Raw genomic sequence first — 121896 nt, 5'->3', positions numbered from 1 at the left:
CTGGCCCTTTGATGTGGCTTCTCTGGTACTGAGCTGTGAAAGGGGCCCTCCAGACTCCCACGGCTTTTGATTCCTTCCCTGGCATGACCCATGCAGGCAAGGCCCCACGGCTTGGACTTCAAGGTTCTGAACTAGAGTTGAGGGGCCCATTCTAAGGTTGCTGGGATCTCCTGAGACCAGGCCAACAAAGGCCAGCTCTGGGACTCTGCAAGTTACCAACAGATGCAGGACTCGGCACCCGCCCCCTCCCTGCCTCACTGCCAGCACACTCAGGTGGAGCCCAACTCTGCAGCCCGGGCTCCTTGGTGCTCCTCCAACGCAGCCACCTTCTCCTGCCTCTGAGCCCGATATTCTTTATATTGTACTTGGTATGCCCAAACCTTCCCAGTGCCCCTCTCCCCTTACCAAATGTTTCCTGTCCTGCAAGGTCCAGTCTACGAAACCATCCTGATGCCACTAGCTGGACCCTCCTAGCTGCTCTATCAAACTAAGCCCCTCAGCTTGACTTTCAGTCCTCTACCAGCCTGGCCTTCTCCCGACACCCAGCACGTAGCATCCCCTCTAAAGCAGGTTCCTTAGTTGTCCCCAAACAGAGCTGCTTACCCCTCTCAAATAGGCTATTTCCTGCCAGGCTGCCCCTCGCCTCCTCCAGGCAGCCGTCCCTGACTGCCTCAGCCCTGTCAGTGGCACACAGGTCACCATTTATTTCTTCCTAATGAGCCTTGCCACCTTTGTTCATGTCCTCAGATAACCTGTTCTAGGGCAGGGTCCACAGGATATGCTGATGGGTAGACAGGCGCTCCTAATTCCCGACTCCATGAATTCTCCCTTTTAATGTCCACCCCTGCCCCCTTCTGAGTTGTTCAGGAGCTGACTCAGGCCCGGCCTATTTGGAGAACAGTTAACTGGCCTCTCTGGGTTCCCATTCACCTCCTATCTCTGTCCCCGCCCGGGAGAAGAAAGGAAGGCAGAGGCTGCAGCAGCTCACAGACACACCAGGCAGGTTGAATGTCAAGTGCACTTTACTGGTTCCAATGCTATCCTCATCTCGCCTGGGGTGCCCCTTCCCTACACTGCCAGCTGCACAGGAAGTGAGGTGGGCGGAGGGAGCACACGTGGAGTGGCTCATTCTCCTGCTCTGAAGGGTCTTGGGTGATGTTGGGCCTCAGCTGTGCGCCTCTCCCCTGCAGCCCCCATCCCATGCTAGACTCTCCTTGGGGTAGAGAAGGGGGATGCCTGGGCCTTCAGCACAGGAAGCTGGCCTCAAACCAGGCACCAGTTCCTGCTTAAAATGGGGCAGGGGACCATGTGCAAAGCTCTCCCAGGGGCAATGGTGAGTAGAAGGGGCAGCACCCTGTTCCTGTCAGGGAGAGGGCTGGGTAGCCCTGGGAGCCAGGCTGGCCTTTTCCATCAGGCCCAGAGGAGCTGGTGGTTGAAAGAGTGAGGTTCAGCCAGCTGAGGCTGGAGGAATGGCCAGGAGGGGCAGCTGGTCCAGCTTGGCACCCCCTCCCCCAGTCGTGGGTCACCAGTCGCGCTCAGCTGGTTCTCGGTAGGGCAGGCCTAAGAGCCTGAAGACATCCTTCTCAGTGGGGGTGGGCAGTACTTGGCCAAGCCCCACCTTGAGGCCTTGGGTGTCCCGGACCACAGCTGTGCTGAGCGCATGCTCCGACAAGCTCATGCCCTTGGTCTTGGCCAGAGCCCGCATGGAGCGGTTGAAGTGGGCAGAGCCAGTGAAATAGAGCAGGGCACAGGCAAACTCGCTGTAGGGAACCACAATGATGTCCAGTCGTCGGTGCCGCCGCCCTGGTCCTGGGAGCTGGCATACACCCAAGTACTTCTGCTGCTGGCCGTTCTCCTCCTGGCTCACCAAGTCATCCGTCAGGAACCCTGGCCCAATACAGGAGGGCTGTTGGGAGGGCAGGGAGCCAGGCCTTGGGCTGCCCAGCCCTGGGCCGCCTAACCTCCCAGGCTTCTCCTGATTATCCTTGGGTCCTCTATTCCCAGCTCATCTACTTATTTGCTGGGCGACCTTGCCCTCTCCAGGTCTGTGTCCTTTTCTGTAAAACATGCATAGTAATTCTTCTCCAAGTCCCCCACAGGGGCACAGAACGATCAGAGGAGGCACTCAAACTGCAGCTATTACTGAGCACCTCTTGGGAGGTAGGGGAAGCTGATTCATCTCTTCCCTGAAGTGGCTCTGGCCACAGGAGAGAGGTGGAATTTTCATGAAGCAGCCTTCCCCTGCTTCCTGCCTAGAGATTGCCACTCTGAGGTTCTCCCTCCTGGGGGCCACTCCTCCCCTGCCCCCCGGCTCACCCAGGGGTGGGGCTTATACCTCGCTGCCGGAGGCTGTCCAGTAGGCGGCTGAAGATGCCCTGGTGAGACCGGCCGTCCGGGTGGGTGACCAGCACATCCACGTCACCGCAGGTTGCCTTCCCCCGTCGGTATGAACCACATGCCATGCACAACAGCCCAGGGTTGAAGGCCTGAGCTGCTTCCCGGACCTGAGAAGGGACAGCGAGGGAGGTGAGGCCTGTGGGCCTCAAGCCCTGCCAGGAATTCATCGCAGCAGCGCAAGGGCCTTCCTTGACTCAGGAGCCCACATGCCCCCTCATGCCCCAGGCCAATCCCTGGATGCATGATCCAGCCTGAGGGAGAGAGCCCCAAGGAACAGAGGCAGAGCTCCACCCTGGAGAGTGGCAGTTCTCCACCTCGGCTAGGACAGAAGAGAAGAAAACGTGCTCACATCACCGGGGGTGGCCTGAGGAGAGAGATGAGAAGATGAGAAGATGTGCTCGGATTCTGAGGGAAGGCACCGCTCTTCAAGAGCAGAGAGACATATCTTCTCTGGGCTTCTGTCCCAACCCATGCACCCAGGTCTGTGAAACTCCACTGAGGACAAAGGGCTGGGTGCCGAGAAGCACTCAGCCAGGTCTCCACAGCCCCAGGTGTCTTTGGATTTGGAGCTAAAGGCAGAGTGTGTGAGTTGGGGCTTGAGGCCTGACAGGTGGCTGGCAGGGTGCCCCAGGTCCAGGCCTCGGGGGAGATGGAGCCTAGAAATACAGCTGCACGTGTAACAAAGGAAAGGAGGGAAAGCAAAAGGGAAGCACTTCTGAGCCAATGCCCACATCCTTACTTGGAGGAATGGGGCTCGGTGGGGAGGGAGCTGAGACAGAGGGAACTGTCAGCTGAAGGATCATCCCTCACTGAGGGGGGATAGGGCCATTAGCCTCCACCCCAGAAACACTGAGGTCTTTCATATGCGGATCTCTCTCTCTCTCTCTCTCTCTCTCTCTCTCTCACACACACACACACACACACACACACACACACACACACACACACACACGCCCACTTCCTCCCCGGGACACTGAGATTTCTGGGGCCCTGGATACCTCAATTCTCCTGACAGGCAGGCTCTGCTAATCCCCTCAATTCCCTTCTTGAGCCTCCCAAGAGGATGGAGGAGGCCTAGGATGAGTAATCCCATCAAAACCTCCTAAGGCTGGAGACCTTAAATGGGGAGAGTGGGCCAGGTGGGGAGCCACTTCTGTTCCAGTGGGTCAGGGCTGGAGGCTCGCTGGGGCATTCTCTATGCCCAGATACCGTGGCTGAGTGACAGGTCATCACTAGCACCAAGGCCTGGTGATGGGTGGACAAAGGGGCTTGGCTGTCCCTCCCACACTAGCCTCAGAGTCCTGTGGCTGGGAGTAGAGCTGGAGGCTGATCTCAACTAAGCTGGGCCAGAGTCTCCAGGGAGTCCTACTCTATCAGAATCATAGACCAAAGTAGGAGCAAATCAGCCCCTACCCCTAATGCCAACTGAACAAATGTACCCTAATCTCCCTCTAATTTAGGTTTTATATGAACTGAATCCCTAACCCAGCTCTACACCAAACACTAATCTTGGCTGAACCTTATTTCCAGGACAATCACAAATTTTAACTAAAAGCATCCAACACTAAGAAAACCCTACTCCTAATTCAGGCCTAACCTTAACTCAGCTCTTGATCTAGCTTTCCTCTAACCCCAAACCTAGTCCTATTGGCACTGTGCTTCTACACCAACCCTAACCCAAACCCTGAACCAGCCTTGGGTGACCTGCAGAAGGTGTGTACTTCTGGAGATATAAAATTTTGTACATTTAAAAAAATTGTGGAGAGAAAGAGTCCATGGTTTTCATTAGGTTCTCAAAGAAGTTTGTGAATCAAAAAATGTTAAGAACCTCTGCCCTGATCACCCTAACATAGCCCAGTTCAAATCCCAATATCCTTGAGTAGTTCTGACCGTAATCCATCTCTAATCTAGCCCTAACATTAACCCAGTCCTAACACCATTCTAGTACCTAAACCAGTGCTAACTCTGCCTGATACTGAGAACCCTACTGCAGAGAGCTAATGTTGCAGCCCTTTCCTACCTAAGCCAATTGCTCTTTCCCCACTAGTCCCAACCTCTGGCCCCCCATAGCTTCCTCTGCCTGCTGGGCTCCCCTGCTGAGGGATCCGGAGTTCTTGGCTTTGAGCCAGGCCCTGACGTTGTAGTAGGACCTGGCTCTCCTTACTGGTCTGGGACACCTGCTTACTGTCTGCTCAATCTCTGCAGCCTCCTCCCTCGGCATGCGATCCAGGAAGTCATCGTAATGCTTCAGGCCAATGGCCTGCTGGGTAGTCAGAGAGGCCTGGTTTCGGATGTCTTCTAGGTTCCGGAAACCCTGAGAAAATAGCCAGATGGGAAGGCTATGAGGATCCAGGACCAATGAAGAGGCAGTGAATAAGCACACACACAAGGCTTCCATCACCCCCAGACTCCAAGGAAAGCCTGAGGCAGGACCAACCCCAGGAGCGGTTGGGTCTGTAATCAGTGGGACTTGGGAAAGGCAGGGGGCATGGAAGACACACCTCAGTCCAGCCCTGCCATAATCCTAAAACACTGGTTCATGACTCCATCGATCTGGGGGTGATTCTGGGCATTGCTGGGTTTGGGAACCACTGTTCTGGATACTCAGCCCAGAGGCCTGGTCTCCTCAGGAAGGCCCCTGCTGGTCTAGGGGACAGATCTTGTCTCTGCCTACACCACAGATTAAGCCTCAACGATACCAAGCAACAGGGCAGTTCTGAGAGCCAAGAGAGGGATCTGCATGGGCCCTGGTCCCTTTGAGAAGTGGTCTCTCTATAGTCTGGGTTCATTCTCATCAAAGCACAGCGTAACAGGACTGTGGGACAGGAGCTCTAAGATACAGTAAAACTGAAGTGGGGGCTGGGACAGGGTGTGACCTGATGGTACCACATCTGGGCAGTCTTGGTTCCAGCTCCCCAGATGTTAGAGAAGAGCTCTAAGACAGGCACGCTTTCACTGATGTGGTCCAGCTTCCGCAGATGCCCGCTCTCCAGGATCTCTACGATCTTTTCAGCCATCCGCTTTCCAATTCCGGAGATACTGAAGGCCTCCTAGAGGAAGGGCAGGCAGAGGCAGGAAGGAAACTGACTCCTTTAGCAGATGTCTGAGTAAAAGCCAGTATGGCCGGTGGGCAAATGATAGCTGTATAAAGCTCGGGCAGAGTTGAAGATAAGAAGTTTGGATGGAATGGGCTGGGAAACTTATCTGCTGGTTCCCAGAGGGATGGAGGTCAGCACAGGAAGCAGAGGAAAGGCAATAATGACGATACTAGTCACCACTGCCATCATAATAGTGGAGCTAATATTTATGAGGCTTTACCCTGTATCAGGTCCTGCATTACAGGGGTCATCTCATTAAGTCCTCATGGGAATACTGTGTCTGTTACTATTCTTAGTCCCTTTTTACTTTTGAGGAAACTGATGCTCAGAGGGTTTAAGTAACTTACTTTAGGCAAGTTACAGTTAGTGAATGATGGGAACCAGAATTCAAACTCTGGTCTGTTGACCTTCAGAGCCTGAACTTTTAAAAAACTTTTTATTATGGAAAAAATTCCTAAGGAGAGAGAACAGTATACTGGACCCCAAGTACCCATCACCCAGCTTTTATAATTATCAAGATTTTGACAAGCCGCTTTCATTAATCTCCCCATTTTTTTTCTTTTGTGCAAGTCCCAGACATCAGAGAATCTTAATCACTCCACCTGATCCCCACTTGTGACTGGTGCTTCCACCGACCTCTGGCCAGCAAAGAAAAGACCCCCCCAGCCCCCCACATACCCTCCCCTGACCCCCAGGTACCTGGTAGGAGGTGACAGGCTTGTGGAAGCTCTTGAGGGCATTAATGGCCTTGGCATAGCCCAGGGCTCTCCACTTGTCCCCCTGAACACTGTAGGCTTTGGCCAGCACTTCCAGCTTCTCTGTGATGTGGCGGTTGTAGTTGGTCGCCTTCTGGCTCGAAGGCTGTGCACAGACCCACTTATCCAGGCCCTCAGGGGCTGGGCTAGGCTCACCATCTCCCTCAAGGGGGGTTGGGTAGCGGCCGCTGATCAGGGCTTCCAGATCAGCTGCGCCAACCTGGGTCTCTTCCCCATCACTGGTTTCACCACCAGAGCCGGGCTTGACATAGAGAAGGAGAAGAGACAGTAAGTTCATGCCCCCCATGAGGAGGGCTCCTCAGAGGTGGGGGCTGAGTTTCCTAGTCAGACCCAAGAAGGACGCTAGGTCTTCTGCAGCAGATTTGGGTTCCATGTCGCTCCCCTTAGGGCCCAGCCCTGGGATCCCCAGTGATATGTGGTGGATATGGCCTGGGCAAATGCAGGAGTGATGACTGTTGAGAAGAGTTAAATGGCTTCACAGTAAAGAGAGCCCTCCTCTCTCAGGGGCCTGGGACATTCTAAACAACCATCAGGCTCTCCCTGTTTCTGTGATCTAGTTCCCAGGAGAAGACAGCTGTGGGGCCTGGGAGGCTCCTCACCTGTGCTTGGAGGCTTGCGACTTCCTCTGCCCTCCAGGAAGGAGATACAGGTCTGGTGCGAGGAGGGGAAGGAGAGAGGGCTGTCCTGAGCTGAGCCTCACTAGCTCCAGGAGGAGTCGAAGAGTCTTGGTCTGCTTTGCTGAGCTGTGCTTGATCCAGGTACCTGCAGGATGGTGATGGGAGGTTAAGACACCAAAGTCTCACGCTATCTCTGTTCCCAATCCTTCTCTACTCTGAAATCATGGTTTTTTAATGTGTCCAATTAAGACGATGAGAGTTTAATAGCTCAAGAAAACATCTGAGGAAAGACTAGGACCAGCCTACCTCTTGGGGATGAAGATGCTGAATCCTGCTGTGTCCACGAGTCTTCTCTCCTGTAGGCACGAGCTCAGCCAGGCTGACTTCACCAGCTGAGCACCTGGGGGCAGCCAGGGCAGTCTAAGGAGGCGGAGGGCTCGCTCACAGTCCATGCCTTCATCCACCACAATGTGAGTGACCCCTGGGGCGTGGGCAGGGCATATATGGCCACCATGCTGGACAATCTGCTTCTCAAAGAGTTCTGCCCGGGCTCGCCCAATGCCAGTGGGTACAACATGCGCCCGCACGGAGCTCAGCCACTCTGTGGAGGGGACATCCAGATACCTACTGTCATACTTTCAGACATGATCCCAATGAACCCTTCACAGTCCCCTCCCCCCAAATGTTTTCCTCCACCCAGACAGCCTGCCTTCTGGGGATTCCATCACAGGCATACAGTTAATTTCCTATGGGCCATCACTTGATGTAAGGGGCAAGGATTCTGATACGTCCTGTTCCCTGATATAACCTAGAACAGTGTCTGGCACCTTGTAGTTACCCTGTAAATCACTTCATTTGATCATTTATTCTTTCAACACATATTAGTAGACACTTATTATGTATCAGGCACAAAGCACATGTTTTGCCATTATAAGCCTCACAGTCTAATAGATTCCCCTCCCCCAACCCAGCCCACCATGTAAGCTTTTGCCATCTATTTGTCAATTTGGCTGCAAAATAACTTGTAAGTCTGGGGACCTAAGAAGGATCCCCTCCCCGCAGCAGCAGGCAACCTCCTAGAGAGCAAATGATTCTGCCAGTCATTTCCTTAGGGACCAGGGAGTATTTTCTGATTTATGGAGGTCTCAGGGTGGGGTAGAAGATAAAACAGCAAGTTGCCTGTCAAAGACTGGGGACCAAGCCTAGGACAAGGCAGGTAAAAACAAACCTGCAGGCTCTGGGCGGACAGAGTCAACTGCAATATCTGATTCTGGGCATGAACGAAGTAAGAAGCCTCAGGCTCAAACACATGAGGGTTCTGAGGCTGGGTCCACTCACCTCCTGCTTCTTCTCCGTCTTCCCTCTTGGGAATCTTTGCAAGTGCTTTTGATGATGGATTGGTATGAATTTTCTTCCGCTTGGGAAATGCCTTCAAGATGCCCCTGGAGTCCATTGAGGTATGGCTGGAGCCTGGCCTTTCTGTTGGAGGGTTGATCAGGGCAGCTGTCATTTGGAAACCCAGAACTGAGGCCCCCCAACCCCTTTGACTATGAAGGTGGGGTCTCTACTGACCAGGCCTTGGGGACAGTAGCCAAGTTCCCAGGAGTCTCCCAAAACCCAACTGAACTTGGGTGGTTTAGCCTAGCTCTATACTCACCACTTTCAGAGTACTGGGGAAAATAAGGGGAAGAGTGGAACTACTGGGGGAACTTTTGATGGGTACCAAACGATATCATTCCTCAGGGAGTTGCTCTGAAGATTAAGTGTGCAGTGTCTGCTCCTGCTGCATCCCACTTCCAAAAGGCTTTACCAAAACGAGATGCCAGGCTAGGAATGGAGCTCCATCTTTAGGAAGGACTTGGGCTCCCAAAATGAGTGGGGACTCGGGGGGACCTGTATATAATCTTTCTCTACCCCCATCACACACCCGCAGATGGTAGGTGGAGATAAGGAGGCGGGGTGGGGGAACGCCCTGCACCTGCCCTGGTCTCGGACCTCTCAGCACGGGGGGAGCGCAGGCCCGCAGCTGCAGGGAAATGCACGGCTGCAGCAGGTGTGGGGCGCCTTCCCGGATTGGGGGAGTCTCGGCCTCACAGCTGGGGGTGAAGAAGACGCTGGCAGGTGTGAGGCACCCGCCGCGAACGCAGCTGGCGCGCGCCCGGGACTCCCCCAGCTGGGGGCCAGGCGAAGTATGGACTGTCTGGATCCTGCCCTGAAGGCTCCTCCCCACTCCCCAGGTTAGTTGCCGGATGGGGTCAACTTCAGGCCGGACGGGTCACCAGGTGTGGGCAGGAGTAAATTACTTACCAGAGCAGCCAATGAGAGCAGACGAAGGGCGTGAGGGGTTGCGGGGTGGGAACACGCAAATGTCCAGAACTTCTTCCGGGTCATCCGGAAGTGACCCTAGGCGGAAACGGTTGCCATGGCAGCGGCCGGGCACGCGGCTGAGCTGAGGGAAGATGGCGGTGACGGGTTGGCTGGAGAGTCTGCGGGCGGCAGAGAAGACGGCGCTGCTGCAGGACGGTAACTCGAGGCACCCCGCGAGCACCCTCGTCCTTTCCCCCAGCGTCCGGCCCTCCGCTCTGGCGCCTCCGGGAAGGGCCTCAGCCCAGGACGGCAGGGCTGGAAGGTCGCGGCCTCCCTCTAGGGCAGTTACTGCATTTGCAAATGAGGAAACTGAGGCCCAGAGAGATGAGGTGACTGGAACACACGTCTCTGGACACCCTAGTTTCCTGGACACCACCTCACTCCGCTCTGAGTTTTGTTACTAATAAATAATAATTCTTTTCACATTCACCGTCATTTGCTCCTCACCGCTGTCCCGAGAGGTGGTTTTGACCCCATTTTACAGAAGAGGAAACTGAAATCCAGGATTTTAGATCGGCCCCAGCTCCCCGAGTCAGTCAGTGGTACAACTGAATCTTGACCTGGGATGAACCTCAGTCTGGAGGTTCTGTTGCTGAAAGCAGCCTGGTATCATAGAAAGGCAGGACACCTGGGCTCTAGTTAACGACTCTGCCTTTAATTTACCGTGGGCTTCCCAGTCGGCCTCTTTACTTGTTTGAACCTCATTTTCCTCATCTGTAAAATGAGGTGGATGGATTACCTGTGTTGTCTCTGAGGTCCTTTCCAGCTGTAATGTTATCTTTGTAAGTGAACCTCTAAATGTTCCCTGGGTCTTTAGAGGAGACAAAGCAACCCCCTACCCCCACCTCGTGCTGGTCCTGGAAGAGGTGTGCACAGAGGTATGGATGGAGTTCTGACTTTCTTCCACCCTAGGACTGGCCAGTGCTTCAGGGTCCCTTCCTGGACTCACTTGGCAGCCAGAATGAATTTGGTCTGAATTCCTGTAGCTTTCAGGAAACCAGCAGGGACTGACATCCACAGGCAGAGGCCAGTCAAGAAAGCGTGGAAATTAAAGTCAGCTGGTCATTTGCTCATTTATTCATGCAGTATTTAGGGATGCTTTTTACTGTGTGTCAGGTTGTGTGCTAGAGCAGATAGAAAGAAAAAGACACGTCCCAGGAGTTCACATAGTGGTCAGGAAAAAAATGTAAATAAACAAAAGCATGTGTGTTAAATAGAGGTTGGACTCTTCTATAAAATGCTATGAGAGCACAGAGGTGAAAATGATTATCTCTTTGAAGGAGGACCTGACAGAAGAGGTGATGTTTATGGGTCCTAAAGGATGAATAGGTGTTTGCTAAGTGGAGAAGAGGGGATAGTTATTCCAGGAAGAATGACTCACGTGTAAAGGCACAGAGGTGTGAAAGTATATGGCTGATTACTAGGGGCATAACAAAACATTTAGTGAGGCCAAAGCATTCACCCAGTCATAATATATCCCTACACTGTGTAAGGTACTAGGTGCTAGGATGCAAGAGTGAATAAAAGGATGCTTTTCTCAAGCGATGAGGGGAAATGGTGGAAAATGAAGAGAGATTGCAGATAAATTGAGGTATGTTGTGATCGATCTCCTATGCCAAACCAAAGATTCTGAACATTATCTCATAGGACAGTGGGGTTTGTTTTTATTGTAAGAAGTACTTAACATAAATTTACCATTTTAGCCTTTATTAAGTGTACAGTTTTGTGGCATTAAGTACATTCACATTGTTACGCCACCATCACCACCATCCATCTCCAAAACGTTTTCATCTTCAGCTGAAACTCTATACTCATTAAACACTAATTCCCCAGTCTCCTTTTCCTCAGCCCCTGGTAATCACCATTCTACTTTCTGTCTTTATGAATTTGATTACAGCAGGAACCTCATATAAGTGGAGTATACAATATTTGTTCTTTTGTGACTGGCTTATTTCACTTAGCATAATGTCTTCGAAGTTCATCCATGTTGTCGCATGTGGAAATGAGGAAATGTCGCATGTCGCTTGAGGAAAGTTTGATTTCCTCCCTTTTTAAGGTCTGAATAACATTTTTCCGTTGTATGTATATACCGTATTTTGTTTATCCACCAGTGTGTCGATGGACACTTGGGTTGCTTCCACTTTTTTTATTGTGAATAATTACTGCTGTGAACATGGGTGTACAAAATATCTATTCTAGTCTCTGCTTTTACTTCCTTTGGTCAAAGGACAGTGTTTAAACAAATATTTCATCAGTCAGGACTTCGTTAAGTTTTTTTGTGAGTAACATCACAAAACAACATTGTTAGTCCCCCCACCAAACCAAAATCAAAAGAAAGAAAACAAACAAAAAAAGCCAAAGGTGTGTATATGCCTTGTCAAACCTCTCCTGTTGATTTATCCTCCTAATGTGTTTGTGAGTGGGCGTAGGATGCTACTAACTTCCCACCAAGAATCACTTCTGTTGCTAATGAGAACCCAACACACTTCTTCATAAATAATTTATGTTCATTGTGGAAATAAGAAAAATAAATAAACAAGTCACTGGTAATCCTACCATGCAGAGATAATCACAATTGACATTTCCATACAGAAACTTCCATATTTTTTCCATGCATACAAACTCATACATATATATATACTTTTTTATCATCTTTATTGGAGTATAATTGCTTTACAATGTTGTGTTAGTTTCTGCTTTACAACAAAATGAATCAGTTATATATATACATATGTTCCCATATCTCTTCCCTCTTGCGTCTCCCTCCCTCCCACCCTCCCTATCCCACCCCTCCAGGCGATCACAAAGCATCGAGCTGATCTCCCTGTGCTATGCGGCTGCTTCTCACCAGCTATCTACCTTACGTTTGGTAGTGTATATATGTCCATGCCTCTCTCTCGCTTTGTCACAGCTTACCCTTCCCCCCTCCCCATATCCTCAAGTCCATTCTCTAGTAGGTCTGTGTCTTTATTCCTGTCTTACCCCTAGGTTCTTCATGACATTTTTTCCCCTTAAATTCCATATATATGTGTTAGCATAAGGTATTTGTCTCTCTCTTTCTGACTTCACTCTGTATGACAGAATCTAGGTCTATCCATCTCATTACAAATAGCTCAATTTCATTTCTTTTTATGGCTGAGTAATATTCCATTGTATATATGTGCCACATCTTCTTTATCCATTCATCCGATGATGGACACTTAGGTTGTTTCCATCTCCGGGCTATTGTAAATAGAGCTGCAATGAACATCTTGGTACATGACTCTTTTTCAATTATGGTTTTCTCAGGGTATATGCCCGGTAGTGGGATTGCTGGGTCATATGGTAGTTCTATTTGTAGTTTTTTAAGGAACCTCCATACTGTTCTCCACAGTGGCTGTATCAATTTACATTCCCACCAACAGTGCAAGAGGGTTCCCTTTTCTCCACACCCTCTCCAGCATTTATTGTTTCTAGATTTTTTGATGATGGCCATTCTGACTGGTGTGAGATGATATCTCATTGTAGTTTTGATTTGCATTTCTCTAATGATTAGTGATGTTGAGCACTCTTTCATGTGTTTGTTGGCAGTCTGTATATCTTCTTTGGAGAAATGTCTATTTAGGTCTTCTGCCCATTTTTGGATTGGGGTGTTTGTTTTCTTGATACTGAGCTGCATGAGCTGCATGTAAATTCTGGAGATTAATCCTTTGTCAGTTGCTTCATTTGCAAATATTTTCTCCCATTCTGAGGGTTGTCTTTTCGTCTTGTTTATGGTTTCCTTTGCTGTGCAAAAGCTTTTAGGTCCCATTGTTTATTAGGTCCCATTTGTTTATTTTTGTTTCTATTTCCATTTCTCTAGGAGGTGGGTCAAAAAGGATCTTGCTGTGATTTATGTCATAGAGTGTCCTGCCTATGTTTTCCTCTAAGAGTTTGATAGTTTCTGGCCTTACATTTAGGTCTTTAATCCATTTTGAGCTTATTTTTGTGTATGGTGTTAGGTAGTGATCTAATCTCATACTTTTACATGTACCTGTCCAGTTTTCCCAGTACCACTTATTGAAGAGGCTGTCCTTTCTCCACTGTACATTCCTGCCTCCTTTATCAAAGATAAGGTGACCATATGTGCGTGGGTTTATCTCTGGGCTTTCTATCCTGTTCCATTGATCTATATTTCTGTTTTTGTGCCATACTGTCTTGATTACTGTAGCTTTGTAGTATAGTCTGAAGTCAGGGAGCCTGATTCCTCCAGCTCCGTTTTTCATTCTCAAGATTGCTTTGGTTATTTGCGGTCTTTTGTGTTTCCATACAAATTGTGAAATTTTTTGTTCTAGTTCTGTGAAAAATGCCAGTGGTAGTTTGATAGGGATTGCATTGAATCTGTAGGTTGCTTAGGGTAGTAGAGTCATTTTCACAATATTGATTCTTCCAATCCAAGAACATGGTATATCTCTCCATCTATTTGTATCATCTTTAATTTCTTTCATCAGTGTCTTATAATTTTCTGCATACAGGGCTTTTGTCTCCTTAGGTAGGTTTATTCCTAGATATTTTATTCTTTTTGTTGCAATGGTAAATGGGAGTGTTTTCTTGATTTCACTTTCAGATTTTTCATCATTAGTGTATAGGAATGCCAGAGATTTCTGTGCATTAATTTTGTATCCTGCTACTTTTCCAAATCCATTGATGAGCTCTAGTAGTTTTCTGGTAGCATCTTTAGGATTCTCTATGTATAGTATCATGTCATCTGCAAACAGTGACAGCTTTACTTCTTCTTTTCCGATTTGGATTCCTTTTATTTGCTTTTCTTCTCTGATTGCTGTGGCTAAAACTTCCAAAACTATGTTGAATAAGAGTGGTGAGAGTGGGCAACCTTGTCTTGTTCCTGATCTTAGTGGAAATGCTTTCAGTTTTTCACCATTGAGGACGATGTTGGCTGTGGGTTTGTCATATATGGCCTTTATTATGTTGAGGAAAGTTCCCTCTATGCCTACTTTCTGCAGGGTTTTTATCATAAATGGGTGTTGAATTTTGTCAAAAGCTTTCTCTGCATCTATTGAGATGATCATATGGTTTTTCTCCTTCAATTTGTTAATATGGTGTATCACGTTGATTGATTTGTGTATATTGAAGAATCCTTGCATTCCTGGAATAAACCCCACTTGATCATGGTGTATGATCTGTTTAATGTGCTGTTGGATTCTGTTTGCTAGTATTTTGTTGAGGATATTTGCATCTGTGTTCATCAGTGATATTGGCCTGTAGTTTTCTTTGTTTGTGACATGTTTGTCTGGTTTTGGTATCAGGGTGATGGTGGCCTCGTAGAATGAGTTTGGGAGTGTTCCTCACTCTGATATATTTTGGAAGAGTTTGAGAAGGATAGGTGTTAGCTCTTCTCTAAATGTTTGATAAAATTCGCCTGTGAAGCCATCTGGTCCTGGGCTTTTGTTTGTTGGAAGATTTTTAAACACAGTCTCAATTTCAGTGCTTGTGATTGGTCTGTTCATATTTTCTATTTCTTCCTGATTCAGTCTTGGCAGGTTGTGCATTTCTAAGAATTTGTCCATTTCTTCCAGGTTGTCCATTTTATTAGCATAGAGTTGCTTGTAGTAATCTCTCATGATCTTTTGTATTTCCGCAGTGTCATTTGTTACTTCTCCTTTTTCATTTCTAATTCTATTGATTTGAGTCTTCTTCCTTTTTTTCTTGATGAGTCTGGCTAATGGTTTATCAATTTTGTTTATCTTCTCAAAGAACCAGCTTTTAGTTTTATTGATCTTTGCTATCGTTTCCTTCATTTCTTTTTCATTTATTTCTGATCTGATCTTTATGATTTCTTTCTTTCTGCTAACTTTGGGGTCTTTTTGTTCTTCTTTCTCTAATTCCTCTAGGTGCAATGTTAGGTTGTTTATTCGAGATGTTTCCTGTTTCTTAAGGTAGGATTGTATTGCTGTAAACTTCCCTCTTAGAACTGCTTTTGCTGCATCCCATAGATTTTGGGTCGTCGTGTCTCCATTGTCATTTGTTTCTAGGTATTTTTTTATTTCCTCTTTGATTTCTTCAGTGATCACTTCGTTATTAAGTAGTGTATTGTTTAGCCTCCATGTGTTTGTATTTTTTACAGATCTTTTCCTGTAATTGATATCTAGTCTCATAGCGTTGTGGTCGGAAAAGATACTTGATACAATTTCAATTTTCTTAAATTTGCCAAGGCTTGATTTGTGACCCAAGATATCTATCCTGGAGAATGTTCCATGAGCACTAGAGAAAAATGTGTATTCTGTTGTTTTTGGATGGAATGTCCTATAAATATCAATTAAGTCCATCTTGTTTAAAGTAGAATTTAAAGGTTGTGTTTCCTTATTTATTTTCATTTTGGAGGATCTGTCCATTGGTGAAAGTGGGGTGTTAAAGTCCCCTACTATGAATGGGTTACTGTTGATTTCCCCTTTTATGGCTGTTAGTATTTGCCTTATGTATTGAGGTGTTCCTATTATATTTTTTTCTTTCACCAAAATATCATAGTAATAAACTTAAAATTTTTTATATTAACATACATATGTACACATAGATTATGTACATATTCTGTGTGTACATATGTACACATATGTACACATAGAATCTTGGGTACGGGAAGATATTCTAAGCACAACTTCTGGATAATAACCACAAAGGAAAAAACAATTGACTATATAAAAATTAAACACTTGTTTGGGAAAACCCACCTTAAACAAAGTTAAAAGGCAATTAAAACAGAACATTTGCAACATATATGACACGTGCTTAATATATACAAAGTTCAATCAGATTAGTAAGAAAAAGATGAATACCCAAATAAAATAGGCTAAGGCCTAAACAGGTAATTCACTAGAAACGTGAACAATAAACCCTTGGAACATTGTTCATTCTTATAACCTTAAAGCCATACAGATATCCTAGTATGGTTATTACAGGATCAACTTTGGCCTCAAGTGGGTTTAAGCCTGGGCTGTCATTTCCTAGCTTTATGACCTTGGACAAGTTACATGACCTTTAATCCTCAATTTTCCTTACTTGTGAAATACAAGTACTGGAGGCACATAGGATTATTTTGAGAATAAATGCAATAAAACATGTAAAGTGCCTGGCCCATAGTAAGCACTGCATCCTGCCTGCACTTAAGACTGGACTCCAGGGGAGAAGAGAGTCAGGCCAGATACCCTCAGCTACTCACAGGGAGCACCTTATACCCCACTCCTGACAGGACAACCTCTTATAGCTCTATGAGCCAAACAAATGAGTAAGGGTGGTGTAATCTAGGCGCCTGCTGAGAGGCCCTGCAAATTTGGGGGTGAGTTTCCCCAGAATACAAATTCGGAATGACTCAAGGGAACTGTGTCTCAGAGGAGTGAATGGACAGTGAAAAGGCTTGGTAGATCAGATAACAGTTGCAAGTTTTGGCTAGTGACTGCTTTAGCTGGTTAAGGGCCTTGGGGCTCTATTCATCAAGCATTCGTTAGGTACCTGTATACCGGGCATTGGTACTGTTATTAGTCTCACTGAGGAGCCTACCTATATCTACTTACCTATCTGTAAAAATAGGGGAAATTATATAGCCACTTTTAAGAAAATGCTTAGTATTATATTACATAGGTGGAAGAGCTGGTCTAAGAGACGCCATTGGGTTCTTCTGTGCTTTCAATGAAAGATGAAGCAATGTTCATTAACTCTCTCAATCAGTATTTAGGTGAGCTCCTAAAATATGCCAAATACTATACTAAGTGATAGGGAAACCATAGGTGGGGGGATAAAACCCCTCTTACCTTAGTAGAAGAGACAGGCAATAATCCAAAAATCACACAAATACATATAAAAATCATACCAAGGTAAATGCTGTAAGGAGAACACACGGGGACTAACATCGTATGGATGTGTGATAGAGATGGCCTAGAGATGTACAGAAGAAGGCAGAGTGAGGGCACGGCTGGAGGGAGGCCTTGGTCGGGAAACCCAGTTCAATATCCTGAGCACATGGGCTTGGTTTTAGGAACTGGGGAGAGAAAGATAAATATGATATCATTCTTGAAACAGATGCTTTTAAAAGTATAGTATGTGATAAATGCTCCACTGTGGATATGAATAAAGCACCAGAGAGGCATAAACAAACAAGTGATGAATTTTGCCAAGGTGGTTAGGAGTGATAGTTTAGGAAGATTTCACAGTGGAAGTGACATTTGAGCTGGATTTTGAAGGGCAAGGAGGAGTTCAGCATTTGGGAAGAAGTTTGGAGCTGTTGCTGGTAGAAGAATCAGCAGAGTAAAGACATGTTCAGAGAAAGCTTAGAAAGGAAGTGAGTCCCAGGACATGTCCTAGAGTAGTGGTGGGCAATGGTTGGCAAGGAGTTCGTGGGAGGCTCTGGGAAGGTTTTTTTAACATGCCCAAGGCTGTTAGTGTTTCCCAGGTAGATCTCTTGACCTGCAAGGCCCAAGGCAAGAGGAGGCTCAGGGGTAAGGCACTCTCTGTTTTGTGCCTAGGGAGAAGGAAGGTGCACTATTTGTTCCCAGATGGGAAGGAAATGGCCGAAGAATATGATGAGAAGACAAGTGAACTACTTGGTAAGTGACGGGACCCCCAGCGGGCCCTTAGGAACACTTGGGGTGACCTAAGCACAGGTAAACACGCATAGCTGAGGCTTCAGGGAGGATCCCAGCACCACATGTGGAAGCTCAGGGAGACTGAAGCCCTTGAGGCAGGATTGTTCCTGAAAATAATCTGAGGTCAGGGCTGGACACCAGAGGTGGAGTGGGCGTCCGCTTGACCAGTAAACCTCACTCCACCCCCAGACAAATGAGAGAGTGAGTAATTCTTCTAAGGTGGGAATGGGCATGTAAAGAAACCGTTGGGGAAAAGCTTTACAGAGAAGGTGGAATTGGAAGTAAGCCTTGAAGGCTGAGTAGTGGTAAGGGCAGGATTTCACTGCAGTTTTTTTTGTCTGTTTTTTGTTTTGTTTTCTGAAGTCATATCGGGAACAAACAAGTATCAGAGGCGCAGCTTTTGACCTTGCCTCAGAAGTGACTCTATTAAATATGTCCCTCATTTTGGAGACGGTCTGAATCAAAGGGAGTAGGAGGTAGAAACGGTGATTTTGCAGCATTGTCATTTTCATTCCTGCAGCCCTTTTCCTCTAAGAATAGGCTCATGAATAGGGGCCGTAGCTCAGATTTCTGGGAATTATTCGATTTGTTCATTCTCTGTTCTCAGGTATGCACATCAGCATTAACCGACTTCCCAGAGCTAGGTGGCTGGTTCTTTGACCCAGGGCCTGAGGCTGTCAGCAGTGGGAGTTGGTCTCTTTATTAAATTTCACCTGAAATGCTAAGACCAATGATGGAATCATGGGCTGGGTTATTTTCTTGTCATTATTCTTGACTTTAATTTCTTCCTGGGCCTGATCGACAGGTAGTATTGGCGGGGGAATTTCTTTTTCCCTTTTTCTGACAGCTCATAAATGTCTAGAACCGACAACACGGATTACACTGGTTTGCATTCTCTTAGTCTCCAGTCTTAAAATATGTGTCCTGTGCATGTTCAGCCGCAGAGTGAAGTGTTGATCCCTTCTTATTATGAGCTGCTTGGGTTCCAGTCCCAATTGGTTTAGTCTGGTACTATTAAAAATCTTGATGTGTTTAGCATATGACACTGATTTGGTGGAAACCAGTACAGTAGTAATATTCTCACAAACCATTGTAATTTATAGCGCTCCCAGGGGGTGACAGCCTTGGAATGCCTAACAGGGGTGAGCTTATGAAAGCAGAGGTCACGTGGGCTGACCACCACCATCACCAGGCCGGGGACTAGCGGCAGCTCTTCTCCCCCAGCCCCCAGCGTCACCTCTCTTCTCCACACAGAGCAAATAATACAGCTATCGGGGTTGTGGCTGTAAAAACAAACAAACAAATAAAACCCAAGGCATCTTAGTTGTGCTTGGACATGAAATTAAAATGAAAAAAAGTCCAGGTCCCTTCATTTGTAGCATCCCACATGAACTGTCATTTTCCCTCTTGGCAGGTGGAGAATAGACAGTGGCCTCCAAACTCCTTTTTCTTAAAAGTAGAAATGGAGGTTCATAGGAAAACGTTGTCTGACTAAAGTTTACCTAATGATAGCAATACCGTAACTTTTATTGGGCGCCATGCTAAGTGGTTTACACGAACCAACCACATTACAGCCCAGTGTGGTAGGTTACTGCTGTCTTCATTTAACAGTTGGGAAAAATGGAAGCTTCAAGAGGATAAGCACCTTGCTCAGAATCACACAGCTGGTTAGTTACAGAGCTAGGATTTAAGCCTAGGTCTATCTGATGAAGAACCCATGCTTTAATCCACAAGAACATTCTGTTGGGAGTTGAGGTTATTTAATCCTGTTTTCTTTTCTTACTAAATCTTGTTCTCCCCAGAATGACCCGGGTAGGGGCTGGAGGGAGCAGGACAGAGATGGGCGGCAAGGAACACCCCACTCAAACCACTGGGCCCTTTGAACAGCTGATCCTTTTCTTACCCGTCTCCAACCACCCCACCCTACCTCCGCCAGCTTGCAAAATACTGTTTGTTTTTCATTTTTAAGTATAAATAATCCCAGGACCTGAACTTTCATTTGTGCATTCTTTGAAGCAAAATATGGATGGGGTTTTTGTGGGTGTAAATGGGAATAGTTTACGTTTTTTCAGCTAATTATACAAATTGGATAATTGGCCAAACTGGTTTTCTGTCCAAAAAACCCAGAAAGTAATTTACAGAGAGAATTACCGATAGGACATCTGTCTGGGTTGGAGCTCTTCCGGTCGGTGTTAATAAGCATAGTAGTGTCATATTTTTTTTCTGCCCTCTCAATGCTATTCATTCCCACCCCCCACAGTGAATGCTGTATGTGTATTCATAGAGGAAAAAACTGAAGGGCCCCATAACAATGATCGGAACATCAAACCAGCCCTAGAAGAACACAGCATGTCCAGGGGGGCAGAGGCTGAAGGGCAGGCCGTCCCCCAGCGATTACATTCGGATTACCGGCTTAATCTGCTTTGGTATTTGACCGCCAGCCTAACCACCCCAGGCTGCATTTGGAGGATATTGAGCACTTTCATCCCCAAGCACTTCACCGGCTTTATAAATGACCCACTCGATTCCCTTCAGCCTCCTCAGGGATGGGACGTGGCAGCTGTTTAATAGCCACATAGCAATGTTGCAGTGTTTTAGGGCAGAAAAGAAGAATCCTGCATCCAGTTTAAGCTGCAGGGAGTACTTAGGAAAGGGGAATGTAATTATCCACATTGGAAGTGGGCCAGGGCTTGGAGCTCTGGGGAAAGAGGCCTTTTAGGACCTCCACTTTCTAGCCCACCTGAAAGATGGGGCCTCCTTTCAGCAGTCTGGGACATCAGCCTGCTTCCTGCTGACTTAGGAAAAAGGCCCCAGGCGCTGCCTCCCTCATATATTCCCCATCAGACCCTTTACAGGGTCATTGAAAGTCTCCTTTCCAAGGACTGGCCCTGGCTCAGCCAGGAAGATATGACAGCGTCCCAGGGAGCTGCCTTGCACACACCAGTTTGGGTTTAACATATAATCAAATCAGAGTGACAGCAGGTGCAAACAGTCTTCTGTTGCCGCAGGAGCTGTCCTTGAGTTCAGGAACAAAGACAGGACAAGAAAGACAAGACAAAATGTATTTGCATGTGTGCATTCATGCCCACGTCCATGGGAGAAATAACAAGGACTTCACCCATTCATTTGTTGGATCTTATCTCACAAGGGAATGAATACGGAGGCTTTCTTCATATTCTAACAAAGAATTTAATTCCAAGGTGTTAAAAAAAAAAAAAAGACAAAACAGCCAAGGGTCCAAATTTCTGTGACCTGAGTGGCTTTCAAGGTCAGCAGTAAGGAAACCAGTAGCTGACTTTCCTCCTCCTTAGGGTACTCCTTGGGAAGGTTTCTGTTCCAAACCCAGTATTCCATGGATAAAAGAGTAGACAGGAAATCCTGGTATCGGAATTGCCTCTCCTGGCCACACTGGCATCGTGCCTCAGGACAAATGATTTAACAGGGTCCATGATTACAGGATGCCTCACTTATCAAGCCCCAGATAGTTAGGTTTTCATAACTTATCAATACATTTTCAAATAATTGAAGCTTTTCCTTTAAATGCTAAAATATAAAAAAGAAATAGAGCTTCATTTTTTTTTAAGTGAACCTTTTAAAATATCATGTATGCTTATTGAATGTTTATAGAATACAAGTTAGCCTTTTACTAATGATTCAAATTCTGGTCTTGAAGTTAGGAGACCTGAATTTTAGCTGTGTTTTTTGCAAGTTAGTGTATCTTTCTGAGCCTTGGTAATTCTTCATACTCTCCCCTGAAGAGTGGTGGCAAGGGTTGAAGGAGAGCAGGCAGGGAAGAAATGCTGTTTCCCATTTGAAAAATACAGGTATTGGACTAGATGCTTTCTAAAGGAACCTCCACCTTTAAACTCTGTGATGACTGTGTTCTGTTATATCGTGATCCTGTCAGGGTCTAAGGATGTTTGTTTGTCCTCACACCAAATGGTCCCACATCCTTTTTAGTTCTGTCGCTGCCCTTGATGTGAGCTATCCCGTCATGCTGTTGTCAGTATGCCTGGGAAAAAATTAATTTCCTGCCTTATTCTACACATAGCATTTTATACATGTCTGAGAATCTGGGAGTGATCTTTCCTACAATAAAGAGTGAGATACATGGGTCTTGTCACAGGAAACCTCCACTTAGAGGCATTTGTCGCTTCTGTATTTGCAACTGTGAACACTGCAACCCAGAAGGCTGGCTTCCAGTTAAATAAGCAAAGTATTACATGAATAGATTTGGATATACTTCTGGTCACAGTCCATTCACTTAAGAGAGAAGAAGTATTTGTGAGAAAAAAAAAAGTTGCCTTTAAAGTATATTTCCAAGTTTTACTCTTCCTTATTTATTTGCATTGTAAACTTGGAAATGTGTTTCTAGGGAGAGTTTTTGGCCCTGAGACGTAATAAAATCACACTGCAGAAGGCACCAGACCTTATAAAAGCACATATTAAAGGGAAAATTCGAATTGTGCAGCATACTTTTGCGTTCAGCTTGTGTGCCTTACTTAGAGCAGTGAGGGTGTTTGGGTTTGGCACAGCTGCCCAGAAGGTCTCAAAGAAACCCATCCTGAGAATCGCATTGCAGCTCTCACCACCCCGGCCCAGAAAAAGGAGCAACTGCGACAGGACGCCAGGCACTTTCTGAGTTGTTTAGCTCCTCACAGCAGCTTCAGGAAGGCTGCTGGCCTGGAGCAACGCTGGGACTGCCACCTGGAAGACCCCCATTGCTGCGGGCAGGGAAGGAACAGAGGGGTCGCACTCGCGAAAGCCCCCTGTGGCCATGGGCGTGCTGACAGCAGTCACTGTGACAGGGCTGAGCAGGGTTCCTGAGCATCCCAGCAGGGGCTTTCAGTTAGTGTTTACTGAATTAGTCTTTTCACTTAGAATTTCCATAAAGTATGTGGCTTAATTGAAAAAAAAAAATCTTATGCAAACATCTGGGTTGTAAAATAGAGATGATTATTTGCATTATAAAAGGATGATTCCACTCTACAAAAAATGTACATTAGATCTTTTATAAATAATGCATTTAAAATATGGTGTGTGCCTAAAATTTCCTGTAAATACAACTCTGGGACTTTTGTTTTAAGCCATGTGCACCTGAGATGAGTGAATTTCTATATTTGGACTTTCTGAATCATGAGACAAATCTGCCTATCAGCTTTCACCCTCTTACTTCATTTTTCCTCTGCCCATTTTTAGAGGGAAAAATGCATGTCACATTTTTGGGGATCCACATTTTCCCTGTTACTGGTAGCTACCCTTTTCCTAACATTCACGTCTTCCCTTTGCATGAAGTCACACCTGGGGTTTTCTAAACTCCACTTGGCGCCTTTCAGAGCTTTGTTCTAATTCCTTTTGTCTGGGCACCCATGATATGGGCTTTACACGTTGTCTAATATTGAAATACTCTCCTGAGATTTCAGAGGTTGTGAGGTCCCTGCTCAGATGGATAAAGCCAGTGTAAAAGCCTGTAGCTCCCACTTTTATCCTGTTCCAGTTACCTAATGTGATATTGATGATTCAGCAGAAAGAAGCAGAGTACCTTTCTTCCCCATAATCCCACTGCTTCCTTCTCTCCTCAGTGAGGAAGTGGCGTGTGAAGAGTGCCCTGGGCGCCTTGGGCCAGTGGCAGATTGAGGTGGGAGAGCCAGCACTCCCAGGAGCAGGGAGCCTGGGGCCTGAACTCATCACGGAAAGCAATTCCAATGTATGTCTGTCTGTCAGGTGTCTTGGGGAGGCTGGGGGAGTGGGCTGCTGGCCCTGGGGGCAGGCGCCATGTCTTGTTCACCTCCTCATCTCCAGTGTACCCACCTGGACACAGTGCTCTAGAAATGTTTGCTTGAATGAGTACCCAAAGGGTTTTGGCTTAGTCATCCCAGGGCGAGGGCTCCAGGCCTAGAATGTCACAGCAATGGCAGTATCAGAGGGGAGCTGTAGGGAAGAGCTGAGGGTCTCCCATTGTGCCCCTTGATAGAGCTTTGTGGAGGGGGAGCCATCCTTTCCCACCCCCCTCCAAGAATAGTCCTCAAGTTGGCTTTGCCTTCTGCAGCCCATCTTCATGCGCAAGGACACCAAGATGAGTTTCCAGTGGCGAATTCGAAACCTCCCGTACCCTAAGGATGTCTACAGTGTCTGTGTGGACCAGAAGGAGCGCTGTGTTGTCGTCAGAACAACCAACAAAAAGTAAGTGGCATGGTGGGCACCTGCCTTCTTGTGTATGAGCAAGGTGGGGGTGGGGTTTGACCTGAGGTTAGGGCTCAGATGGCTCCCCACCTCAGAGGGCAGAGAAGCCTGCTGTCCAGCTCTGAGGGAGGTAGGAGGGCTTCACTAAAGCCCTGTAGTAGGTGCTAAAAGCTGAAGGGCTTTCTCTCTGCAGGACCAGCTTGAATATTGTAATCAGTTCCACCGGGGCAGGGAAATTTGAACAATGAGTATCTGGCCCAGTACTTGGCACAGACTGGGGCTCAATAAATATTTGCTGGATGAATGAGAGGTTGAGGGAATCACCCGGCCATTGCCTTGTGATCTTAAGTGGTTCTGCTGTAAGGTTATTGTGCCTTGACCTCTGGCTGGATCCAGTCCATGATGAACTTGGCCTGGTAACATCACTGTTGGAGCTGGCAGGGAGCCATGGCCTGGAAGGTGCACCTGTCTGAGGTGGCAGTTATTGAACTTTAAAGTACTGGTCTGGGAGCAGCAAACCTATCCCTCCCTGAACTGAGGGACAGTGAGCTGGTGCTTTGGCCTCTTGGAAGTCTCTTGCATGAAGTCACTTGCATTATGTTTCAAAGGGATTACTAGACTTCCTTTTGCTCCTCTTCTCATGGTCTGCTAGGGGAAGGCAAAATGTGGGGTTGAGGGGACAGAAAGTGACCAAAGTGGAGATCTAATCCTGGCAGGGCTGCTTCTGGGCTGATCATCTTGGAAATGCATTGATCTCGTTTGGGTTTCTGGAACTCTGACTGATCACAGGAGAAGAGAAGAGCCCTGTGATGACTCGGTTGTGACCTGAGTCAGGGATTGCAGAATAGGACCAACTCCCATGAAATAGATTTGGTGCATTGAGATGGGAGGTTTTATGAGTTACTGGTCCACAGACTGTGAAGCCACCCAACATGTCTCATGGGGTGCTAAGCTTAGGCCAGAGGTGTCCCCATCATCCACTGATTTACAAGCAGTAAGGAGGACCCAGCTATTTGTCCATCTTCTCAGGTGGTGTGGTGCCAGCCTCCCGTCCCATCTCCCTCAAGGTCCGTGCCTCCCAGGCTCCCCTGGTGCAGCCCTGGGTTCTGCCCTCCTCTATGACCCCCACACCCTCTCACTTTGGCAGGGTTAAGTGGTGGGGAAGGGGTAGAGATGAATGAATTAATTTCAGGATTATTGCTGTACACGCAGCCAGCAGCCCCTGAAGTGGGCCTTGTCTATAAATACAAAGTCATAATAATAAGGATTTGCGTTTATAAAGCACTTTGAAGCTCTCAGATAAAAGGCAGTTTATTCCTGTTATTGTTCTCATCATTAACAGGAGTCAGTGCCTAAAGTGGAATTTAGCAATTTCAGGCAACAGAGAAATTGCCTTTAGGAAAACAAACTCCGTGCTTCAGCAAACATTCCCTGGCGTAAGAGGCCCTGGGCCCAAATTAGGAACAAAAGTGCTTCTGATAGCACTTGAATCTGCAGCCCAGCAGTTTGTGGAGCTGGCTGCTGCCTCCCTTTTGTCCCCCAGAGGTCACTGTCGAATACAGATATCCAGCAGAAATGTGATTACCAGGGAGTGAGAAAAGAGAGGCTAGCTAGCTCACCAAAAAATTCATCTGCAGGCAGATCCTCTGGGTCCCATCTCCTGTGCGTTTTCAGCCATAGGTGGCGCTCTTGACCAGGCGCTCCGTGGCCAGAGGCCCACTCGGCGCCCAAGGCAGGGGGAGACATTTTTGAATTGATGGGTAAGGCCAGGTGGGATGCGAGTAGTGCCCCAGAGTGAGCAGGGCCGGGATTGGATTCCCAAAGAGGGGAGAGGAGTATGTGAGTGCCCACTTCAGAGCCTACAATGAGATCTCAGGTTCAGCGGCCCAGCCTGGCTCAGCACAGCCTTCCTCAGGATCCTCTGCTGGGAGGAAGGTGAGAGAGGCTGCTAAACCCCTAACAGGCTCTTCTGAGCCTAGTGGCATTTTCATCTTCTACCTGGAGTAGAAGATGTCCTATACCTTTACTACCCCGAAATATACAGAACTCAATAGCTATTCCTTTGAGCAGTGTTTAGCTTTTTCAAGATACTTTAAAAATCTGTTTTCTGATCATCACACCATCCAGTGGTGGACAGGGTATGTATTTATTGTTGTGCTATATATGAATGATTATCTATAAAGTCAGCATGATGAACAGACTTACTGAAGGGATAGTTAGTGATGGTTTCAGTGCCCAGGCCTCTTCAGTTTCCATCACACTGTGGCTTTTCTGATTTGACTTCCTTCACCTGGAGGTTCCATGCCTGCCCCGATTCTGATATTCTGGATTATGGTTACCAGTAAAAGCCAGAGTTCCTTTGTCTATACCTGCCTTGTCTCTGAATAACTGGGTTGGCCATTTCTCTTGAAGGAATTGATTCCAGTGTATTATGTCCTTGGCCCCAGGTAATAGCAAGGGATGAATCAGGGAAGGAAGAAAGTGCTTTCCCAGGATCCCATTGTGGCACCATCTATTCCCAGTAAGAGTGTTTGTGCAGAAAGAAGGTTCCTAGCCTCAGCCTAGAAGCTGGCAGCTATAAGTGGAATGAGCTAGGATGTGGAGTAGGAAGATGTCCGCTTGAATCTGGCCTCTGCCACGTATTACCCGTAGCATTTGGGGCAAGGGTTCCTCATATATCATAGGAGAATACTCATACGTACGTCACAGATTGCTTGGGGAATTATGAAATCGTATATGTACAAATACTCAGCCCTATGCCCGGCCTGAAGCAGGCCCTCAACAATTCTTTGAAAATTAGAACCTGAGGAGAGCTTGGCTGATTTGACATCGGTAATACTAACACTGTGGGAGTGTTAATAGGCATCTCTAGAAAAGAGGATTCTGTGGTCAAATAACTTTAGGAAACTCACTTTGGTAGGACTTCTGAGTGCCTTTAGTATGTGAATGTGTGCTGTGACTCTCTACGAGGGGCTACTGTAGGCAGGGGTGACCAGTTTGCCTGGAGTGTTGATGTTTAAGAAAGAAGGGGAGATTTGCCGACTGATTCTCTAAGGGACGGACTGGCTAGAGGCTTCTCTCGACCACTCTGGCCAAGCCTGTGTGCAGGTGTGCAGAGCACCCACTGGAGGTGTGTGGGGCGTGGCCCATGTGACTCCACAGCCATCCTGCTTCTACTTTCAGCCTCCTCCAGAGTCTCTCTCTAACGGCCTGGCTTCTTGTGCCCTTTCTCAGTTCACTAAAAGGGAGAATGGGTTGGGAAAGGACTGGGAATTGGGAAGGGGAGACAGCAGAGAGAGAGTGATAGGGTGCAGCGGATCATTTCTGAAATAGCCGAAGTGAAGCTGTCCTTTTGGCACAGTTTGAGAGAGGTACAGAGTTGGCCTGTTCCAGTCCCTTTGACAGCGACTTAAAGTTCATCTAGGGCAGCTCCTTTATTTTTAGAAAGGAATTTGGAGGAAGAAACTGAGGCCCAGAAGTTAAGTGGCCTGTCCAGAGTCACAGGACAGGGCCAGGGAGTCCTCCTGAGAGCCTTTGCTTCCACATACATCTTTTGGACACTTTTACATTCAGAAAGGAAGCCCACTCTATGTTAGAGGGAGTGTCCAGGAGACCTGCAGGGTGGCTGGGTTCTGGGGGTGACCACCCCCCATATCTGCCCCACCCTTGGACAGACGCAGGGAACCTAGACCAGGTGGTCTGTTACTTTGAGGTGAGAATGTAGAGCGATGGCGGGGGGCGGTGAGGAGATTGGGGGGATTATCACTGTAATAAGGGTATCTCCCTTTACCAGTTTTATGACTTGGGCAAGATACCTAACTTTCCTGTGCCTCAGTTTACTCTTCTGTAAAAGAGGATAACAGAAGCAACCAACCTGAGAGGGCTGTTTTCAGGATTCAGTGTGTGTTGAACAGGGCCTGGCACAGAGTTAGCATTCATAAATGTCACCTTTCACTGTGTGGCCGAGACCAAGGACAGTGAAGGCAGGTGAGAATGGGGGTTGTTGTGCATCAGCGAAAAGTCCAGGAACCACCACACTATAAAGGCTTAGTTTCAGCAGAAACACAGGGTCTCCTCGGGCAGTGATATGGCCTGTTTCTTCTTCATCCTTAAATCCCCAGCTCATAGTTCAAGGTCTGGGACACAGTTGACGCCTAAGAAATGGTTGCTGCCTACCTAGGGCTTGCCTGAGGCTGAGCATTTGGGCTTTTCCAGAAGCACAGTGGGTCCCTCTCCAGTCCAGGTGCTGGTGAGAAAGTGAAGCATGGTTCTTCTCAGGGCAAACCCCAAGGCCAGGGATGGAGATAAGGGAGTATGGGCTGCTCCCTGAGGAGAGAAAGCAGATGCCCCGTACTCCCTTGAAGACTGCCCATCAGAAGCCCCTGAGGAAAATGGTTTAACCTCAGCCAATAAACTAAATCCATTAGAATACTCATAACAGAGCTGAGCCTCCAGACCTACTCTGCCTCCATCCCCCCACCTCGTGAGAGGTGATGGGAGTAGAACAGGGAAGCTGGGGTAAGTCATGCAACTCAAGTTCCCTTTGATCTTGTCATTGCTGTTGAGACCAAGCCCTGGGACTCTTTCTCCAGTCCTGCTACCCCTGCCTGGGGAATGTGCCTTGATGGTGCCCCTCTGAGAGTACACAGGTGTGTCCCTGTCCCCCCTCCCCAGCACACAGCCAGGTAGGCAGAAAGGATGTCCCCACGTTCTGCGCAGCAAGGGCTTACACAGGCCCCCTGGGTTCGGCTGAGCTGTGTGTGCCCGGCTGCTTCTCTCCCGGTTCTGCTTCTTGTGTATGTTTGCAGGGAAGATGTTAACACTTCCTAACAAGCCTTTGTGTTCATCTAATCTCTGCTGTTTAACCTTTGACTCCCTCCCTATTATCAGTGTCTGCCACCTTTGCTGGCCAGACCAGAGGCCCCAGAAAGAGCCCTCAGCCTGGGCTGGCTAGGAAGAGGATGAAGCCGACATTCCACCCCGGTTTGTAGGCAGATGGATCACCTTTCCCTGGGGCAGAGTTTGGAAAATAAAGCAAACTTGTGGTGCCATTAGGATCCCCCAGCCCCCACTCCTTTTGAACTGTCAGCCTTTAAGTAAACATTCTTTTCCTGCCACGGGTCCCAGCACCTTGGCGGGGAGTGAGGAACCTGGAGGATAGGGGCCCTGAGAGCCTTCACTAAACTGAGGGATTTGGGCAGGGAGAGCAGGGCAGAAGTGCTTGCATTGATGTCAACTCTCCTGAGTCCCCAGGGCATCAGGGCTTTTGAAGTGGACTGGGGGTACCTGTCACAACGACCAGGCCCCCCTGACATATTGAAAGCCCTATCCTCTCCAGGCCCCTCACTTGAGTTTGTCTGTACCTGTCTGCAGCGTTTCCCTGCTCAGCCACATACCCTTGCAGCAGCAGTGATGCCATGCCCAGGTGATAGGTCTGGTAGCCACTGGCCAGAGCCTAGGTCGTACTTCCACCAAGGAAAATGCCAAACAGTCCTATTGCTAGAGGTGAGGCGGCCATTGCTTGTGCTCCAGTGTAATAAGCAGCAGACCAGGATCAGGGAACTTTAATCCTGACTCTGCTGACAACTGGCTGTGAAGCCAGGCGAGATATTTCACCTCTCTGAGCCTGAGTTTCCTCTTCGGTAAAGGAGGTCAAATTACAGACATTATGGGTTGGATGTTGCTATCTGGGTTTGTTTTGTTTTGTTTTTTTTTTAGTTTTTTGGCTGTGCCGTGCGGCATGTGGGATCTTAGTCTCCTGACCAGGGATTGAACCCTTGCCCCCTGTATCAGAAGCGAGCAGTATAACCACTGGACTGCCAGGGAAGTCCCAGGGTTGTTTTGTTTTTTTACTAAAAGGGATCATTAATCTCTGGACTGTCACCTGCCATTGAGGGAGACCGAGTGTGGTATGTGAAAATGGAGGAGTGGGGTCCAGAGCCCCAGAGATCCAGCTTCCTTGATGAGTCACATGGCTTGTTCTCTTAGGGATATTTCTCCTTGTGGATGTACTCCCCTCTCTGGCCTACAAGTAGAGTCAGGCTAACAAGGCCTTCAAAGACCCCAAAGGAGGAAAAGGTAACTGAGGTCCTCGGTAAAGGGCCATGTAAGTGCCAACTGTCCGTCCCCAGCTTTCAAGGACAGCCCTAGATTTCCTTATTCTGTTTCTTGTTAGCACACATATCCCATTTTCTTCGGGTGCTGAGGAGGTAGGGCTCGCCTGAGCCAATTGTGTATTCCAGGAGGCTTCTTCCACGTGTCTTTGGGAGGACTGAGCTTGAAGTATGAGTCAGTCTGATCCCTGGTCTAATCAAGGAATTATGACTGGCCCTGTTCCATTGCTGGACTGGCCATAAGGCCTTTCTTTTTCTTCCAGGACCACTAAGCTCTAAAGTACTGGTGTTCTAACTGGCTTCCCTTCTTCCTCTTTGGCTGTGTGGGGAGAATTGTATAGAAGTTTGGCGTCAGAAGGCCTGATGCCCAGCTGTTGGGGTCACTTTGTTGGGTGTTCTCATGGCCTCTTGTTGTCCCCACAGGTACTACAAGAAGTTCTCAATACCTGACCTAGACAGGTATCAGCTACCTCTGGATGATTCCTCGCTGAGCTTTGCTCATGCCAACTGCACCCTCATCATCTCCGTAAGAGTCATTCAGACTTCTTGGCCACTATGTCAGGGACAGGCTCCTTCTTCCCCTGCCCAGTTCCCATCCTACTGGAGTCCTCAGTTCCAGCCCCAGCTACTCCTGGGGTGTGCTTGCTAGAGAACAGGCCTGTCTGCCTCAGCATGGTGTGAGCCGGTGAGGGTCAGGAGGCTGATTTTAAAATCATAGCTGAAAGAGGATAGAGGGTGATGGGGAGGGGTAGAATCCACAGAACTGGGGTTCTAGATGGTCCAAAGGCCTACCCCTACCCAGCCATGTGACCTTCAGCAAGTCATTCAACCTTGTAGGCCCCAATTTCCTCATCTTTGAATAGAAGGGGGAGAGGGAGAGGGAGGGAGGCAGAGAGAGGGAGGGAGGCAGAGAGAGGGAGGGAGGGAGAGAGGGAGGAAGGGTGAGGGAGGGTGAGAGGGAGAGAGAGGGGAGGGAGGCAGAGAGAGGGGGAGGGAGAGAGAGGAAGGGAGGGAGGGGAAGAGAGAGGGAGGAAGGGGGAGAGGGAGAGGAAGAGAGAGGGAGGAAGGGGGAGAAGGAGGGAGAGGGCGGGAGGAAGAGAGGGAGAGGAAGAGAGAGGGAGGGAGAGTGAGAGGGAGAGAGAGGAAGGGGGAGAAGGAGGGAGAGGGAGGGAGGAAGAGAGGGAGAGGAAGAGAGTAAGGGAGGGGGAGAGAGAGGGAGGAAAGGTGAGAGGGAGGAAGGGTGAGAGGGAGAGGGTGAGAGAGGGAGGGAGGGGGAGGGAGGAAGAAGGAGGAAGAGGGAGGAAGGGGGAGAGGGAGGAAGAGGGGGTGAGAGGGAGGCAGAGAGGGAGAGGGAGGAAGGGGGAGAGGGCGGGAGGAAGAGAGAGGGAGGAAGGGGGAGAAGGAGGGAGAGGGCGGGAGGAAGAGAGGGAGAGGAAGAGAGAGGGAGGGAGGGTGAGAGGGAGAGAGAGGGAGGAAGGGGGAGGGAGGAAGAGGGGGTGAGAGGGAGGCAGAGAGGGAGAGGGAGGAAGGGGGAGAGGGCGGGAGGAAGAGAGAGGGAGGAAGGGGGAGAGAAGGAGGATGGAGGAAGAGGGAGGGAGGGAGAGGAAGGGAGGGAGGATGGAGGGAGAGGAAGAGAGGGAGGGAGGGGGAGAGGGAGGGAGGAAAGGTGAGAGGGAGGGGAAGAGAAAGGGAGGAAAGGGAGGAAGGGGGAGAGGGAGGGGAAGAGAAAGGGAGGAAGGGGGAGAGGGAGGGAGAGAGAGGAAGGGTGAGAGGGAGGAAAGGTGAGAGGGAGGATGGAGGGAGAGAGGGAGGGAGGAAGGGGGAGAGAGAGAGGGAGGAAGGGAGGGAGAGGAAGAGAGAGGGAGGAAGGGTGACAGGGAGAGGGAGGGAGAGGGAGGAAGGGGGAGAGGGTGAGAGGGAGGAAAGGTGAGAGGGAGGGGAAGAGAGAGGGAGGGTGAGAGAGGGAGGAAGGGTGAGAGGGAGGATGGAGGGAGAGGAAGAGAGAGAGAGGAGGAGGAAGGGGGAGAGTGGGGGAGAGGAAGGGAGGGAGAGGGGGAGGGAGGGAGAGAAAGGGAGAGGGAGAGGAAGGGAGAGGGAGGAAGGGTGAGAGGGAGGAAAGGTGAGAGGGAGAGGAAGGGTGAGAGGGAGAGGGAGGAAGGGGGAGAGAGAGAGGGAGGAAAGGGGAGAGAGAGAGGGAGGAAGGGAGGGAGAGGGTGAGAGGGAGGATGGAGGGAGAGGAAGAGAGAGGGAGGAAGGGGGAGGGAGGGAGGGTGAGAGGGAGGAAGAGGGAGGGAGGAAGGGGGAGGGAGGGAGGGTGAGAGGGAGAGGGTGAGAGAGGGAGAGGAAGAGAGAGGGAGGAAGGGTGAGAGGGAGGGAGAGAGGGAGGAAGAGGGAGGGAGGAAGGGGGAGAGAGGGAGGAAGAGGGAGGGAGGAAGGGGGAGAGGGTGGGAGGGAGGGAGAGGGAGGAAAGGTGAGAGGGAGGGAGGAAGAGGGAGGGAGGAAGGGGGAGAGAGGGAGGAAGAGGGAGGGAGGAAGGGGGAGAGGGCGGGAGGGAGGGAGAGGGAGGAAAGGTGAGAGGGAGGGAGGGAGAGGGGGGAGGGAGAGGAAGGGAGGGAGGAAGAAGGAGGGAGAGAGAGGGGAGGGAGGCAGAGGGGAGGGAGAGAGAGGGAGGAAGGGGGAGGGGGGAGAGGGAGGGGAAGAGAGGGAGGGAGAGAGGGGGAGGGGGAGGAAGGGGGAGAGAGGGAGGAAGGGGGAGAGGGAGAGAGAGGAAGGGAGGGAGAGGGGGAGGGAGGGAGAGAAAGGGAGAGGGAGGAAGGGGGGAGGGAGGATGGAGGGAGAGGAAGAGAGAGAGAGGAGGAGGAAGGGGGAGAGTGGGGGAGAGGGAGGGAGAGAGAGGAAGGGAGGGAGGGGGGAGGGAGGGAGAGGAAGGGAGAGGGAGGAAGGGTGAGAGGGAGAGGAAGGGTGAGAGGGAGAGGGAGGATGGAGGGAGGAAGGGGGAGAGAGAGAGGGAGAGGAAGAAAGAGGGAGGAAGGGGGAGAGGGAGGGAGAGAGGGAGGGAGGAAGGGGGAGAGAGGGAGGAAGGGAGGGAGAGGGAGGAAGGGGGAGAGGGAGGGAGGGAGAGAAAGGGAGAGGGAGGAAGGGGGAGAGGGAGGAGGGAGGAAGAGAGGGGAGGGAGAGGGAGGAAGGGAGGGAGGGAGATGGAGGAAGGGGGAGAGGGTGAGAGAGGAAGGGAGGGAGGCAGAGAGAGGGAGAGGGAGGGAGGGAGAGAGGAAGGGAGAGGGAGGGAGAGGGAGGAAGGAAGAGAGAGGGGAGAGAGAAGGAGGGGGAGGGAGAGAGAGTGTGTGTGTGCGCGTGTGCGTAGAGAGGGGTGATGTGACTGAATCATGTCCTCTCCTTGGCTCCCTCCACAGTACCAGAAGCCAAAGGAGGTTCTAGTAGCTGAGTCAAACCTGCAGAAGGAGCTGAAGAAGGTACAGACAGCACACAGCAGTGACGGGGACTGCACGACTCAGTAGCGGACCCCTGAGGCCTGCACTTCCAGCGCTGAGTGTGGGTGAGGCTCTTCCTGTAGAGGCCTCTGAGACTTCAAGGCTTGGGCACTCCTAGCCCCTGAGTCGTGGTCTTCTCTCCTGAGTAAAATAATTCTGAGTCACTGTGGGTGCACTGCCCTCTTGTCCACCTCTGATGCTTCTGCCCCCCAGGGAGGGTGCTGGTGATGACATTTCCTTCTCCTCTAGCCTAGGGACCTTCAATATAGAACCTTCCACATAAACACATAAAGGGAGGTATGGGTCTTAGATGGAGAAGAGGATCAGGGAGCCCTGACCCCAGCAGGACAGGGCATCTTCCCCAACCTGTTTGCATAAACTCAGAGGAAAACCAGGCTGGAAGGGCCCCTGTGCTACCTTACCTTGTAAACCCTAAGTGAAGGGTGAGTGAGGAAGATTTTAAACTGCAGAAAACCTGGAAACAGCCCAGGATATTAAGATGCTGTGGGTGTAAAGCCAGCCTAAGGGTTGCAGCATTGTGGAGCGCTGGAGTAGGGTGAAGGAGGTCACTGCAGGCAGACAGCAGCTTAGCAGCCAGGAGCCTTTCCACCGTCCCCCTCCATACCCCACAGACGACACCCACCCTACCACCAGGGCCAAAGTGGTGGAGGGGGTAATGAGAGGTTTTCCTGAAGAAAAGAAACGTTTGTTCTCTGAGACACTGAGCCACGAGATCGTACCCTTCCCTAGCATGCCCAGCCCCAAGTTTAAATCTGCTGTTCCTTCTCCCTGGGGTCTTGCCAGCCAGGGAGGAACCAGATCTGTGAACAGTCAAGCTTTATTTCTACAAAATGAACATTTTAGCATGTCTCCACAGCTAGCCTGAGGTTGGACTGGCTCAGAACTCATTCAAAATTTCAGGGTTCCCTTTGTCCTTTCTTGGTTTCAAAGCAAGACCAGGCCACACAGTACCCCAGGAGTGAGTCCCCAGCCCTAGAGCTTGGTCAAAGGTGGGGTCTGAATGAGGTGGAGGCTGGTATCACAGAGTATTGGCAGCCTCCCCTCTCCTTCCAGGGAAGGGGCAGGAAGGGCCCAACTGGGAAGGCTGGAGCATCTCACCTCACTCTTGTGGTGAGCTGGCCCGGCTCTAAGAAGGGGTGGGCCTCTCTCCCCCAGCCAGATCCTTGCTCTGGCCAACAGGGAAGCGAGGCCCGGCTAAGCTCAGCTGAGCAGCAGCAGGTCCCTTCCTTCCACCTGGTTCCTGAGAGGGATTGCACCCCTGGGTAACCCCAGTGCCCAGGAGTCAGCAGCCTTTATCTTACGGTGCCTGATTACCATGGTCACAGGTCTAGGAACACAGGCGGGGCCGGGGAGGAGGTATCACTGCACCCTGCAGACAGCAGAGGTCCCTGAGTAGCTGGCTTCTCTGGCCCACAGGCTGGGGTGGCCCTGTCACGGCGTTTGAAAGTCCAGGCCATGGAGGTTGTAAGACAGCGCAGCGTAGAGATGCCTGGTGGTGAAGCGCAGGCAGTACACAGGACTGCTGAGGGGCGTCGACGTCAGAGGGAAGGCCTGCACGGGAGGGACAGGAGTGGCGAGAGCGTCCCCACCGGGAGCTGGGGGAGCCCAAACCCAGGATTCCCAGGCCTAATGCCAGGGGACAGGGGCCACTGTAGGCTTCCTCCCACCCCCTCCAGGCACACCCGCTCCCAGCACAGCCCCCAATAACAAGTCCCGGCATCCAGGAGGCCTGCAGTGGGCAGGACGCTTACATGTAGGCAGGCCCTTTGGCGCCGGTCCCACAGTCGCACCACACCGTAGTAGGAGGAGCCAGTGGCCAGCAGGTGGTTCCCGTCTGTCTGCAGGCAGTACAGCGTGCTGTCGTGGGGCTCTTCCCACTCCATGACACACTTCCTGTCCGGGAGGAGGTGATGCAGGGAGAGGTTTGGGGGTGCCCTCCACCTCCACCCCAGCTTCCCCAGAGGCCTTAGGGAGCCACTCTGGCTGGGAGAAAGAGATGCCGAATCACCAAATTCCTTTAAAACCAGACTTAATGGGGGAAAGCCTCCTCAGTAAAGATCTCTTTCTCAGCAAGTCCCTGGCCCCAGGCAGGTTTATGCCTCGTTTGCGCATCACGTGGTTGCTGTGTGTCACCAGACTTAAGAGGCAAGAAAGGCCTCGAGAAAGCTGGACAGAATGCTGAGGGACAGCACCCTGATGGCGCCCAAGGAGGCTCTTACCAGGGCCTCGTGGCTATGGTCTCCTGGGTCACAGGACCAGGGCCGCCAAGGTGGGGAGTCTAAGCTTGATCTGACCTTGTCAGCTGCTCTCTACCAGCCCCTGATACGGAGTCTCCGTCCCTCTCCTTTGGGCCCGCCAGGACTGGAGGGAGGGCCAGGACTGGCATGGGGTTCTCACCACCTGTCCTGCTGCCCGGCACACTCACCGGACACTGGCTCGGAGGTCCCAGTAGCGAACGTAGGTGTCGTAACCACAGGACAGGAGTGTGGAAGGGGACTCGTACATGACGTCCAGCACCCCCGCCCCTGGGGGAAAGTCACCGCCCAGGTGCGTCATCAGCTGTCCACTGGGAAGAGAGGCAGGGCAGAGGATGAGAGCTTGTCCCACCCTGGCCCACACACATTCTTTTAACCTTCAAATGGCATCAGTTCCTGGGGAAATGCAGCTCTCCTTCCTGAGCTAGAATTAGATTCCCTTAGGAGGGAGGCCAAAGGAGGCGATGCCCTAGACTCCCACCCCTCTCCCCACTTCCCAGTCCCTGCCTCTCCCCCAGCTGAAGGCCTCAGTCAGCCACCAGCAGCCCCTCCATCACACCTGCACGCTGGCTGCCTGTCGCCCAGCCACTCCTCCTCGGGACGATGAATGGGCCGTGCTGAAGGGGTCGGCCCCCCTCACACACACACACTTGGTTACTTTATACGCCTTGATCCCGCAGGTCATGCGGTTCTGCGCTGCCTGAGTCCAATGCCTTAATTCCTGCCTGTAATCTGGGGCTCAAACCTCACTGGGGATAAAGACCACACAAAGGGAGAAGGGGAGTCCCAGGAGATGTTAAAACAAGTAAACACCTTTGTGTCTGGGGAGAGAAATCGCTGAGAAAGCAGCTTAGCAGGCTGGTCCCTGGTGTTCCTGGCCCGGCTGGCCCCCGGCCCGGGGCTAGCACGCCTCTGTGATCACAGCCACCAGCCTGCTGGGCTCCAGCTTGCTCCCCCCACCCTTGCCCCTCTCGGTGGCCGAGAGCAGATTACCGAGAAGAACAATTTCTTTGTGACTGTGTAATTCCCTCCGTGACCGCGGCAGTGGGCAGACCCCTCGCCCCAATGCCAGACCCCTAGCAACCATGTAGGGGGGCCTCCTGGCCCTAGCAACTACCCCTCAACATCAAGTGTACCCGCTAATTCCTGTGGCTAGGGGACGGGTAGAAGCGGTGAGTTTCTGCAGAATGACTGGGGGGAATGAAGAAGAAGGGGACACGCTCCAGGCCAAATTCCTCAGCTTCACCCAAGAGATGCTGGGCTCTCCCCTGTGATGTGACGGGAGAAACTGGGCTGTGGACACTTCACAGGGACACCCAGGTGAGAGGCCCCGGCACGGGTTAGGGAGGACTTTGTGGTCTCACCAGCCCAGCTTCGGCCCAGGCAGGTTTCACCAGAGAGCCTGAGGCAGACGAGGCCACCAGCCACATGTGTGAATGTGGACCTTAGCTCCAGTCCTACCTCACACAGACTCTCTGACCCTCAACCTCCCTTCTCCTCAGTGGAGCTGCCATCTTCCCTAAAGGAGTACCAAGGAGGAGGCTGTGGGTTCTTTTCTGCCCAACTCTGCCCACGAGTCCAGGGCAGCGTGGTGACCCCCAGCGAGAGCACTGTTGTTCTCCAGGCAGGGTGGGGGGCGGGGGGGAGGCCTTAAGTCAGCACCCGTGTCCCCAGCCTCCTTCCAAGAGAAGCGCTTCTTCCTCTGTGTGCTGAGGGATCAGACAGAAAGCCTTCTCCCCAGCATCTCCTAGAGATCACTACCTCAGCTCCCAAGAAGGCCCACCTTTCCACATGGGCCGCCAGCCATGATTCACCACCCCTGGGCAAGCCAGAGCCCTGAGAGGGCCTGGGGTCATATTCTTTCTGTCTGTCTCCGTCTGTCTCGTCCACTGGGTCAGGGCTATTTTGCTCCACAGTTCTCCCTCCTTCCAGATTTAGGGGCCCTGCCCCCTCCATTAGTGAGGCCTTCAGGAATGACTGAGGAGCTCTCCCCTTTAATCTGTAGAAGTAATTTCATGTTTGTCTGTTTGAAATAGAAGATGAAAGGCAGTGGAGATTGGGGGGCGTGAAGCCCAGCATGGCTCTACCTGCCCACCCCTGGTCCCAGGGCTCAGAAGGAAGGAGAGCTGGGCACCCATGGACTGAGGGACGGCAGCAGAAGGGCCACACCCAGACCGAGTTGCCACCCTGGGCCCCTGCCCAGGCAGGGGGGCATCTGAGCCACCGCTGGAAAGTGTCATGCCAGTGTGTGCAATAAGAAACACAGAACTCTACCCTCTGGGTAGACCCAAAGGCCGAGCGAGCACCAGCCCCTGGAGACCAGGACAAGCCCCCAAAGCCCCCTGTCTGCCAGCCCAGCCTGGCCGGGGCCTGAGGAGTTTCTGCCATGTTAGTCCTCTGATTCTCTGAAAGGGCCACACACACTTTAAATGGGCCAATAAAAAGATACAGTTTCTTTTGCCTCTGGGCCTGGGACCCTCGAGGCTCTGTTGTGCAGTGCCTGTGAGGTTAAGTTCAGAGCATAAACTGACACACCAGGCTCTGGGAAATGGCCCGTCTCTTCAAATAGCAGCCCAGCGGTGCCATAGGAGCCCCGCTGGGGCTTTGATTGGGGAAAACAAACAGAAATGGCACCGTGGGCCCTCGTGGCCCCACCACAGGACCAATTTAACTAGAAAACTCTAGCTCAACTGCTCTGGTGGAGGAAGCAAGATGAGCTCAACAATAGCCCCAAACTTTGGGGGGAAGGGGGACAAAACAAGCTGTTTGTCTCCTCAGCCCCTCCTCCGGGTTCCTTTTCTTACAGCAAGTGTGTTCTTGTAAAAACGATTAGATTGCAATTTGTATAACGTGGTGACCCCCAAATTCAGACGTTTCACCCCTTTTCTCTGGAAAGAATGTTAAGAATGCCTCTCGGCCTCTCACGGTGGGGGGCGCAAGGGGGGCGTGCAGAGCCTTGGCTGTCGCACAACTTGTGTGGGAAAGGGGCTGCCGCTTAGAGCCTCAGGCCAAGACAGGAGCAAGGGCCAGCTCTGTCACTATAGAGGGCCAGACAAAAAGTCCATTCCCTTCCAACTCCTGCGCACAAAGCCGGGGCCTCCAGGAGCCACTGAGGGCTGGGGGGCCTCCACCCCAGCCTCCCCGCAGCCTGACTCCAGCAATTCTCTCTTGACCCAGGGAAAGATAAAGACAGATGGGGCTGCCCCTGTGAGCCTGATGAATGAGACACAGGCCGGGGAGACCTGGCTGTGTGTGGCTTCCCCCAGGAGTCCCCAGAGTACCTGGGTAGGAAAAGCAAGTGGAGTGTGGCCTCATCCCAGGGACCCTTGAGGAGGGGATCGGGTGAGAGAATCAGATCTCCCTGGCCCATCCCAACCCGCTGCCCAGGCAACTCCACTGAAGCTGGAGGGAAATGGGATGACAGGAACTTCCTGACAGTCAGGGAGGAGGAAATTTAAATAAGATACTTATACCACCCCCCATCCCCATCTTTGTGGGGACAGCTAATTAGAGGTAGGCACTGGCCTTGAAGACCCAGACGCCCTGTCTGGGAGAGGCCCTAAGCACCAGGCTGGAGTTAGGCACAGAGGGGCAGTCCCTGGAAGCCCCCCTCCACCCTACCCCCAGTCTGGGTCCTGCAGGCCAGGGAAGCTGGGTGACCTGCGTCACTGCCTTCCTCCCTCTGAGTTCCCTCATCCCGGCCTCCACACGCCTCCCTTGCCTGGCCCGCCTGAGCTCCCAGCACAAGCCGTGGCCCATAGAAAGTCCTGTGCTAAACTGCCCTGAGGGCAGATAACCCTGGCTCTACCTCCTCACCCACATCTAAGAATGCCCATGGCCCTCACACCATTGACAGCCACTGTTAACACACTGGGTTCCTGATGATGGTCCTTGGAGGTTCTATGGGTATTCATTCCTGCATCTGTTTGGGTGTGAGGATACCCCATCTGGCACGTGCAACTGCAAAAATGCAATGATGGCTTTTGGTGAGAGGGTGGAAGGGTGGCAAACACCCCACCTTCCTACATCGTCTCTGCCCCCAGGGGACAGATGGCCTGAAGGTATAAGCTGGACCCAACATGGTCACTAAGAAAATAGGAGGGTTCTGCTCCCTTCTTTCTTTCCACCCTCTCCTTCCCTTTCTTCCTTTCTTTGATCAATAACCATTTCCTGAGCACCTTCTGTATACGAGGCATTGCGCCTAATAGAAACTGCAGGGAGATGTGAGATGAGACTTTGAGGGAGACAGTCCCTTCTTCAAGGAGTTTTCAGTCCAGGGAGGGAGAGAAGTCTGTCATCTATCCAACTAACAATACAAGGGGAGGCTCAGTGGGTACCAGAAGAGAGATGAAAGAGTTTTATAAGGGGACAGATAAAAGAACATCTCTTCAGTGAGTGACAGGATTGTGACAGGCAGTGACAGGAGATGGGGGGCAGCTCAGGTGAAGGGCCAGCAACAACAGAGGTGCAGGGCTGGGGCACCTGGCTTGGCTGGAGGCGTGGGTATGTGTGGGGCACAAGCTGGTGGGATCTGGCTTCCTGACCACGATGGGCCTCCGGGTGCTCACTGCTCAGCTGGCATGAGAGGAGGGAGTGGTTGTCCTCGTCCAGCCCCCTGGTGGGGAGGAGGGAGTCAAGGGGGCAGACAGGTCCCACATATAACCACAGAGTCCGTGGAGACCAGGAGAAGCCCACCGAAGCTTCGCCTACCCCAGTCCCATCAGGTGCACGGGAAGGGCCCTTTCCAAGCCACAGGTGTCTCACATGCATGCGTGTGCGCGTGCACAGCCCCAGCACCTGCCCATGCACACGTGTTCAGACACTGTGGCTCAAAGGCCAGGCAGCCGGGCAGCCCACTTTGTACTGCTAACAAGAGGACCGTAATTACAGGAAGGGGCAGCCGGGCAGATAAAAGGATACAAAATTTCAACATCTGTTGCCATAAAGGGATAAGGAGAAGTGAAACGCAAAGTATCAGTTTGGTGTCAGCAGGCAGAGAGCCAATTTCAAAGAGTTGGGGTGGGAGGACAGAGGGGACAAGAAAGAAAAAGGGAAGGGGTGGGGGAGAAAGAAAGAAAGAAAGAGAAAGAAATTACAGGGTTCCTCAAAGAGGTAAAGAAAAAAGAAAATGAGAAAAGCTGTCAATAATACTTTCAAAGGAGAAGGCAGGTACTTTAAAGAGGGGCAATTCCCATAATCACCCCGACTGAGGGCCAGGCCCCCTGCCCCAGGTGGAGGTGGAGGGCGGGGGCAGAGATAAAGCCACACCTGGGTGGGATGGGCACTAATGGTGCCCTCAGAGCGGCTCAGCCTGCGCTCAGGACACCAGTTCTTTCTGCAGACAGTTAGAAAGGGTTGCAGCCAGGCGCCCGTTGTCATTCCAAACACCATCAGATGCCGTGACATGTGTCTCCCGTGTTCAGTCCAGGGTTCCAAGATAAGTTCCCAGCCTGAAGAGAAGCTATACCAGGCCACATGGTGGCCATCAAGGGGGCCCTATGAATGCTCTAAGGTCACCAACTCCAGCCACAGGGGTGAGAATCAGGGAGGGCTTCATGGTGGAGGTGCTATTTATGCTGAAGAATGAGCAGGGTTTCAGTAGGCAGAGAGGGGGTATCCCAAGCACAGGGGCCAGCTAGAGCAAAAGCTCAGGGGGAAAAATATAGGGTGTCTGTCAGAATATGTGAGAAGCTTCTTTGCCCCTACCTTTGCTGAGAAAGAGATTTAAGGGCTAAGGATGGAAATGGAGGAGTCATGGGGAACTGGGGATAATGCGGGCCTGAAGGGGAAGGGGAGATGAGGTGGGATTATGCAGGGGCCATGAATATGGTCACACACATACAGAGCAGTGCAGTACCTAGCCAAGGACTCAAATCCTCAATGCCCCAGGAGTAGCCAAGTCGCCAAAACCCACCCCTACTGACTTCCTTACCCAACAGTCCCCAGGCTGGCTTAGGACCACAGCTGGACCCACTATGACATCTCCAACGCTGAGATCACAGGCCTCTCCATCCTGGTGCCTGCCTCCCCACTGCCACTGGGGTTGCCCGTTGTGCCCTGGTCTCAGGGCACCAATAGTAGATCCAGCTCAAACGTACCCTGGCAGAAAAGGTAAAATCCACAGCAAGGGCAAACCCAGGGGAAGATCACTGGCTTGATGTGTTGTCAAGCCAGTCAGAACCGCCACCCACCACCGGGGTCTTCCAGCAGCAGAGGCGTGCCCCGCACAGATAACACCTTCCCTGGGGCTGAGCCAAGGGCCCTGATCAAATGCAGATGGAGAACACAAGATGGGCCTTAATTCCTCCAGACCCAAACTCAGTAACAGGATGGCTTTGGCACAGTTCCTCAGGGCCTAGCTAGGGATACTTTAGTGGTTGGCTATCTGCACAGTCTCTCAGGATAGAGCCCTTGGGGGCCAGGGACTGGGCCTGAATGCCATCTATCCTCGGAAACAGGAACACTCTAGCACGTCCAAACTGGGTGAAGGACTCTATCTTTCTTCCCATCTGATTTAGACAGGTTAGAAATCCCCTGTCCTTTGACCTGTCCGCAGCTTTAGGAGAGAGAAGGGCAGGAAAGGAGGAAGGGAGAGGGTGACAGCCAAGTTCCTTACCATCTAGGCAATGGCTTTGTGCCCACGGGTGCTCTCAGACCTGTGTGCTCCAGCTAGCACCTCCCCATCCCTAGCCCAGAGGGAGAACAGAGTCTCCAGGAATTCTGATGAACAAAGGGCTGAGGGAGCCATGGTGACCTTGAAAGAGGTCTCCAGGCACTGTGAAAAGCAGCCTGAGGACCAGTACTGGGAGAGACACAGATGAGGGTGTGCTGGTGCCCAGCAGGCTGCCTCTGAGCCGCGTCCCAGCCCCCACCATCATCCCGAGAGCAGCCCCTGGAGGGGCGATGATGCTCTGAGCAAAACTGCCCCTCCAGTACTCCTCCCCCGCAAGTTGTAGCACACACATAAAAGAGAAAATCCCAGAACTCCTCAAGTTTCAGCGGTGACAGGTTAAAAGCAAAGAATCCACCCAGCACGGAACACCGCCCCGCAACTGAGTCCTGCCGACGATGTTGCTCCACCTTCCAGATTGGCCTGTCAGTCAGGCTTTGGCATTATTGAAAGATCAAACTCTGTCCTGCCTGTTCATTACCTTAATCCTATTTTCTACATGGCTTTATTATCTGCTTGGGCTTCTCTGGGAAAGACAGCTACAGACAGTCGTCCTGTCCATCCGTTTCCTCCCACCGAAAGCAGATGCCTCCACCAGGGCATCTTTCCCTCAGTCCCCGTATCATTGGTCGTCCAGGCTTCCCTGGGAATGGAAGAGATGTTTAAGCAAGGCCTGGCTCCTCAGTGGTGAGGAGAGGAGTCTGGGAGCTAGAGAGAAGGGAAAGCCAAGTGATGCCCAGGGCGGCCTTGCCTCAGGCTGGCGTAAGGGTGCAATGGCTATTGTCTGGCTTCTGTGAGAACTGAGGCCATAGCTGTCTTGTGCCCATTTTCATTCGGGTCCTTTCTGGGTTCTGTAAAGACCCAGTGTTTAGGGTTAGTGAGGTCTAGGGATTTCATAAGAGAATGCTGTTGAGGCAGCTGGTGCCTTAGAACGCCATCCTGACCATAAATCTGTGCCCAGAAGCATCCCTACCAAGGCAACCACGGGCAGAAGAGGCCGAAGACGACTCAACCTTCCAGATAAAGCTGGGTCACGGTGGGGTGGTGTACACCCTCCCTGCCCCAGCTTGTCCGCCATCCCAGGCCCAGATCAATATTGGTGCCAAGCATAAGGTCCAGCTATGTGACTAAATAAAACTGACTTTCAGCAGAAATGCCCCTCTGCAACCTCAACGGTGAAAAAGCAAACAATCTAGTTAGGAATGGGCAAAAAACATGAGCAGACATTTCACCAAAGAGAATATACAGAAGGCAAATAAGCACAAGGAAACTTGTTCAACATCACTAGCTATTAGGGAAATTCAAATTAAAACCACAATTAAATAACACATCCATTAAAATAGCTAAAATAAAAAATAGTGACACTACCAGATGCTGTTGAGAATGTGAAGAAACTAGATCTCTCAGACACTGGGGTCAGAATATAAAGTGGTAAAGATACTCAAAATAGTCTGACAGACAGGTAAAAAACTAAACACACACTTACTAATGACTCAGCAATTGTATTCCCCCGCATTAATCCCAGAAAACTGCAAATATATGTCCACACAAAAGCCTATACGCAAATGTTCATAGTAGCTTGATCTGCAATAGTCAGAAAACTGAGAACAACTCAAACATCCTTCAGTGGGTGGATGCTGGTCAATGGGGAAAGAAACTTTGGTACATCCATACCAGGGAATACTACTGAGCAATAAGAAATAAAGCACGACTGACACATGAATCAGCTTCTGTGGCTCTCAAGGTAATTATGCTCAGTATATAAAAAAAAAAAGCAAATCTCCAAATGTTAGATATATTATTTCATTTATATTACTTTTTAAATGACAGAGATGAAGAACACCTAAGTGGTTGCCAGGGGTTAGGGCAAGAAGGAGTGGAGGAGGGGAGGAGGATGGGTGCAACTATAAAGGGGTACATGAGGGGTCTCTGTGCTGATGGAACAAACAGTTATCTTGACTGCGGTAGCAGTTACATGACTCTACACATGGGATAAAACTGCAAAGAAATACGTACGCACACACATACCACACGAATAAGTACAATCAGATAAAGGTCTATGGACTGTACCAATGTCAACTTCCTAGACTTGATATTATGTAAGATGTTACACAGGTACCTTGCCTTCCTACTTTTGTAACTTCCTGTGAATCTATAATTATGTCAAAATGAAAGATTAAAAAAACCCCAACAGAATGGCAGGTAATCAGATGGGAATGTGTCAAGCCTGCCAAGGCAGAGAATTGTGAACAAAAACTGGATATATTCTAACTGTTCTGTATTGTTGTTCTTACGGATCTGTAGGCCACTTCCAAAATTTCTTTATTTTAGAAAAACCGTCTCTGAGGATAGATGGGATTTTCTATAGCCACATAGTCAGGCACTCCTTAGAGAAGAAGTATCATGCATCCAGACTTTTGTTGTTGTTACCATAAATTCTACATGAAATTATTTGCCTATTATAAATTACTTCAACAGTCTCCTCAAGCTAACAAATGATTCCATGTGTGAAGGTGCCACAGCGGAGGCTGTCAGTGGGTTTTGGGGCAGGGTCCTTCCAGCATCCTCCTGGACCACTCGGCCAACTGAACCAGGGGCTGGCTCAGCCAGCTTTCCTCTGCTTCCCAACCGCTCCATCCCCGCCCACCCTGGAAGCCATGGTGGGCTCAGGAATCTCTTACCTGTTGAGGTCCCAGATTCTTAGGGGTGAGAAGTGCCCACAACAGGCTGTCCCTGTCACAAAGGAGCTGCCAAACAAAAGGAGAGCAGTTAGGTCTGGCTTGTCAGAACTTGTGGCGGAAATGGCTATACAATTGGAAGTGCTGTGCTCATTCTCCAGGGGATCATGGGGTTAAGCCAGGATGAGAGAAGCAGCCAAGAGAGCCATCAGAGAAGTTGTGGGAAAACCATATGGAAGCACAGTGAGGGCTGTAACCTCCCAGAGCTGCTTGGCCAGAGGACCCATGGATTCAATAGCTGAGTTTGCTGCTTAGATCTGGTTGGGTAGTCTCTGCCCACCATAAAAATGGATCTCTAGATGTACAACTGAGGCCAAGGGAGAGCAAGCCTGTTGGGCTTCGGTTGTATGAACACCAAGTTCACAATGCCACACCACAGAAATGGTCTCCTGGGAATAGGTTGCTGGGTGCCAGAAGGGGATGCCCTGGTCAGAGGTGAGGGAGGCTGGGGGGCTTTACCGAAGGTTTTAAGAGCTGGGGGAATATGGTAACAGGTACAAGCACCAGGTAGGTATAAAGGCACCAAACTGAGAAAAGGCGAACTATGAAAGGTGGGTAACAATGTGAAAAGGTGAGGGTGGGAAAGTAGGGAATGTGAGGGGCCAGGCAGCCAGGACTGCTGTGGAGTGGGATAGGAGTCAGACAGAGTTTAAAGGATAATGACAGACACTGCCAAGAGGCAGGAGAGAAGGAACACTCAGTATTTCCCAGAGTCTCTCTTAAACCCCTAAAAAGTTCAACATATACAATCTGCAGAGTTTCATTTTAAGTGGAGGCCCAAACCCAGTGAGAAGAAATCTGTGCAATGAGCCAGGCTGGCCATGGTGCTAGGACTAGAACTTGAACCCACACGCCAGACCACTCCTTTGTTAGAGGATTTGGAAGGGGTTGGGAGGGGGAGCCTGCAGGAACCCTGGGCTTGAAAATCTAAACTGGAACAAGAGAGCTGAAAGCAGTTATGTCACTCAGGAGCCCTGGGGCAGGGAAGGGCCATGTCCCTACATGTCTGGGCATGGGGGGAGGAACAGGACATACTAATGACATGTTAGCAATGTGGGACAGCAGTCCATTGGCCCTGGCCTTGCCCAGCACCTGTGGCTCTCTGATCCCAAGCACGTCCGTGGGGAGGTGGATTTCCGCAGTTGGGGCTCTGAGAAGCCGATGGCTTTGGCTTGGCGGGGGGTTGGCCTGCTAGTTGCTGATGGGGAGATGTTAGGGCAGGCATTGGCCAAGCCACTGATTTACAATCAAAATTGCAGGGCAGGGATCTATGTTTCAACCCCAGGCTGACAAAAAGGCCACATGAACCACCCTGGAGCATCCATGCCTCAAGTCAAGACTTCTCTAGGGACATGCTCGGTCTTCCCAGCTTCCTCTCAACCCATAGGCATGCCAGCAGCCACTAAACTAGAGTGACATGCTAAAACAGCCATTCCATCATGCCCCAAGTGACTCCCAGCCTGGGAAGCAGCCACTGGACACTGAAGCCCCAAACTACAAAGCCAGCTGTTATTCTCACTTCCCTCCCCCACCAACATTTTTCTCTTGAGGGTAATCCATTAATAACTGGTAAAGCCAATTACTTTGGGTTGGAAACATAATAGCCACTTAGAAATCATTCGAGCGGGCAATTGGGCTCTCCAGACTTTTGAGGAGTAGGGGGCCAGGTGAGGGGCGCCAGCACAGACATACAGACAACTCTTAAGGAGGCCTATGGCAGGCCTCTGACAGGCAACAGGCCTAACTTAGCGCCAAGGTAAGTCAATGGAGAGAGATGGGAGGCACCTGTAAGCTGAATCCCTGCCGCTCCCACAGCTCTGAGCCCCAGCAGGCCGGGCCGGGGATGGGAACACCTGGCCCTGGACTCCTGCCCTCTGTCCCTGCCCACCCGGCCTGGCCCCGGCCCTCTGCCTCCAGGAGGAGGGCCTTTCCTGATTGCCTGGACATGACGGCCATGAACATTTCTTTCCAAAAGCTGCCCTTTTCCCTTGCTTAACCATGTGAAGCAGGGAGGAGGAACAGGAGGGAGAGTAGAGAGTCTCCCTGGCATTTGAGGGCTTAAGGGTGTAATCAAATATAACACTCAGTAAAAAAAAAAAAAAAAAAAAAAACCTATGTATGCAACAGTCAAGCAGATTTGGAGCCAGGTCCTGCTTGGAACGTTCACCAAGTCTCACATCCAAACCACAGGGACTGTCCAGGGACAGGGATGACAAACCTGTGCTGAACAGGCAGAGGCAGGAGCTGCTGGCTGCTTGGTGGCTTGACTGGCCTTCCTCTTAAGTCCTGCCACACCCTGATCTCACCTTCATGAGACAAATGGTATTTGGGGGGTTATCTTCCAATCTTCATTTTGAGCTCATGGACTGTCTGGTGGCTCTTGTGTACTCCAGTGCCCAGCACGGCGCCTGGCCCCAAAGAGATGCCCCAAACAAACCTGTAGGCCTCAACTGAAAGGGCCTTCCAGAGCTCACAGCCAACAAGGCTGGGCAAGCTAGTCACACGAGCTGTGAGGGGGGGTCCCTCTGCTTCTTAGAGAAGTAATTCCCAAATCACCAGACTCAGACCTGAATGACACATGACACAGTCATACATCGTTGGAACAGTGAAGTCCCTCATAAGCAGTGCAACCAGATAACAGATGAGAAGTACCAGCAATACCTAAAAATGTCAACACACGCATAGACACACATGCTCTCACACAAGTGCATGCACTCTCTCACCCTGAGGGTCTAAAAGTCATTCTGACTCCACAAACTCTACTCTTTTTGGACCAGAAAGCCCTTATCAGAAGCCAGCCTTCTACAATTTCTGGTCTGGGATCCAGTCCCAGACCCTGCCCAGATCCCCAACCTACCGTACTGGCCTCCTGGCCCCAACTCAGGCAAACCTGGCATCACAGAGATCATCATCAGGCCCAAGAAGTAGACGTAGGAGCCCTCACATCAGAGAGACCAGGAGAGTTAGGGGTTCTGGTACTCAAGTTGAGGAATAGAAAACAGCAAGATACAGAACAGAGGAGAGGAAAGTACGAAGGAAAATTAGTTGGGTGTGGGCACGGTGAATAGAAGGTTGACCCTGCTGCCTCTGCCTTAGTTTAGACCCTCTTAATTACATTAGGAATTGACTGAGCACTTGCTGCGTGCCAGGTTCTTTTTTTTTTTTTTTTTTTTGGCGGTACGCGGGCCTCTCACTGTTGTGGCCTCTCCCGTTACGGAGCGCAGGCTCCAGACGCGCAGGCTCAGCGGCCATGGCTCACGGGCCCAGCCGCTCCGCAGCATGTGGGTTCTTCCCAGACCGGGGCACGAACCTGTGTCCCCTGCATCGGCAGGTGGACTCTCAACCACTGCGCCACCAGGGAAGCCCCTCCCTTTTTTTTTTAATAGGCTCTCAGCCATTTTACTTAAAAAAATTTTTTTTAACTTATTTAGTTTTGGCTGCGCCGGGTCTTCATTGCTGCGCATGGGCTTTCTCTAATTGCGGCGAGTGGGGACTACTCTTCCTGGCGGTGAGCAGGCTTCTCACTGCGGTGGCTTCTCTTGTCGCGGAGCATGGGGTCTAGGCACGCGGGCTTCAGTAGCTGTGGCACGCGGGCTCAGTAGTTGTGGCTCGCGGGCTCTAGAGCACAGGCTCAGTAGTTGTGGCGCACGGACTTAGTTGCTCCTCGGCATGTAGGATCTTCCTGGACCAGGGCTCAAACCCATGTCCCCTGCATTGGCAGGTGGATTCTTAACCACTGAGCCACCAGGGAAGCCCTCGTGCCAGGTTCTGAGCAAGTGTTTCAAAAGCATTTCCCTGTCTAATCCTTGTAACTCTATGTAGCAGGTACCACTTTCTCTATTTGACAGACGAGGACACTGAGACACAGAAAGGTAACGTAACTTGCTCTAGCTCACATAGCGAGCAACTAGTAGGACTAGAATTTGAACCCAGTTAGTCTTAATTCCAGAGCCCAGGTGATTTTACACCCCGTGCCCCATAAGTTCTCTCCCTAGCACCTAGTATCATGCCTGACACATACTGAAAACTCAAATGCTTACTGAATGAACAAATGGACAAGTGAACAAACGACTCCACCTGGAAGAAGAAAGGAGTGACTGTGGGGCTCTGAGGAGGGGCAGCAGAAGGGGCGTGCTCGGCAGCTGTGCCCCGTGGCTGGCCTGGAGCTGCCCAGCTGGCCCAGGCCCCAGCCGCCTCTGAGCTGGGGCTGACACACTTTGGCAAGAGAGGCCACCAGAGCTGTCACATCATTCACCAACATGCCCATCAAGGGTATTCAGTTCTCTTCAACCCGCATTGGCATTTTAATTACTGTTGGGTAAACTAATTTGTACAAATGAAGGCCGGGCTGCCTAATAGAATATGCAAGCTCTCTGACCTCTGACAGGCACTGACACGAGATACAAAGGCCGCCGAGGAAGGCTTTTTATCTGAGCCTTATTACTCTCTATTACTCCAATTAGTCAGGCTCCAGTGCTCCTAATTGGAGGAAAAATTGCAATTAAATCAATTTTTGATGGGCTGCAAGTGGGCTCCCGAACCGCCCTGCTTGTGAAACACTGATATTATAGCAGCAAAGGTCACAGGCTTCATCGGCACCTGGGGACCCCCGAATTCCCTCGGCCCCCTCCTAAAATGCCTCAAGGAAACCTCTGCCCCTCCATCGGCTTGGCCAGCAAGGGTGGGAAGGAGAGAGTCATTAGAACATGTCAGGTCTCATCGCTGTTGCCGCCATCTGCTAACCTGCGCCATTGACATCATTATAGCGGCTAAGTCCCAAAGCATGAATGCAGTGCGAAGGTCACACAAACTCACTGGGTGAGGAGAGGCTAGTAGCAGAAGTGCAAGTGACAGCACTGTGAGGGAGGGACCAGTGGAGTGGGAACAGGAGGTCAACAGAAGTCAGGAAGAGGAGAGACATAGTCCAGGGCAGGTGAAGGGTGAGGCAGCCAGTTCCTAAGATCCAGCCAACAGGGCACCCCAAGCCACCCAAGGGGAAGGAAAATAGATGTACTTGGGGAGGAAAAAAAAGAAAGACAAAGGAATCTTGTTCTTACCAGCAAACATCCCACCTCGCAGTGGGGAAATATACACCTGAATGCTGTCCACAGACTAGAAGGCTGAGAGTCACATCCATGATGGGGGCAGGAGCACACTGTGGGGCCTACCATCTATATAGCAGTGCCTGCCTGTGACGGCTGGGGAGGGAGTGCACAGAACTAAAGCTTAAGAGCAGGGAGGGGAAGGTAAACACAACTTCGTTCATCAAACTAAAGGATAACAAGACCAAGAAGCCTATCTGAAGCTTGAATGAGTAAAGTTTAAGGCAAATGAAAAGAAGTTCCATTTCACATAGCAACTGGCATACCACTACCTCAAAGAGATGGTGCAGACAGAAAATATAAATTCAAAAGAAGGTTAGCCAACTTCATGGGTGATTGAATCAAAATGGATTAAAAGGGAAAGAATGATATGCCTTGTCTTCAAGGAGTCAAGACCAAAAACATGTTGAATAAATGATGGTCCATCTACTTAATGGAATATTACACAAACATTTAAAATGATGTTCCCAAAGAATATAGACAAGATGTTTATGATACTATTATAAGAAAAAAAAGTAGGGTACAAACAGCATTAACAGAACTATTTTAAGAATAGCTTGTGAGGGGAAAGTAAACACAACTTTGTTCATAAAACTAAAGAATAATAAGACCGATTTTTTTAAATTACAAAGGAGGCAAGAATATAAAATAGGGGAAAGGACAGTCTCTTCAATAAATAGTGTTGAGAAAACTGGACAGCTACTTGCAAAAGAATGAAACTAGACTATCCTATACTATACACAAAAATTAACTCAAAATGGATTAAAGACTTGAATGTGAGATCTGAAACCATAAAACTCCTAGAAGAAAACATAGGCCATAAGCTCCTTGACACCAGTCTTAGCAATAATTTTTTGGATCTGACTCCAAAACAAAAGCAACAAAAGCAAAAATAAACAAGTGGGACCACATCAAACTAACAAGCTTCTACACAGCAAAGGAAATCATCAACAAAATAAGAAGGCAACCTACTGAATAGGAGAAAATATTTGCAAAGCATACATCTAATAAGGGGTTAATATCCCAAATATATAATTTTGGATATATATTTATATTATATATATTACATATATATAAAGTTGCAATTTTGGAGATATATATATATAGAGAGAGAGAGAGAGAGAGAGAGAGAGAGTTGCAATTTTACAACTCAATTGCAAAAACCAAAGAATCTGATTAGAAAATGGGCAGAGGACCTGAACAGACATTTTTCCAAAGCAGATATAGAGATGGCCAACAGGCACATGAAAAGATGCTAAACATCGCTAATCATCAGGGAAACGCAAATCCAAACCACAATGAGATATCACTCACACCTGTTAGGATGGCTATTATCAAAAAGACAAGAGATAACCAGTGCTGGTGAGGGTATGGAGAAAAGGGAACCCTCGTGCACTGTTTGTGGGAATGTAAATTGGTGCAGCCACTATGGAAAACAGTGTGGAGTTTTCTCAAAACAATGAAAAATAGAACTACTATATGATCAAGTAATTCCCTTCTGAGTATTTATTTTTTAAAAACACAAAAATACTAATTTGAAAAGATATATGCACCCCCATGTTCACTGAAGCCTTATTTACAATAGCCAAGACATAGAAACAACCTAAGCATGCCTTGGTGCATAAATGGATAAAGAAGATGTGGTATCCATATATACAACGGAATACTACTCAGCCATAAAAAAATATGGAATCTTGCCATTTGTGACACGGATGGGTCTTGAGGTATTATGCTAAGTGACATAAGTCAGGCAGAGAAAGACAAATGCTATATGATCTCACTTATATGTGAAATGTATAAAAAACAAGCGAACAAACAAATCAAATCAAAACAAAACAAAATGAAAAACCAAGTTCATAGATACAAGGAACAGACTGGTAGTTGCCAAAGGGGAGGAGGTAGGGGATGGGAGAAATGGGTGAAGGGGGCCAAAAGGTACAAACTTCCAGTTATAAAATAAGTCATGGGGAGGTAATGTGCAGCGTGGTGACCATAGTTAATAACACTGTGTTGCACATCTGAAAGTTGCTAAGAGAGTAAACCTTAAAAGTTCTCAGCAAGAAAAAAATTCTTGTAACTATGTGAGATGACGGATGGTAACTAGACTTATTGTAGTGATCATTTTGCACTGTATACTAATATCAAATCATTGTGTTGTACATGTGAAACTAATATAATGTTATACCTCAATTAAAAAAAAAGCCTGGGGGGCTTCCCTGGTAGCGCAGTGGTTGAGAGTCCGCCTGCCGATGCAGGGGACACGGGTTCGTGCCCCGGTCCGGGAAGATCCCACATGCCGCGGAGCGGCTGGTCCCGTGAGCCATGGCCGCTGAGCCTGCGCGTCCGGAGCCTGTGCTCCGCAACGGAAGAGGCCACAGCAGTGAGAGGCCCGCATACCGCAAAAAAAAAAAAAAAAAAAAAGCCTGGGTGTAGAAAAAGAAAGAGTGGAAGGAAACACACTAAAATGCTTTAAGTGACTGTGTTTGGGCAACAGAGTGATTAGCAATTCTTTCTTCTTTTAAATTTTATTTTCCAAATCTTCTTTAATGAGCATGTGCTACTTTTTAAAGGGAAAAGCATATTATTTACATCTTGTGAGAGAAAACACAACATAACCAGACATTCCCGCCCGCTGACTCACGGCCAAGAACAAGTGGACCCGATAATGAGCTGCCTGCTGGAGCAGGTGTCAGCAATAGTGGTCCTGGCATACCTTGGGCTGAAGCTTTGGGATGGACCAGTAGCCTAAGGTTAGGACAGGAAGCGCCAGATCAGAAGGGAGGGATCTTTCTCCCAATTAGGTGCCGGCCAGTAGAGAGCAAGACTGACTCCTGATTCCCACAGCGGGCAGAGGCCTGGAACACCTGTCCCAGTGTCCGTCTGTCTGCCTGCCTGTTTTGTCTGTCTGTCTCTCTCTGTCTCTGTCTCTCTCTCTCTCTCACACACACACACACACACACACACACACACACACAAAACCCAGGCCCCTCTCAGGGGATGGCCCCTCATCAGGACAGGATGGTGCAAGTAAGCCACCTAAAACGTCAGGCTCTGGAAAGAATGTCCAGAGGCTGGGCCTCCCAAGGCTCACCCTCCTACTGCAACTCTAACAAACAAGGGCAACAAAGCAGGCTTTCTGCTGCCCCACAGAGGAGTACAGTTCAACAGCTGGGAAATTCCTCTATAGAAACACAAAATGTTCATTTTCCATTTTAACCAGTGGTAAAAGGGCAGCCTGGCCAAGCATATAAGACCCTGGCCCAGGCTAAACAGGTGGAGGCTTGATGTAGTGGCTGCTCTTCCCAAATAAACCAATTCCACTCAAGAAGCAGACACTTAAGGACCTCCCTGCTGGTTCAGTGGTTAAGAATCTGCCTTCCAATGCAGGGGATGCAGGTTCGATCCCTGGTTGAGGAAATAAGATCCCACATGCCGCGGGGCAACTAAGCCCACATGCCACAACTAGAGAAGCCAACGCACTGCAACTAGAGAAGCTCGCATGCCACAACAAAGACCCAGCACAGCCAAAAATAAATAAATCATTAAAAAAATAGAAACTTAGAAACTTGAGCAATGGAAGGGCAGAGTTAATAAAGAGAAAAAATTAACTACATTAAAAACAAAGTCTCACAGTACAATGGAGTAACATATGTTCATTCAATCTATTGAATTTAACAAGATATGCTGGAGAAGAGTTTCTACACTCTATTTTCCATCTATATGGCCTCTAAACACAAGCTTCATCCACTCCCAAGAAGAAGAAATGGCAATATGTTCCAGTGCTAAAGGAAAAACTGACTGGGTCAGACTTCCTGAGAAATGATGAACATTGATTCACAAAACTATGTACCTAACAAGAGGCATGGAAAAAGAAGAAATACATATGGTCTTTATTTGCAGACACTATAACTGTCTACCTAGAAAATCCAAAAGACTCAACTAAAACTATTGCAACAAATTCCAGAGTAGGATGAGGTGGAGGGCATGCTGTGGATGATAGTGGAAAGGAGTGCGGCCTCAGGACTGCTGTCTCTGCCACCCAGTAACCATGTGATCTTGCATGAGCAATTTAACTGGGCTCTAAAGCCCAGTTTCTTTATCTATAAAACAGAAATAATATTAGGATCTAGGCACAGGCTTACTGTGAAAATTATATGAGATAAGATGCTTAAAGCAGTGTATGGCACACAGCAAGTACCCATAGATGTGAGCTGCTATACACAGCAATCACCAACCAAAATGAAATTAGAAATCCATTCACAAAAAAGAATTACTTCTGGGCTTCCCTGGTGGTGCAGTGGTTGAGAGTCCACCTACCGATGCAGGGGACACGGGTTCGTACCCCGGTCCGGGAAGATCCCACATGCCGCGGAGCGGCTGGGCCCATGAGCCATGGCCGCTGAGCCTGCGCGTCCGGAGCCTGTGCTCCGCAACGGGAGAGGCCACAACAGTGAGAGGCCCGCGTACCGCAAAAAAAAAAAAAGAATTACTTCTTTACAATTTCTTTGTAAAATAGCCAAGAATAAATCTAACGAAAAAAAACAAAAACAAACAAAAAACCAAGACAGCCCCATATGAAAATACTCTGCTATATCCTTTACTAATGGACACAGAATTGCTGCATAAGTGGAGAGATATATCATGTTCCTGGATGGGAAGCCTCAAGATTATAACTGTCAGTTCTCCCCTAATTAATCTATAAATTCAATACCGTCCCAACCAAACAAGATTTTTTACTTAATCAGTTGATTCTAAAATTCATCTGGAAGAGAAGGTGCACAGAAGAGCCAAGAAATATTTTTACAAGAACAATGAGAATCAAGTCACTTGACCATGTTATCAATACTAGAATAGACAAATAGATCAATGGATCAGAATAAAGAATCCAGAGTCATACCCATATATTTGTAGGGTATCAGCAGATCCTAAATGTGGCATTTAAAGACAGTGGATGAAGGGACTTCCCTGGTGGTCCAGTGGTTAAGACTCCATGCTCCCAATGCAGAGGGTGGGGGTTCGATCCCTGGTCAGAGAACTAGATCCCTCATGCCGCGACGAAGAGCCCACATGCCGCAACTAAAGATCCCACATGCTGCAACTAAGACCCGGTGCAGCCAAATAAATAAATATCTATTTAAAAAAATAATAAAGACAGTGGATGAAAGATGAACTAATCAATAAATGGTATAGAAACCATAGGACACACATTTGGAAAAAATAGAATTAGAGCCCTACCTCAGAGCAGACATCAATTCCAGATGGATTAAGGACATAAACATTTTTTAAAACTACACAGAAAACCCATAAACGTGTTAGAAGAAAATACAGGAAAATAGTTTTACAATCTTGAAGTAGGATAGACATTCATAAGACAAAACAAAACTCTGAAACCATAGGGCAAAGATGACAGAACTAACCTCCAAATTACAAAAACTTCTACACAACAGCAGACACTGTAAACAACAGGCTGAAAGGGATCACCAAATATATGTAGTAGTCAAAAGATTAATACCCAGAACATACAAAGATATCCTATAAATCGCAGGGTAAAAGGTAGATGAATGAGCAAAAATTTTCAGTAAGTAATTTATAGAAAAAAATATATACCTGGCCAAAAAAAACATGAAGTAATGTTAAACCTCCTAGTAATCAAAAAACTGCAAATCAGAAAACAATGAAAAATAACTGCAAACACATAGAGCATTTACCACATACCAGGTACTGTTCTAATCACTTTATATAATTAGTTCATTTAACCCTCAAAACATTCCTACAGGGACTTCCCTGGTGGTCCCGTGGTTAAGACGCCATGCTTCCACTGCAGGGGGCACGGGTTCAATCCCTGGTCTGGTAACTAAGATCCTGCATGCCATGCAGGGTGGCAAAAAAAAAAAAAAAATCCTACATATTTGATGATATTTTTCTAGGTATGATAATGGTATTATAATTCCATTTTAAAAGCATCACCATCTTTTAGAATATACACTGAAATATTTATTTATATGCCTGATATCTGCTACAACATAATATGGGAAGGAAGTGTGTGGGCAGTATTGATGAAGCAAAATTGGCCAAGAGTTGATAATTATTCTACTTTTGCGTATTTTGAATTTTTCCATAATAAAAAAAATTTTTAAGTCACTATGAGGTATGTACTACCACTATCATCCCCCTTTTACAGATGAGGAAATTGAGGAATAGAGAGGTTAAGTAACTCTCTAAGGTCGCACAACTAGCATGTGGGAAGACTCATGATTTGACCTCAGCCAGTTGGGCTCTAGAGTCCAGTTCTTAATCACTATTCTATACTCACTCCCAAAGTCAGATATCATTTTTTACCCTTTAGAGAAACAAAAAAATTTATTTTTAAAAACCTGATATTATCCAGTACTGATAAGTGTAAGAGGAAATAGGTATTTATATACTTTGTTTGTGGGGTATATAATCTGATATAATCCAACTGGAGGGTAATTTGGCAGCATCTAAAAACTTTTAAATGTACTTACCCCTCAATCCAGCAAGTTTTTTCTAAGTATCTTTCCTAGAAAAATATCTGACTATATGTACAAATAGGCAAGCACACAGATGCTTCCTGAGGCACTGTTGGTAATAGCAAACCACTGAAAACAGCCTAAGTGTCCATCAACAGCAGGATGGCTAAGTAAATGATGGTGCATCTATATTATTCTGAATTAGAATGCAGCAGTAAAAAGAATGTGTTCTGACAGCAAAGGACCTCTAAGCCACATGGGTCCCATAGGAAGAATTCAAGTTGCAGAACGAATGCATATTGTGAGCCTAAAACAAAGCAAAACCATGTATTTGTGTGTGTATACAGATACACATACACACTCATGAAATTATATGATGTCTGATGTTCGCTTCAAATTAAAAGATCTGGAGTGACACATACAGACTTCCTACGAAAAAGGGGTAGGATGGGGGGAGGGGTCACAGGAAGCTGAAGAGAATTTTAATTTTATATTCTCATATATATTTATATAATTCTATATAATTTATATATTTTTAAACTGAACTTTTTACAATTGGAACATATTTATATATTACTTATCTAAAAAATAAAACAAAATAGAAAATGAGAAATTAAAAGGAGGATGGTAATAAGAATTTCATTTTTAAGTTGCCTGAAAGAAGAGTTGGGGATTTCCCTGGTGGCGCAGTGGTTAAGAATCCACCTGCCAACGCAGGGGACATGGGTTCGAGCCCTGGTCCGGGAAGATCCCACATGCCGCGGAGCAACTAAGCCCATGCGCCACAACTACTGAAGCCTGCGTGCTTAGAGCCCGTGCTCCATAACGAGAGAAGCCACTGCAATGAGAAGCCCGCGCACCGCAACCAAGAGTAGCCCTCACTCAACACAACTAGAGAAAGCCCGCGCACAGCAACGAAGACCCCATGCAGCCATAAATAAATAAAATAAAAAGAAAGAAGGGTTGCATATCACTGGCACCTGAATTCAACATGATTCCGAATCTCACACAAACCACACAGTCTCATGGCTCCCTCCTGAACCTGGCTGACGCCCTTTGACAGAGACCCTTCACCTGGAGGGCTTCTGAGTGATTAAGGTCTAGAAACAGTTGCCTATGAGAACTCCAGTTTCATCCCTGCTCTTGTAGTATGTACTCCCTAAACTTCTGCTTCACAACCACTCTCTCTGTAAAGAGGTTAACAACCAGTTTCTTCAAACGGGTGAGCTACTGAGCTCTGATGGGAGCCCATCAGGGGTCGAAGGCACGGCTTACCCCACAACGGTGCCCTGTACTAGGTACTCAAATGACTGCTGCTGCTCTGGCTAGCTAAGCACAAAATGTATTTCCAACTTCAAGACAAATCCACTTTTTCCTTTTAGACAGTCCATTTTGTCATCATAGTAGTGGTCACGTCCAAGGCCTGGGTCATCAGGCTGCTAATGTCTTCTCCTGGGCATGGGTGGCCCACATGGTCTGGTGTTACTGGGGAGACTGAGGCCAGACAAGCTCCGGTGTTTTTTCAGGTTTCTTGATGAACATCAGTGGCTGGCATTTGAATAGGGGCATGAGATGGAAGGAAGACAAGAACCACTAGAACCAACTGTGGCCCTATAAACAGAAAGGAAAGTAGAGCTCAACTGGACAGATGCACAGATAACCCAGATACCAACTCAACAATTAATTTTAAAATCTGATTCTTCCTAAACATGCCCACATTAACAAACCACAGAGGGACCCTGAGATTCAGACCTGATCCAGATTTGGGCAGGAGCATTAAGTGTTTATAACACAAATAGAGAAGAGAGATGAGGACATGTCAAAGAGGACTCTGTGTGACCTACGATCCTGAGGTCCTATGTCCCTGACCCACTGTCACATTTAAGCCCAGCAATGGAGTTCCCTAGAGATGAACTGGCCTGGCTCTTATTTTTATTCTCAACATTACATAAGCACCAATGTAGGGTATTTTCATGTGGCAAGCATCAAAGTATAATCAAGACCTTCTAGAATGAGGTTCTCTCTGAGGAATCAAAGGGCAGGAGAGCCCACCCACACTACCCACTCCCTGACTGCATGGCCTTCCTCATCCACTGGCCTCATAACTCTGACAGGGTTTAAAGGGAAAGAGGCCCTGATGACTTTCCAAAAAGAAGCCCACAGTGACATCAAGCAAGCTGAAAAAAGGGAGGCAGAGGGTGTGAGTGTTGACCTATGGATTCACCACCACCATGTGCATCCCTGGATCACTTCTCTTCCATCAAAACAGGGGGAGGAGAAGGGGAGATGAAGCTCTGTACTCCTCAACCTGGTCTGCTTGCTGTGGCATTTTCCACCATTACCCTGAAGGCTATTAGTGGTAGAGGAGTGGTCAAGGAGAGGGAAGGGGGTGCCATGGAAGCTGATAGGCCAGGAGGGCCTGCTATGCATCATAAATTATACACAACAGGGCTATAAAAGTGGGATCCATGAAAAGAAGAAAGGAAAAGAGAAGAAAGGAGAGGACTATGTCTATGTACACAGTAGGAAAAACCGAGCCCTCAAGAAAGAAGGTCTCTATCGTAGAGGAGGACCACCAGCTTGGTGTGAAAATTCAACAAATAACTCTCGTGTCAACTCCTTCCCTGTCATGATAGACACCAAAGGCCCCAGAGTCCTCATGCTGGCACAGACTGAGGCTTACTGTACAAGGGGAAGTGGAAAAATCATACAGCTGGAGATAGTAGAAAAGTAAGAATACTGAGGTCCTTTCCTGCAAGACTTCCATTACAGGGCTTCTCAGGAAGGCGAAGTTCCAAAGAACTTCCTTGTTTCCAGATTAGTTGGCAGCACCAGGAATCCTGAACTTGAACTTTATTCCTCCCCAAGATTTCCTGCCCTCTCGATAATGGCACCGAGGAGGAGAGAGGCAGGAGTCTCTGTGTTCCATCCTGTTCTGCTGGAGTCCTGGAGCCTAATGCAGGCCACCTGCTAGTCATTTTCCTCTGGAGGAGGCCCAGCCAGGTCAGGTCTGTGCCATCCCAGGACTTGGCTCCAGTCTCTCTCTGCCCCACTGGGAGGGTCCTGGGCCACTGCTCATTTGTCCAACTTCCCGTGTCTACAGTCAGGTTCTTTCCCCTATGCATGTCACATGAGGAAAGTGGCAGGTTTTTCTAAGGACACCATCAACAGCTTACAGAGGCGGAATGTCTAACCAGCAGAGCAGTAATGAAGTGAGAAAGGAGGTAAAAGGCTGCAGTGCCACGGCTCCCTCCAGACTGACTGACTTTGAGAGCTGGCGGCCAAGGCTCTGAGCTCAGTTACCATCCACATACTAGTGCCATCCACCTAGACACTTTAGGACTGGATGTCAAGGAGTAATTTGCCCTTTATGAAAATACTAGACACTGTTGTCTGCACTATACGCTCTCTCCATACAGGTGATTCCTGAGAGACTTCCCATGTTCTTACATACTCTCCCTCCCTGGCCACAGTTAACTGGTCAAGGGGTGGGCAGCTGACCCAAGCAGGGCCAGTGAGTCTCTGCCCTAGGGTTTTTGGATGCCAGTCACTCTCCATGACCTAATCTACAAGCTGCCAAACTCAGAAGCTCTTGGCAAGAGAAAAAGGAAGGAGCTGAGATCAAAGAAGAAACAGAAAAAAAAAAAGAAGAAACAGAGATGAGCACCCCAGAAGGGTAAGTCCTGGCAGCACTGTGGTCTCTGGGTCCAGATATTCCTGAGCCCCGCTGCATTTGTGCTCTTCCTTTGGCTTGGTTGCTCAGCTCTGCCCTTGGATTTATGAGCTAAACATTCCCAGTTTTATTCAAGTTAATGTGAATTTGGTTTCTGTCACTTCCAACCAATTTGTCCTGACCACTACAGAACCTCTATTCGGTAGTCACTGGGCTTCTCACCCACCTGAATGCCCTCACTGACAGATGACCAAAGGGTCTTGCCAGGCACCTATGGGACACCTTGAGGCCTGGCTAAGAAAAGACACCTCGACCATGAAATCAACAGCTGGTGGGTCTGCTAGGAGAGCAGATAAACAGGGCAACACCGTCTGGCCTGGAACTTCAGATGGGGGATGAGGTGTTCTCTTATACTTAGGCCCAAGGAGAGCGCCAGGGAAAAAATCTACTCTCCCACACAGAAGTGGGTGGGGAAGACAGTCTATACAAGAGCAGATAACAAGGATGCTGCTTGAGGGATGGGATTACAGTTTCTAAGGAAGAAAGCCCTGATCTTCAGAGATCTGGCCTCTGGGATTCCTTTTTACAGACTGATGAGAGTGAAAGTTCTGCCTGAAACCACAAGGCTCACTCTGACAGGACAGAGTTTGGTCCACTCTCAGACCCTTCCATTTTCAACAACTAGGGTGCGAGGCATCTGAGAAATAGGCAGTTTAATGATACTTTCCAGGCACTTACCTGACTTGAATAAAGACACACAAAATAATTAAAATAGTGATGAAAACACAGGAGTTAACTTTACTACAAAATTAAAAGTTTAAAAATACACACACCCAAAATTAAAACTTTGTAACCCCAAGCAATTCCTTTGTTACAACTTCTTTTATCTCTTTCCTATCTTGATCCAGTACCAATGGTACCAAAACCAAGGGAAAAATAAATCTGACTCTATGAGCAATCTCAAATATTCCACTGCTGAATCCCTCTGAGTGACAAATACCAAAAAATGAAGAAGGAACCAAGCAGAAAGTTCACACATAGGATATAAAATTTTGTTTTTCTTAAAAAACAAAAAATAAAACCGAAAAACCCACATTCTGTCATACAGAGTGAAGTAAGCCAGAAAGAGAAAAACAGGGACTTCCCTGGTGGCGCAGTGGTTAAGAATCCACCTGCCAATGCAGAGGACAGGGGTTCAATCCCTCGTCTGGGAAGATCCCACATGCTGAGAAGCAACTAAGCCCGCGCACCACAACTACTGAAGCCCGCACACCCTATAGCCTGTGTGCTGCAACTACTGAGCCCGCATGCTGCAACTACTGAAGCCCACACGCCTAGAGCCTGTGCTCCACAACAATAGAAGCCACCACAATGAGAGGCCTGTACATCACAACAAAGAGTAGCCCCCCACTCGCTGCAACTAGAGAAAGCCCGTGTGCAGCAACGGAGACCCAATGCAGCCAAAAAACAAACAAAAACACAGACACACACACAAACACAAACACAAATGACAAGCCAGAGAAAAATTCTAAAAAAAAGAAAGAGAAAAACAAATACCGTGTGCTAACGCATATATATGGAATCTATAAAAACAGTACTGATGAACCTAGTGGCTGGGGCAGGAATAAAGACAAAGACATAGAGAACGGACTTGAGGACAAGGTGGGCAGGGAAAGGGAAGCTGGGACGAAGTGAGAGAGTAGCATCGACATATATACACTACCAAATGTAAAATGAATGGCTAGTGGGAAGCAGCCGCATAGCACAGGGAGATCAACTCGATGCTTTGTGACCACCTAGAGGGGTGGGATAGGGAGGGTGGGAGGGAGACACAAGAGGGAGGGGATATGGGGATATATGCATACATATAGCCAATTCACTTTGTTGTACAGCAGAAACTAACACAACATTGTAAAGCAATTGTACTCCAATAAAGATGTGAAAAAAAACTCCACATATACCTAAAGCAGTCCCCCCAAAAAACTCTCTCACTCTTTTTTCTTTCTGACCGCACAGTGTGGCATGTGGGATCTTAGTTCTCCAGCCAGGAATCGAACCTGTGTCCCCTACAGTGGAAGGACAGAGTCCTAACCAGTGGACTGCCAGGGAATTCCCCTCTCTTACTCTTTTTTTTTTTTTTTTTTAACTGAAGCTGGCCCTATGTCAGAAGGACATTTGAAGTCATAAATCAGAAATTAAGTATGAGGAAACCAGGGCCCATTCATGGGCAACCACATTCTGGAGCATAAAATAATAAATGATATCAGATGTTATATAAAAACGCTGTAAACATATCACTATATATTGCATGAATAGACACATGTGTACATGTGTTTACGTGTATCTATCTATATACACCTATAAAAATTTTGAATCAAAACATGACAAGCATTTGAGCTTCAGGTTCCTCCGAAGACCCATCTCCTTACAGGTAGTTACGGTGTGGAGCCAGACACAGTGAGCAGCTCCCCGTTCCTGCTTCTCTCCAAGCTATTCCACACCCACCCAAGACCCCGAAATTCCACCCAGTCCTTGCTCTACGTAAAACTTCACCTCCATGCTCCTACTCAGAACTTTGTCAGCAGCCCTCATCTCCCCACGGCCAGCCTGAAGGCACCAAATTCCACCTCCTAACGCCCCTTACTAGGCAAATAACTTGGCATATTTGTTTTCTGGGAAAAGTCAACCCCTCAATGTTTCATTTCACCTCTTTGGAACACTGGAATAAAGGCCAAACACATCAAGAGCCACAGGGAAGCGCTGGGGCCAGGGCAGTACCTGACTCAACGTCATGCCCACCATCAGCGCCACCAGAACCTCCCTTAAAGTACCAACATGTGGGGTACGGTACCTACCTACCTATGCCACCTGTGATCTGTGGGGACACGTGTGCATACACACCTATAAATTACCAAATTACAGACTTTTGACGTGTAAGTCTACTGCCCTACCCAGATAAGATAAAATAAGATCACCTTATCTTTCCAAATTGTGCTTCTCCTTGGGAAGAAGAAATTTGAAGGCAGGGGTTTTGCCAACTGGAGAGTCCCACCATGAGCCGTATCAGCCACGCCAGATACCAAGAAAGCACATGCCAGCCCAGGCCACTGATCCCTTTCCTGCTGAGTCACCATACCTCACCCCCACCCAAGCAACATGAAGAACACTGAGATTACAGGTCCATCCTTCACCACCTCCCCCCAGACCATTCTTGGCCCAGGGCCAGTAGGTGGCTGCTGGCCACTCAGCCCTCAGTTGCTGACTATCCGAGGTGGAAAGCTATGCTGTGGCTCAACTCCCAGATGTAGGTATTTGGCTCCTGGGAGGACAGAGAACATGGGCCCAGTCACAGCCTTGGGAAGAGGTGCATATGCCCAGCTGGGTTGTCTTGGCCTTGCCCTCCTTTGCCGAGAAGGCACACACAAGTAGACACACACATACAGCCTGTGTTTGCTCCTTTCGGTAAGGGGGCACCCAAGATGCTGCACACATAATCACACAGCTGCACCCACTGCTTGGTGTTTCCACTCCTGATGAGGAGAGGAGAGCAGTCCGTGGGCACACGCATGCCCCCCACATATAAACCCCTATGTACCCACTGTGCCCTGCAGGAGGAGTCTCTCTCCTCAGTCTTCCTGGGTACTCGTGATTTTTAGTCAGCCCAGGTGTTAAGCCCCGGCCATTTTCTACCCACTTTGGCCTGTCTCTGTCCCTCCCTCTGCCCGCCCACGGTAAGTGCTTTCAGGCCACACAATGAGTGGGAGGAGGAGAAACACTTCTATTGAGGAAGGCGTTTTGTTGTTTCATCACTAAGGGGGGGCTGGGGTAGGGGAGGAGGGGGGACCCACAAAATTTCTAATAAGCAGTTTCTCTCCTCAAAGCTAAAATGATTTTCTTTAATTGCTCAGTGGGCCAGTTTATTGCGGGGGGGGTCTCTGCCCCCCCCAGCCTAATTGACTTACTGAAGTTTAACAGGGGCTTTCACCTGGAGAGACTGCAATTATTCCCCCCATCCCACATTCGTACCTGGGCTCTCCCCGCAGGGGGCCTTTGTTCCCCCTAAATACAGCAGTGACACAAATGTCCTCAGCAGCAGGGGAACGCAGGGAAGTGGTAATTTTCAGCCCAACGCAATTAGCTGAGGGCTTTTCAGCCTTCCCCTTGAATGGTGGGGAAACTTCGGCATGTGGGAACGGTGAGCTGGGGCTGCTCGGTGCAAGTCAAACAAAAGAGGCCTCTGAATTGGGCCCTGTGGTGAGCCAGACCAGGGCTGGTGGGGGTAGCTGGGACTGGGGGCTGGACAAGGGACCTACATCGTCACCCACCCAATCTGTGTCTTCCAATCAGGGCCAGTGGCCCCAAACAGCTTTCTGGGAGGCAGAGGCACGCAAGACGGTTGACTTGTACCTGGCACCACAGATCTGCATTTACGAAGCAAAGAAGAAGGAAAAGGTGGTGGATTGAGCTGGGGCGGGACAAGGGGGGCCAGAGGACCACAGTGCTGTGTCTGTCCGGCTCTCTCCAGAGGTCCTGGGGCTGGAGCTCACATTACATTTGGGCCTTCACGGACAGCCCTAAATCAGGAAGCTTTAGGAAAAGAGACGGGCTACCCTGGGAGTGCAGAGACGGGAGACCCAGGGCTCCTCTAACACTTAGGTCTACTGTTGCCGTCCCAGCAGTCCCTACTGCCCAGCTAAGCAGAGGAAAGCGAGTCCTCTGCTTAGGGGTGGCCCTGAGGCTAGGGAGGCACAGGGTGAAAGCAGCTTGTGGCTTACTTGAGGTCAGCGCCAAGGTATCCAAATATGGGCTCCAGCACTGGAAGTAACCACTGAGCCGGCAGCAAGCAGGCCTGCCAGCCTCTCACTACCAGCCCTAGGAGAGCCCTGACCCCAGACCCAGGAGAGAGAGAAGCAGTTCTCCTTGAAAGAATGAAAAAATGAAAACTAGAAACAGAAGGGCTGGGTGACAGATGAGCTGTGCATGGGTGAGGGAGAGAATGAGAAGCTGAGATCCGTGCCAGGCAAGAACACAGGCCCGGGCAGGCAGCAAGGCAGGCAGCACTGTGGGCACTGGAAAGGGCCCGGAGCTGGGACTCAGCAGGCAAGCTTTCAGTGCCAGATCGGCTGCTCACAAGCTGTTTGACCTTGGGCAAGCCTGTAACCTCCCAGGGCCTCACATTTCTTGTCTGTACAATGGGAAACAGTTGTACCAGAGCATTGTCTTTAACTTTTTATAAAAGCAACAGAAAACTTCTGTGAGTTAGCATCTCTAATAGATTTATAAAACAGGAACCAGAGGAGCTGTTCCGGTTGAGCACAGGTGAGGGGTGGGGGCCGAGCCACACCCACATGGCCTCCAACCTTCTGCCTTTGACGCAGACCTCAGAGCCCTACCGGGAAATCCCAGAACCTGAAACCATCCAGGACTACTGTACTACTAACACTCCACTAAGAACGTTACTACCCAGCAGAACCCAGGACTGATGAAAAGGAACAAAGCTGAGCTTCCCGTAGCACAGGCCACTCTCTACGGCCCTGCCTCCCGGCTGCCCTCGAGTCACACCAACAGAAGTGGGATCATGCCCCCATTTGCCATCAAAACCCTCACCACACACGACAGTCTGTGAGAGCCCAGATGAACTATATTCAGGGGCAATTACCTCTGGGGCACCTGGAGCAATTCCGCATGTGGCTGATAGGCAGTGGTCAGGTCAAACTTTTAACCTCTTTATCCAAAATTGAGATCTGGCTTTAAACACCACTACAGTAGGACATGCTCCCCCAACCCCGCTCCCTCACTGGCCTGGACTTAGGAACGACTGTTCCTGTCCTCACCCCACCTCCAGCCCTGCCGAAAGAGGTTCAAAGTGATTCCCTGCAGAGGAGTCTACAACGTAAAGGGTGGCTAAACCAAACACCCACAGTTCAGAGACGTGAAAGTGGACCCTCCCCTCACGCCCTGCCAGCCCTGGAACGGCCTCCTCCTTCTGGGAGCAGCCCATACTGACCACCTGCAGGGGACAAGCAGGCCTGTTGCGCAGAACAACTGGCTTGGCTGCAGTCACATCGGGCCTGGATTCTGTCTTCCCACCTTCTGCTGCCCCTGCATCAGCCTAGTGTCCCACCTGCACAGCCACCTCCCCCTTCAGATGGATGCTCCTGCCCTGGGACTGACCACCACTGTCATGGAACAAGGCCTTGCCTGGGCAATTCCTGAGCTGGAGGCAGGCAGAGAGAGGGACCTCATTCTTTCAACAAGTACCTGAAGGCTATCCAAGCCAGCCCTGTGCTAGGAGCTAGGATGTTCAAGAAAATCAAAACTCAGTTTTAAGGCCCAGCCAGAGAGTCAAGTCTTCAGTTCATTTTTTTTTTTAAATTGGAAACAATTCAAGACAATCAACAAGTTCTAATCCCAAATGAGAGCAAGATCCCTGTGGGCTGAGAAAGCAGACAGGGTAACACAATGGTTAAAAACCATGAGCTCAGGGGCTTCCCTGGTGGCGCAGTGGTTGAGAGTCCGCCTACTGATGCAGGGGACACGGGTTTGTGCCCCAGTCTGGGAAGATCCCACATGCCACGGAGCGGCTGGGCCCGTGAGCCATGGCCGCTGAGCCTGCGCGTCCGGAGCCTGTGCTCCGCAGCGGGAGACGCCACGGCAGTGAGAGGCCCGGGTACCGCAAAAAAAAGAAAAAACAAACATGAGCTCTGGAGTCAGATGCCAGGACTCAAACCCTGGGTGCATTAATTACCAGATGTGACTTTGAGCATGTGAATTAACCTCTCTTAGGCCTCAGTTTCCTTGCTTGTAAACTGACAATGGTGACGGTACCTATTTGGAAGGATTAAGTGAGATATAAAGGGCTCGGCATAGTGCTCGGCGTTTAGCTGGCACCCGTATGTGTCAGTCATCCTCGTCCTCATCATTATCACCATCATCAGCTAGGCATTAGAGAGGCACTGGGGACTCCTGGTCCTGAAATGGCCTAGTAAAAGAAGCCTGTATCATTCCCCTCCTGAAGCACCAGGAACTGGGTTAAGAAGAGAGACCTCGGGTTCCCTGTCCCTATTCTGCAGATTACTTCAGAAAGCTACTGTCAATGCTGATGACAGATAGGACGAATTAAACCTGGCCAGGGACGCAGGAGATCTTGAGCCAACCGGGGGCCTTAAAGGGGCAGGTTGGAATCTGTGCCCCCTCAAACTGACCACAGCCCCCTTGGCCCTCTCCCTCGCTCCTGCTCACTCTCTCCCATCAGCCTACTGGCTGGAATGCAGGGGTCCCTGTGCCAGAAGGCCCAGGCTAGGCAGGAGGCCGGGAGGCACAGGTGGTTCTCAGAGGAGATCCCTGAGCTCCAGAAAGTATTTCCCCCACAGGCCCAACAAAGCTGGGGCTTGTTGTTGGTCAAGACGCCTTTGCTTGTCTGGGCTGCAGCCCAGACGGTGAGGCGGCTGGGGGAGGCCAGGGGACGCAGGGCTGCAGGGTGTGTGTGTGGCAGGGAGGATCGGCCAGCCCTTTTGGCACCAGCTTCCTCCTTCCCTGGGTTTCTCACTTTGTTCAGCACGGCAACCCAAAGAAGGCTGGGGAAAGCACTTTTCACTACCCAGCAAATAAAACCACAGGGAGAAGGAGAAGGATGAAAGGTTTGGGGGTTTTTAAATTTGGTTTTGGGGTATTTAGGTGGTTTTAAAAAATAATAAAAGGAAGTTGTTCCTGCAACCCAATTAATTTCAAACCCAGGATTCAGATCATAGCCAACAGTGATCTCACAGCACCTAACACATATTTTCCCTCTTTTGAGACTTGAAGTCCCAGTGGAGCAAGAGTTGGTCCCAAGAGGCCAGGAGGGATGTTTTCTACCTCCTGGATGGGAGTGGTTAGGGATGGGGCACAAGCATGGCTTCAATCAACCCTACCACAAAACTCTGGGACTTTCAGCTCCCCAGGTCCACAAACACCCATGCAGTCCTACTAGTCATGGGTATGCATGGCTTTCCAAATGGAGGTATGACACCAGAGGCTGCTGGAGCCCACTTATTCTTAAGAATCATGTCCTCCTAGCCCCAGGCCTTGGCAATGGGCAGAGGAGATTCCAATGGGGACCTTAACTTATCTGTTTCCTTCATTATTTCCACGAAAGGAGCCCTCACTCACAGGTCATTCTGCCTCTGTTGGCTCTCTTCCACTGGGCCCCAGAGCACTGACTCCAGACCTTCCTCGGTCCTACTACCTTAGAGAGAATGAGGGGAGGGATTATTCACACTGGGTCTTTGACAAAGGAGAGCTTTTCATACAGCAGTTTAAGGAGACGTTCGGACTGGGAATTCCTTCCCTAAGCAGCTGCCTGCCATCCCATCCAATTCCTCAAGTCTAGCTCAACCCACTCACACCACATGCCCAACACTTGCTTTGGAACAGATTTTTTCCTGGTGGCATGTTTTTGTCATGCATTTTTGAAGTCACAAACTATAAAAACTATGGGGTTTTCTCTTTGGAAAAACATTAGGATACCAAAAAGCTCATTTGATTGTAAGTTTCCTTTCTTTCCCACTAAGGCACTTGGGATGGGACACAAACCTTTCAGAAGAATAAAAGAAATGACACAGATTTGCAAACACACTTGACAGTGCTGGGGGTTCCTGATTTACTGACTGGGTGACCCACCTCACTTCAGGCTTTCATTGCTACACAGTACCTGTGCCGCATACTGGGTACTGTTAGCTGCTGCTAAGTTGAGGTATTCTCAAGTCAAAGGTTTCTAGAGAACCCACTTCCCATCCGCCTCCCTGCTCCTTCTGTGGAAAAGCCAAGGAGTTTAGACCCTCATGATAAAGCTGCTCAGAACCCTCAGGTCAGCTGCCACCAACACAGGCCTGGGCCTCTGCCACTTCAACAGCTCCTGCCTCTTCTGTGCTCAGGCCCTGCATTCTCCCAGACGACCACAACTACCCACCGTGACTTGCTTGAGAAGCACACATCTTCTTCCAGAAAACGACATTTCCTTGCACTCCACCACCAATAGGAGGAAAATTCACAGAAAAGGGGAGTCCCAGAAAGAAGACTGGGCAAAAGATAATCTGGAGAAAAATATAAGACCTTCAGGAAACACAGTGATTGCCAGAAACTCAATAACCAGGTCCCTAGCTCCTCCTCCATGCTCTAGGGAAGAGAAAATGATGAAACCCAGTGGCTTTAAGAATCCATATATATGTACACTCACTTATGTAGAGCTGTCTTCTTGAGGTGACCCCGTCCCAGGAGAAGCAGTGACATCAACATAAAGTAATGAAGGTTAAGGCAGAGGATTCCATGTGGATCATCTCAGGTTGTTCTTGCTTGGGGGGAGGGGCACCCAGAGACCAAGGAACCTGCCTGACACCCTGACACACACTTTACAGATGCCTGGGCTCAGAGACAGGTGACAGATGCATACACACAGAGCTGCGGAGAGAAGGGCACAGAACCTGTGCCTGAAAATTAAAAACCCAGCATTGGCTATCTATTGTTCAGTTAATTTTCATTAGGTGCTAACTGCTTCCTCTGATCATCTCCTCTCCTTTTCTTTGGAGAGGTAGAAAGTGCACAAAGGGATACTTCTCCCTCTTTGTGCGGAGGAATGGGGAAAAATGAGAGGGGGCAGAGAGGAAGATAGAAGTAAGCTGCCTCGTAAGTACCTGAGAAATAAGGTGTTCAGTGAGCTCGTAAATCTCACCCAATCCCCTGAAGAAAGGGATCAGGCCTCCATCAGGGATTAGGTCTAACCACCACAGGAAGACATCCTGTATATTTAAAGTCCCGGGAACCTCAAGGAGGTTGAGCTAAGTCAGAGACCTGTGGATTAAAAGCAAAGGATGGTTTGAGTGGGAAAAAGCAAAAACTCTAGTCCTTTGATGAAGTCACAAGCAGCACTGATTCTAAATGAGATTTTTTCGAACTACCATACGACCCAGCAATCCCACTACTGGGCATATACCCTGAGAAAACCATATTTCAAAAGGAGTCATGCGGGCTTCCCTGGTGGCGCAGTGGTTGAGAGTCCGCCTGCCGATGCAGGGGACACGGGTTCGTGCCCTGGTCCGGGAAGATCCCACATGCCGCGGAGTGGCTGGGCCCGTGAGCCATGGCCACTGGGCCTGCGCTGCGGAGCCTGTGCTCCGCAACGGGAGAGGCCACAGCAGTGAGGGGCCCGTGTACCAGAAAAAAAAAAAAAAAAATTTTTTTAATAAAATAAAAAAACAAATGAGTTTTTGTACCCCTGCTCTTAGGACCCAAGCCATGGGAAAAAACTCTCCCATGACAAAACAGTACCTTTTCTCAGCTTCCCTAAGAACACTGAACACCAGATAATCTGACTAAACAGAACCTAGACAAGTTGTGTCTTCGAGCAAGCCTCCTAGATCAGAGTTTTCTTGGGGACTGATTGTACTTTAGACATGAGCCCTAGGGAAGCAGCAGCAGGAAAAGGAGTCAGAACTTTAAGGCCAAGCTCATCTGACTGACTCAGATAATCATCCATGGACAGGACCAGGGAGCCCCTGCCTGGACAGAAGTTACTATGCATCCCAGAAGGCCCAGTTAAAGGCCAGCCCAGCCCAGCCCACGCCCTCCCTGGCCCCAAAGGAGAAGGGCCTATGCTTTCTAGGAAACAGCAGTTGTGTTAGACCCTTGCACTGCATCTGAATTCCTCCATTTTGTAATTTTAATACAAAAGTTAAGATGGTCAAATATCAAGTCTCCCAGGATGGCAGGCTTTCTGATCAACATTTTTCTTGTCATTCCAAATTCTTCAATCTTAGTTCCAGGGGCTTCCCTGGTGGCACAGTGGTTAAGAATCCGCCTGCCTATACAGGGGACACGGGTTCGAGCCCTGGTCCGGGAAGATCCCACATGCCGCAGAGCAACTAAGCCCGTGCGCCACAACTACTGAGCCTGCGCTCTAGAACCTGCGAGCCACAACTACTGAGCCCGCGTGCCACAACTACTGAAGCCCACGCGCCTAGAGCCCATGCTCCGCAACAAGAGAAGCCACTGCAATGAGAAGCCCGCGCACCGCAACGAAGAGTAGCCCCCGCTTGTTGCAACTAGAGAAAGCATGCGAGCAGCAACAAAGACCCAACACAGCCAAAAATAAATAAATAAAATAAATTTAAAATCAAATTCTTCAATCTTAGTTCCAGAATCGAGGTGCCCACCACCACCAGGGCTTTTTCGCCTTCTACTGTCAAGGAATGAGGGTGGACTCTAAGCAATCTCCACTGGTCCGTCGCTCCAGCCACCGTGCTCCAAACTCTGCCTGAAATCCCTGGGCGCTCCACAAAGTTATCAAGAGCAATTCCTGCCTCTTCTTCCAACCTAAATACAATTATACTTTTAAAAGGGAAAAAAACAGCCCAGGGAATCCCCAAAGAGGCCTGCTGCACTCTTCCCCCTTGCAATGAAGCTTAATAATGAAATGCCCCGTGCTCCAATTAGTAAGAAATGCTCATTTTCTCCAGCTGAACACCCCCTATAGATACGTCTAATTTGTTCCCATGATTCCATCTCTCTCCTCCGTCGAGTTTGCACTTAAAGGTTATGATCTGTTGGTGCCTCCCAGCCAGGCCCTGGCAAGACAACCTGGGGGAAGAGACAGTGTTTTCTATAACCTTGGAGCCCCAGCCGGACTATCCCTGATACCCCTTCCCTTCATCATCACATCCATACACATAATCTGTCTCTTTCAGGCTCTTTATGAGTTGTCCACAAAATGGAAGAGAACGGAAAGGAGAAACAACATTTGGAAAAGTTAAGGGAAAAGAAGAGTAAAAGAAAAAAAGAGGGGGTGGGTATTGCTGTGAGTGCCCATTTCTCAATGAAAGAAATGTCCTTTGCCACGGAGGGACCCAAAACAGGAGCTGCTCCTTCCTGGTGGGCCCCTTTGGAACTCAGGTCCCTCAAAGGTCTTGGAGCTCCAGCTTCTTTCCCCTCATCAGGCCTGGTGTGTGACTGGCACCCATTCCTGAGACAGTCTGAAGGGTGCCAACAGCAGCACAGAGGAGCCCCTGTGCTCGGGGAACCCTGGCGGGATGTCTCTCCCAGGCCACCTCATCTCAGTGGCCAGCCTGCATCTCTGCCTTCTGATTGTATGGAAAGTGAGGACACAGTCCCTTGCTAAAAACCTGACTCCTAGGATGAAGGCCCCACCCCCAGCACCACACCAGATGCCAGGACCATGGCCTGGCTATAGGTGTGGGGTGGGCAGGTCCTCCCTGACTCAAAGGTATCCCTAGGTTTCTCTCTCCCCAGAAGTAGAGCAGGCCACAACCAGGTTGATGCTCCCAGAGTCTTCCTCTCTTCAAATCATGCATATGCATCTTCTCTCCAGCCAGGCTAGGGGCCCAGAATGGGTAAAGACACCCTCTCCCCCGGCTCCCGGCACATGGCTATACTGCAGCGAGGAGAATGGTAAAGACCGAAGACATCCTGTTAGACCACCCCTAGTGGGTCTACCTGTTACGAGGCCCCAGTTCTTCTCACTGGGGAAAATGCCTCCCCTTCTGTCCCTGGTTTCTAGGGCCTCTCCCCTTAACTGCCGGAGATGAGCATTTGCGATTTGCCAATGCTCCCCCAGACACTTTGCCTCTTTTCTGCCTGGTCCTGTTCTCCCCTGACCCTTACCAATTGCTGGGTAGTCATCTGCAGCAGACTTATGCTCTCCCAGCACCCCTCCTGCTTGCCTCCACCTCCTCCGACCCCTGGAGACAAGGCCCTGCCCTGGCTCCCTGAGACTCACAATCTGTGCTCCTGCCGTACTCAGTCACAAGGGGGATGTAACTCACTTCAAGCTTTACGTGGTAGAACTAACCGCCCCCCTCGGGGGTGGGGAGGGGGGCAAGCAAGCGTGTGCCTGAGCATCCCAAGGTGCTCTTGTTTTCCAGGCACCCCGTCGTAGTCTCTGACAGACGCACGGATGGGGGAATCCTCTGCCAGCCAGAGTTGGCATCTCACCCTATCTCTCAAATCTGCCACTAGCCTCCAGGGCCGAAGACCCTCCAAGAAGAAGAGGCCCTGCAAGACAAAGACCTGAGGCCCCCCAGCCTGGCCTCCCAGCCCAACACAGGCCCGCATTAAAATCAACACTCCGTGAACACACAAAACTGACAAGGCAGAGGGGGAGCACACATCGGATACAAAGATCGGGCTCTCGGGAGACGCGGCCTGTTGGTCTCCCATGTTAGCTCCAAGTGACTAAGCGCAGGGTGGGAAATAACGCCATCGTGGCCGCCAAAGCTCCCGCCTGGGCTCCAGGTTGGGCAGCCTTTTCACGGGGAGGATGCCTCTGCCTGGAAAAAAAATGCAAGCATTGTGTGGGAGCCATTAATGCGTGAGCCTCTGCACATTCCTTCAAGAAGCAGGAGCACACTAGTCCCTGAGCCCCCAGCCCTGTGCCCCAGCAATTGTACAGGCTTGGAACACACTGCACATGCCACCTGGTCCTTCCCCCCAGGCCCCTGGCTCTGTGAGCGGTGGGGAGGGCCCCGCCAAACACCCTGGCTTCATTGTGCCCCAGAAAGAGGGGACTAATTACTCGCCTACACTCTGGAGCGCCCAGGAAGAAAACAGAGGCCAGTGGGGTGGAGAGGGTGGGAAACGGGGGTGGCAGGGTTTGAAGAAGGGAGAGAGAAAGCCACAGGATACATTTCAAAGTTTCTCTAGCAATTTGGGGGTGGGGGAAAGAAAGCCTGGTCCTGATGTGAAATCATACAGAGGTCAGGGCTGGGTCTCCCACCCTTGTGAGAAAGTGGTGAATCGAAGACGGTTTATCAAACGATCATTTTTTTCTTTTGAAACTGGGAGGCAGCAGCTTGGACAATTCTGCAGATGTGCTTGATGAATTAGGGACAAAAATGGCCCTTCTCTGCCCCCCTCCTCCCCTCCTTCTATAAGGGCTCCCATCGGGGGTTGCTTCTCCCTCCACTGCCTCCCGGGCCCTCCCCTCCCTTCTTCAGTGGTCAGCTGAGACCCCACCCACTGCTTGCTTTTGTACTCTTGGCCTTTGGACATACTGACAAGGGCCTTTATGAGACCCCAATCAAGACCCCCATGTCACAGGTACCTAGTAGAGACACCAGACCTTTTCAAACAAGGGACAACAAGGAGAATCGGCGGGCCCATTGTCTCTCCTCTGTGCTAAGTGAGATGAAAGGGGCCCGCAGCCCCCTCCCCACAGCCCGCCTGCCAATCACCTCTAGTTATTAAGGTCACAATGTGTAAATTCTTTTGACCTGCACCTAATCAAAGATTCACCGGCCCTTTCAAACCCGAATGGGGAGGAGGGGAGAGATTCCCTCCCATAAACCCAGCAAATTCTCCCTCAATAAAATTTCTCTCTCTGATTCCTTCTCTGCTTCCCATCTCCACCCCTTCGCTTCTCTTCACTCCGCCCTCTTCACCACTAGCTTCAAACACAACTGACAAGCCCCATGGAATTACTACCCTCAAAAACCCAAGGAGGATTTGAAAGTTTCTATTTAATTCTCTTTAAATAAAAAGTTTTTGGACAGGCATAGTTGCCCAAGGAAGCCCAGAACCTGGGCAGTCCCTGGGCTCTGATGCCAAATCTCTCCAAATGGCAAAGTGGCCGACTGGCTTTTTTCTCTCTCCTAAATTAGCCTCTCTTGCTTTGCCCAGGATACCATTATACATGGAGAAAAAAAACTGGGATGAATGATACTCCCTCACATTGTCACTTAGCATCTCTAGCTCAGTTGCTGACCCTCCAAAACCCAGCTTACACTGAGTGGTTTTGTGAACTGAGGTGAAAAAAATTACCAAGCCCAAAGTAGGCAACCCTCAAGAAAAAAAAGAAAATAACCATAAGGTAGAACAACACAGAACAGAATAGGAGCCAGAGGAAAGAACCTGAGAGAAAGCAAAACTTAGGATTTTTTGTGGTTTGAAAACTACAAAATGCTTAAATCAAGCAAGGAGAATAAAAGGCTTGCCAATCTCCATCCATCAATATCAAGCTACACATTTTTCTCTTACCTATCTTGCCTGTCACTTAGAATAGGGAGAAGGCATAACAAGAAAGGTAGTGATACTTTATGTAAGTTGCCCCCAAATCCTCATTTGTCTACTGTCTGCTCTTGGGGATGCCTCGCTCTCCCTTTACCTGTCTCTCTCCTTCTTTCTCTCTCTCTCCTTCTCTCTCTGCTCCTAGTTTTCCTCCTGCCTCTGTGATGGTACCTTTTGCTTCTTGGTTTCTCCCTGCCCAGCTGTCTTTACTTCTCTCTGAGCTTCCTTTTGGTGCTAATCCCTCATGTTATTTCAACTGTCGTCTCCATGCCGAAGCCTTCCACATCTCAACCCTGGGTCTGAGCTCCAGGCCACCACTCCTGGCTGTCTCTGGCCATGGCTACCTCACTGTCCCTTCACTGCCTCAAACAGAACTCAGTCTTCTCAAAGCTAGGGTCCCCGTCTGCCATCAAGCCCATAGAGGAACTCAGGCAGGTCTCTCCCCTCTCTCCCCCACAAGCAGTCATGACCACCTACAGACTTTTTCCTGTTTCTCCTGCTGTCCTCAGGAATCCAGTCCGTTACTGCTAACAAAGTGTACTCCGGAAAAGCATCCAAACAGCCTCAGTCTCCCCCCCTCCAAAGTATCCTACACACTGTGCCACCACATTAATCATTTAACTGCTTCAATCTGGCCAAAGATCTTCCATGGTTCCCTATTATTCTCAGATTAAAGTCAAACTCTGCTCTTCAAAGCCCTCCAAAACCAGGCCCCAAAGCTCCCCTCCAGCCACATTGCCCACTACTCCTTTACACAAACTTGTCTGCTCTGAACTCCCAAACTTACCTGCTCTGAAAAACTTACATTGAGCTTCCCTATCCTTTAGTATGTCTTTGCTCATACCACTCCCCTGCCCTCAAGTTCCTGTCTGCAATTTAAATAGAACCATCTTTTAAGTCCCACTTCAAATTCCATGTCATCCAGGAAGCTCTCCTTATTTAACAAAAAGGCTACTGCTTTCCTCTGATTTCCTATCGATAACCTTGACAGTTGATGGCACTCACACTGCGTATATACAGTGTTGTCTGAGTACATGTATTATTTTACCAACTGGAATATAAGCCCCTGGATGGTAAAAACTGTCTCTTGTGCTTCATATTCCCCATGCATCCTTGCACACAGCAGTATTCTTGATACATCTATAAGGCTGGCACTCAGAGATATGCATTACATAGAAAATTAGTTCTGAGTTTGCCTTGTCTTTTTAAAAAAATTTCAGTATTTTAACTTATTTCTTTTCCCACAAAAGGTCCCAAGTATGAAACCATGTTTAATGCTGCAAAAGCAAGTGTAAGGAAGGACCTTTTCAGGGTGATGGAAATATTCTAAACTGAATCGTGGTGACGGATGCACAACACTGTAAATTTGCTAAAACTCATGGAATTGTACACTTAAAGTGGGTGAACTTTATATTATGTAAATTATACTTCAATGAAACTGTTTAAAATAATAAATAAATGTAGGTCCATGTATCCTTAATTTAAATAACTGTAAGGGGAAAAGGAAGGGTTCTCTCTACAGTTACCTGATATTGAAATAGACATTTAAATGTAATTTATGTTTTTTCTATTAATAAAAATAGGCTCATTATAAAAAAAAACTTAAATACAAAAAAGTAAAACGAAAGTAAATGTCAGCAGAAATCTACCACATAAGAAATAACTGAAAAGATAGTCAAATAACTATCATACTGCTTTGTGACCTTTTTTCATTCAACACTATGTTATGACATCTTTGGGGGTCAATAAATATGTACATCTATATCATCCTTTTAATGGCTATATAGTATTCTATTGGGTGAATGTAAAATATTTAACTAGACTCCTACTAATGGATATTTATGTGTTCTTAATATAAGTCTTTATGTATACATCTTGCATACTTGTCTGATTATTGCCTTAGGATAAATTTCTAGAAGAGGAATTTATGTGTCGAAAGGTTTTTACATTTTTATTTTGATACTCACTGCCAAACTAATGTAATTTTAAAACTAACTTTTCCTCTCCTTATTCTTAGACTTACCATTACCAGCCTGCAAAGAAGGATTTTCCTGGCCACAAACCTCTAACAAGTGAAGAATCCTTTGAATAATCTTTATTTTTTGTGTTAACTTTCTGTTTTTATTCTCAACCACAGCTTACCGTGGATGCTAGTGAGACTCAAATTGGCCAGGAAAGTAGAGTGCTTCAAACACATTAACCCATGTGTCCCTCTCTCTCTGCCAGATGTTACGAACCTCACCTTCATACCCAGCTGACCCTCCTCTTGGGTCACTTACGATAGGACCCACTCCAATCACTCACTTGGTCTTTTCTCATTCAGGCCCAGGAGGAAAGAGGCCCAGCCTTGGCCAGGACAACTAATGCTACCACTGCAACAAAGCAGAAAATAACAGGAGAAAAAGAGGCATTCAGCAAGAGTAGAGCCCTCAGGAGCAAGAGACAGTGGGTCACATGCTCTGAGCTAGGCCCTCTCTGTAGCCCCTGAAGGCCACAGTGCAATGAGTTCAGGGTGAGGAGCCTGTGCTAAGTGACGGCTGAGTGAATCTGGACAGCGTCCTATATGGAAACTGTGCTCCTGAGACTCCACAGAGTTTTGATCAGGCATCACAGGAATGATCCAGGGCAAGACTCAAGCTAATCTCTCTCAAAATTCCCCAGTCAACAAAGAAAGGAGGAACGGACACTTATGGTGGCCTCAAGCAGAAAGGGGTCCACTTCACTTTACCTTGCACATCTCAGCTTTACTTCCCTCTCTGTCCAGCCAGCACATGTCACATGTGCAACAAGCCACACACAAAGGAGGAGAAGTAACCCCCACCGTTGCACGGTGGCCTTTACGACTGGCGGATATTTATACTTGGAGAAAGCTCACCCTCCACGCTGCCTTCTGGCCTCTCTTTGTGTCTTCCTGTCTAGCTCAGCTCCTAGAAAGAAGCCAGTATGAAGCTTCACACCTGACCACTTGCTATGCCAGCATAATGAAAGTGATGCCCATCCCCTGCCTATCCTCATCTCCATCACCACTGAAGCTTCCAGAAGCAACATAGACATAAGTGTCTCCAGCCTGAAGCCAAAAGCCACACCTCTCTAGGTGGGGCAGACAAAACATGGAAAGTCAAGAACAAGGCCTGGTGACCCCACATTCTGCTTCACCAAGCCTGCCCATGGTATTAAGAGAATCAGAGAAAGCAGAAGATAAAGGGCCTTGGCCTTAATGCCTTCTCAAAGCAGGGGAGCTCCTGCCTTTGGGAGGTGTGCTCTTTAGCCCCCAGGGCCGGTGTGCACGTTGTCTAAAGTGCACCAGCTTTAGATAGGGCTGCTGTTTCCAGCCTGCTGCGAAAACCAAAATACTACACCATGACCACCATGGCCACTGTTCGAGAAGCTGGATTATGGCTTTGCTGTAGCAAGGTGCAGAGGAGGAGACAGCAGTGCACACTGAGCAGGGCTAGAGACCAGTCTGAACACAATAACATAGAAAAGGTGTGTATGGTGGAGGAGGGAATTGCAACAAAATATAAGTTATAGTTATTTTAATCTCCTAAAAGTTTCTCTCTCAATACTTGAAATCCTCTTTTGCAAATTAAGGCCCTGCTGAAGATTCTGGATGTTATCACATACCAACTGGCACCCCACCTGCCCGTCCTATACTTTTCTGTGCCCCATTCATGTTTTAAATTTGCATTGCAAACTATGAAAAAGTAAAGCTTCCGCAGAAAGCAATTTCCTGGGCCAGCAGCTCTTGGACTAATACTCCCTTTGCAGTTACCAGGGATTCTGCATGCACGTACTCCCTTCCCTCCTCCCGCCAGCCCTCCCCCTCCCCCCACTCCTCCCTCCCTTGCCAGCACCTTCTGCCTGAGCCAAGCCTATCTGACAGGGCACTACGGACAGTGTCACAAACTACCCCCTATGAAAATGCCCTGGACAGAAAAAGGAGCAAGAACCAGCTGGGAAAGAGGGGAAGGATTTGGGGTAGTCAGCTTAACAGAGCACCCCAGAGGCACAGCGGTTTGTCTGTAATACAAGGCTCATAACTTATACAAAACAGGAAATAAAACCCCTGCCCCCAAAAGTTCACAATCTGAAACTTCAAAAAAATTTCGCCACCAGGGAAGTCTCTCATAGAATCTTTACAGGCAGTTTTCCATACCAATGGTGTCAACATCTGTCACCGCTAGTGGTATACAGGGATGTCTATTGTCTTCCCTGATGGTGTGAGGAAAATGTTCCAGTTCTTGGATCTCAGGCTGCTAACCCCCCAAAAGGAGCTACTACAATAATGAAACTCACGACACTCATGGATGCAGGGTAACTGTCATGGACAGGAGAATTCCCGTTCTTGGGTCTTAAGGCCATGACCAAGCTGAGCCACATGTGACTGTCCTAAACTCAGAAAGGGGAAGAAATACAGCTGACTCTGTGGACTGCCACCTGGAGGCCCCAGGGACCAGGACTCTGGTAGATGGAAAGGTGGTGGGGAGGAGAAGACACCATTTCAAAAAATCTCGTTTGAAATGGAAAGGAAAACAAGAACTTAAGTCTTGACTCCAAACTGATGTACTGAAATCTGCCCCAAATGGCCTGAGAGCCACCTAATGACAGGAGGATGGGGTGATCCTTCCACCTCTGACATGACCCCCCAATATACAAAAACACATTATGCTACTAATCCAGCCACACACTGCCTTTTTCACTTGGGCCCAGTACAAAGCCCTCTCCAGCCCCCAGTCTACTTACAAGAGTGAGCTCCATTGGCTCAAAAAGCTAAAAGCACAGATATTTCATGAAGATCCCTCTTTTGACTGATCTGAGTGCTGCAGCTAACAGGTGGGGAAATCTTAAACATACGAGTGTTATCATGACAAGACCACTGGAACGGATCAGTGCCATAAGTCAGACAGGGCTAGAAGTTTCCGCCCCACCATCAGGTTCCTCTTTAGCCTTGACAGATCAAACTCAAGCCGAAGCAGGCTACAGAGATCAGTTCAGTCTCCGAGCCAAAGGTCTTCACAGTGAGGGACCAAAGCTGCCCGGACTGGGCCTCTGCCGGCCCGTGTCCCAGATTAATCACCACCAGGAGGGGCTTGGACACCAGGCTGCAATCTGAGCCCAGCAGCACCTGCACAGGGGTCACCCCGGCACCTCCCTCACTCCCTCGGGCAAGACTCCAGGGCATGAGGGTGTCCACCTGTTGACTACGCTACTTGGAACAGGCAGGCCAGACGCTTAGCCATCTTCAATCCCGCAGATAAGTCACAGGCGGTTTGAGTTAGCGCAGAAGGTGGAAAGACATGGTGACTCAAGGAGTGAAGCCAGGGCTCCATGAGAAGGAAAATTCTCAGCCGCTGAACAGGAAGAAAGAGAGAAAGCCCTCAATGCCCCTCTCACCACTGTCTAGAGGGAAAATCTAGCTCAAGACCAGCAGTGAGTGAACTAAGCCCTCAGAGGTTATGAACTAATGAGATGCTCCGTGAGTGTTTGGGACACATTCTCGTCAGCCGCAGATCCACTGGATGCTGACAGGAAGGAGGGAGACCAGAGCAGGGATTTCTTTTCAAAACACCCCCAAATGCTACCAATACGCCTGTGTGAAGGAAACTTAGACATAAATTCACTCTGTGAGGGTGCAGGAGAGCTTCCTCTGAATGCCAAGACCTTGGAGAACAGTTTCCTCAAATGATCTACATCAGTAAGCTATTTCACACACCTGTACACATAGAGCTAGTGACTATGTACGGTGCATTACACATGTCTGTCCATGCTAGAATGCACTCTTTAGGACCAATGGGCCCTATTATAAATTCTTCTCAGATGGCAATTTCTTTTATATTGTTGCTTCTCTAAGTCTACTAGAGCAGGAGAAAGTATTCTTGAGACCAAAAAAAAAAAAAAAAAAATCAAAAGGAGGAAGATAAGCATGAAGATCTGTATCTTAGAACGCTCTGTCCCAGGCACTAACCTGTGATGTAAGGAGAAACCACTCGGATGGATGCACCCTTTTCCACCTGCCTCATGCCCCAGGGAAGGAAGGGTGGGAGGGGTCTGAGTCAGATTGAAGTGTGTGTCCCTTGAAAGAGCAGAGAAAAGCACAGGTCGGATAAGAGGAGAAAGAGCTCCTACACAGCGCCTTCATTTGAGGAAGAACACCCACATCCTGACTGTTACACCTTGTACCTCCAGAGCTCCATCTCCAGGAATTCCCTTTGAACTCCCGGCTGCAACCCAGAGTTAGGATAGAGCAGTGGCTACAATTACACACTTGCTTGTTGGGGGGGTGGGGGGATGCTGTATGTGACAGGCCATGAAAGGTCCCTGCCTATAAAACAGACTGGAAAACAAACCCTTAATTTAAATGTTAATGAAAGTGCTGTGGAGACATCAGAGGCTTCCCGGCTGCTCAGAGAACAGCTACACCAGCCACAGAATTTATGGCTCCCCTTCACCCTCCTGCCTCCCTCTCTGCCTCATCACCCACTGAAGTTAAAAAAAAAAAAAAAAACAACTAATTTTAACATTAACTCCATGCTTCCACCTTGGGATGTGATTGCTAAATTATCTGTTGGCAGAACACTGATCAAAGGTGGAAAAACACAGGCACATTGCACACACAACCCAGAAAAGTCAGCTGCAGCTAAGGCAGGAAAATTACCTTCTCTCTTCCTGATGTGGGAAGGGTAGAAGAAATAGCGGTGCAGGTAGGGACTGGAGCTGGGAGGTGCAGGCAGCAGGAAGAGGAGGAAGACCCTGATCCCTCCCATGTGTCTGCTCCCCATCTGAGAACTTAGCATACCATATCTGCTAAGTTTCGTCTGTCTCTCCATCAGACTATGCTGTCTAGTTCACTGTTGTTTCCCCAAGGTGTAGCACACTGTAATGCTTAAGAAGTATCTGGAGAGAGAAAGAGAGATAGGGATGCAAGGAGAGATACAGAAACAGAGACAGAGTGGAGAAAGAAAGAATTTAAACAGAGGTTGAGGGATGGAAATGTATCCCTGTAGCAGGGGCACGGTCTTGAGGCACGGACTCTATGTCCACAGCATCCCGCCTTCCGCAGCAGCACTCTCTGCTTCTAGTTGTAGTGCTTTATTTAAGTCAGTTCTTCCCAACTAGCCAACCGTCCTGGCCAGGGAAGGAGTCGCCCCCACAGATGGGGTCTGGGCCAGCCAGAGCTGGTTGGGTTGCAGGTCTCAGGCCAGCAGCCCAGTACGTGAGCTTCCCTGTGCCCAACATGCCCTGGGTAGTGGCAGAAATCCAGGGTCTTGAGGAAGTGAAACCCACCCCTGTGGCGTTTCGTCCTTGCTACTGGTGGATGTGTCGGCCGGAGAGGCTTGGCTTAGCACCAGCAATGAACTCTAGGGTGGCGGGCGCTGCCCTGAGATTCAGCAGAACCAGACTCTGATTCAGTTATATCTCTACACTGATCTCTTTCCAATCTTAGGTCATTTTAGGCTGGACCAGTGGGCCCACCTAGCATCACGCAGAGCTTCCTTCTTTCTCCAGGCATCATGCAGCCCCTTCCAGCCATGCCAGCCTCTGGTCCTTCCATGCTGTCTTTGTACCTCAGACTCTCTTATCTAGGGCCACCACACGCAGGAGACTCCCTCTAGTGTGGTCTTCAGCCTGGCAACAGGGGACACTGAGCCACTCCTCGCCTAGAGAAGGTGTCCTTTCCCCAGACAAGCCCCTGACCCTGGGAAGGGAGAAGAGACAGATCTTGACAGCTGTGGGCCAAACCATCAGGATGAGCAGCGACAATGTGAGGCATGACAAAGTCATCCATCAGAGTCTTTCCTCAGGTTATCAAGGTTAGGGATCCCCTTCAGGAACCAGCTCTTTATCACCAACTAGAAAAAGCAAAACTCAGAGGCACAACATTTACTTTTGATTTGTCTTCCCCTAAAAGCACTGAGTGAGTTAGGAAGCCCAGGGCCAAAGAGTTGCTGAACCACTGGGAACCAAAAGAATCTAAACTAAAAGTTGGCTGCCTCCTTTTTTCCAATCTTTCAAACCTGTCAGAGAAAACTCCAGATGCAATTACCTTTCACTAAAGAAGGGCGTATTTCAAAAGGCTGGTGAATGTGTCTGCCACACACACAACACACAGTAAACCCTGTAGACACTGGGAACAAACACCCACTCTCCCCAGAAATCCACCCCCTTACCAAACAGTACACAGTGATGGCTTTCCTTCCAGACTCTCCCTCACCTCCGGGAGAAATGAAGCAAGAAGGGGCAGCTCCTCCATCAAAACCCCCCAGAGGCCACAACTCACTTTACAAATTTGAATCGGTACATTACAGGCAGACTTGGACTAATCCCCCCCCAAAACAAACAGGCCACCACAGTGAGCAAAATTACACTAAATTATATTGTATATTTAATAACACAGCTAAGAAAAGTTTCCACACCTATACCACTCATATGTTTCCCTAATGACAGAAACAAGAGAGAAGGGATTAAAACCCAAGGCTCCTGGGAAGCCTTCCTGACCACACTCACTCACGTGATAGCAAGTGTTGCTCGGAGATGGGGAAAGGATTCTTCTGAGCACCTCCTTCTTTTTGGAGGGCAATAAATATGGTGTCTGCAGAGGAAGGAGGCGCTGTGGGCTTCTCTCTCTTCCCCTCCAAGGCAAACAGGGCAATGGGGCTCCAGACTCATTTCAACATCAAGGCACCCCCCAGCCAGCTTGGAAGGGCCCTGCAAACCGAAGATCTATGTGCACTGGCACTCCTGGGATGGTGTAAGCATTCACAGCTACACGAGTGAGCCCAGGCCTTGATTACATACTGCCTTCCTCCCCTCCCCCTCGCTATCTCAACTCTGGCCTCCAGAAAGAGAATGTTCCCAGATCCCCACAGAGGCTTTCAAGGGCCACAGCTACTGTCCAAGATTCTGGTGGATGAAGGCATTGCAGTGACGTAAAGGCCTGCCTCGTGGCCCTCCCTCTGCACCACAGCACGTGGCAATAAGCTGGAGACCTGAGCCTCTTCTGCCCCGTCCCACATGTGCCCTTCTCTGAGCCTCAATTTCTCCTTCTGCCAGGAGGGGAATGACCCTCTCCCTTCCTCAACCAGAGACAGACTAGTTTCAGGCACTCAGTATCATCTGGCAACCACTACAGTTGTGCCCCCATCTTTCCCCCACCACTGAATCAGATCCTCAGGAGAGCTACCCCACAGCAAGTGTTCAGTCAATACACAGGGAGCACAGAGGAAAGGGAGTGAGAAAAAAAGAGATGGAAAATAGAAGGGATGAAATCGAGTCTTTAACAGTTCATTTCCTTACTCTGAGTATTTACTAACTGTATTCAGCTAGAAATAATCTTTTAATGGCAATACAATGTACTGCATGTTTTAAAAATTCTGCTTTTCTGTGATACTTATGGAAAAGTGCTCAGAACTCTATGTGACCTCAGGAGATCGTATCCTGAGACCAGTTAGGACCCACAATCACACCCAGACGTGTGCCCTTCCACCTCCAGCATCTCAATTCAGTTCCATCTCAACCAGTACTTTCACTCACCAAACAGCTCCCAGTTGGGCCTCCTCTACAGAAGGAAGGCTGCATCTATAAGTCATAAATCCTAAAAGCAGAGTTATTAGTGTTGGGGCCAGAAGATGGGTTGGAGGGCACATAGGAGGTAGAGGGAAAGGTCCTTGCCTGCCACCTTCCCATGAAGCCTACTGGTTTTCCTTCCATTTTTTGAGTACCTAAACATGGCTCTAAGCACATGACTGGTATTAAATATTATCCTCCAAGAGTATTTACAAACCAAGAACTCAAGGTCAAGAAAGGAAGAAGAGGTGACATTTGGACACAGGACAGAATACCTGCTTTCTCCCAGTCACGAACACCTCAAGTTAAGCCTAGGGCTTGAGGTTTCATGTTTCATGCTACAAGTTTCTAAGTACACACATGTGAAAAGAAGGCAGATAAGTCCCAGCATCAAAGATAAATACGATGAATAGCTCTGACAAATTATTTTAAATAGAAGAAAGAGACTGAGATGTGCCAGGTCTCCCAACTGTCCAGGCTCCTTGGAGGACAGCTGCTGGCCACCCACTCTCGTGTTTTTCACAAGGGGTTCACGGCCACATCACATTAGTGACACTGACGACCACACTCAACAAGAAAGGTGGCAGGGAAGGGAACAGAGGCAGCCACGGAGGGCAGGAAAACCACAGGGGAAAAGGAAAGGAAAGAGATTCCTGCTGAGTCCCCACCTCAAGAAGAATGCAAAAGAGCAGTGTAACTCCATGAGGGACAGGAGAAGCCCCAGGGAAGGGTGGAGACATGAGAGCAGCTAAAGCAGCTAAACAAATGCTTTACCAGCTGGGAGAGATTCTGGCTGACACAAGATTCTAGCCCTTTTAGCTTTGTAGAGTATTTTCATATTCATTATTTCAGATCATCTTCACAATGACCTAGTAAGGACTATGAAAGAAATGGTATTCATATTTAACAGACGAGGAAACCACGGCTCCGAGGACTTACCCGAGGCCACCCTCCTGGTTGGTGGCAAAGCAGAACTCCAGTTTCCCAGAACAGACCCTACAGCTAGGAGGCAGTGTCTTCCAAGATTGGGAAAATGGTTCAGTTTACTGAAAGGTTCAAATTCATTGACACAGTGAGAAGAAATGGATCTAATAAGATGAAAAGATTCCTATCCCAATATATTTTGGGGTAAGAGAAAAAGAAGCAGAGAGAACACCAACATATACTCTGGTCATTTAGTGTAATGACAGAATCCCAAATACAAACTACTTTTTTAAAACAGTCCAAGACACCATTTGTGGACTTGGGGTAAAGGTCATCTCAAATAACTGTGGGTCATGGAGCTAAACAGCCAGCCAACAGTGAGTGAAAGAGTCATCCCAGGGGCAAGAAAGTACACCAAGAAGACATTTAAGGAGAATGTTAAGAAAACATGAGACCTAGGTTTTCACCAAAGTTGGGGCATATCAAGGACTTAGCAGAGGGTCTGGCATAGAACATATGACTAATAAATGTTAGCTGCTGGTAACAGTAGTAGTTATAGAGCAGTGCTAGTAATATTAGGAAGCTAGGTCGTTCCTCAAAGCCAGCTTCCAAGTTGTGGCCAAAAAAGCCCCAAAGTCAGTTTATTGTGATCTAAACTGCTTCTCAGTGACGAAGGCAGACACTGTCCTCAACCTTTTATTGACATCATCTTCAACAGCTGCCACGCTCTATTCTGTTAACACGTAGCCTAACACATTCCAGAGGAGGTGGCTAGAGTAGAGGAATATGAAGATGGGGATGCTGGGAGAGCCTGTATGTGTCTTTAGCCTAATTCCATGTGCAGGAAGCACATGGACCATCTCCAGCCTTAAGAGCATCCCTCCACCACCGACCTCACCCCAGGCCACCCCAGTCTCCTGAAGCCAGCGGGAGTCCTCAGGTAACCACCAAGATGAAGTCACCAGCCTACCTGTCACCTCCCACCCTTACACATATCCAGCCCACAGACACCCAGGCTTGGCTAACTGGCTTTAAAGGGGGCAGCATTAGGAAGAAACTGAGGAGGGGCCAGAGCTCAATGGCTCCATTTTCCACCCTCTGCTCCCACACACTTAGGCCTCTCTACTCCCTGCTGGTCTTTCCTTCCCTTTTTCCTAGGATTGCTAGAATGATTTGTTCTGAACAGCGACAGGTTTATAGGTTAGCCGACACCTCCGCTCTGTGGAATTTTAATTAACTTCTCCCATCGTCAATATGCTAAGGAACGGGGTCTCCATTCTCTGAGGTCAGCAATGTGTTTCAGGTCCTGCTATATCAGCCGTCAAATTGAAGAATTAATGACGTGGCTAATCGGCTCTAATTCTTTAGGAGGAAAAAAATTTGAAAGAAAGTTGTGGAAGGGGCAGGAGGAGGGGTGCAGGCTCCTTGGGGTGAGGAGAAAAAGGCTGAAGGGGGCTGCAAGAGGGGGGATCAACTCTCTCATAAAACAAGTGACTGACTTAAACCCGATGTTGGAGGGTACCAGCCCTACAGCTTTCCCATTGATCATTTGGTGGGGAGTGAGGGGTGAAGGAAGTGGGAAAAGACACTAAACACCCTGACAGAGCAGGTGCAGAGAGGGTGTCTATGTACTCTGCTGGTGGGGAGAGAGGCCCTGCCTCGGTTCAAGAGAGCCTAGAAAGCAGAATTCAGGATGCAAGGCTCATTCAATCACAGGCAAAACTAGAGAAACACCAGTCAGACCAAAGGGTAGGGTAAAGCCGTCATCAAAATCGGCACTTCTGCTATAATTGTCAACAAATCTACTCCACATACACGACTTTGCACGAGGGCCCAACTGGACATGGGCCCCAAGCCTCTCCTGATGACGCCCACCTGACCTCATAAAATAAAAGCATTATTACATGGGATAAAACCATACACCAAAACATCTCCCTTACCTGTGCAATGGGCTGATAGCAATGGACCAGACTCGGTCTTCAGTCTGGATGGTGTGTAAGCACTGCCCCAGCCGGCCTGAGGCCAAAGGCCATACCTGGAAACAGGAGAGGAGATGCTCTCGTTGGCGTTGCCTGGGATCGGGATGAGGGTTGGAAAATGCACCAGGTGGAGTCACTGTTCCTAGGGTGGGTGGGGAAATGGAGAATCCTTTCTATCCTGTACACACAGAGCTCAGGGTAGCAGCAGAGGGACCTCTCCAGCTTCTGCCTTGCCTACCGCCCAAACAGACGCTGGCTCCCAGTCCTAACCACCCTTTCACGTCCACCTGAGAGCCCTTACGCAGCAGCCAATTGTATACCAGGGAATCAGGAGTTCCACGTTCCTCAGCTGAGACCTGACTGAGACGCGTGAGCAGGTGAGGCTTGCCTCTCTTAGTAACCTCCCCGTGTTTGTGGATTTTCTTTTTCCTGTCTCTCACCAAGATTTTACTTTGGGGAGGTAGGGAGAGGGAGGAAGATCAAGGCCCAGTATGAGTGGACAGAGATAGAATTAGATTAGAATTAGAGAGAGAGGAGTAAAAAGAAAGATCCAAGGGAAGGAAAAATGGAAGAAGAGGACTTCAAAGTGGGAAGGTGGTGTGTTGTTGTTTGTTTGTTGATAATGCCCAGAATCCAGTCCTATTCATGTCAGCAGGGAATTTAGCACCTAGTGTCACCAAAAGTAGCAGAAAAGCTTAACTCTTTTAAGCTTCCATATCTCCTACTGGTTAAAAATATTGCTTGGAGCACATTATCTGGTCCCTATCAGTCAGGAATGTACATTAGCAGCCACTCTGGGCTTAACTCTAATCAACACTCACAGAGCCCTCTCAGCGGTCAGTGCATTTAGAAATCTCCCATTAAGCACAAGGCCCCCTCACCTCACCCTACCCCAGATGACACACACAGGGGACTAAGCCTCTAACCAAACAGAGAGGAAACCTCAAATGTACAGGGCTGTCCCCAGACAGCAGCCAAGGAGGGATCCCGAGGAGGCCAGATGGATCAGTGACCTCTCAAGGTCCCTGCAGTGCTATAAGGGGAACACAAAAAAGTCAGACAGGACCTTAGATGGAAGAACTTTCAGGAAACACTCCTTGAGTTTAAGGGGTAGGTGATGGAGTGGGGGTGGTCCTGACTGCTTAGGATCACATGATACCTCTTCTCTATAAAAGGAGAAAGTGTTTCTTAGATTTTGTGTGTCTATGATAGGGGGAGAAGGGTGTGAGTTACTTTTCCCAACATCGGGAAAAGAAAATAAATTTAACAAGAAGATCTGAATAAGGAAGGGCAGAAAACAAAGGTAAACACCACAACTTTCCTGGAATGCCAGGATTCTGGCTCATTCTTCTGGATTAGGTCACTTTGGTAGTAACTAGATGCATCTAATGTCCTCTTTCAGACAGCCTTGGCTTGGAAGAGAAGTTTTTCTTTTCCCTGATGCAAACTACCTAGGAGGCAGGTTCTTGTTTGGTGTGGGTGACTAGAGACTCTGATTACAAAATCTCTGGGGGCAGCCCTAGGCCTGAATTCACTAGTGTCCTCCACTGAACAGGCTGGTGGATCCCCAGACTGAAAACCACAGAACAAGGTTCCTGGTCTCCAGGGGTGGCTCTGGAAGCATGCTGCCAATTTCCCAAGCACGATCTGGGGAAAGTGGCCCTCCTGACCCGCACCAGTAGTAGCACACCATCCACCAAAACATGAGTATGCTGATCACATCTTAACCCTCAGTGATCAAATTCAAAACAGACCCAACCCTGGAGAAGATATAACTCAGTGGGAGTGGGCATTTACACAGTCCTTATAAAAAGCAGTTGGCGGGCTTCCCTGGTGGCACAGTGGTTGAGAGTCCACCTGCCGATGCTGGGGACACAGGTTCGTGCCCCGGTCCGGGAGGATCCCACATGCCGTGGAGCAGCGGGGCCCGTGAGCCATGGCCGCTGGGCCTGTGCGTCTGGAGCCTGTGCTCTGCAACTGGAGAGGCCACAGCAGTGAGAGGCCCGCGTACCACACACACACACACACACACACACACACACACACACACACACGCACGCAGTTGGCAATATGTATCAAGATCCTTAAAATAACCAAAGCCTTCAACTCAGTAATTCTATTGTTGAGACTCTATCCTAAGAAAATAATCCTAAAACGAAGAAAAACCTAAATGATAAAAATATTCCCTGCAGCCTGCAATAGCAGAAAGAGCATACATGGGCTTTAGGATTAGACAAATCTGGGTTGGAACCCTAGTTGCTACTTATTTATCTCTGATGTTAGGGATATTTTATAACTTGTTAGCCTCAGTTTCCTCATGTATAAAATGGGAAATAATGCCTATCTTTTAGGGTTGCAGTGTGGAAAAATGAAGATAAGTGTAAAGCACCCAGCACAGAAGCACAGTATTTGGCAGACATTAGGCATCAATAATGGTGGTCCTTATTACTACAGGAAAGAAATAGATACAAACATCCACCAATAGGAAAAATAGTAACTAAATTATGGTGAGTCCATTGTGAAGCCATTAAAGATGACACAAGTAATTTGCAATAAAAATGGAAAACCTTATAAAATAAAGTAGACACAGCAGGGTACATTGGGTATATAAGATATATTATGAATGCGAATCAAAACTACAATGAGATATCACCTCACACAGGTCAGAATGACCATCATCAAAAATATCTACAAACAATAAATGCTGGAAGGGGTGTGGAGAAAAGGGAACCCTCCTACACTGTTGGTGGGAATGTAAATTGGTACAGCCACTATGCAGAACAGTATGGAGGTTCCTTAGAAAACTAAAAATGGAACTACCATATGATCCAGCAATCCCACTCCTGGGGCATATATCCAGAGAAAACCATAATTCTAAAACATACATGTACCCCAATGTTCATTGTGGCACTATTTACAATAGCCAGGATATGGAAGCAACCTAAATATCTGTTCACGGAGGAATTGATAAAGATGTGGTACATATATACAATGGAATATCACTCAGCCATAAAAAAGAACAAAATAATGCCACTTGCAGCAACATGGATGGACCTAGAGATTGTCATACTGAGTGAAGTAAGTCAGACAGAGAAAGACAAATATCATATGATATTTCTTGTATGTGGAATCTAAAAAAATGGTACAAATGAACCTCTTTACAAAACAGAAATAGAGTCACAGATATAGAAAACAAACTTATGGTTACCAAGGGGGAAGGCAGGAGAGGGATAAATTAAGAGATTAAGATTGACATATACACACTACTATATATAAAATAAATAACTAATAAGAACCTACTGTAGAGCACAGGGAACTCTACTCAATACTCTGTAATGACCTATATGGGAACAGAATCTAAAAAAGAGTGGATATATGTATATGTATAACTGATTCACTTTGCTGTACAGCAGGAACTAACACAACATTGTAAATCAACTATACTCCAATAAAAATTCATTTAAAAAATAGATATATTATGACCATAATTATGTGGGGAAAAATTACCCTAAAGGATAGAATGAGAAAATGAATAAATATAAATAAAGTGCTTATTAGCACAGTGCCTGGTTACATTCTATGTTATTATAAAACAAAAAAAGCAAACCTATGCACTGAAAAACACCTAAAAGGAAAAAAAAACAGTTCAAATGTTCCCTCCTTCATAAAATCTCCCCTTCCAAGTCAAATGTGATCTCTCCACCCTCCAAACTTTCTGGCCCTTTTCCTAGAGCCTTAAACTTCATAGTCCTGACCACTTCCAACCAGCTTCATAGCTTCATAGCTAGTGCATGCAGTCTCAACTCCCCTTAAGGAAAGGCTGTATCTTCTTCCCCTTTGAAGCCTCACATACAGTAAGCACTTATCAGAATGAAAGAAAGAATAAAGAAAATGGAAAAAAATGAAGGAATGATCAGACCTGGCCAAGGCCCAGCAAGAATGTAAGCTACCATCCTATCACATCTCAGGATGGGGCCAGCCTCACCAAAGCCCAGAGGGGCAATCCAAGCTAAGTCACAGTAAATCTGAAACTAGGATTGGAGGCAGGGGAAGGAAGCTCTCTGGGCAGTCCCTAGCTCAGAAGTTTTGCAAAGAAAATGTTTTGTTTCCCTTCACCCCAATAAATCTCTTCCCTAAAACATAGTCCATTTTGGGGAACTCCTAAAAAACAGGCTATAGATGTTTACAGACAAACATGACTAAGTTCTTATGTAGGTTCAGGTATTAGAAACCTGTACAAGCAGCTGGAGAATTACAGATGCCACCAAAAAGAAATGGAAAGTCAGTTATAAAAGACTAAACGTGGGTAATGTGAAAATGGTCCAGGAAGATGAAGACGGCTAAATGCAAAGACAACAATAGAAGGAGGGAACCGAAGCAGCATCCAGAAAGCCAAAAAGATGAGCTGGCCTGGAGGTCACTGGGAAATCGCAAAACAGCTGACTAGCTTCCTGGAGTTGAAGAACCAGGGGGGAGAATTCTGTCACTGACTAAAAAGAAATCCTCAAAAGGAATAGGATCTACTGCAGTGACAATTTTAGAATTAGAAAGTACCGATTTTAATGCTTCAAAACTCTAAACCAGTAAATAATTATACTTAAAACATGAAACTAACCCAATATCCTAAATAAAATTGCTGTCAATCTTCAACTGTAAGCAGTCTATAGCCCTGAATTGCTACCTGTGGTCATAAAGCTTAGCTGTACACTGCTCTGGGTGTCATACCACAGAGAAATGGATAGAAGAGATGTCACTGAAGGCTTCACGGGGAAGCTTGAAGCTGTGACAAGAAAATGCTAGAATGAGATGAGACTATCTAGGTCCCACATGCACAAAAGGTTTCTGTGCAAATTGACTTCTGAGCAGTATAGCAAGTTAAGGTTGGTCTCTTTACAAGGAATGGTACAGAGACAATGACCAATCAGAAACCTGAAGTAAGTATGGGGTGGGGGATTCGGAAGCAAGAGATAGGAAATTCAGTTTCCATGTTGGTTCAAAAGATTTTCTGGGGTGAGATGAATTGGGAGATTGGGATTGACATATATACACTACTATGTATAAAACAGATAACTAATGAGAACCTACTATATAGCACAGGGAACTCTACTCAATGCTCTGTGGTGACCTAAATAGGTAGGAAATCTAAAAAAGAGGGGATATGTGTATACGTATAGCTGATTCACTTTGCTGTATAGCAGAAACTTAACGCAATATTGTAAAGCAACTATACTCCAATAAAGATTAATTAAAAAGAAGAAACCTTGATTTTAGACTTCTGGCCTCCAGAACTGGGAGGTAATAAATTTCTGTTGTTTTAAATTAAAAAAAAAAAAAAGAAGAAGAAGGTTTTCTGAATTTTTCTCAGGCTCCCTGTGCTGATGCACACGTCTCTCTGACAAAATACAAAGTGTAAGGAAAAAATTAGCAAAGGGAGGAGAAACTTCCATAAATACAAAGGAACGTATTTAGTCCTTCTTTTTACATAAATTAGCAACATTTTCACATGAAGGTGTAATCACTAGCGGGAACATGGAGCCAGAAAAGTTAGTAAAGATTGCAACTTCTCTCTCCTGAGTCCCCTCTCTATGTGTCCTAGAGTCCCATTTGCTGACATGGTCAAGCATTTTGCTCCTATCAGCACTGTGGAATCTCCAGATGCTGGGAAACACACAAGCAAGAACCTATCGAGCTTCCTGCACCATCAGCTGAATTATCAGCAAAGTTCCCACAGCAGTCTCAAAGGATCAGGCATGTGTGGGTCCTGGCAAGGGCTACTGGACACAGGGATGGAGAAAGTTCTTCTCTGCCTCATGGGTCAAAGCCTATTTGACCCAGACGTGGAGGAGCTGAGTCCATAAAGCAGGGGTTACACTACTTTATCAGTCTCATTCTGTTGGGCCTTGGCAGATGTCTGACTTTAGACCAGGCAACTTGGCAATGACACAACAAACAATGCCCTCCTCTAGTCGTCCTTCCACTGCTTACTGACCACATCACTCTCCAGAGAAGCAGTAAAAACACATTTTAATTATCAGCCCGATTGCTTATAAACAAGGTGGTAAAAAATTAACCTTCTCAAACAGAGAGTGAGCAAAAGGAGGGAGATTTTAAAATAAAATATTGGGGTTAGAACTCAACCCACAAACTTGAGAAAACTCAGCTCAGGGAGGAAAAGCTGGCCAGGCCTCTGTTTTTGAGTTCACGCCACATTTCAAGTGAGTGGCAAGCTTCCCAGCCACTGTCCACTCCTTTCCCAGGCCAGCTGGCAGGGACATAGCCTGGCATGGCAAGCTGCATGCCAGAGGCACATAAGTGAGTTCTTTATTGTGTCGTTTCCCCCACTGCCCCAACTCAGTACCCTCAGCCAATCCTGAGACTCAAGGTCCTATCCACCCTCTCCCACCCCACTCCCTATAGACAGTAGGAAATAACAGTATGTAAGGGGGAGACCACCTCACCTTGGCCGTCCTGTCTCTGGAGCCACTCACAATGATGCCCCCTTTGCAATCCACACAGTTCACCTCCTGTTCATGGGCTGAGTACTTGACAGTGAAGGTGCTATGAATCTTATGAATGCCAATCTTCCCATCTCTACAAGAGAAATAAGAAGCCAACCCCCAAGAGCCAGTTATTCTCTCTGTAGGAAAAGAACAAGTCTACAGAAACAGCTGGAGTCTCCAATGACTTCCAAATTTGCTAAGCTTTAGACAATTCAGCCCAATAAGGTGCTGAGTTTCTAGATACCTTTACTTCTTCAGTATACTTGGGGCTGAACAGAGGGCTGAGAGACAAAACAAATTTCCCACTTGAGAGTATCAAAACCAGTTTCACTTTTCATTAAAGGCTCTTCCTGTTTTCCTTCTCCAGCTAACACTATGAAGTACCTGCTTTAAATGGAAAAAAAATTACCCCTTCTTCTAGTCTCCCTACTCATCCCTTTGGAGTTGAGACAGAAAAGTCAGAGGCAGGCAGAAGGTCTCTGAAGAATACTGAGGAGGAGGAAGGAAGGAGAAGCCTGCAGCACTTACCCTCCTGCACTGATAATATGCGAGTTGGCCAGCACGAAGTGGCAAACGTCCTCATCATGCCCAGCAAAGACTCCCAGGGGCCTCCGGTTCAAGCTGGCACCATCTGGGCGGAACTGATAGGCCAGGATGAAATTAGCCTGGGATATGTACAGAGAATCACCCTCTAGCTGCATCCAGGGCATCTGACTGCAGAGATGGAAAACAAAATTTAAGGACCATCAAGATATAGCATGAAGGGACTTCCTTGGTGGGGCAGTGGTTAAGAATCTGCCTGCCAATGCAGGGGACACGGGTTTGAGCCCTGGTCTGGGAAGATCCCACGTGCCGCAGAGCCGCTAAGCCTGTGCGCCACAACTACTGAGCCTGCACTCTAGAGCCCACAAGCCACAACTACTGAGCCCGTGTACCACTACTACTGAAGCCCACACACCTAGAGCCCGTGCTCTGAAACAAGAGAAGCCACTGCAATGAGAAGCCCACGCACCACAACGAAGAGTAGCCCCCGCTCACCGCAACAAGAGAAGGCCCGCATGCAGCAAAGAAGCCAAAAATTAATTAATTAATTTTTTTAAAAAAGAAGAAACCTCCTCAAAAAAAAAAAAAAAAAGAAGATATAGCATGAGAATTCAACTTCAAACTCCGGAGAGGCTGACCAATCCCCAACTTAGCAATAACCTGCAAGGTTAAGTCTATACCTCACTCACCTCCTTCAAAACTACCTACCCTTAGGCTACCTTTAGAAAACTAGAGTGATTGAGCTTTGTGGTGACCTAATCTTCTTTGGACTTTCTAAAAGAAAGTCAGAATAAAAGACCAATTAAATATCACTTTTAAATGGAGAATGCTTGGGACTTCCCTGGCGGTCCAGTGGTTAGGACTCAGCGCTTTCACTGCCATGGCCCTGGGTTCAATCACTGGTCAGGGAACTATCCTGCAAGTTGCCCGTGGTGCGGCCTAAATAAATAAATAAATAGAGAATGCTTAAGGCTTGAATTACTGGCTACCTATACTTCTTGTGGGTAGGCAGAGCAACGAAAATGCAATGATTGAGGGGTGGGGAAGGGCAAAAAGAAACCTTCCACCCAGATGAAGTAATTTTTTCATTCTGTGTCCTCACTGATCTGAAGTTTAAGTGATAAGTTTCAAGGTTCCAGGGCCTCCATACACACCTCTTTCCCAATAGATCAGTTAGGGTGTGATAGAGAAAGGAAAAGAGTGAACCCAGGGAAGCCCCATTCCCTTGTCCTACTAGAGCAAAAGGGCCTTTTTTTTTTTTTGGCTGTGTTGGGTCTTCGTTGCTGTGCACGGGCTTTCTCCAGTTGCAGTGAGTGGGGGCTACTCCTTGTTGCAGTGCACGGGCTTCTCATTGTCATGGCTTCTCTTGTTGCAGAGCACAGGCTCTAGGCACGCAGGCTTCAGTAGTTGTGGCACATGGGCTCAGTAGTTGTGGCTTGCGGGCTCTAGAGCTCAGGCTCAGTAGTTGTGGTGCAGCATGTGGGATCTTCCTGGGCCAGGGCTTGAACCCGTGTCCCCTGCATTGGCAGGCAGATTCCTAACCACTGCGCCACCAGCGAAGCCCAAAAGGGCCATTTTTAAGTGAAAGGAATAAAGCCATTTAGGAAAGGATGCTAATGTACTGATTAAATTCCTAAATCCTCACAGAGGATACCTACATTTCTGTATTAGAGGGTAAGTGTGGCAATGGAAAAACATAGCTCCAGAGCAGTCTACTACAGTTCAGAGACTACAGAGAAATAGTTGGCTCTCACAGGCAGCTGATAAAAGAAATACACAAATAGTTAAAGATTCCCTCTACAAACTGGCAGGAGGAAAAAAGGTTAGAAACCACAGGTCAGTCCCATGGCACAGAGTGAGACTTAAGAAGAAAGAGGACTCTGCCAGACACCATGCTCTCTGGTGGGGACTAAGCCCCTTGCACAAGGTACATCCCAGCAGCCTCTCCTACACCACATAGGGGTCCTAGAGCTACCAGGTCCCAAGCAAAGCATAGGGACAGATGATTCATCCCCATTTATAGAGACACCATCTCCCACTGCCAAGCCTGTCTGAGCAAACTGGGTTGTGTTTCTTCCCCAGACTCCTTAATACAAGTGTCATGGGAATGTGGAAAAGTTCTGCAAAGATGGACCATTAAGTGCAGCTTGGACTTTGTAGTAACTAGTTTCTGTACATGAGGTTTTTACAAGCGTGTGCAAATATTATATGGAACATGTGTAGAGTGTGTGCAGATGCCTGCACTCTCATTCATTATGCACATTCCTCTTCAACATCCCCTTGCACGAGTTTGTGGCACACTCAAGTGGGCAGCAAACAGAGGGGTTTGGAATTCATGTGTTTAGAGCCATCTGGTAAACAGCCATTTGCCCAGGACAAGAAACCAGGTTCATGTCAGGTGAACAGTGGAGAATCACGGGGCAGCCGGGTAACCACTTTGTGTATTTATTTGCCAAATTGCTTGAAACCAGCCCGAACAGACGTCAGGAACAAAACCTTGTTAGAGAAATAAACTCTTCTTTCTGGTAATAAAAGGCAAAAGTGGGAAGCAGAGGGTAAAGCCCTTTGTCATACAAATCCATCTTTCTCCCCTGTAGTTGCTTTACCATCATCACCACCACATAATTTGCAGTAACCCATGTCAGTGAAAGCAGCAGAAATTGTATACAAGCAAGAGAAAAAGGTCATCAGATGAAGAAGCCTGCCTGAACCTATCGGCACAGGTCCAGGTCCGCTGGAATGTGGAATCATGATGTTCCCTATCCATTCCAACCAATCAACAAAGGGCACTTTTTTGGTAGAGAGTCAAATAATAACTATGAAATAATTCAGCACCAATGAAGTATAAAATTTGTGGCATTAGCAGTGCCAAAGCCATTATCTAAATTTCCTGCCATTTTTTCCAAGCTCTACCTCCTGTAACATACATATCCAAACCTTCAGATCCTATTTTGCTTTTTAATAAAAGTAGGGGAGAGGGCTACAGGAAGCCAAGAGTGAAGGTGTAACTCTCTAGAGTAGAAAATTTTTTAAAAAAATTGTAAAACAAGATGAGCTGAAATATTGGCTTCATTTATTTCTTTTGATGAGGTGCATTAACAGAGGTTACCTCTGAGTGGTAGGATTATAGGTAAGTTTTATTTCCTTCTTTAAGCTCTTCTATGTTTTCAAATTTCTACAATAAACATTTATTATTTTTATAATCATAAAAATATGGAATCTGTTAAAATAAATTACATTTTTTATAATCTTTTTTTAAATGTGAAAAAAAGTTGTCCCTCCGATGCCCCTTTTGTGGTATTTAAAGGATCACCAGTGCCCCATCACCCAAGACAGGCACATTTATACTCCAGCTAGGACTAGATTTTTCATTTCCCAGCATTCTTTAATGTCCCAGGTAGCTCTGAAAGAGTCAAGAGGCTACTTACCTGCATTTCCACTTCAGCAGAATCCCCTCTCGGCAGCGCCCCAACCTCCAGTTCTGAGATACCTTCACCCGTTCCTTCACTGGTACACTGGCCATCCTGTGTCCAGACAGAGCAGATAATCCAATCACTACAACTCATTGCCAACCAGAGAAAATTCCCTGGGCTTTTTTTACAAGTCAGGACTCAGAACATCCAGAAAATATGTGAATATAAGTGAACGGGTTAGGAGACAAGTAAGAAATAACTCTTCTCCCTCCACACTAGGATAATCAAGAAAGCCAAGGAGAACAGCCTGTCCTTTAGAGTGTCCATAGTGATGCCAAAGCTATCTAACAGAGAAGGGATGACAAAGAGTACTGGGACCACTGGTTAGCCATGTGGAAAAAAAAAAAAATCCCTACCTCACACCATACAGAAAAATTAATTCAAAATAGATCACAGATTTAAACATAAAATCTAAAACTATAAAGCTGTTAGAAGAAAAAATATAAAAATATCTCTGTGGCTCAGGAAGTAGACAACAGTGTAAGACACAGAAAGCAATAACATAAAAGAAAAATCCAATAAATTCGATTTTATCAAAATTAAAATTTTCTGCTCATCAAAATGAATACACAAGCCCCAAAATATGAAGAAATCCTCCCTGTATGTGTGTGTGTGTCTGTGTTTGAATAAGGAACTCTCCTACATCCTTGTGAGAGATGAACATGGTACAGCCTGGGAAAAGGTCTGGCAGTTTATTATAAATCCAAACATATACCTATTCTACAACCTAGCAATTACTCAAGAGAAATGAAAGCATATGTCCACAAAAGGCTTACTCAAGACTATTCATAGGAACTTTAGTCATAATAGCCAAAAGTTGTAAACAGCCCAGGCATCCATCAAAAGGAGAATGGATAAACACACTTCAGTGCATATTCATACAATGGAATACGACTCAGCAATAAAAAGGAAAGAATTATTGATACACACAATGATGTGGGCGAATCTCAAAAACATTCTGAATGAAAGAAACCTTACACAAAACAGTTCATATTGTATGATTCCATTTATGTGAAGTTTGATTAGAAGGATAACTAATGAATGGTGAAAAAATCAGAACAGTGTTGACCACCAGGGTGGAGATGGGAATTGATTGGGAAATAATATGTAGAAGCTTTCTGGGGTAACACTTTATATCTAAATCTTGAAGGAATTTGGGTCATGCAAGTGTGTATGCATTTGTCAAAAACGTATCAAATGATAAACTTAAAATTTGACCATTTCATTGTATATAAATTTTTCTTAAAAAAAAAGAACCATAAACCAATATACTCTAGTCAATGATATGCATGCACGCAAAACTGTTTAGAGGTGAAGTGTACTGATATCTGCAACTCACTTTAAATGCATGATAAGGCAAACATAGTAAAATGTTCACTGTAGAATCTAGGTGGCGGGTGTATGAGTGTTCATTATACAATTCATTCAACTTTTCTATATGTTTTAAATTTTTCATTCAAAAAATGTTGAAGGGGAAGTGTCAGTAGTACTTTCTGGATGAAGAAAGTTGGAGCAGTAAGAGATGAGGGAGCTCAGCAGCAACATGAATGGCATAGTTTTGGGGTGGGTTGGAGTGGTAGGGGGTAGGGAGAAGAGCTCAAGTCCCTTGTGAAAGTGCACATTTGGACGGAATTTTGAAACTGTGGGCAAGAATTTGAACATTCCATTTCAGGCCCCCATATCTCCCCTGTGTCTCCTTGACTTGCTCCACTGGACAATACAAGGTACACTGCTTGGGACACAGAGTAATAACTTGTCATGTCTACTGAGAAAAGGAGAGAAACAAACATTTCTTCCAGTATCTACTATATCTTCACCTTTACTACCCTTTACTAAAAGACAGCAAGCAAGTCCTGCTTTCAAGATTCTAAAAGATACAAAGTAAAATCTCAAAGTAAGGAAAGAAATCACTACTTAATTAGTGCTGTTGGGTTTGTATTACATGTTCCAGCTTTATTAGAAAGAAGGGAGGGAAGAAAAATATGCATGCCTAGAAAGAACACTAGAAGATTTCCAGACTCTAAAATGGTTAACTGTGGACAGGCAACTTTGGGTGTTTTAACTTTCTTCTTTGTGTTTTAATGTATTTCCCAATTTTTCTACAATGTAATATTTTGGTAAAGATAAAAATACTCATTAAAATAATAATAATGCTTTTGATAAAACTGGATAACAGAGCAAAAATTTTTCATTTCATATCACAATAGGTATAATAAATTCCCCCAAAATAAAAGAGTACATTTAAAATAGTTTTTTTAACTAACAGGCTTTAAAGTATTTAAATTTTAAATACTGCATAGAAGAAAAAAGAGATTAAAAAAGAGATTAAAAAGGAAGCAACAGAGCAGGGGAAAATTAACAATTAATGCTACGGGTTTTATCCCTAAAGTTTTATCCCTAAAACTTTTAGGAGACTGATAAAAATCTATCAGGATAACACTCTGTCATCCATATCAAATAGCAGATAAGAATAGTCACACAGGGGCTTCCCTGGTGGCGCAGGGGTTAAGAATCCACCTGCCAATGCAGGGGACAAGGGTTTGAGCCCCGGCCCGGGAAGATTCCACATGCCGTGGAGCAACTAAGCACATGCGCCACAACTAATGAGCCTGCGCTCTAGAGCCCGCAAGCCACAACTACTGAAGCCTGCACAGCTAGAGCCTGTGCTCCGCCACAAGAGAAGCCACCGCAATGAGAAGCCCGGGCACCACAATGAAGAGCCGCAACTAGAGAAAGCACGCGAGCAGCAACAAAGACCCAACTCAGCCAAAAATAAATAAATAAATTTATTTAAAAAAAAAAAGAACAGTCACACAGAGTTCCCATGATAAACACTGGGGAAACATCCCGAAACAATAATAGTTTACAAACATGCACATTAAAACAATTAATATAAAGTATCACCTCACATCTATTAAGTGGAAGAACCACATACTAGCTTTGGTTTGATAAAAGGATTTGGGTTTGTTTATATATCGCTAGTAACACTCTGGTATAGCCTTTCGGAAAGGCATTCTGTCAAGAAAAGAAGTTAAATGATAGCTTCTGACTCAGCATTCCCAACACTATATCACAAAGAAATAATTCAAAAGAAAAATATTTTTTTACAAAGATATTTATAGTTGCAGCTGTATATTAGAGCTAAAATCTAGAAATAGCCCAAATATCTGTCTGTGGGGGAAAACGGTATACTAACACAATGGAACACATTGCTATTAGAAACGACAAATGTGAGCACTACAAAACATTTTGGAAATTACTGTAACAAGTAGTGGTAATTTTAAAACAAAGTCAAATTTATAAAGGTAAAGGTGAGGCGATACTACATAAAATTATGTCCCCATAAATAGCTCAGAAGAGGTAAACAGATAGAGTTTAGGAAGTATTTTTTTAAATATGTATCACATAATTGCTGATACTTTGGTCTTTTCATTCACCTTTAACCTTTTAATTTACTTTCATTTAAATAACAGATTAAATGAAGTTGTGAGAAAAGCACAGAATGCAGACATAGGAAACTGGGATCTGGGCCCCAGTTCCGCCTCTTACTAATGATATAACCCTGGTTACCTAGCTTCTCTAATTGTCCATATCCGCACCTATGAAATAAGGATAGTATTTCACACAATTATGGTGTTTTAAAATGACAACTAAAACAAAATACAGGATAAGTTATAAATCACTTGAAAAAGGTTAATTATTTTTACATAAATATAAATATAGTAGTAGTTTATATCGATGAATAGTGACATCACTAAAGCTAATCTAATAATCATTTCTTTTTCTTCTAACTAATTTAATTGTAACTCTTGGAAATTGTTCTTCTAATGTCAAATATTAGCCCTCTTTCAGGCTGAGTGATTAGGATTTGGGTACACACATGTTAAAGCTAAAATATATTATTGAATTATTCCACTGGGTGAACGTGGTCCCCAGTTTCACATTTCTAGAGAGTAACCTACACTACTAGATGGTTAGAAAACCTCGGATCATAAAAGGCAGTCAACAGGATGGGCCAAAAGAATTGAACTCTTAGTGAAAAAGATCAGACCCACTATCAAATCTTATCTACAAGTCCCTCCCAGATATAAAAGAGGAGATTGTTCATAGTTAACCTCTCCTCTTGAGTTAGGTCTAACTTAGTAGGTGGAGGTGAAACCAAAAATTGAATATTCTGGATCATAGCAGGAAGGAAACAAGGGAGAAAGAATCAATATATTTCCTGAATTGGGATAAGGACAATACTTCTCTCATCTCCCTGGTCACTTAACTGCCATTTGGTGACACTTTACTAAGGGTCAAAGCACTGCCCTGAGGGCCTGATCACAGAAGCAAGAAACTTTCAAAGTTGAACTTTAGATGCTGCTACCAAGCAGCAGGTGCAGGCATCCTCTCCCACAACCAACACCATAATCAAAATACTTGGCTCTGGTCTTTCAAATCAAATTTCAACTTTTTAAAAACATTCCATTTGGCTTTCACTTGAGAAACAGTTACACTTTGTTAAAAGCAGCTTAACAACTCAGCTTTTTTTTTTATTTTTTTATCCCTTTTGTTTGTTCAGTTCTTTCTGACGGTTAGTTTCCCTAGCTGGTGGCCAAATCATATCTATATTCTTATTGGCTTCAACACTTGAAAAATCACAAGGAATAAAAAAACTCCTCTCTCTGAAGACAGGTATCCCTCCCTCCCTGTAGGGATCTATCACAACCTAGTCAAAGGGAGTCGGCAGAACAAGTCCAAAGTGCCTGAGAAGACAGGAGCAGGTGCCCCTGGGAATTCAATAAGGACTCTTGCTCCCATCCTTGAAATGCTCTCAGCTTGGCTGTTTCTTCAACAGTTACTGGTATAAAGTGGGGGTGCTCCCCCCCAAAATGATTAGTGCCCTGTAAATAAACCTCTGGCACAGCTATTAATGCATGGAGGAATCTCTAACCTGGCCTGTGGGCCTGGTGGAACTTCCATTTTCCCAGCCCTCTTTCTCTTGCCTCAGGCTCATTTTTCCACTTGGCCCCCCTCCCTCTCAGCTTTCCGGCACTTAGTCACCATTATAGTTTGACTGCATTCCTGGGTGCATGACCTATTTTAAACAAAAACAACACAACATGCACCCACAGTAAGCTATCAGGCCCCTTAAAATCTTGGCAACAGTGAGTCCAGAGGGACAGAAATTAATCTAGGAAGTTATCTAGAGTCCCCTTTCATTTCACCTCTCCTCACTCACACCCCAAACCAAAAGCAAATAAATAAACCGAATTTGAAGAAAAATGGCTGGGGGATGAAGGAGGGGAAGTGTGAGTATATTAGAGAGGTATTTACCTGCACAGTCTCTGACATCAGAAACCTCCTGGATCACAAATCAATTTCCCTCTTTGCCCCATCTTGAAGTTTGATTCCCCTTGATACCGCCAATGTTGCCTACCTGCGTGACTGACATGATTTCCATAAGCATAACTTCCTGCTGCCTATTCAGTAAAGGAGGGTGTCTGTCCACAAGTGTAGAACAAGGCCATCTCAAGGGGAAGTGGGCTAAGAATGGGAGGCAGGGCTATGCAAAATGATGCTTGGGGGCTTGGAGTTTTAACTCAACACCGTCTCGATTTCTTTGATCTTCTTGCTCACCAGAAAGCAGATTTCCCGCCATACTGGCTGTGCCCACCAGCTCTGCTACCAATACTAAGAATTTGGCTCTAATGTATGTACAAGTATTTAAACAGCCCAAGACAAGAAGCTTCTAACTCTTCATTTATACACATGTTAGACTAAATCCTCCAATGGCCTCAGAAGCAGAGGTCTATAATTAAGGTTCAAAATAAATCAGTGAAAAATCATATATTGTGTTAAACTGCCTATCCTTCTGGCCAGGGAATAGGGAACAGCCTCAACATCCAAGGAGAAGTGAGATTACAGGGAACATGCCCATCATGAGGACAGGACCAAAGGCAAGGAGAGCATGGAGCAGACCCACATCTCCCTTGAAAGGCCTCCAAATGTCAGCTCCCTTTACTCAATTCAACCTCACCTCCCATGGCTCCACACTCTGCAACTGAACTCCAGCGAAGCCATCTCTCTTTTACATTCATTCCTATCCCCATACCTTCTCCTATATTGCCAGAACCAGCCTACTTTGTCCCTGACAAATGCATGCTTCCCCCTTTGGGCACTAGTCAAATTCACCCATTTTTCTTCAAAATCCAGTTTAAGCCTCTACTTCCCTGACTCCTCCAAACATTCTTCTCTCTCTCACGTGAACCCTTAGACTGAACCTACCATAAACTGAGGCACTGTTAGCTTTTCACAGCTGTATGTCTTGTTTGTCCAATACAGTCATAAATTCCACAGGATTGAGTCTTAAAACTCTTAGTACTTCTAAAAGTGTATCTCAACCAGTATGCTGCAGAGCAGTGATATACCAGGAACCCTGAATAAGTGTGCCATAAAATTTTTAATGATTTATAGACTTTATTTTCATTCAACCAAAGATCCACATTTTTATGAAGATATCTGTCAGACAAACCACGGAGCCACAATATGGCTCATGACACAACTTGCTGAGAAAAAGAGAAAGATTGCGTGTTCAGAGGAACATATATAAACTTTACCTCAAAAGATGTAAGAGAACAAGGTCAGGGCAGTAAACAGTTCTACTCAAACAGTAACATACCAAACAGTGAACAAGTAAATGGACAGGTTTTTCAACTTTCTGAAACCTGCTTTTTTTAAAAAAAGACATTCATCTTTTAATCCTTTAATGTACTATCAAAAGTTTTAACATCGTACAAAAATATGTCTTAGACACAAAGGTAAGAACCGTGGTCCTAGCATAATAGGTATTCTGATAGATACTGCTTAGGTATCTATCAGAAATACAGTTCCCCCTTTGGCAAGTCACACTTTCAACAATACCTATAGATTTTCAGGAGCCTAGACACACTACCTTCAAGCTCCAGAGGCCCTTCCTAAAAACGTACAGTATACCACCTCTTCAGAAATTCAACCAAGTCCTCTAAATTCTTATTCTAGAGAGGCTCAAGGGAAGGAATCTGAGCAGATGAAGTATCTTAACGTGTCACCCACATGTCAAAGCTGTCCAAAGCAGTTTCTGAAGCACTGGGCATAACCCCGATCCTTTATGTGAGCTTAGGATTTAGAGCCGTGTTCACATTCATTTCCTCCTGCTATTGGTCAAGTTCTATATTTGTAGGGCACTTGACCAGTGCGTGTATTCTGCAAGAGGTTAAGAGATATTAAGCAGGAGAAAAAAGAATTTTATGGTCAAAACATTTTGGACAATACTGAAACAAAATTAAACAGGTCTCTCTAGCACAGGACTTCTCTGAGCCTTTAATTTACCAATGGGCATTGTGAATCCCCAAGAGAGGGGATGTGGAACACAGCATTTCCCACACTCATTTAATCACAGAATCAGTTTTTCAAGAATCCCACAATACAGCTTCCAGAAAGGCTGATGTAGCACTTTCTGAGAATAAACAACAGCAAGAAAGATGCCACTGTTTTTTGTGAACAGGCTATCTTCTGAGTCATGAATCAGGCACTACCACAGACTCAGAAGTGGATTTTGTTCTCATACCTTCAAAATGACTTTTCCCTGGGCTCTCCATCTGAAATGTGAGGAATAATTATACTGCTCTGCTTCTCAGGGTTGTTTTTTATTGTTTTTAATCTTGCAACTGTGTTTCATATTAATCACCAAAACAGGTCCTCAGCCCAAGTGGCCAGGCTTCAAAAATCCCTGGTGCCCTTCCAGCCTGGATGAAGACATGGAGAGAACATGAACCAGACGCCACCCAGAAAGTTTTTACTCCAGTTTCTCCAGAAATCTCCAGTTTCTAGGCCATTATGATAAAGTCAAACCGCAGCGAAGATAAGGGATGAATGAGAGGTTCCCCTTTAGTAACTCACTTCTGGAGGGAGGCCCCTTTTAATCACACACACCACCTGGATCTGAATCTTGACTCACCTTTTCAGTGTGGAATTTCTAAAGGAAATTCTAAGAAACATAGGAGATCAAAGCTGGATCTACAGGGGAAGAAAGAAAAAGAAGTGCTGGAAGAGGACTATTTCCCTTTCTCCACAGAGAAAGAACCAATTACAGAGCTAGTGAGCGGGGAAATATCATTCCTTTCAGTGAAACAGCTTTCCAGGAAAAGTATCTCAACATATTTACTATAAAACAATTTAATTTCCCTGTCCCATCACCTGCCACCCCATCCCCATCCCCCCCAAAAGCCCACAGGTTGTGGATTTCCTCTCATTCTTGGCAGAGTTACCAGAAGAAATATAATACCCCCTTCGGACTGCTCCCAACAGCTGCTGGAACAAGGGGAGCTGGGGGTAACCTTCCAAAGCTGCCTCGAAAAATGACCATTCCCCCTGCCAAACCATGTAGCCAGTGAACATAAGACAGCTCTTTTTCTACTTTCTTAAAGGGGAGACCCCAAAAGCAACAGTGTCCCCTAGACCAAAATACTTGCCTCCAGCCTTTCTGTTCTCCTCAACTTGACTCTAAGCTGAAACTTCTAATACCTATTTCTTCCCTAACATGCACTTCTTTTTTTTAATATTTATTTATTTTATTTATTTATTTTGGCTGCACCAGACCTTAGTTGCAGCATGCGGACTTTTTTTTTTTTTTTGGCTGCGTTGGGTCTTCGCTGCTGCTCGCAGGCTTTCTCTAGTTGCAGCGAGTGGGGGCTACTCTTTGTTGCGGTGCTTGGGCTTCTCATTTCAGTGGCTCCTCTTGTTGAGGAGCACTTGTTTAGGCACGAGGGCTTCAGTAGTTATGGCACGCAGGCTCAGTAGTTGTGGCTTGTGGGCTCTAGAACACAGGCTCAGTCGTTGTGGCGCACGGGCTTAGCGGCATGTGCGATCTTCCCGGACCAGGGCTTGAACCCGTGTCCCCTGCATTGGCAGGCAGATTCGTAACCACTGGGCCACCAGGGAAGTCCCCCTAACATGCACTTCTTAAAACAATCATCTACTACTTCACAGGACTAGCATTTTTTATTTGTTTGTTTAACCCACCAATATCCAAGTTAGGGTTCTTATCAAACTCCTATTCAAGGTAACTTCCTTGTCTCTGTCCACCTCCCCAATGCCACATTCCTCATGTATGTGTGCACGCACACACACACACACACACACACACACACACACACACACCCTCCTTTCAGGTCAAAAGCCTTCCTAGAGAAAAGTATAGGAACAAATTGCACTGGTTGCACTGTACCCCGGCCCTTTTCCCCTTCCCCAACATCATCATACACTAAATGCACCTCAGTTCTGTCTAGAAAACCCCCTTGCCAGGCAGCAGAGACACTTCCAGTTAGCCTTCAGCCTCTCAGCTGAGACCACCAACAAAGAAGTTCACGAATGTCAATTGGGGGCACAGGCAATATCTCTCTTTGCCGAGGAGAAACTGGACAGAGCCTCCAGCATCATTCCCCAAAGGTGACAGCCGGGGTCGAGTGAAGACTGTGAAAATTGTACAAGGGCTGGGGGAGAAAATATAATGTAAGGAATGATTCGGAATCAGGGGCAGGAGGAGGCGGAGGCATGAACTGGCTGACCCCAAATGTCTTTTCCATCTCTAACTCCTATGATTCTTTGACCTCCAATTTTGTGCTGCGAACAAGGAATGGAAAGTCAACAGACGTGGTGATGTTTTGAAAGAGCCTGGCAGTCTGCTCTTGTCATTTAGTGGCCTTTGCATGTATTTTTTAAGGTGTCTTCAAGCCCTGTCTTCATTTCACAGTTGTCACCTTTCTCAACAATTTGAGCTCATGTCAAACACCAAAAAAGAAGAAGAAGAAGAAAGAATGTACTTGGCAATTAATTGTCGGCTAAAGAGGGGCAGGCACAAAGGCCCATTGGGTGGCCCAGACTCCCAGGGAGGGCAATGTGGACAATTTGGATATAACGAAGAACTAACTCAAAGTTGAGACAAAGGAGCCAAACCTCTAACAAGAGATAAATTCTTTCTCCAGATAGTCTCATAGTCAGTTTTAGATACAGTTCAAGCCTTTACATGATTCAAGATTCATAAACATGTTCTTAATTAGCACAACCATCTTGCTTCTACTGATTACACCTGGAGTTCCATCTGAAAGCTGTTCAAATCTGGGCAAGACTGCTGAATAGAAAGGCCTTTCCTCAAGGATAAACCAAATCTTTGGATTCTCAACCTCATCGGATGGTTGACACACACACCTGAGATAAATTCTGGAGTTTATCAAAAATTTGTTTCTGTAGATCAGAGTGGGGGGCATGTCAATTTTCACTGGAAATTCAAAACTCAACTTCTTCCTCATTTTTCCAAACAGTCAATCTCGTCTTAAATTTTCAAAATTTATTGGAGCCTGGCCTCAAGAAGAGTCTACCTAAAAGTCTCCCTACTCCATGGTTATGAGTAAGGACCAGAAACTAATCCAATGCCAGGGTCAATCCAGAGTTAAGGTTAAGTTGTCACACAAAGGTAATTCTTTTCTATGTAAAACACTCAAAAATAATTTTTTAAAAAATGTGTATGCTTCATCAGTAACCTCACTGCCAGTTTGATTTCAAGCAGCTCAAGCACAATCTCTACCTAAGGTGAAACGGCTAGACACAGAAAACTGAAACTAAGAAAACTGAGAGTACTGAAGTATTTTCAGAGATTTCATTCAAAATAAATTGTTTATCTTGTAGATTATGAGGACTTTGGATTTCTCCATGATTCTGCCTTGAAAGCTAGGAAATTCATCCCCTACTATTCAAGTTTTACAAGACTGGAAAGGATATAAGCTGCTTCCATATTCTCACAGTCTTGGAGGAAAAGGCCTCTTGCATTCCTCCAGTTTGCATTTGGAGGTACTGACTGTACTAGACCATTTCCTGCTTCCACAGGTGTATTGTTTCATTTATTTTAAACATGTAAACTGAACTCACTTTTATTAACTCACAAAACCATTAAAAATAAGGCCTTTCCAAAACAGTTGAAGGTAAATACATCCATATAAGAAACCTTTCAATGAACCAGAGAACAAGTAAGTGACTGCTTCCTAGGTAAGGCAGAAAGGTGAAGGAGAGAGCCAAAGCTACTTTAAGTTGCTAATTGTTTTCTGAAAATCACTGTTGAGGCCCTAAAAGTAACCAGTGAGCAATGCCTTCTCTGTTCAGTTAGGAAACTTTATGCTTTCTGGGTCAAAAAAATGCTCTTAGGTGCAATCATTTTAAAACAAACAAACACACTCTGCTTATCTGTGTCCATCTCACCACTCTGGATGTTAATCATCACTGAAATAGATACCCCATTCCCCTGGCCTCAAAGAGCTCCAAGCCTCCTAGACCCTGGCTGAGGAATGAATGTACATGCCAGGGCAAACACCTCAGAGCCTGACTCCCTAAACACCTATTGTTAATTCTAGGCAAATCTATCACAGGCAAATGCAAGAGAGCACCCAGGTAATGCTCAAAGGATATTTAAAATAAAATTCAAGTTTGAAAACATAGAGGACTTAATTTAGGAGAAGATCAAGACTGCAAAAGTATTTTTAAAAATAGATTTACATACATGGATATACTTTTTTCTTTCCATTCTTTGCTCTTGTTAATTTTACAGTATCAGAATTTACAAATAGCACCCTTGCTCTTCCACCTCTCATACTTTCTAACTTCTTGCATTTAGCCTACATTATAAACTGACGGAGTTAAATTTCACTGTTTTGTTCTTGAAGACTGAACTAGCTTAGTTTTGCCCCTACTGTTCAGGAAAAACTTAAAAGATTGCTATATGAAACATTTCCTTGATTTTTATATTAAAGATATTTCTATTCCCCCAGGCTTCATAAAACATTCAAATAAAACTGATTTTAAACCAGATGACTGACTCAAGCTGTCTTTGTGTCCACTTAAAAAAGAAGTTCAGGATACCTACCAGTGCTCACTGTTTGGGCAGGAGGCCTAAAGGGAAGCAAATTATTTGTTTGTGGTTTTAAAGTGGCCAAAATGCCTTCAAGCACAAGTATAGACCATTAACAAATCACAAGGAACCAAAGCAGTTCATCTTACTCAACAAAGCTATGATCAGTTAGGAACGGCCAAACTGAATGGGACTTGCCCTGGGCCGGAAGGTCAGTAAATCTTACTTTGTGTTTCCGAGAATTCATGAGGCTCTTCGGCAGGGAGTACAGACCCTAAAGCTCACAGGTTCTGCTGTCATGTTGCCAAAAACATTCAGGACAGGTGAGGGAAACTAAGCAGTGTGTGTGTGTGTGTGTGTGTGTGTGTGTGTTTTCCCCACCTCCTGTCTTTAGGCAGCATCTCCAAGTCAAACCATCTTCACTTTTGCTATATAGACTGACTAGAGGAGAAGACAAGCAATTAAAACGTTCCATTTTACACCAATTTATTGAGTGCCTACTATGTGCTGAATACTGTGCTATCACTTACACATCACAACACTTAAGTCTCATTTTACTGGATATGTTATTCCCATTGTTTACAGACGATAAAACTCCGGGGCAGTGAAGCTGTGTGGCTTCTGATAAAATGCAGTTTTGTGTTGTGCTTATAAAAACTTATCCTACTGTCCAGTGTGCAGTTAATTAGCCCAAAATATGAACTACAGCCCTGCCACTATCCAAGCAGCCGCACCTGCATTGAACTTTGGGCCCAAGCTCCCTGATGCCCTAAGAGGGCTGGGGTACATGCCATCTCCCTCCAGGGATGACAACCACCTCTCTTGGTGGCTTATCACATCTCTGCAGCTGTCCAAAAACAGACCACACTGGTAAAGATTCTCTCCACCTGCTGTAACACGCATAGCTTTTCCCCTCAACTCAGAAAATACGAGCAGTGACCCTGCTCTTTATCAAGTGCTGTGGTAAAACAACTTCCCTAGAAAGTTGGAGATACCACATCCTAGGACATAGGCAAGAAATCAAAACACACATGGCTAATAAATAATAAAGCCAAATCACCTGGCAGTCTCAAAGCACTTTATACTATAAACTGATTTTCATTTTGTTATTATTGCTTACAGAATGCACACTCATTCACATTATCTCTTAGAGCATTTGAAAAGGAAAGAAAAATAAACATAAATTCTTTCATTTGTTCATTCAATCTCTATAAACAAGAAAGCCAAATTTTGCCATGGCTGACTTGGGTTTCGGGCATTTTAGACAACTTCTCTTCTAGGTCAACTGACATGTTCTTTGAAAGAGTTTTTCTTACAAAAAATGAAGGTAATAAGACTTGCATGCCCCCCAAATCCCAAAGAATCATTATCATCAACAACAAAATCATACTAGAAATAATAAAAGTTAAACAAAATTATCAGGTTCAAAATTTCCAAAACATTGTAGCAATCCTGGACATCATTAATAATACCCAGCTGAAAAACATACTGAAAAAGAGATTGCATTCACAATAAAAACAAAATGAATAGCATATTTAGGAATACTTAGGAATAAGTGTAACAACAGACATGTAGAAACTTTATAGTGAAAACCACAGAAACTTTTGAAAACGCACAGAATTTTTTTTTTTTTTTTGCTGGGGTGTTGAGTGAGAGTGAAGACGTCACACACATACAAATCCAACAAGGATAATCTAAACCTAACAGATATTAGACTGTCAAAAAGCAGCAATGTTTAAAATAGAATGGAAATGGAAAAATACATCAGTGGAACAAAATGGAGAGTTCAGATATAGACCCAATATATATACATATATAATATGTATGTATGTGTGACTGTATATACACATAGCTATATAAACTTAATATCTGGCAAAGTAAGCTTTCTAAAACAAAATTTTTTTGTCTTTCTAAAGGGAAAGACAAGAATTATTTAACAAAAAGTGTAGTGGTAACTAGGTAGGTGTTTAGAAAAAAAGAAGGTTGAACTCACCCCTTATACCAAAACAAAAGTGATATTAATCAAAGTGTTAACTATTTTTAAAAATCAAATTTTAGGAAGACCAACAGAATATCAGAGAAGACTTATCAGGTCTGTGGAGAAATCATAAATTTCTCAGTTTGCAGGGGTGGGGGAGATTTAAAAATCACATAAAAACTGACAGATTCTGATATATTTAAATGTAAAACTTCTATAGGCTAAAAACAGTGAAGTAAAAAGAACAAACTGGGAAAAATATAATATTTGCATCAAAGATGACATACTAGAGCCTAATATCTATGACCCACAAAGACTGGAATCCTTTATAACAGTAACTTCAGGACCCCAATAATAAATGTGCAAAGGCTAGGAAAACACAATCTCACGGGTGAAACAAACACAGGGGAAAATATTTATGCTGGTCAGTGGTAAAGGAATGCAAAATAACAAAATTTTGAGATACCATTATATGTCCACTAACATAGCAAAGATTTTTTAAATTCTTACATGAAATTAGCTTAATAATTTGTTGCTATTGTCACTGTAACTTGGTACAACACCTTTTTACAAACCATAACCTTTGATCCAGTAATGCCAATATTGAGAATTTATCCTAAGGAACCAATTCAAAAAGACATATGTATTATACAGTATGTGACATATCTCAATAGAGTTGTTACCAAAAAGTGCATTAAATTATTCATTTCCTTGTTATCTATGATAGCAAAAAGCTGCATACAACCTGAAAGTCTAATATTAGAGGAATGTTTTTAATCTCATGGTACAGCCCACAAACATTTATTATGTACCTATTCTGTTAGGATCAGTAGGATAGCAACTAAGAGGAGGAAAAAGTGTGCAAATGAAAAGTAATTTTTAAAACTGAATAGTTATCTAGAGGTGGTGGTATTATAGCTTTTTATGTTTTGAACCAACTTTCTTTAATGTTGCTATACTGTATTAGAACTAGCTTTTTTCTTTTTTAACCCAAATTGGATGGAGTTGGGTGCAATCTGAAAGCTTTTACTCCTCCAATTCCACATTTTTTTTTCCCCTATTAACTGCTTACATGGTTAAGTTTTTCATTCACAGGTCTCAGATCCTACCAAGTACAGGCCAAATTACAATACCATGCCTTCGTGTACAGTCTATACTGTTACTCATCCAACCCCCTGCCATAAGCAGGCACCCTTTTTTGTGTCATTCTGCCTCCATCAAGTCGTAAACTATGGTTGACACTTGGACCAAGGGCCTTCTTTTGGGGTGTGAACCCTTTCCTCCGTATTCGATTTTATCCACGCCCTGAAGCCTAACAACCCTTGGAAGGGGGTGAGAGGGTGAATGTCCACAAAAACGTCCTGAAAGGCCACATAGTGGATATGGGTCCTACACCTGGACGGGTGGAGGCCTCTAAAGCCACAGACCAGCCGGGCTCCTCTGGAGCTGAGGAACCCAGGCGGTCAACGTCTGCGAAAAGACACAATTAAAAGCTGACGCGAGTGCTTAAGATGGCTAATTGTGAAGAGCCGCCCACGGGGAGGGTGCTGACTGAGGGATGCTGTTGGGAGACCTCCTCGGATGGGGTCCTCTGAGAGGAGCAGGGTGCTCGGGGAGGGATCGGCGGAGGCCGGGTCCGGGCCTCAGAATTCGGGGTGCGACACAGCCCCAGGCCGACCAGGCCGCGGCGCCCCGCCCTTTCCCGGGACGAGGGCCGGCCCGGGGCGGGGAGCGGGTGGGCGAGCGGGCGCTTACAGGTCGGTGCCGAGACGCGTGAAGCCGGAGTTGAGCGAGGCCCGGGCTATCCGGCGCCAGAGCAGGTCGCAGTTGGTGAAGCGCCGCAGCCAGCGGCACACCTGAGCCAGGCGGCCGAGGGCCTGCATGTCCAGGTAGGAACAGATGAGCAGCAGCAGCTCCTCCGGCAGGCGCAGGAGCGCGGGCCCCGCGGCGGGGCGGCCGGCAGGCTCCCGGGCTCCCGCCTCTTCCTCAGCCGCCGCCGCCATGGCCGCCCCTGTCCCAGCGAGGCGGCCCCAAGCCTGACACCCTCGTCCCTGTGCTCTCGCCGGCCTGGCCTCCTCCCGCTGTCCAGTTCTGACCCTCCACTCCTCCTTCTTCCCATCATATCTTCCTTTGGCCTCCTTCCGCGCCCCTGCGCTCCCCTCATCTCCCCTGACGATCCTTCTCGCCCCTTCCTCTACGCTTCCGCCTCCCTCTCCTACCTTTCCCGGGCCTGCCCTCTCTCCCGCCTCGGCCCCCAGCCCCGCTGCCTCCTTCGCCTGTGGCGGCTGCGGCTTCCCTTCCGCCCCGCTTCCTCTTCCGCCTTGCCCTGCTCCTGCTTTCCCCTTCCCCTTCCCTTTCCTCCGCTTTCCCCTCGCGGCTCTCCCTTCCTGCAGTTTCCTCGTCTCCCCGCTCTCGCCCTCGCCAGGCCCGCCGTTCCCGGGGGGCCCTAAGCCGCCCTGGCTGCCCATGAGCGGCCGCGGAGCCGGCCCGACGCAGAGCCAAGCCCGAGCCGCCGCCGCCGCCGCCGCCGCCGCCGCCGCCGCCGCCGCCCCAGGAGGAGGCGACACCATGTCGGACCGGGTCACATGGGGCGGCGCGGGCCGAGGCCTGGGCCCGCCCCTCACACCCGCGGCCGTGGAGCGGCTTCGGGGTGCGGGCCGAGACCGGGGATATGCCCCCTCCCATACCCCGGGCCGCCCGGAGCGTGTGCAAGAAGCGCAGCTTGCGTTCATCTAGCATGCAAGGCCTGCCGAGCACCTGGCTACGGCGGCAAGAGGAGCTTCCGCATTCAAGAAGCGCTTAGTTCTAGCCGCTGCCCTCAAGAAGCACACACTTGGATGGCCTTCCCCCTCCGGTAGCCCTCCTCTACTTCGGCTGATGCCTCCTTTCCACAGGCCACGTACCAGGGCCCCACGAACTGCATCCCTAGAAGTAGGCCGGGTTCTCACACGGGGTGTAAACCACAGTCCTGGCAATGAGCTGGCATTTTAGACGTCTTGGGAGGTTGCAGTCCTCTAGATCCTGAATCCATAACTCCCCAGTCATGTATAAGCAAGTGGTAAAGCTATTAGTCACCACGCAAGGGCAAGTGGATTCTCCAAGGTCATCCAGGAGCCCTTTCCCACACCACCCATTGCATTCACAAGGCCACCAATTTGAAGCTAGAGCTTAGAAGAATCTACTGAAGTCTAGACATGCTGTCCTGCACAGGCCCCTCTAGTCACACGTGGCTTTGGGGCATTGGAAATGTGACTAGTCCAAATCGAGGTGTGCTGTAAGTGTGAAAAACCCACCAGGTTTTGAAGACTTATAAAAGAAAACGAATGTGAACTATCCTATTAATAGTTTTATATTAATTACATGTTGAAGTGATAAGATTTTTGATACATTGGCCTAAATATACTTTAATGTAACTGCTAGAAAGGTTAAAATTATACATGTGACTTGAATTTGTGGCCCACATTATTTTTTCGACTGGACAGCATTGGGGGAGGCAGTAAGATTGGGAAGTGGGGGAGGAATATGCCTATCCCTGTCTGTATCCTGTACCCCAAATCCTAACAGTAAGGATTTGAGGGTTTTATTTTGTATTTACATCTTAGGATCCATTTTCAGAAGCAAGAATGAATGAGAAATCGATTCTGGAAATTATTCAACACCTAGCATAGGCAAGGAGAGACTTAGGAGAGCAACGACATTGCATTATGTCACTGCAGAAGCATCATGTAACAAGGTCAGACCGGAATCTGGCTTTGCCCTAGAATTACTTTTTGATCTTAGCAAAACAACAACAAAAAACCCCACCTATCTTGGCCTTTTAGTGTTCTCAGTCTGTAGTGGAGATAATGCCTCTGCCTTACTTTCGAGGGATAAATGAGATGATCCCTGTAAAATGCTTTGAACTCCTCTAAGAAAATTCTCAATAATAGTTACAGGTCAAATCCTTTTACAAAAAATACCCTACAAAAGGAAGAAAAAAAAAAAGGTACAACAAAGGCTTTGTGTAGAAAAAGATTTCCAAACCCCAGCCAGTGGTTTACTTATTAAAAGCAATATTTGACACATTTCAGTACAACTAAAGAATTTAGACCATCTCTTAGAAATCATTATAAAGAAATCTACTGATTTCATACTGTTAGAAGGCTGCTGAGGTAGGAATGCTAAATATTGAGGTAATATCAATTCAACACTTACTGATTTTGCTACAGTTGTGTACTGTGAGCCACTCTGAAAGGAAGAGAGAGATGACTATAGCATATGGTTCCTACGTTTTGTGTTCATATTTGTGTTAAACACGTTTAATTTCTTACTGTTTGACTATTTTTTAACCGTTCCTTTACACAGAGTAAAACTAAGTAGTTCATCTACACTGTACCTAGTTTTTAGTGGAAGACTTGAAAGCACAGAAAATTATTTAATTAACCCAACATAAATCAAGTCAGTATTAAAATCCACAATCACACAAATGCAACTTATTCTTTACCCCATGTTGGCCTCATTGCTGGAGAAATTAAACCATCATTTAAAATTATCAAATCACCCTTTTTCACACCCAAACTAGAGATCAAGTGAACTGTTTAAGCTAGAATTTATGGTTTACTGATTTACAAGATAAGCCAAAGTACTCACCAGGCAGAAAGGCAGAGCCAAAATGGAAAATTGACATATATTCTATTATTTGGTGGTGATGTGTATCCCTAAATTCCTGAGCTTAAAAAAAAAAAAAACCTACAGTTTAGTCTCAGCTCAGAGAAGCAGCTAGAATTTTTCATCAACCCTCCCTCCCCCACAAAACAAAAAAAATCCAATGTGAGGTTTAAACCAAACTTGGAAAAAACTACATCACAAAAAGCACTTTTAATGTTCTTTTTGGAGACAGGTTATTTAAAAAAATCAGCTGGATGGGAATTCCCTGGCAGTCTAGTGGTTAGGACTCCATGCTTTCACTGCCAAGGGCTGGGTTTGATCCCTGGTTGGGGAACTAAGATCCCACAAGCCTCATGGAATAGCCAAAAAAAAAAGGATAAAAAATCAGCTGGGGCTGAAAAGATGGTTTGTAACAAAAGTAAATGCGTATCTTCATGGGGAACCTGAATAGTGTTTTATTATCAAAGAAAATAATGTTAATAGCCAGAAAAGAAAATAGAAAGAGTACACTGGACTTCAGAACATCTTTCAGAAAAGTCATCAACTCCCTTGAAGTTCAAATCCAGGAACCAATCATAGTGAAATAATATGGGGGGTGGGGTGAAATTTACCTTGTTTTTATAAGGCATTTTATTTAAAATTTTTAAAACTTGCATACTAATAAGTAAACTGAAAACATTGGACTACTTTTAACTTAGAATGCCAAAAACATGGAATTCATAATATTTTAAAACATAAGACTCAATATGAATTTTTTTCATTGAAGTATAGTTGATTTACAATATTAGTTTTAGACGTACAGCGTAATGATTCAATATTTTTATAGATTATATTCCACTTAAAGTTATTATAGAACTTCCCTGGTGGCACAGTGGTTAAGAATCCGCCTGCCAGTGCAGGGAACACAGGTTCGAGCCCTGGTCCAGGAAGATCTCACATGCCGCAGAGCAACTAAGCCCACATGCGACAACTACTGAAGCCCATGACCCTGGAGCCTGGGCTCCCCAACAAGAGAAGCCACCACAGTGAGAAGCCTGCACACCGCAACCAAGAGTAGCCCCCGCTCACCGCAACTAGAGAAAGCTTGTGCGCAGCAAGGAGGACCCAATGCAGCCAAAAATAAATTAAATTAAATTAAAAAAAAAACTTTCAAAAAAAATAGTTATTATAAAATATTGCCTATATTCCCTATGTTGTATGAGACAATATGAATTTCATACTGGGAATTTAGAAATACTAATATTAGTTTACTTTTAGAGAGAATTTTTAAGTACAGATATAAAGTTCTTTGTGTATGTCCATGTAACTGACATGCATAGTAGTGATTATTGTTATAGGTAATGTATAATATATGTTTAAGATTGTGAAAAGGCTAGAATTGTGTGTTCCATCCATTCTTATAAACATAGGTGACAGTCTCAGACAGGAGCCTTTTCCCACATCCAGTACTCCTGCACCCACATGCCCCTTAGGTAAGTCCTCAGGGCCCCAGCCTTTAACTTTAAAGGCAAATTTAGTAGGGGAATTATTCTGAGATGAATGAGAGAGAGATTATTTTATGAATGACAATTTTCAATGTCATACATTGGCTCAGACACTGACCATTATTCCTTTATAATAATAATAGCTTATATTTATTGAGCACTTACTATATTTCAGGAACTATCATAAGAGCCTTCCATGTATTGTCTCACTTATTCATATCAACAACCACATAAGGAAGATACTATTAACCCATTTTTTGCAGAAGATGAAACTGAGGCCTATGGTCATGTTTCCTAAATGACAGAGCAGGTATCAAATCTAGACAGTCTAACCCCAAAGCTTGTACTCTGAACTGTGCCTTCACCATACACAGCAGAAAATGGAATAGGAATAAGGCATTGAATTCAAGGTCCTCTAGGATCCCTTACAACTAATATAGACACACCTAGTAATATACTTTACTTCTGACCATCAGGCAGGTCTGATATCTAAATAAAAGCTGCTTCTAAACAATTAAAGTAGATCCTGCATGTCTCAGTTACTTTTTAAGGGTTAACCATGTAGAACCTACAGCCTCTTAATGCTTTTCATAATCTTTTTGCAAGACTTTAAAAGGATTTTTAGGAATTAATATATCTTACAAAAGAATATATAACTAAAGTTTAGTAATTCCTTCATTTTGCTTCAGCTTCAATTTCTTATGTTAAATTTAAGCAACAGTGTGTGTATGGTATGTATTATGAGCCTTTTTTGTAAATTTGTCCCTACCTATATATATTCAAAGTGAGACTTCGTAGAATGATGTTAATAATGGTTATTTCTAGGTAATGGAATTTTGGGATTTTACTTTGTACTTTTCTGTATTGCTTGATTTTTTTTTAATAAGAAGCATGTATCACCTTTACAAAATCAATAAAGTCGCTCAAAAAGAAGAATAGAGTTGTCATGCATCCAAACACACCATGCAACAATGGAGATTTGGAGCCTAGATCATTGCCAGAGTTTTTAACTAGCTACCTAAGTTTCTTCAAACTTTATTTATTCCATTAAAATGTGTATCATGCAATAGTAAAATAATGAACAGAGTATTAGAAAGAAGAAATAAGAGGCCTAACAATGAATACAAAAACATTTGAGGCTCTCATAAATAGAAGGATCAAGTCTAAAGTGTTGTTTTCAGAAATTACCAGGTTGGTAGTTTATATTCTGAAATCCTGTTAGAAACACAACCAAGATCTGCTCTGTTTTTCTATGAATCCACTATCTTTGTCCTATTCAAAGATAAAATATTTTAATTTCATATGAAATAATTTAAAGTATTGTTTAAAAATAGTACTTTATGCAGAAAAGACTAGAAGGAAATATGTCCATATGCTAGAAATGGATGCTGATGAGAGGTGGAGTTACGGGAAGTTCTTTGTGCTGTTGCTTTACACTTTTCTGCATTTTCTAAATGTTCTGCAATGAGCATATATTACATAGATAATCAGTTTTTCTTTCTTTTCTTTTTTTTGAATTTATTTTTTATACAGCAGGTTCTTATTAGTTATCTATTTTATACATATTAATGCATATATGTCAATCCCAATCTCCCAATTCATCCCACCACCACCCGCTTTCCTCCCTTGGTGTCCATACGTTTGTTCTCTACATCTGTGTCTCTATTTCTGCCTTGCAAACTGGTTCATCTGTACCATTTATAGACAATCAGGGTTTTTTTAAGTTCTTTTTTTAAAAAAAATATTTATTTAGCCGCGCCGGGTCTTTGTTGCAGCACACAGGATCTTCGTTGCCACGTGCAGGATCTTCACTACAGTGTGCAGGATCTTTAATTGCAGCATGCGGGAGCTTTAGTTGCAGCATGCGAACTCTTAGTTGCGACATGTGGGATCTAGTTCCCTGACCAGGGATCGAACCCGGGCCCCCCCGCATTGGGAGCCTGGAGTCTTAACCATTGGACCACTAGGGAGGGGTGTCCCCATAATCAGTTTTTTCTTTAAAGAAAAAACCTAAGAGGTGTTTACACCTAAATGTAAGAAATAATTTAATTCAATATAATTTAATTAAACTAATTAATTTTAATATTTTTTAAAGTTCATTTTACAAATCTCCCACACAGAAGAATTCCAAATAATTTGTTATACTTCACCTTCAAGGAGGTGGAGCATATAACTACCCCCCGCCCCCCCCACCCCACACGCACATTCCTAAGAGGACTGCATGTGGTGACTTCCTTCCAAAGAATACAATATGGAAAGAGGAGGAAAGAGTAACTTTACAGTGGAGAAGGCTGACAAACACTATTTCAGCCAGGCGATCAACACCTGTTCAACATCAACAGTGGTAAGTCACATTGATAGTAGGTACCCTTGATATACTGTGATGAAAGTGGTACTTTACCTCTGTGGTCATCCTCCCCAAAAGCCATAATCCCAGTCTAATGAGAAAAACATCAGACAAATCCAAATTGAAGGATGGTCTACAAAAGTACCTGACCAGTCCTCCTCAAAAATGTCAAGATCATCAGAAACAAGGAAAGTCTGAGAAATTGTCACAGCCAAGAGGAACCAAAAGTGACATGACAAATAAATGTAATGTGGTATCCTAGAGCAGAAAAGAGAAAGGACACTAGGTAAAAACTAAGGAAACCTGGTTAGTCCATTAATCATTACAAACGCACAATACTGATGTAAAATGTTGATAATAGTAGTGTATAAGAACTCTCTGGGCTTCACAATTTTTCTGTAAATCTAAATATATTATACAAAATAAAGGTTTTTTAAAAAGTTTATTTTAGCCTTCTGTGACTTTTTACAGAAAATCTTTGCAAAACTTGTAATGCACGTGAAGGCAGTGTGTTTACCAAGTTACAGAGATTTGCAATATTATGAAACCCTATCCTGTCATCCCAAGTGCAAAAGAAAAAAGTAAAAATAATGTCCCATAAATCATCTCCAACAAAAATTAAACTGCTACTTAAGATTTCTAGTTATCCAAATTTACAGCTATACTAGAAAGATTCATTTTCCAAAGGGTAAGATGTCATTCTAAGATACTGTCCTGACTTTACAACTGTGAGAAACAGACATTTCCAAGCACCAATTTATGTATATGTTATACACACATGTACACAAAATTTAAGGACCATATGGCAAGTAAGGTAAGGGGGTGGGCAAGACAGAAATATAAAATGTAACTGTAGGGATAAAAAAGCAGATTTCTAGATTT

At 46.8% G+C, this 121896-nt stretch overlaps 3 protein-coding genes across 9 annotated transcripts; 1 reads left to right on the top strand and 2 right to left on the bottom strand.

The window, feature by feature from the left end:
- Nucleotides 1–1018: 1018 nt before the first annotated feature.
- Nucleotides 1019–9242, bottom strand: POLL (DNA polymerase lambda). Of its 5 annotated transcripts, none has more exons than XM_079900825.1 (9): nt 9196–9242; nt 8227–8367; nt 7195–7489; nt 6871–7033; nt 6195–6512; nt 5274–5447; nt 4583–4711; nt 2336–2504; nt 1019–1887 (listed from the first exon to the last, which is right to left on the bottom strand). In XM_079900825.1, exons 2-9 carry the CDS (start codon nt 8339–8341, stop codon nt 1523–1525), a joined length of 1728 nt encoding a protein of 575 aa, XP_079756951.1. In that variant the 5' UTR covers nt 8342–8367; nt 9196–9242; the 3' UTR covers nt 1019–1522. The 5 variants fall into 5 exon arrangements, with proteins under 5 accessions (XP_079756951.1, XP_079756950.1, XP_079756947.1 ...); XM_079900824.1 differs by lacking the exon at nt 9196–9242 and adding an exon at nt 8884–9142; XM_079900821.1 differs by lacking the exon at nt 9196–9242 and adding an exon at nt 8867–9001.
- Nucleotides 9243–9285: 43 nt separating this feature from the next.
- DPCD (deleted in primary ciliary dyskinesia homolog (mouse)) lies at nt 9286–33839 on the top strand. 2 transcript variants are annotated; one of them, XM_079900829.1, is made up of 6 exons: nt 9294–9411; nt 17748–17828; nt 23450–23574; nt 23917–24050; nt 30587–30689; nt 33574–33839. In XM_079900829.1, exons 1-6 carry the CDS (start codon nt 9348–9350, stop codon nt 33676–33678), a joined length of 612 nt encoding a protein of 203 aa, XP_079756955.1. In that variant the 5' UTR covers nt 9294–9347; the 3' UTR covers nt 33679–33839. The 2 variants fall into 2 exon arrangements, with proteins under 2 accessions (XP_079756956.1, XP_079756955.1); XM_079900830.1 differs by lacking the exon at nt 17748–17828 and having other exon boundaries at nt 9286–9411.
- A 418-nt stretch (nt 33840–34257) lies between these two features.
- FBXW4 (F-box and WD repeat domain containing 4) lies at nt 34258–115065 on the bottom strand. 2 transcript variants are annotated; one of them, XR_013824369.1, is made up of 10 exons: nt 114292–115065; nt 98594–98689; nt 95151–95336; nt 94581–94713; nt 88084–88178; nt 45279–45344; nt 36098–36238; nt 35424–35565; nt 34987–35223; nt 34258–34340 (listed from the first exon to the last, which is right to left on the bottom strand). XR_013824369.1 is itself a non-coding variant. In XM_079900828.1 (9 exons), exons 1-9 carry the CDS (start codon nt 115002–115004, stop codon nt 35104–35106), a joined length of 1692 nt encoding a protein of 563 aa, XP_079756954.1. In that variant the 5' UTR covers nt 115005–115065; the 3' UTR covers nt 34361–35103. The 2 variants fall into 2 exon arrangements, 1 of the variants encoding a protein (XP_079756954.1); XM_079900828.1 differs by lacking the exon at nt 34258–34340 and having other exon boundaries at nt 34361–35223.
- Nucleotides 115066–121896: the final 6831 nt, after the last annotated feature.

Source organism: Stenella coeruleoalba (genome assembly GCF_951394435.1).
Source record: "Stenella coeruleoalba genome assembly, chromosome: 16".
Taxonomy (NCBI): Eukaryota; Metazoa; Chordata; class Mammalia; order Artiodactyla; family Delphinidae; genus Stenella; species Stenella coeruleoalba.
Note: the sequence above shows the minus strand (reverse complement) of the source record. Positions and strands in the feature narration are given on the sequence as shown.

What these genes read in the sequence shown, in the direction of transcription:
- POLL (XM_079900825.1), bottom strand. Translation starts at nt 8,341, where the DNA reads ATGGACTCCAGGGGCATCTTGAAGGCATTTCCCAAGCGGAAGAAAATT. An exon ending in TCGCAAGCCTCCAAGCACAG is followed by an intron (nt 6,513 to 6,870) that starts GTGAGGAGCCTC and finishes CTCTATGTCAAG; the next exon opens with CCCGGCTCTGGTGGTGAAAC. An exon ending in CCCAGATGTGGTACCATCAG is followed by an intron (nt 4,712 to 5,273) that starts GTCACACCCTGT and finishes CTATTTTCTCAG; the next exon opens with GGTTTCCGGAACCTAGAAGA.
- DPCD (XM_079900829.1), top strand. Translation starts at nt 9,348, where the DNA reads ATGGCGGTGACGGGTTGGCTGGAGAGTCTGCGGGCGGCAGAGAAGACG. An exon ending in GACGGCGCTGCTGCAGGACG is followed by an intron (nt 9,412 to 17,747) that starts GTAACTCGAGGC and finishes TTTTGTGCCTAG; the next exon opens with GGAGAAGGAAGGTGCACTAT. An exon ending in TCACGGAAAGCAATTCCAAT is followed by an intron (nt 23,575 to 23,916) that starts GTATGTCTGTCT and finishes TGCCTTCTGCAG; the next exon opens with CCCATCTTCATGCGCAAGGA.
- FBXW4 (XM_079900828.1), bottom strand. Translation starts at nt 115,004, where the DNA reads ATGGGCAGCCAGGGCGGCTTAGGGCCCCCCGGGAACGGCGGGCCTGGC. An exon ending in CTGCTGAAGTGGAAATGCAG is followed by an intron (nt 95,337 to 98,593) that starts GTAAGTAGCCTC and finishes CCATCTCTGCAG; the next exon opens with TCAGATGCCCTGGATGCAGC. An exon ending in GACCTCCGAGCCAGTGTCCG is followed by an intron (nt 35,566 to 36,097) that starts GTGAGTGTGCCG and finishes CCTCCCGGACAG; the next exon opens with GAAGTGTGTCATGGAGTGGG.